This window comes from Hyla sarda, chromosome 1 (assembly GCF_029499605.1).
Source record: "Hyla sarda isolate aHylSar1 chromosome 1, aHylSar1.hap1, whole genome shotgun sequence".
Classification (NCBI taxonomy): Eukaryota; Metazoa; Chordata; class Amphibia; order Anura; family Hylidae; genus Hyla; species Hyla sarda.
Genome location: NC_079189.1, coordinates 388,534,304 through 388,678,482, shown reverse-complemented (window position 1 = coordinate 388,678,482; position 144,179 = coordinate 388,534,304). Strand labels below are relative to the sequence as shown.

Here is a 144,179-nt window from a genome sequence, read left to right as displayed (position 1 = left end):
CTACATATGAGATTTTGTTTGGTTCAGTCCCAAGAACGGGATGATGTTTTCCACAGCAGATGTAAAGGGGTTATGGGGATCTTACATAATACCTTGTACATTTGCATTAAAATCTCACAGAAACTCATAAACATTTTTTGTCTCTATTCCAGACCCTGAATCCTTGGAAGGGACTCACACCTTGAAGCCTGGTAACTGGGTGGTGGTCAGGAAAGCTTTGGAGCCTTGATACGACGGTCCATACCAAATCCAGCTAATAACAAGCACTGCCATAAAATTGGAAGGAAAGACCTAGATACTGTACATGACAGCCACTGCAAAGAGTTACCAGAGGAAGTGACAATGATGATGATCCAGCTGTTACTAGGGCTGATTATACTGGTGCTCCCCCTAAGGGCACTTAATGAAGTTGTGAATGGGACAATAAGTTTATCAAACATCACATATCATTTGCAAATGCATTTGACCCAGAAGAAAAACAAAAAGATTGCTGGGTATGCACACATAGTCCCATATATGCAAATACTATGCCATACCTAGGAATAACACTCACTGTATAGGAAGTAAGAAATCTGTCTTGAATTTTGAAGTACACTTTGAGTTGAGAGTAACATCTGTCATGTGGCAGTAGCATTACCAGTAGCTGCATGGTTAGTAGACCCATGGCTAGTACTTAACCGAACTGATGTTGCAGACCACAATGACCATGGTGATGTGCCTTTTGGTGAAAAGACTACGACTGCAGCTTGTTTTTCCTCTAGAGAGAACTGAGACTGTAGAAGACGGACATTCACTTTTACCCACACACCCACACTGATGTTCGGGAGTGTATGTGGGAAATTTTAGTGAACCATGAATTAGTGAGAAATAAAGTATGCGAGGGCAGGAGGACCGAGTAATGTGACCTTTGAAACATAACTAGAAGGGAAAATTGCAGACTACATTACGGCTTAGGCTAAGTTTCCACTTTCTTTTTCTGGCAGTTTTTGGAAAACTGCCACTGCTGTTTTTGAGCCAAAGTCAGAAGTGGATCCATAAGGGAGGAGAAGTGTAAGTCCTTCCATTTTATGTACTATTCCTTTTTAATACACTTCTGGCTTTGGCTCAAAAACAGCATTGGCAGTTTTCCAAAAACTGCCAGAAAAAACTAAAAGTGGAAACAGCCTAAAGCTTTATCTGGTATACTTAATCAGACTGTATTAGCATTATCTCCTAGTATATACTGTATAAACATTTTACCTCCTAGTATATCAAGGGAGACTATGTACACTTGCTAGATTGACACCTGCCAAAGGAGCATGATAGCACCAAAGATAGCTGGTGGGAGGAGGTGTTTTCGGTATTGAATCCTGCAAATTGGTTTGAGGATATTTACGGATGGATAGTTAGACTCACACAAGTGGTTATGCATAGTACCCTTATTGTCCTGCAAGTTTATATAAAACTGTTATGTACTTAATTCCCAAATGTTCTGGTAAAATGAACTTGCACAGTGTCACTGTTCCAGCCACATACACTCCAGTCCTGATACAACACTATCCAACGATACATGAGGAGATTGAGCTTATTGATCAAACTGCTGGGGAGATGGGGTGAAGACTTTAGGATGAAGTCCCCCCATAAGGGACTAGCCGATGTGTTAGCACCCCACATTCTGATCACTTAACTATAAATATTGATTAATTATTAAATATATTTTTATAGTGAAAAAAAGTAAGAATTAGGATCTAACTCTTTAACCCCTACGGCGAAACCAATAAAAAAATTATTTGTGGGACAACATTGAAAATAAAAACACCATTTTGTAACTTTTGGGTGCTTCCGTTTCTATGCAGTGCACTTTTCAATTAAAATGATACCCAACTTATGTAGGTTTGATTTTGTTTTACTACTGTTACAAATTTTCATGCAAAAAGTTATAATTTTTTTAAGTTTAAAAATGTCCTCTTCTGACCCCTATAACTTTTTATTTTTCCACATGTATGAGGGTTCGTTTTTTTTACGCTGTGATCTGAAGTTTTTATTGGTACCATATTTGTTTTGATGAGACTTTTTGATCTCTTTTTATACATTTTTTTTAAGGGTAAGGAAATGGAGGATATCCAGCTCACCTGACAAGCCAAACCCCTGCCGCACAGAACTGTGTGAACCAGCACCACGGTAATGTAGAGAGAAATAGAAGATCCAGCGCAGGGTAACGTGCAAATAAAATTGATTTTATTTCAAAATCAAGCCGCAGGACACAAGGTAACGCGTTTCAGCCCGGAAAGACCAGCCTTACTCATACAACGATACAGGACTAATGACCATTCTTTTATAGGAAGTGATGTTGACCGCCCAGGTATACACCTGGTATAATCAACTGACACCACTCCCACAATACAAAGACATGAATACATGTGTACAAAAAAGGAAGAGGTAATACATTACATATAAAAAAAGCTAGAATAATAATATGTAATACAGATAATAATAATAATAGGTAAAAGAAGGGCAGATATATATAATATAATAGGGAGTAGATGGACATAACAGACTTTGATATAAATATAATATATAAAAAGAGAAATGCACAATATATATATATATATATATATATATATATATATAAAAAAAACTATATTATATATAACAAAATAGGAGAGGCCACAAAATGTACAAGATGATAAAGGCAGACTGATGTAACTAATATAAAGAAAAAACGTGTATATATATATATATATATATATATATATATATATTTATATATATGTATTGAAAAAAAGGAATCCATATGTATCTATATCAATAATGTAATATTACATCTTGTCTGCGATTGAAACCTTTGGGAAACCGACAATCTAGTTCCATAATCCAGTAAACTTCACGGTCTAATAATTTTTGTCTGAAGTTACCCCCTCTTTTGGGAGGGATGACCTTTTCAATGCCACATAGGACCATGGAAGGAAAATCTCCCTGGTGTACTTGTGCACAGTGTTGACTGACCATTGAAGTGTGACAGGAACTCAAATGTGCAATGTCTGAGATGTGCTTTCTGGTTCTAACCTTCAAAGCATTGGAAGTACATCCAACATATTGAGTTTTGCAAGTAGTGCAGGAAAATAAATAGATTACGTGCATGGTATTGCAATTTATATATTGTTGGATTTTGTATTTTTTACCAGTGGAATAAGAACTGAACTCTACAACATTGTGCATGAATTTACAACAAATGCATATTTTATGCCCACACTTATATGATTCCTTAGTGGTGAGCCATGTTGGTAATGTGGATTTATTCCTGAAGAAAAGACTTGGAGAAAGTTTTTGCCCTAAGGTTGGGGCCTTTTTTGAGACACATCTGTACCCTGAATCCATTATTGAACTATATAAAGGATCGCCCGTAATGATCGGCATATATTTATGGATCAGGTGACAGATAGTGCCAAAATCACTACTAAATTGAGTGACGAATGTAACTGGAGTAGTATTCTGATGCTGGATAGAAATAGTGTGATTAGGATCTAGGTATAGAAGAAATCAAATGGGAACAAACTTTATTGAGAGCATTATTCCTTGCCCTATCTATACTCCATTTTGGATAACCTCTGTGAATAAGACGTGCTTCTATGTTGTCGGCCTCCTTATGGAACAGCTCCAACGAGGAGCAATTCCTTCTAGCTCTTGTCATCTCACCCATGGGAAGATTACGAATCACGCAATTAATGCAGTGAGTTTGGTCTCCTCCTGGCCTGGCAGGAGAACAAACTCGGGAAGTGTTTTTCTGCACTGAGTTTGATTGATAGCTGCACAGAACCTCACTGAAAACAGCACAGAGCCTCACTGAAAACAGCAAATAGCCTCACTGAAATATGCATAGAGCCTGAGGTCTTCTATTCATCACAGCACTGCAACGATGTTAGGGCAGAAGGGGTCCCCCAGCAGGCTTCTGTGATGCCTGCTGGGAAACACCCACTTTCTCCTGCTGGGAGATTGCCCTATGTGAGCAAAAATAAAGGTATGATACACAGCTTTTTAAAGCTCAGATTTTTTTTAAGGGTGGGAGGGATGTAAGGAGTAGTTAGGAAAAATAGCCTGAGTTACTTAAAGGGGTACTCCGGTGAAAACCTTTTTTCTTAAATCAACTGGTGGCAGAAAGTTAAACATATTTGTAAATTACTTCTATTAAAAAATCTTAATCCTTCCTGTACTTATTAGTTGCTGAATACTACAGAGGAAATTATTTTCTTTTTGGAATGCTCTCTTATGACATCATGAGCACAGTTCTCTCTGCTGACGTTATTATAATAATAATAACGCTTTATTTATTGTTGTCCTTAGTGGGATTTGAACCCAAGTCCCCAGCACTGAGCCACCATGCTGCCCTAAGCATCATCTGCTATGCATGGTTGCTAAAATGGACAGAGATGTCAGCAGAGAGCACTGTGTTCGTGATGTCATCAGTGTTCCAAAAAGAAAGGAATTTCCTCTGTAGTATTCAGCAGCTAATAAATACAGGAAGGATTAAGATTTTTTAATAGAAATAATTTACAAATATGTTTAACTTTCTGCCACCGGTTGATTTAAAAGAAAAAAAGGTTTTCACCGGAGTACCCCTTTAATGTAACGCCTCATATTATATACCCTACTAGTGGCAAAATATGTGAATTAATCAGTCTTCTCCATGCATTTGCATGTAATGCACCGTCTGGCAAAATGGCTTCTAAAAATGCCAAAATTTGTGAATCCCGCCTGTGCCCTAACAGCTGTTTATGATCACATAAGGGGTACTGTTGCATTTAGGAGACAGACGTTATGCGCTCTGACTGCACACACTGGCCGTGAGCTCATGGTCCCGTTACCTGCTGCCGCCGGTGGGACTGGGACTTGCATTGCGGGATGCGCCCGCATGCAAGCCCCAGTCGGTCACTCACCTGGTGCTTCTCCTGACCCAGCCTCTGCCTCTTTGCTCCAGCACGCGTGTCCCCATCCCCTCGGGCGCGCACACCAGAGCATTAAGATTTAAAGGGCTAGTGCGCTCATTAATTCACCTGTGGCTCATTGATAAATTCCTCCACCCTCCTCACTTCCCTGCCAGATCTTGGTTGCCTTGAGCCTGAGAGAAAGCATTCCTATTATTGCCTTGCCGTTATTTGATCCTTTTGCTCTGTGACCTTACCTTGCTCCTCTGCCACCTGCCTACTGACCTCCTGCTACGTCCTGACTACGCTACTGTGCCGCTTGCCCTTACCTTCTGCTATCCTGACTACAAGCTGCCTTATCCCTCCTGTGCCTCACATCTCCTCAGCCGCCTGTGTGGTCAAGCCGTACCAGGGGTAGCGACCTGGGTGCGCGCTGGTGAAAACCAGTGGCACCTTAGACTCCGCTCCCTGGTACAGTCAAAGTCATCTACCACACAGGTCCAGCGGATCCACTACCATCAGTGTTCCAGTCTTCTGAAACGTGTTACAGTAAGATCCGGCCATGGATCCCGCTGGGGTACCCCTGCCTGAAGTCACGGATCTTCCCTCCTTTGTGATAAGTCAGTCACAGCAGTTAGCCCGACAGGCGCAGCAGCTTTCTCATTTTTCGGCTATGATGCAACAGCTTTTGGCCTTGCAACAGCAGCAGGTACCGCAACCTGGCCCACTCCCACCACCAGCTCCTGCAGTGTCTTCTGGCTCCCAGCTACATCTGCCGTTACCTTCCAAGTATGATGGGGATTCCAAGTCATGCCGAGGCTTTGTTACACAGTGCTCCATGCACTTGGAGCTCATGTCTGAACTGTTTCCGACAAAGTGCGAAGGTGGCCTTTGTCATTAGTCTATTGTCCGGAAAAGTCCTGGCCCGGGCTACACCCCCTTTGGGACCCCGGTGATCCAGTAGCTTCAAACTTGATGGCTTTATTGGCATAATTTTGCTGTGTCTTTGAGGAACCCCGCACGTGCCTCTTCTGCTGAGAGGGCATTGCTGAACCTATGTCAAGGGAATTCTTCCGTTGGTGACTACGTGGTTGAATTTCACACTCTAGGCTCAGAACTAGCATGGAATGATGAGGCCTTGTGTGCCACATTCAAAAAAGGACTGTCTAGCAGGTTTAAAGATGCCCTTGTTGCACGTGATCCTCCTTCTCTGACTGAACTTATCCACCTGGCCACACGTATTGGTGTGTTTTGCTGAGAGACAGGAAGAATTGCGCTTAGAGAGGGAACCTGCCCGAACACGGAGATATTCTCGCCTGGCACCTGTGTTTCAACGTCCACCTCTAAAGTTTCCTGCACCTATTGCCGAAGAGGCTATGCAAGTGGATTGTTCCCGTCTTACGCAACAGGAGAGATCACGGCGACGCAGTGAGAATTTGTGCTTGTATTGTGCTAGCCCTGAACACTTCCTCAAAAACTGTTCTGTTCATCCACAGTGTACGGGAAAAGCTTGCACCTAGGGCATGTAGGAGAGGCATCCCTAGATGTGAATAACCTCTCCTAGCTTAATTATTTCTGTACGAGTCTTCACTTCTGCCGAGTCTTCCTTCAGAGCTACAGCATTTTTGGACTCTGGATCAGCAGGTGACTTTATTGATGCTTCTTTGGTCCACAAGTATCATCTTCCTGTCTCTCCGCTTGCCAAGCCCTTGTTCATCTCCTCTGTTAATGGACAAAATCTGGACTGTATGGTTCACTTCCGTACTGAATCTTTTGTCATGCAAGTGGGTGTATTGCATAAAGAAAAGATTGAATTCTATGATCTGCCACACTGTACTTCAGAGATTCTTCTTGGCCTCCCTTGGCAGCAACGCCATTCTCCACAACTGGATTGGAGAACTGGAGAGATTATTCGTTGGGGACAATCCTGTCAAAATCTTTTCCTCCTCCTTTACCTGGCCTGCCACCACCTTACCAAGATTTCTCTGATGTTTTCTGCAAGAAACAGGCTGAGTCTCTGCCTCCACATCATCCTTACGATTGCCCTATTGATCTTCTGCCTGGTACCACTCCTCTTCGTGGAAGGATATACCCTCTATCGGTTCCTGAGACCAAAGCCATGGCTGAGTATATCTAGGAGAATCTCAAGAAAGGGATTTATCCGTAAATCCTCTTTTCCTGCTGGAGCTGGTTTCTTCTTTGTTGGAAAGAAGGATGGCTCACTCCGTCCATGCATTGACTACAGTGGACTTAACAAAATCAAGGTCAAGAACCGTTACCCTCTACCTTTTATCTCAGAACTTTTTTGACCGTCTACGTGGTGCCAATGTCTTCTCCAAATTGGACTTACGTGGAGCGTATAACCTCATTCGTATCTGCAAGGGAGATGAATGGAAAATGGCCTTCAATACTCGTGACGTACATTTTGAGTATCTTGTAATGGCATTTGGTCTCTGCAATACTCCAGTCATTTTTCAAGAGTTTGTCAATGATATCTTCCGTGATCTTCTCTACACCTGTATTGTCGTATACCTAGATGACATCCTGATCTTCTATTCCAACTTAGAGGAGCATCATACTCATGTTCGTCTGGTTCTTCAGCGACTACGGAAGAATCATCTCTATGCCAAACTGGAGAAATGCCTGTTCGAGAAATCTAGTCTTCCGTTTCTTGGCTACATTGTCTTTCATCAGGCCTGCAGATAGATCCAGATAAGTTGTCAGCAGTATTGGATTTGCCTTGTCCCTCGGGCCTACGTGCGATTCAACACTTTCTGGGATTCGCTATTATCGTCAGTTTATCCCACATTTTTCATCCTTGGTTGCTCCTATTGTAGCTCTTACTAAAAAGGCATCTAATCCTAAATCCAGGCAAGGTGGTCACTGTTTTTTTCCGGGTTCAACTTCATTCACTTCCATCCAGCAGACAAGAACATCAGAGCAAATGCTCTCTCCAGGTCCTCTGATGTCATTGGTTTGGACTCCACGCTTAGGCATATTATTCCTCCTGACCATTTGATTCCTGCAGCTCCTGCCGAGATTCAGCAAGTTCCTCCCGGAAAATCCTTTTTGCCCGCCAGATTGAGACGCAAGGTCCTGAAATGGGGTAATTCTTCCTTGACAGCAGGACATCCTGGAATACGCAAGACTCTACTTCTTATCTCCCGGCACTATTGGTGGCCCCATCTTGAACGTGATGTTTCTGATTTTGTTCGTTCCTGTGAAACTTGTGCCCGTGACAAAACTCTTCAACAGAGACCAGCAGGACTCTTACAGAGACTCCCTGGTCCCATATCGCCATGGATTTCATCGCCTTTTTGCCACCATCTCATAATAACACAGTCATCTGGGTCGTTGCAGATCGGTTTTCCAAGATGGCTCATTTCATTCCTCTACCAGGTCTTCCTTCTGCCCGCAGCTGGCGAAGTACTTCTTGTTGCGTATCTTTCGTTTTCAGGAGTTTGTCAATTACATTTTTCGCGACCTTCCCTACTCTTGTGTTGTTGTCTATTTGGATGACATTCTCATCTATTCGCCCAATCTTCATACTCATCGTCTCCATCTCTGTCAAGTTTTACAGCATCTCCGAGACAACCAACTCTATGCAAAACTTGAAAAGTGTACATTTTAAAAAGGCCAGTCTACGGTTTCTGTGGTACATTGTTACCAGTCAAGGATAGTGATGTCGCGAACATAACATTTTCGGTTCGCGAACCGCCATTGACTTCAATGGGCAGGCCAATTTTAAAAACCACAGGGACTCTTTCTGGCCACAATAGTGATTTAAAATTTGTTTCAAGGGGACTAACACCTGTACTGTGGCGTGCCGGAGTGGGATCCATGGCAAAACTGCCATGGAAAATTACATAGTTGATGCAGAGTCTGGTTTTAATCCATAAAGGGCATAAATCACCTATTATTCTTAAATGGTTTGGAATAACGTGCTTTAGCCCCCTTTAGGCAGCACATAGAGCCCCCCTTTAGACAGCACATAGATTCCCCCATATTAGGCAGCACATAGTTAGATCCCCCCTTTAGGCAGCACATAGATTCCCCCGTGTTAGGCAGCACATAGTTAGAGCTCCCCTTTAGGCAGGACATAAGATTCCCCCATATTAGGCAGCACATAGTTAGAGCCCCCCTTGAGGCAGCACATAGTGGGATTTGAACACAAGGCCCCAGCGCTGCAAGGCAGCAGTGCTAACCTCTGAGCCACCATGCTACCCTTAGCATACATCTAATATCCACGGTTGCAAAAATGGACAGAGATGTCAGCAGAGAGTACCTGAAAATTAATAACATATTGCAATTGCAGCAGCAGCAGAGGCCAGAAAAATTAGGCATGTACACATGGATGAAAAATTGGGTATTGTCGCAGCCGCATCTGTAGCAGCAGCCAGAAAAATTGCAGCACCAGAAAAAGTGCAGTAGCAGAGGCCAGAAAAATTAGGCATGTACACCTGGCTGGAAAATTTGGTATTGTCGCAGCTGTAGCAGCGGCCATAAAAATTGCAGCAGCAGAGGCCAGAAAAATTAGGCATGTACACATGGATGAAAAATTGGGTATTGTCGCAGCTGTAGCAGCGGCCATAAAAATTGCAGCACCATAACAAGTGCAGCAGCAGCGGCCAGAAAAATTAGGCATGTACACCTGGCTGGAAAAATTGGTATTGTCGCAGCCGCTGTAGCAGCGGCCTGAAAAATTTCTGTTTGTTTTGCCAGGCAGAAAGTGCCCTAAAACATTGCGGCTTGAACCCTAGTTGGTGGTGGATAAGTCACGCAAGTCATCTGGCATTCAGAGTTCATATACAGCAGCGTATGGACCATTTTTAGGCCAAGGCAGATCATCTGGTCAGGCCTTGTTCAGTCAAATGTATCGCCCAGTGTCAGTCCCTTCGGGATCCATCCCTCATTCATCTTAAGAAAGGTGAGGTAATCCAGACTTTTTTGACCAAGGCGACTAGTCTTCTCAGTGACAATACCTCCTGCTGCACTGAAGGTCCTTTCTGACAGGATACTTGAAGCGGGACAGGCCAGTTGTTTGAGCGCAATTTGGGATAGCTCAGGCCACAGGTCAAGCCGGCACACCCAGTAGTCAAGGGGTTCATCGCTCCTCAGAGTGTCGATATCTGCGGTTAAGGCCAGGTAGTCTGCTACCTGTCGGTCAAGTCGTTCTCTGATGGTGGACCCCGAAGGGCTGTGGCGATGTGTAGGACTTAAAAAGCTCTGCATGTCCTCCATCAACAGCATGTCTGTACAGCTTCCTGTCCTTGCTGGCGTGTTCGTGGGAGGAGGAGGAGGATTACTTTCACCTCTTCCCCTGTTAGATCCCTGTTGTGCTGTGACATGACCCTTATACGCTGTGTACAGCATACTTCTTAATTTATTTTGGACCTGCTGAATCCTTTCCGCCTTGCTGTAATGCGGTAACATGTCAGGCACTTTATGTTTATACCGGGGGTCTAGTAGCGTGGACACCCAGTACAGGTCGTTATCCTTCATCCTTTTTATACGAGGGTCCTTCAACAGGCACGACAGCATGAAAGACCCCATTTGCACAAGGACGGATGCCGAGCTACTCATGTCCCATTCCTCGTCCTCAGTGATGTCAGGGAAGGTATAATCTTCTTCCCCCCAGCCACGTACAACACCACAGGAACCAGATAGGTGACAAGGAGCACCCTGGGATGCCTGCTGTGGTTGGTCTTCCTCCTCCTCTTCAAAGCCACATTCCTCCTCTGACTCCTCTTCCTCACAATCCTCTTCTAGCGTTGCCGCAGGTCTAGCAAGCGATGGCTGTTTCTGGTGGTGATGGTGTCCACAACTCTTCTCCTTCACGCTCATATACTGCCTGATCCAGCACTCTTCGCAGGGCACGTTCCAGGAAGAAAACAAACGGTATGATGTCGCTGATGGTGCCTTCGGTGCGACTGATCAGGTTTGTCACCTCCTCAAAAGGACGCATGAGCCTGCAGACATTGCGCATGCGCCTCCAGTAACGTGGCAAAAAAATTCCCAGCTCCGCAGATGATGTCCTAGCACCCCGGTCATACAAATATTCGTTGACAGCTTTTTCTTGTTGGAGCAGGCAGTCGAGCATTAGGAGTGTTGAATTCCAACGTGTCGGGCTGTCGCAAATCAAGCCCCTCACTGGCATGTTGTTTCGCCGCTGGATATCTGAAAGGGGGGCATGGCCATGTAGGAACGCCTGAAATGGCCACACACCTTCCTGGACTGCTTCAGGACATCCTGTAAGCCTGGGTACTTGAACACAAAGTGTTGTACAATCAGATTACACACATGTGCCATGCACGGCACAGGTGTCAACTTGTCCAACCTCAATGCCGTCAACAAATTTGTTCCGTTGTCACAAACCACCTTGCTGATCTCCAGTTGCTGCGGAGTCAGCCACTGGTCCACCTGTGCGTTCAGGGCCGACAGGAGCGCTGGTGCGGTTTGACTCTCCGCTTTGAGGCAAGTCAACCCCAAGATGGCGTGACACTGCCGTATCCGGGATGTGGAATAGCACCTGGGGAGCTGGGGGGGTGCCGGTGATGTGGAGCAAGATGCAGCAGTGGAAGAGGACTCTGCTGAGGATGTTATGGAAGAGGATGGAGTAGGAGGAGCAGAGGAGGTGGCAGCAGGCCTGCCTGCAAGTCGTGGCGGTGTCACCAACTCCTCTGCAGAGCCACGCATTCCATGCTTGGCAGCTGTCACCAGGTTTACCCTATGAGCAGTGTAGGTGATATACCTGCCCTGACCATGCTTTGCAGACCAGGTATCAGTGGTCAGATGGACCCTTGCTCCAACACTGTGTGCCAGACATGCCATAATTTCCTTTTGCACAATGGAGTAATGGCTGTGGATTGCCTTTTGTGCAAAAATTTTTTGACCAGGTACATTCCAATTTTTTGGCCAGGTGTCCCAATGGCTACAAATTTTTTAAAGGCATCAGACTCCACCAGCTTGTATGGTAAAAGCTGGCGGGCTAGCAGTTCCGACAAGCCAGCTGTCAGACGCCGGGCTAGGGGGTGACTTTGAGACATTGTCTTCTTGCGCTCAAACATCTCCTTGACAGACACCTGACTGTGGGCAGATGAGCATGAACTGCTCAAGGTGAGAGACGGAGAGGCGGATGGTTGAGAGGGGGCAAGGAGGGCAGCAGTGGTTGACCCGGCTGAAGATGCTGGACCAAGAGGAGGATGGCGGCTTTGACTTTGTGGGCTGCTTGTACTGAAGCGTTGATCCCATAGGCGTTTGTGATGTGGCATCATGTGCCTTCGCAAAGCAGTTGTGCCTAGGTAGGTGTTGGACTTCCCACGACTCAGTTTCTTCTGGCACAGGTTGCAAATGGCCTCGCTGTTGTCAGAGGCAGACACACACAAAAAATGCCACACTGCTGAGCTCTGCGATGACGGCACTCTGGTGGTGGCAACAGCATGCGTTGATTGGCGTCCCGTCTGTCTGACCCCGGGTGCCGATACATGCTGTCTGACTGTGCCACTAGCGACAACCTCCCCCTGCTTCCAACTTGTCTCCTCCTGCTCTCTGTCTCCCCATCTGAACTTTCCCCCTCTTCTTCTCTTCTAGCGGGCACCCACGTGGCATCCACGGACACATCGTCATCATCATCACCTTCACCGCTATCTGACACCTCAAGAAAGGAAGCAGCAGCGGGTACAGCATCATCATCACACCGTACGTCCATGTGTGTAATGCTGCCTGACTGAGACATATCCCTGTTAATTACATCCTCTGGCAATAATGGTTGTGCATCACTCATTTCTTCAAACTGATGTGTAAATAACTCCTCTTACGGATCAAGTAAAGCTGCTGTGGTGCTAGTGTTGGTGGTGGCGGCAGGCGGGCAAGTGGTAGCATGAGAGGTGCCCGAAGCTAAGCTAGAGGAGGAGAAGGATGGTGCGTCAAGGTTCCGAGCGGAAGCTTTAGTAGTAGATTGGGTGTCTTGTGATAGCCAGTCAACTAAGTCCTCAGAACTTTGGGGGTTCAGGGTACGTGGCCTCTGAACACTGGCCATTCTAGGGCCAAAGGGAATCCCAGCACCATGACGGCCTCTGCGGGGTGGCCTTCCTCTGCCTGTCATTTTTTTGGTACAATTTACACAAGTATCACACCTAATGTGATTTGCACTAGGGTGACACAATTTGCCCTGCAGGCAAGAAAAATGGCAACTGTGACGTGAACTAACAGTGACGGCTGATTTTATTTAACAGCCAAAAAAGGTATTTTTTTTTTATTTTCGCAACTGTAGCACCTAATGTGATTTGCACTAGGATGACACAATTTGCCTTGCAGGCAGGAAAAATGGCAGCTGTGACGTGAACTAACAGTGACGGCTAATTTTATTTAACAGCCAAAAAAGGTATTTTTTTTTTTAATTTGCGCAACTGTCACACCTAATGTGATTTGCACTAGGGTGACACAATTTGCCCTGCAGGCAGGAAAAATGGCAACTGTGACGTGAACTAACAGTGACGGCTGATTTTATTTAACGAGCCAAAAAAGGATTTTTTTTTTAATTTGCACAACTATCACACCTAATGTGATTTGCACTAGTGTGACAATGAGCAAAAAAACTTGCCAGCGGAGTTCCCCTTTTATGCAAAGGTCCCCAACCAGGGTGCCTCCAGCTGTTGCAAAACACACGGACTGATATATTTCAGCCCTTTGAATACTGTAGTAGTTAGTTGCTTTAAAGAAAAAAAGCTTGCCAGCGGAGTTCTCCTTTTAAGCAGTGGTTCCCAACCAGGGTACCTACAGCTGTTGCAAAACACACGGACTGATATATTTCAGCCCTTTGAATACTGTAGTAGTTAGTTGCTTTAAAGAAAAAAAGCTTGCCAGCGGAGTTCTCCTTTTAAGCAGTGGTTCCCAACCAGGGTACCTACAGCTGTTGCAAAACACACGGACTGATATCTTTCAGCCCTTTGAATGCTGTAGTAGTTAGTTGCTTGAAGGAACTTAAGTTTGATTCTGGAGTACCCCTTTTAACCAGAGGTTCCCTCCCAACCAGGGTGCCTCCAGCTGTTGCAAGACTAATGGACTGATACATTTCAGCCCTTTGAATACTGTAGTAGTTAGTTGCTTGAAGGAACTTAAGTTTGATTCTGGAGTACCCCTTTTAACCAGTGGTTCCCTCCCAACCAGGACTGATATCTTTCAGCCCTAAAAAGGGCTTTTTTGGGTACTGTCCTTAAAGCAGATGTTACACTAGTGCTTTAGGAGTAAATTGGACCCTGAATACACCACCTAGCAGCAACCTAGCTATCGCTTTCCCTATACAGCAGAAGCAGCTTCTCTAACCCTCCACTTCCTAAGCCTGCAGCATGCTGAATGAGGCTAAAATGGCGTCCGTGCAAGAGGTAGGAGGGTCTGGAAGGGAGGGACTGATGCTGATTGGCTGTAATGTGTCTGCTGACTCTGACTCACAGGATCAAAGTTTACTGCAATGTTAAAGTATAGGGGGCGGATCGAACTCCACATATGTTCGCCCGGCGATGCGAGTGCGAACATGCGAAATTCGCCGGGAACTGTTCGCCGGCGAACAATTCGCGACATCTCTAGTCAAGGACTTCAAATGGATCCTAACAAATTATCTGCTGTACTGGAGTGGCCTCAACCTTCTGGTCTGAAAGCAATTCAGCGCTTCCTTGGCTTTACCAATTATTACCAGCAGTTTATTCCCCACTATTCCACCTTGGTTGCCCCCATCGTGTCTCTTACCGAGAAAATTGCCAATCCCAAGGCCTGGACCCCAGAGGCCGAGGAAGCCTTCAAGCAATTAAAGTCTGCCTTCACTTCTGCTCCGGTGTGGTCAAGACCGGATCCGGACAAGCTGTTTACTTTGGAGGTGGATGCATCTTCAGTTGGTGCAGGATCAGTCTTGACACAAAGATCTTCCAAGGGCAGTACTGTGACTTGCGGATTTTTCTCTAAGACTTTCTCTCCAGAAATTATACTCTAGGAGATCTTGAGCTCCTGTCTATTAAGTTGGCCTTGGAAGAATGGCGACATCTCTTAGAGGGCTCTGTGCATCCAATTACCATCTACATGGATCACAAGAATCTACTCTATCTTCAGTCTGCTCAACGTCTCAACCCTCGTCAGGCTCGCTGGTCCCTATTCTTCTCCAGGTTTAATTTTTTTATTCATTTCCGTCCAGCGGAGAAGAATCTTCGAGCTGATGCTCTATCAAGATCTTCTGAAGTACAAGACCTGGAATCACATCTTCAACATATTGTTCCTCCAGATCGTCTTATTTCCGCAGCACCAGCAAATATTCAGCATCTGCCCCCTGGGAAGATGTATCTATCTCCTTGTCTGAGACCCCAAGTCTTGAAATGTGGTCATTCCTCTCTGTTGGCTGGTCATGTCGGTATCCGTAAATCCCTGCAACTAATATCCTGACAGCATTGGTGGCCCACTCTGAAACGGGATGTCACAGACTTTGTTCCTGCCCAGTCTGTGCCTGGGACAAAACACCACGTGCCAAGCCAGCAGGTCTTCTACATCCTTTACCTGTTCCTGACCTACGCTGGACTAACATTACCATGGACTTTGTTACAGACCTTCCTTCTTCTAACGGCAATATGGTCATTTGGGTAGTTGTGGATCGATTTTCTAAAATGGCTCACTTTGTGCCTTTGCCTGGTCTACCATCTGCTCCTCAACTCGCAAAACAATTCCTTTCTCATATCTTCCGTGTCCATGGACTACCGACACATATTGTTTCCAAATACTGGAGGGCACTCTGCTCACATCTTCAAGTTAAACTGGATTACTCCTCTGCCTATGATTCCCAATCTAATGGTCAAGTTGAGAGGGTGAATCAGGTCTTGGGAGATTACCTTTGTCACTTTGTTTCTGCCCGCCAAGACGACTGGGCCAATCTACTACCCTGGGCAGAGTTTTCATACAACCATAAGGATACGGAATCCACAGAATCTTCACCTTTCTTTGTAGTCTATGGACTCCATCCTCGTCCACCTTTGCCCTTGTCTTCTCCCTCCGGTGTCCCCATGGCGGACGAACTTGTACGGAACTTCTCAATCTGGAAGAAGACTCGTCTCTCCCTTCTTCGTGCCATGACTCGTATGAAGTTTCAACTGGACAAGAAAAGGTGTCCTCCTCCCGAATACTCCTCCCGAATACCCAGGGACAAGGTGTTGTTGTCATCTAAATACATCCACTTCAAAGTACCCTGTTATAAACTGGGTCCACGCTATTTGGGTCCTTACAAAGTCAAGAAACGCCTAAATCCAGTGGCGTATATTCCCTGCCTCCCTTCAGATCCCAAATCCTTTTCATGTCTCCCTGACTTACTATGGATCTTCCAAGACGTGCGATGACATCATCAGGAGTCCTAGCCTATAGGAGTCATCACAGGTCCTAGCAGATCAATAGTAAGTCTGTTAGTCCTGTCAATGGGCTCTCTGCAGCCTGGACAGCTTTAGAGTGCATTCCCACCTGGCGTATTTTGCTGCGTATTTGCTGCGTATTTGCTGCTGCATATTTTCCTACCCATTGACTTCAATGTGAAAATAAAATACGGAGCAGCAAATACGCCAGGTGGGAACGTACCCTTAGGGCTAAACTAACACTACTGTATTTTGCCGCAATTTGCTCAAAATCGCAGCAAAAATTATGCGATTTTACATCGATTTTGCGCAAATTGCAGCAAAATGCAGTAGTGTTAGTATTGCCCTAAAGCTTTTTAGGGGCCCCCTTTTGGATTGGGGCCCTGGGCAATGGCCCGGGTTCCCCTCCCCCAATGCCGGCCCTGCAAGTATGTGCTTTAAGTCATGCATTATGTCATGTATGTAACACATGTGTGCTTCCCAGGCCTGTGTAACAGCAGAAAAAGCTGATAGATTCAGAAAAGATTTACATGCTGTAGATAAAAATTACAAACAATAGTAAATTATGTTATATGCAGGATCTTGAAGCACAAATACCCCGTCATCAGGATATTTTACAGATTGAAGAGATAGAATAACATTTAAAAGGACATCTGCTCTTTAGACAAACTATGCCTACTGGCTGTGTTGACATTTTTTTATAAACCTTAAAAAAAAGTGGGAACTCTACATAAAACAGATAAGAGCCTAGCCGAGGATACTGTGTTGCACATAACAAGATGTGCCAGAAAATATAGAGGAAAAGCAATTAGAGTAAAAACTGTCCTTCTGGGCTAGGGTATATGTTAGTGGAAATAGAGAGAGAGGGAAAAAATATGTATAAAAAAGTAAAAAAAAATAAAAATAATTAAATAAAACAGAAATAATAGAAATTTAAGTACTAGTTAGATAGTCCAGTATTTCGAAAATTATGTTTTATTAAATAATTAAAGGTATGTTGTGATGTCTTTAAGCAGGGCCCTTGCTCTAGACGTATCACAATTTAACCCCTTAAGGACGCAGGGTTTTTCCGTTTTTGCATTTTAATTTTTTCCTCATCACCTTTCTAAAAATCATAACGCTTTCAATTTTGTACATGAAATTCCATATGATGGCTTATTTTTTTGCGCCACAAATTCTACTTTGCAGTGACATTAATCATTTTACCCAAAAATCCACTGCGAAACGGAAAAAAAATTCATTGTGCGACAAAATTGAAGAAAAAATGTCATTTTGTAACTTTTGAGGGCTTCCGTTTCTACGCAGTGCATTTTTCGGTAAAAATAACACCTTATCTTTATTCTGTAGGTCCATACGGTTAAAATGATACCCTACTTATATAGGTTGGATATTGTCGTACTTCGGAAAAAAATCATAACTACATGCAGGAAAATGTATATGTTAAAAATTCTCATCTTCTTATTGTGATGTCATAATGTCATAACTTTGCTATATATACATGACACTGATATGTTTTAATTTCCATTTTTGTCTTTATACCTTATCTCTATTTTCCTTTGTTATCATTTTGTAAAATTGTAAAAACTACAAATAAACAGTTTTATAAAAAAAAAAAAATTCTCATCTTCTAACCCCTATAACTTTTTTATTTTTCCACGTACGGGCCAGTATGAGGACTCATTTTTTTGCGCAGTGTTCTGAGAGATGCATTTCGGAGAGCCTCGTCCCCTTTTTCAATAGTAGTAGGTCTGGTTAGTTGGAATATTGGAAAGTTGGAATGTTCCAACTAACCAGACCTACTACTACAGTGTTTCTCCGAAAATAGGACCGGGTCTTATATTAATTTTAGCCACAAAAAACACGCTAGGGCTAATTTTCAGGGTAGGGCTTATTTATTTATGGTACGGTATGCAAATTGAACAACATGGTGGTTCCACGGTATTTACACACACACACACCCATTATCATCATGTGATATGCGCAGCTCTGCCCCCCAACGTCCCTCCCCCCGGCGGGGGGCCGGTTTATCAGCCCAGCCCTGCACCCCACATCGGGGTACTTACTAATCATTTGTTACCCATGAGCGCAGCTTCTCTCCCCCCCCCCCCCCCCCCCACCCCTGCCAAATAATTATCACTGTATCTATTCCTGTGCCCGGGCTGCAAATATTAAAAAACTAATTTTAACTTACCTTCGTCCTCCGTTCCCCCGTTGCTAAGGAACCGGCCTCATGGTCCCTCCGCCGTTCTTGCTGCTTCCTGGTGTTTGGATGTCACAGAGCCTTCAGCCGGCCGGCTTCTTACATCACAGTGGGCTCAGCCTATCATCGGCCGAGGCGGGACATCGCTGCGGCCGGTGATAGGCTGAAGGCTCTGTGACATTCCCATCACCAGGACAGCAGCGAGAACAGCGGAGGACGGTGAGGCTGGTTCCTTAGCAACGGAGGACGAAGGTGAGTTAAAGTTTGTTTTTTAATATTTGCAGCCCGGGCATTGTCTAGGTCAGTGGTCTTCAACATGCAGACCTCCAGATGTTGCAAACATTTGCAACATCTGGAGGTCCGCAGGTTGGAGACCGCTGGTCTAGGTCTTATTTTCGGGGTAGGGCTTATATTGCAGCCCACCCCGATAATCCAGCTAGGGCCTATTTTAAGGGTAGGTACTATTTTCGGGGAAACACGGTATTGAAAAAGGGGATGTGGCTCCCCGAAACGCGTCTAGCCTGTAGCCTGAACCCACCTATGATTGCACCTACTGATACCGAAGATCCATTGAAATACCCGCAGCAAGTTTGTAATACATTTTATATAGACGTTGCTCCGCGGCCCAGCTACCTGTGATCAGCATAGCCGGTAAGAGGCACAAAGTTCCAAACTTTCATTACCTTCTACTGTCCCTGTGCCGTCAGGGTAAGGGGGACATTCTAAACAGAGCTTACTATTGCGCCCAGGATATATTACAATCCCCTGTACCAGTAATGATGCGCCAACAAGACTGAGTGGGCACCAAACAGAGGACATCCAGTGCTGTCAATTACTCATACTAGCTGCATATACCTACATTCTCTGGTGCAACGCCATTTGTACCAGCTACGTATTACCTGCATTTACAACGACAGTAGCGCTACCAAACATCATTACAAAGACATTTGAAAAGTTGCAGTGATCAGCGAATTTGGTGCGGTGCCGTCCGTGCCAGCAACTTACTTACTGTACAAACTTTATCAACTGCAATAACCAAACCTAGAATATTTATATTGTATCAGGTGCATCAGAAGTTAGAATTGTATTCAGTATCCAGTAGTTTTTTATCCATGTATTTTATTTATCACTAATTGGTATTTTATGTACTTTATCCATTTAAATTGTGATACGTCTAGAGCAAGGGCCCTGCTTAAAGACCTCACAGCATACATTTAATTACTTAATAAAACATAATTTTCTAAATACTGGACTATCTCACTAGTACTTATCTTTCTATTATCTCCTCATTAATTAATTAATTTATTTTTTTATTTTCTCTCTCTCTCTATTTCCACTAACATATACCCTAGCCTAGAAGGACTGTTTTTACTCCAATTGTTTTTCCTCTATTTTTTATAAACCACCTTTTGCAGCCATTGCTGTATGAGATCTACCTTTGTGATCATCCTTTTTCTTAAACTTTGTAATTCTCTTATTTTGCTAACTTCTTGTGGACTCATTTCCAGGACTGCCCTGGAAAGTTGCTTTGCAATAATTGCAGCTACTTATGATATATTGCCCTCTTGTGGTAGCTATTTATAATACATTCCTAAGTAAAGCAAGCTGCCTTTATATGTTGGCTAGAGGCCACTCTAGACTTTCTGAGGCCTTAGGCAAAACATGGACATAAGGCCCCCATGAACATAATACATGCAAGCGATAATAAAAAAAAATAAAAAATAAACCATAAATAATCACTTAGGGGTCGATTTGTGAAAACCTGTGCAAGAGAAAAAATGACCAGTTGCCCATAGAAACTAATCACTTCTTTCATTTTTCAGAGGCCTTTTCAGAAATGAAAGAAGCGATCTGATTGGTTTCTATGGGCAACTCAGCAATGTTTCCTCTGCACAGGTTTTGATAAATCTACCCCTTGGTACTGTGATGTCATTGTGTATTATCCCTGTACTTTGACATCACTGTGATTCTTGTACTGTGATCACAGGTGTGCGCAGCCTATTGCATTGGGGTGTGCACCTTTAACCCCTTAACGACCACGGACGTAAATGTACGTCCTGGTTTGGCTGGACTTCCCGCATCAGGACGTACATTTATGTCCTGTGTATGACCGCGAGCATCGGAACGGTGCTCGCATCATACACGGCAGGTTCCGGCTGCTAGTAGCAGCCGGGGATCCGCCGGTAATGGCCGACATCCGCGATCCCGCCATTAACCCCTCAGATGCCGTGATCAATACATTATTTTTTTATTTATTTAATTTAGTCTAGTTTACTCTTATTGTAAGGGGAGGGGTGTGAAGGCAATCCGACCATTAAAACAATAACTACTATACCTTTAATTTAATCACATCTGATATCCTTCGCTGCAAATGTTATGACTTGTTATAGTTAATTTGTTATTATTTATATATATATATGCTGTTGTATTTTATCAGCATGGAAATTTACTTATTTTATTCTATTGTATAGCATATTATACTTCATAGTTTCCTTGAGCTTGATATATTATTCACCTTTTACTTTAATGTTTAATCTAAAAATGTATTGTTTATTGTATAGTGTAATGTTTGTTGTAAAATTTAATAAAAATATATATAAAAAAATAATACAGATCACGGCATCTGCGGCAGTGCTGTACTTTGAATGGATGATTGGATCGGCCGCAGCGCTGCCACGGCGATCCGATCATCCAGCATGGAGCCCGGAGGTCCCCTCACCTGGCTCCGGCTGTCTCCCGGGGTCTTCTGCTCTGGTCTGAGATCGAGCAGACCAGAGCAGAAGATCACCGATAATACTGATCAGTGCTATGTCCTATACATAGCACTGAACAGTATTAGCAATAAAAGGATTACTATAGATAGTCCCCTATGGGGACATAAAAAGTGTAAAAAAAAATGTGAAAATGTAAAAAAAATTGAAAGTAAAAAAAAAAGTGAAAAATCTCCTCCCCCAATAAAAATGAAAATTGTCAGTTTTTCCCATTGTATCCCCAAAAAGCGTAATTTTTTTAAATAAACATATTTGGTATCGCCACGTGTGTAAATGTCCTTACTATCAAAATATAATGTTAATTATCCCGTACGGTGAATGGCATAAACGTAATTTTTTTTTTCAAAAGTCCAAAAATGCAGCTTTTTTGTCACATTTTATAATTTTTTTTTTTTTTATAAAAAATTATCTAAAAGTTTTATATATGCAAATGTGGTATCGATAAAAAGAACAGATGATGGCGCAAAAAATGAGCCTTCACACCGCCAAATATATGGAAAAATTTAAAAGTTATAGGTGGTCAAAATCGGGCGATTTTAGATTACTGATTTTGTACAAAAAGTTTTAGATTTTTTTTAAGCGGTCCAAAAATATAAAAGTATCTAGCCATGGATATCAGTTTAATCGTATTGACCCACAGAATAAAGAAGACACGTCATTTATATCGTAAAGTGTACAGTGTGAATACAAAACCATCCAAAATGTGCAAAATTGGGTTTTTTATTATAATTTCCTCCCTAAATTTTTTTTTTCTGTTCACCGTTCATTATATGGTAAAATGAGAGGTTTCATTACAAAGTACTATTGGTCACGCAAAATACAAGCCCTTATATGGGTCTGTAGATGGAAATATAAAGGAGTTATGGATTTTAGAAGGGGAGGAGGAAAAAATGAAAACGCTAAAATAAAATTGGCCTGGTCCTTAAGGTTAAAATGGGCTTGGTCCTTAAGGGGTTAAACTCATGCTGCGCGTGTGCATGCGTATATATATACATACATACATAAACACACACACAAATAAACTCTTGCTTGCATGCACACAGATCTGCACTCATATAGGTGCAGTATAAGTCCCCGCACATTAGGTTGGCAGTACAGTTCCCCCACATTAGGTTTGCAGTACAGTTCCGCCACATTAGGTTTGCAGTACAGTTCCCCCACATTAGGTTGGCAGTACAGTTCCCCCACATTAGGTGTGCAGTACAGTTCCCCCACATTAGGTGCAGTATAGTTCCCCCACATTAGGTGCAGTATAGTTCCCGCACATTAGGTGCAGTATACAGTGGGGATCAAAAGTTTGGGCACCCCAGGTAAAAATTTGTATTAATGTGCATAAAGAAGCCAAGGAAAGATGGAAAAATCTCCAAAAGGCATCAAATTACAGATTAGACATTTTTATAATATGTCAACAAAAGTTAGATTTTATTTCTATCATTTACACTTTCAAAATAACAGAAAACAAAAAAATGGTGTCTGCAAAAGTTTGGGCACCCTGCAGAGTTAATATCTTGTACTGCCCCCTTTGGCAAGTATGACAGCTTGTAAACGCTTTTTGTAGCCAGCCAAGAGTCTTTCAATTCTTGTTTGAGGTATCTTTGCCCATTCTTCCTTACAAAAGTCTTTCAGTTCTTTGAGATTTCTGGGCTGTCTGTCACGCACTGCTCTTTTAAGGTCTATCCATAGATTTTCAATTATGTTGAGGTCTGGAGATTGTGTCGGCCATGGCAAAACCTTCAGTTTACGCCTCGTGATGTAATCCCCCGTGGATTTTGTGGTGTGTTTAGGATCATTATCCATTTGTAGAAGCCATCCTCTCTTTAACTTCAGCTTTTTCACAGATGGCATCAAGTTAGCATCCAAAATTTGCTGAAATGTTATTGAATCCATTTTTCCTTCTACTCGTGAGATGTTCCCTGTGCCACTGGCTGCAATACAACCCCAAAGCATGACTGATCCACCCCCCATGCTTAACAGTTGGACAGAGGTTCTTTTCATTAAATTCTGTTCCCCTTCTTCTCCAAACGTACCTTTGCTCATTCCGGCCAAAAAGTTCAATTTTAACCTCATCGGTCCACAGAACTTGTTTCCATAATGCATCAGGCTTGTCTATATGTTCATTTGCAAAGTTCAAACGCTGATTTTTGTGGTGAGGTCGTAGAAGAGGTTTTCTTCTGATGACTCTTCCATGAAGACCATATTTGTACAAGTATCTCTTTATAGTGGAATAGTGTACCACAACTCGAGTGTCTGCCAGATCTTTCTGGAGGGATTGTGCAGTCAAACGTGGGTTTGAAATAGTTTTTTCTCACAATCCTGCGAGCTGTTCTGTCTGATATTTTTCCAGATCTCTCTTTAACTTCCAATGTTCCTGATGACTGCCATTTCTTAATTACATTCCGAACAGAGGATATTGACATCTGAAAACATTTTGCTATCTTCTTATAGCCTTCTCCAGCTTTGTGAGCATCAACTATTTTCAGTTTCAGATTTCTAGACAACTGCTTAGAAGAATCCATGGTGCTCATTGTTGGGGCAAGGTCAGAGGAGTCTGGGTATTTAAAACCTTTGAGATTGACATCACCTGGTCTTCCCAGATGATGATTGAGAACAATCCATGACACTGCAGGGTGCCCAAATTTTTGCAGATGCCATTTTTTAGTTTTCTGTTATTTTGAAAGTGTAAATGATGGAAATAAAATCTAACTTTTGTTGACATTTTATAAGAATGTCTAATCTGTAATTTGATGCCTTTTGGAGATTTTTGCATATTTCCTTGGCTTCTTTATGCACATTAACCCCTTAAGGGCCAGGCGTTTTTCGTTTTTTGCACTTTCGTTTTTTCCTCCTTACCTTTAAAAAATCATAACTCTTTCAATTTTGCACCTAAAAATCTGTATTATGGCGTATTTTTTGCGCCACCAATTCTACTTTGTAATGACATCAGTTATTGTACCCAAAAATCTACGGCAAAGCGGGATTGTGCGATAAAATTGAAAAAAAAATGCCATTTTGTAACTTTTGGGGACTTCCGTTTCTACGTAGTACATTTTTAGTTAAAAATGACACATTTTCTTTATTCTCTAGGTCCTTACAGTTAAAATGATACCCTACTTGTATAGGTTTGATTTTGTATTACTACTGAAAAAAAATCATAAATACATGCAGGAAAATTTATACGTTTAAAATTGTCATTTTCTGAGCCCTATAACTTTTTTATTTTTCCATGTTCAGGGGGCTATGAGGGCTCATTTTTTGCGCCGTGATCTGAAGTTTTTGTCGGTATCATTTTTGCATTGATCGGACTTTTTGATCGCTTTTTATTCATCTTTTCATGATATAAAAAGTGACCAAAAATACGCGATTTTGGACTTTTGATTTTTTTTGCGCGTACGCCATTGAACGTGCGGTTTAAAAAGCGGTATATTTTTATAATTCGGACATTTCCACATGCGGCGATACCACATATGTTTATTTTTATTTACACAGTTTTTTTTTTATTCTTGGAAATGCCGGGTGATTCAAACTTTTATTAGGGGAAGGGATCATTGAAAGGCTTAATGATTTTTTTTTACACTTTTATTATGCCATATTATAGCCCCCAGGGGGGGCTATAACATTGCATGTACTGATCTTTACCACTGATTGATGCATCTCCATAGGAATGCATCAATCAGTGTTGTCGGCGATTGAATGTTTAAGCCTGGATCTCAGGCTTGAAGCATTCATTCGGCGATTAGACTGCGGGAAGATAGTTAAGAGACCTTCCTCCTGAAGTATAGCTGTTCGGGAGGCCGCGATTATACCACGGTGATCCCGAACAGCTCCCTGAGCTAACCGGCACATTTTACTTTCACTTTTAGCCGCGTGGCTCAGCTTTGAGTGCGCGGCTAAAGGGTTAATAGGGCGCGGCACCGCGACCAGTGCCGCGCGCTATTAGCGGCGGGTCCCGGCTTCACTATGACGCCGGGCCCGCCGTGATATGATGCGGGTTACCGTGTAACCCCGCGTTATATCACGGGAGCGGGACTAGGGGCGTAAGTTTACGCCCTTGGTCCTTAACAGGTTAATACAAATCTTTACCTGGGGTGCCCAAACTTTTGATCACCACTGTAGTTCACCCACATTAGGTGCAGTATAGTTCACCACATTAGGTGCAGTACAGTTACCCACATTAGGTTGGCAGTACAGTTCACCCACATTAGGTGCAGTATAGTTCCCCCACATTAGGTACAGTATAGTTCCCCCACATTATGTGCAGTATAGTTCCCCCACATTAGTTGCAGTATAGCTCCCCACATTAGGTGCAGTAAATTTCCCCCACATTAGGTGCAGTATAGCTCCCCACATTAGGTGCAGTATAGTCCCCCACATTAGGTGCAGTATAGTCCCCCACATTAGGTGCAGTATAGTCCCCCTACATTAGGTGCAGTATAGTCCCCCCCACATTAGGTGCAGCATAGCTCCCCACATTAGGTGCAGTACAGCTCCCGACATTAGGTGCAGTATGTTCCCCAGCAGACATACAGCCTTCAGACATTTACAATGTATGTCTGGAGGCTGTATGCCTGTGTACTGCCCCACTTCAGTGTTCCGACCACCACTGGAGTGGTGTTCGGAGCACTGAAGATGACGTACAACATACAGGTAACTTACCATGCGCGCGCGTGTCCTCCTCCTCGATGCTCCGCTCTGCTGTTGCTATGGGCGCACGCACAGGACGTCAGTGATGTCCCTGCGTGCGCTACTTCCCGGCAGCCCCTGCGTTTTTAAAGTTAATGCGGGGCTGCATAAAGGTAACGAGACATCCTTGTGTCCCGAAAAGATCTTTTGGGACACAGTGATGTCCAGAATGTGACGGGGGCCCCCTGCTGTGGTCAGGGCCAGAGCGAGGCCCCAACCAGGGCGAGTCCTTAGGCAGCGGCCTTAATGGCCTAATTGGTAGAGCCACCTCTGATGCTGTCTATCTTAGATAAACATCAGATGAACCAGATAAGCATGAGTGTTCTACCCTTATCTAATGTTGAGGGGGAAACAAAGATCCACTGCCAGGTCAATCTGGTATCAGCTTCTTAGGCTAGGTTCACACCACCATTTGTGTCTCTGAGGCACGGATATGTTGGTGAAATGTTAAAATGACATGCCAACGTGTCTACTCGGACAGACATGGGCACTATTCATTTTAATGGCCTGACTATGGTCAGCTAGTGACTATGTCCGGGTCATATTTCAAGCGTATACAAGTTTTCCCTCGGACTAAGAAACCCAGCTAAAGCAAAATTCATTGGATATGTTGCAAACAGGACCAGAATATAGTCACTAGCTGACAACATGCGGGTCATTGAAATTAATGCCCTTTCCGAGCACTGACATGTCAGCATGCTTCGGAGGCACAAATAATGGTGTGAACCTAGCCTTAGTCTCTTCTTAATGTGAGAATATACAACAATTATAACATACTTCCCCAGTTTCTCCCTGTATATGAAGAATGGTCAAAAATGGTAAATGCTTCCTTGCAGCACATCAGTAAATGCTATTTTTTTTAATGAAAGCCAGATTTGGCTGTGAAATATAGATTGCTTTACACAGCCTGTAAAATATTGATAGCCCTAAATTGCAGCAATGGGACCTTTCTATTGCTTTGCTGTGTTATTGCTAGATTTCTCTTGATAATAAAGGCAGCAATTAAAACAAAGAAAGCATAGCAGAGGATTGTTAGATTGTGAAAACAGAATGTTTTGTGTATCTATAGTTACCTCATACACAAGCATATGTAAGCCTTAACTGACCAGACAATGTATTGAAGGGGTACTCCACCCCTAGACATCTTATCCCCTATCCAAAGGATAGGGGACAAGATGTCTGATCGCGGGAGTCCTGCCACTGGGGACCCCCACGTTCTCAGTAGCGGCACCCTGCCGTCATCACAGCACAGAGGAAAATCTCTGTGCGTGATGACAGGGCGATACAGGGTCTGGAGCACTGTGATGTCACGGCTCTGGCCCCTCCTGACATCATGCCCCCCCCTCCTTAATGTAAGTCTATGGGAGGGGGCATAATGGCCACCACGCCCGCTCCCATAGACTTGTATTGAGGGGGCGGGACGTGATGGAACGAGGGGCCGGAGCCGTGACGTCACAGTGCTCCAGCCCCTGTATCGCCCTGTCATCACGCACAGAGATTTTCCTCTGTGCTGTGATGACGGTGGGGTGCCGCTACTGAGAACGCGGGGGTCCCTTTGGATAGGGGATAAGATGTCTAAGGGCAGAGTACCTCTTTATGTGAAAGTTTGGTTTAGCAATTTTGTTTTAGAATTTCACATAAGAGCATTTTTAAGTTCATACAATGTAGTAGCCCTTTTAAGACTTATCACTGTTATCCAGAGTGAAGCATGGCAACAAAGAGTAACTCATGCTTAACCCCTTACCGACCTCCCAAATCTGTGATTCCAAACCACACGGGACCATTTATGTGTCCCTTTAGATGTCAGTGTCAGCACCAATATAATATAAAGGGTTAATAGCCGGTCATGGCAATTGACACATGCCAGCTATTAGCGGCAGCCCCCAGTTACTAATATAAACCGGGGACCGTCTAGTATGGCGCAAGCTCTAATCAGGAGCCCACACCATATCTCCTTAACAGCACCATGACGTGTATAAATTGGTCGTTAAGGAGTTAAAAGACCTGATATGTTTTTGAGCCGCTTGCAATGTAAATATTTAATGCTTCATTTTTGTTGTCCTGGAGAAACAAACACCTGCTGCAAGGTTTACTCACATTTCCCAATTGCTCACTGAAGGTTTAAATGGGCACTGTCAGATATGAAAAAATTGTATATGTTGTACATCTTTGCAAAACAATAGTTTTCTAATATACTTCTTTAAAAAAATTTCACATTTTATTAAAGAAAACTGCCACCAAAAATCCCACCACTAGGGATCCCCATACCTCCTGAAACACTGATAAGTCCCACAGTAGCATGAGTGTGTCCCAGGGTCATGGACACGAGGTGGCTGATTGATAAGCCTGCAGGAGGAACACAGCCTGCAGCAACACTGCTGTAACACAGTGTTTTACCAAACATGTGACTCCAGCTGTTGTAAAAATACAACTCCGAGGATGCCTGGACAGTCAAAGGATGTCTGGGCATGCTGGGAGTTGTAGTTTTGCAAAAGCTGTAGTCAACCAGCTGAAGACAACACTGCTGCAAAAAAGAGTTATCTAAACACTGTACCTCCAACTATTCCAAAACTACAAGTCCCAGCATTACAGGACTGCCAAAGGATGACACACATGAATGACATAGGAGCATATTGAAAATGTAGGCATTAAAAACCACTGTACTTTTAGCACTAAACCTTTGCACTAATTTAGTAAGATGTAAGTTATACACTCACCATATTGTCTTTGAGTGCAGGCAATCTTCAGTAATCGTGTGTGTGTGTACAGCATAAATCCAGAGAGGAAAGGGTTAAAGACAGGGGCGGACTGACAACACTCAGGGCCCACGGACAAAAAAAAAGTAAGAGCCCCCTGCGATGCTCTGCTGCTGGACACACTTCTGCCCCTATTCTACCCAAATCCCTCTACCAACCCTACATACAAAATAAACTACATTTTATATGTAAGAAACACTTTAATGTAGGTAAAATAATTTTCCATGACCAATAATACCAGTATATAAGGAGTAAATATATACCACCACACAATAACTGGATAATACCGCCATACTGTACTGAATAAAACCACTATACACAGACCAGTATAAAGTACAGGATCTGTATACCATATAGGACCATAAAGCGGTAGATACCATCTGTACAGAGATCTGTATACAATATAAGTGATTATATATAAAGGACCATATAGCAGTAGATACCAGCTGTACAGAGATCTGTATACTATATAAGTGATTATATACAGGACCATATGGCAGTAGATATCAGCAGTAAAAAGGATCTTTATACCATAAAAGTGATTAAAGTTACATCTAGGGACTCACAATTACATCTTTTCTGATCGGCAGCGTCCTCTCCTTTCTTTTCTTCTCTGTCCAGATCAGACCGCCATATCGATCTCTTAAATCTGCAGGACAAACATGTTTTCCATTGCCGCCCCTCCTCTATACAATCTTTCCATCTATAAGCCCCTAACTGTTGTAAAGCCCTCCTTGGTGTCCTGCACAGTAAATGGGCAGGTAGGTAGGTAGCCCGGTAAATAGTTTACTAGGTAGGTAGATCAGGAAGCCAGATATGTAGGTAGGTGACTAACCCGGTAGGTTGCTAGCTAGGTAGTTAGGCATCCATGTATGAAGGTCAGGTATGTACATAGGTAGCCAGGTATGTAGGTAGGTAGAAAGATATGTAAATAGGTAGTTAGGCAGCCAGGTAGGTAGGTAGTTAGATAGCCAGGTATATAGGTAATCAGTTAGGCATCCAGGTATAAAGTTAGGTAGCCAGGGAGTTAGTCAAGTAGGTAGCCAGCACCCCCTCCACCCAGTGGCGGATCCAGAGTCTAATCTTGGGAGGGACATTATGAAAACCCCTATGTAGTTAGTAGGTAGCCCTCCTATTAGTTTAGTACTTTGTCCCCATATTAGTTAGGCAGGAACATAGTAGATAGTCCCTCACATTAGGTGTAGGCAGCAGAGTTCCCTCATATTAGGTGTAGGCAGCAGAGTTCCCTCATATTAGGTGTAGGCAGCAGAGTTCCCTCATATTAGGTGTAGGCAGCAGAGTTCCCTCACATTAGGTGTAGGCAGCAGAGTTCCCTCACATTAGGTGTAGGCAGCAGAGTTCCCTCACATTAGGTGTAGGCAGCAGAGTTCCCCCATAGTAGGTGTAGGCAGCAGAGTTCCCCCATAGTAGGTGTAGGAAGAAGAGTTCCCCCACAGTGCGTGTAAGCAGCAGGGTCCCCTCACAGTAGGTGTAGGCAGCAGGGTCCCGCCCCCCACAGTAGGTATAGGCAGCAGGGCCCCCCCCACAGTAGGTGTAGACAGCAGGGTCCCCCCACAGTAGGTGTAGGCAGCATGGTCCCCCTACAGTAGGTGTAGGCAGCAGAGACCCCCACAGTAGGTGTAGGCAGCAGAGTTTCCCCCCTCCCCCAGTAGGTGTAGGCAGCAGATTTAGAGTTCCCCCCAGTAGGTGTAGGCGGCAGATTTAGAATTCCCCCCAGTAGGTGTAGGCAGTAGAGTTAAAGTTCCCCCCCCCCAGTAGGTGTAGGCAGCAAATTTAGAGTTTCCCTCCCAGTAGGTGTACGCAGCAGAGTTAGGGTTCCCCCAGTAGGTGTAGGCAGCAAATTTAGAGTTTCCCTCCCAGTAGGTGTAGGCAGCAGAGTTAGGGTTCCCCCCAGTAGGTGTAGGCAGCAGATTTAGAGTTTCCCTCCCAGTAGGTGTAGGCAGCAGAGTAGGGTTCCCCGCAGTAGGTGTAGGCAGCAGAGTTAGGGTCCCCCCAGTAGGTGTAGGCACCAGAGTTAAAGTCCCCCCCAGTAGGTGTAGGCAGCAGAGCTTTTTCCCCTCCCCCTTCCCAGATTGAAAAAAAAAAAGATGCTCACCTGATGTCCCATGCAACGATCTTCTCCTCCGGAGCGCAGCAGGGGCTTGCGTCTTCTTTCCTCCACAGTGCAGACGCTGATGAGTGAGGACATCACGTCTCCTCTGTGTAGGCTACAGATGCAGCTCATACAAAGGGTACGCCTTCTCCTGTATGTGCGTGTATCACACATACAGGAGAAGGCAGCGCTGTCTGCTGGGGATCCGATACAAGTGTCCTGGATCCTCAGTAGCAGCGGCAGGCCCTTTACCCGGCCGGGCCCTCTGACGACATCCAATCGGACTAACCGGTCAGTTCACCCCTGGTTAAAGAGCAGGGCTGCCAGGCTCCTCCAAGAGCAGTGAGTCAGCAAAGTAAGGGAGGGGGAGGAGTCATTACAGTGCAGGCAAGTGAAGGACACCCCCCCTCCCTTAGACAAGATGAGAAAGACATCGAGCAGCTATAATATGCTTTTTTTTTTGTGAAATATACGTGATACAGACATAAAAATACATGTACATTGGAACACCTTTTTTTTATTACTGGCCTTAATCAACTAAGATCAAATAAAATCAAAAAAATTAAAGAAAGGACAAAACAGATGGAATGAAGTATACTGTATTGTATTGTTTTATGCTTGGCATGTGTATTTGATTGGTTATACAATTTTTCAGTGTATTAAATACCAATTATAAAATATATGAAAAATACAATTAACAATGACATTTTTATTAATAATTGTGTTGATAGCAAGTACAAATCACACATTTTTCAGATTAATCCTAAATCTTTCAACTCTGTGTTAATCTTCCTTCACCATGAACAGAAAAGCATTTTACATTCCTTTGAACTGCTGCATGATAGAAATCAACTGCTCATTGCGTTTCTCAATCATTTGCTGTTCTTCTTTTAACTTTTTCTGTTGTAGAAGAATTTCTTCCTGAGAAGCAATTAAAATACAGTTATGAAGTTGATTATTATAATAGTTTTGCATATGTGGGTTGTGTAGTAGTACTGTGCATTACTTTTCATGGCAAGGCCATAGCTGCTGCAGGAAAAAGGTAAAATTTTTAGGGTAGGTTCACACACAGCGCATCCGCAGCGTATTTGACAATGTGGATGCAAGGCTGGGAGTCACAGAGCAAGCTCCCTGTAGCTCTGTGTGTCCGCTCGTAAGCTCATAGCAGCGAAGTTCCCGCTGGCAGTCATGAGCTGACACAGAGCTACCTGGCTGCAGCAGGGAGCTCACTCTGCAGTCACAGTGTGACTGCCCGCAGCACATGCACAGTGCCAAATATGTTGCCGATGCGCTGTGTGTGACCCTATACCATTAAAGTCATAGAATTATGACATGGTCAGTAGCCAAACCCCCAGAACCCAGATTGGATCGCGGCTCTGCAAACTTTCGAACATTGCCAGGTTTGGGGCTGAGCTGTTCTCACATCTATATGGCTGTATAATGTATACAGTGAAGAGACTGATACTTACCATCTCATAGCCCCTTTCGTGACATGATAAATAGGGGTTGGGCTACACAAGCAGCCATATCCGATTTTGTTGCCGGCCTGAAAACTGTGGTCCTCCTTGGTTTTTAGTCCAGCCGGCTCATTCAAATTGATGGGATGCAGCGCGGGTCTGATGGGGATACAGCAGCGGCTGGTTTTTACATTTCCCCACCAGATTTAGAGACTGTATTGCTAAATCTTGGTGTGAATGCTTTCTAATAAACCAAGGTCTCTCAGTTCAAGGATTTTGTCCCTCTCAGTTTGCTACAAGTGTCAATAACGGGTATGTCGAGAAACAGGAGGCATCACACAATAATACTGAACTGACTTCATCTGATTTATAAGGTTTGATGTGGGTGAAATAATGTATTTTAAATCTGGCTTTTATACCATTGAAGCTCATCCAACATGCCACAGATTAGAGCTAGCTGCTTGAAATTTTTTTAATTATTGCAGATCATAGCAACACCTGCTACTTCCTCAATTTGCTTAACCTTATGGCTTGTCCTTTTTGGTGTGCCAAATTGTTGTTGAGGAGTATAGGTTGCTGATATTGTGATTTACAAGAAAAAGGGCAAGATGCTACATGACCAGTCACAAGTAAAATCAAAATACTGCCTGTGAATATAACAAATGAAAATAAATAAATATAAATACATAAGGAAAATGTCTACTTTAATGTCCCTAAATCCAGGTCCAGTAACCATGAAAAAAGTAAGTGCCCATACATATTATCTAACAGTTGATGAATGTAGATTATTTAGACAAAATCATTCATTGGGTGAATTTTATCAACAATCATTTTAGCTGACTATTGGCAGATTGTTATCATCTGAAAAAAAGTTGACCAGGAGTAATACAGGTGATATGAAGGTCTGCGCAGAGCAACAATTCACATTAGTTTATATCTCAATTCAACATATACTGTAAGTTCAACTGCAGTAGTGCAAATAGCATCTTAATAGAGACCTCCACCTCGCCTGAGTGAAATATAGAGCAGGCATATTCAACAGTTACTAAACCTACAACCTTTCGGAGGCTGTTTTCCACTTATGTATGTTGTTTATTCCATAAAGGATGTTGTTCACAATTGGAGTGTCATTTGTAGGTTTAGTATGTGAATAGCTGGCACTTTTTGTAGTAGCTGGATTGCATTTTTATTATATTAAACAGTTACTTTTTTCTCATCTGTGGATGGTGGTATGATGTCTTGCTGTTTTCAGATCTTTTGGACTACATCACTTTGTCAAGTTCTCTATAAGTAAACTGTAATCATTAATAATAATGGTATTACGGTTCAGTCAATTAACTTGAATGCTGGGGTGCAAATGAAAGTAGCAACAGATGCACTGGGGAAGCAACAGTTCATCAACCTCCAAAAAATAATGATTCTAATAATCATTATAATAATCATAATAAACATTACAGGTTATAATAAACATTAAAGGTTATGGATACTAGATTTATGTGGATAGAATGTTCATTCAGGAATTTATTCTGATCTCCAAGGGATTGGGAAATAATCTTTCCACTGTCATGGGGCAATTGGCATCAGCCTCATGTTTTTTTTTTTTTTTGCCTTCCTCTGGATCAACACAGTAGGGATTACGTTGAACTTGATGGACTCTTGTCTTTTTTCGACCTTACAAACTATGTACTATGTTATTATGTTATGATTTTCCAGGTGGTGACCACAGACAAATACTTTCTTCTTACCCTTCGTGACTAATCCTTCTCTAGTTTAGCATTTGTCTAGTGTTCTTGTCACTACTAGTAGCATGTGGGGATACCTGCAGCCCATTCCAGTTGCACATCTCTACAATTACAAGAAGGTTTGCTGTTACCCAAGAAGAGATGAACAGGTATCATAAGGGGAATCGACCAAGCAACAAGACCAGTATCTGCTCCTTTTTGTTAGGAAGACAGGGAAAGCTCTGCCAAAGCCTTAGAAAATTAACGCCAGAAGTCTAGTAAAGTGCATGTTTTTGACTAAACTCCAGAAGGGGAATGAGACCTGAAATCTTTTAATGGGGTCGGTGCTCACAGTCCAGCACCATGCATTCACCAAAGACCCCAGCATTGGCAGGTTTGCCATTGGTGCCCAGTTCTCTTCACAGATGAAAGTTCACACTAAGCACATGTAATGGAGACAACAAGGTAAATATTGTGCTGCCAGCAACATCTTACAGTGAGTTTAACAAAAACAAAGACAAACTGTGGGCAGATCTACACCCATGGGCCACTTTATTTGGTACAATTGCTTGTTAACACAAAAAAGCTTATCATCCAATCACATGGAAGCAAATTAATACACTTAGGATGTGTAGACATGGCCAAGATATCTTGCTTAAGTTCAAATCAAGCATCAGAATAATGAAGGAAGGGGATTTTTTTGATTATGAGCATGTTATGGTTGTTGGTGCCAGGCTGGGCTGAGAATTTCCGAAACTTCTGATCTACTGGGATTTTCACACACAATGGTTTACTCTAGGTTTACAAAGAATAGTTCAAAGAAGAGAAAATATCCAGTAAGTGGCAGTTGTGTAGATGAAAATGGGCAGACTGGTTTAAGATAACAGAAAGCCAACATCAACCCAAATAACCACCACCGGGTGCCACTCCTGTAAGCAAAGAACAGGAAACTGAGGCTACAAGTCACACAGGCTTATGAAAATTGGACAATAGAAAACTAGAAGAATGTTGCCTCAATCTAACAGAGCACATTTGGGATGGGATGGAAATAGAAATTTACACTATGGATTTTCAGCTTACAAATCTGCAGCAACTGCCTAATGCCATCATGTTCATATGGACCAAAATCTCTAAGGAATGTTTTCAACACCTTGTAGAAATGCAGCAAAGAATAAAGGTAGTTATGAAGGCAAAAGGGGAGTCCAACCCGATGCTAACAAGGTGTACCTAATAAAGTGGCCAGTGTGTAATTAATTTATTTGGATCTTGCTAGCACAGAGCAGGCATTTTAATGTGGAAGCATCTCACAAGTCTCCATACTTTTCCGCTGGTTTGTTTAAAAAAATTCTGCAGATAAATAGGGTTTATGCAGAAAACAGAAGCTTTGTATGATAAATGTCCATCTAAGGGCTCATTCACACAGCCGTCTGCCCCCATACATTCATGCCCGTTGTGGAATCTGTTTGATAATTTTTAAACGGGTTGCAAACGCCTGTAAAATAATCCCATTGATGTTAATGGGATTTTTTTTACAATCCTTTATCACCCGTTTGCACCTGTTTCCTATCTGTTCCGTTTTTTTTTCCATGCGTCAAAAATAACGGAATAGAAACAGATATAACAATTTTAACATTGAGCTCTATGGAAAATGGATCAGCATATAATGTCATCCATTTGCACCCAGTTTTTAATATTCATTTTTCAACCAATATTACTTCTGAGCATGCTCAGAAGGAGTGAAATCAGCAAACGCTTGCTGTGCTGTGAGATTAATACTACTCCCATCATGGAACAGACTTGTTTCCTTGATGGGAGTAGTAGTTTCCAGGTTGCAGGAATCAGGGGAGGCTAGAAGCACTGCAGGGGGACAGTTATATATCACTATATATCTGTCCCCCTCTGTATATATCTGTCAATAGTATGCCATCAGCAGCGCATCTGCTAGCCAGGAAGCGGGCGGTATTGCACTGCCTTCCCCGGCCAGCAGCTTGATGTGCTGCTGATAGTATACTATTCACAGATAGCGCTGCGAGGGATTTATGTATGCGCTCCCTGGGGGGACATTATACATAGCTAGTGCAGAGGGGGGCATTATACATAGCTAGCGCAGCGGGGGATCAGACATATAGCGCTATATGTCTGGCCCCCCCACTGTGCTAGCTATGTATATTGCCCACTGCTGCGCATCAGGGCAGCCGGGGAACGCAGCGCAATGCTTCCCCAGCCGCCAGTGTAGTGCAACATTACAATCCTCGCTAATGACTTTAAAAACCCCACCGGGAGCCCTGAATGGTACCTCGGTGCCAGCCATTCAGGGCTCCCAGCGGGGTATTTACAAAATGAAAGTAAAACACACACAATCTACATCACAGGGGTTGCGGAGCATGCCGCCCGCTTCCCTGGTTAATAACTTCTGATCGCATCGGGTCTCAGAAGTGAGACTCGGTGCGATCAATCCCTCAGCCCCTGCACTACTACCACCAATATGTAACAGACTTTGTTCCATGATGGTGGTAGTAGTACAAGCATTAATCTAGCCTCGCAGCCGCCTGCAGACTCCTGTAGCCAGGGAACTACTGCTCCCATCATGAAAGAAGTCTGTTACATGATGGGAGTAGTAGTAGTCCCAGCTGCAGGAGTCTGTAGACAGCTGTTACTAACGGAGGAAAAACTGATGCAAACGGATGCCACTAAATAGCATCCCTTTGCATCAGTTTGCACCCGTTAATAGAATGGTCCGTTTAGGAGGCAATAACGGACAAAATCTAGACAGGGGACAACGGCTGTGTGAACGTAGCCTATGTTGTCCCCATCACAATATAAACTTACTCTTAGTTTACAAATGTCTCTTCTTTCTTTGTCATTCTCTTCTGCCCTTGCTTTCAGCCATGCTTCATTTTGTAGTCTGTGTTTTTCCAACATTTCCTGAAGTTCCTACATACAAAATGCTTCATTAGTAAATAACATCTACTTGATGTACAAAGCCAATAACAAACAATAAAGAAATATATATTCAATTGTATTCTTTTAAAAATCTAGTTTTGAAAATGTAATATTTAATTCTATTGACCTTCTATTGGAGACTGTGGGGTAGGATTATGCTACAGTACTATGTACTATATCATATGTTCCATTTGTGTTGCTCTTTATCATAGCTTTATGCTATTTTTAAAGTTCTACCATTAGAAAAAAAGGAACATGAAAGTAATTTAAGAAGTGATAGATCAAACCTGTCGGCGGAGCTTGTACTGTCTGTTGAATTCTTCTTTTTCTTCAAAGAAAGCAGTTTGCTCCTGGGTGAATCTTCTTCTTTCACTAAGACATATAATATTTAATTTGATATTTATTTTATTAATGGTGTATTAAATAATAGGGGACATACAGGAGACTAGTGTTATTTAAATCTTTCTGGACCAAGTCATTTGTGAGCTTGTGGACAAAATTTTTAGATTTTTTTATCTTGGCATTACGGTGGTAATTTTTATTTTTGCAGCTGCACAACAATATGGGGTCTGTTTTTTTTGCTTGTATTGCTGTAAGTTGTAATTTCTACCTGCATCGCTGTATTTCTACCATATCATTCATATTCATTATATTATGGGGGGACATGTAGAAAGAAATCACAATTTTACTATCTTTAAATATTTTTATTTTTTGAAGTTGTTTATCACTTATCACTGAATTATATACCTCTATAGTTGTGATAGGTATATTACGGTACTGTGTGTAGTTCCTACAGTATGCAGTACATGTACAGTATGTCATGAGCTTCTAGGGTAATAGATGGTAATAGATGCTACTGGACCCTGCACAGCAGAGCATTGTTCAAAGAATTGGATCATAGTGTTTTATGTATTTTGTTTTATGTGGAATTGTATTACTTGTGTAGATGTTTGTCAACCATAAGGATTTTTAGGGAGTTGCCTCTGTCAGGCTAACAGGGGGCACTTCTTAATATGCTTTTAGTTTTGTTAGTTATGATAGGAGATTTATTATAGAGGTTTTCTTGCATTCCTACCTTTTTGTTTTAGCATGACTTATTAACCCCTTCATGACCCAGCCCATTTTCACCTTCATGACCTGGGCATTTTTTGAAAATCTGACCACTGTCACTTTAAACATTAATAACTTTGGAATGCTTTTACTTATCATTCTGATTCCGAGATTGTTTTTTCGTGACATATTCTACTTTATGTTATTGTTAAAATTTCACTGATATTTGTATCCTTTCTTGGTAAAAAATCTAAAAATTTCATGAAAATTTTGAAAATTTAGCATTTTTCTAACTTTGAAAGTCTCTGCTTGAAAGGAAAATGGATATTCCAAATAAATTACATATTGATTCACATATACAATATGTCTACTTTGTGTTTGCATAAAAAAATTGACAAGTTTTTACTTTTGGAAGACACCAGAGGGCTTCAAAGTTCCGCAGCAATTTTCCAATTTTTCTCAAGATTTTCAAAATCGTAATTTTTCAGGGCCCAGTTCAGGTTGGAAGTGGATTTTAAGGGTCTTCATATTAGAAATACCCCATAAATGACCCCATTATAAAAACTGCACCCCCCAAAGTATTCAAAATGACATTCAGTAAGTGTTTTAACCCTTTAGGTGTTTCACAGGAATAGCAGCAAAGTGAAGGAGAAAATTCTAAATCTTCATTTTTTACACTCGCATTTTCTTGTAGACCCAATTTTTGAATTTTTACAAGGGGTAAAAGGAGAGAAATCACCCTAAAATTTGTAACCCAATTTCTCTCGAGTAAGGAAATACCTCATATGTGTATGTCAAGTGTTCAGCGGGCGCAGTAGAGGGCTCAGAAGGGAAGGAGCGACAAGGGGATTTTGGAGAGTGAGTTTTTCTGAAAGGGTTTTTGGGGGGCATGTCCCATTTAGGAATCCCCTATGGTGCCAGAACAGTGGACCCCCCACATGTGACCCCATTTTGGAAACTATACCCCTCATGGAATTTAATAAGGGGTGCAGTGAGCATTTACACCCCACTGGCGTTTGACAGATATTTGAAACAGTGGACTGTGCAAATCAAAAATTTTATTTTTCATTTTAACAGACCACTGTTCCAAAAATCTGTCATACACCAGTGGGGTGTAAATGCTCACTGCACCCCTTATTACATTCTGTGAGGGGTGTAGTTTCCAAAATGGGGTCACATATGGATATTTATTGTTTTGCGTTTGTCAGAACTGCTGTAACAATCAGCCACCCCTGTGTAAATCGCCTCAAATGTACATGGCGCACTCTCCCTTCTGGGCCTTGTTGTGCGCCCCCTGAGCACTTTGTGCCCACATATGGGGTATCTCCGTACTCAGGAGAAATTGCGTTACAAATTTAGAGGGTCTTTTTTCCCTTTTACCTCTTGTGAAAATGAAAAGTATAGGGCAACACCAGCATGTCAGTGTAAAAAATTTATTTTTTTACACTAACATGCTGGTGTAGACCCCAACTTCACCTTTTCATAAGGGGTTAAAGAAGAAAAAGCCCCCCAAAATTTGTAAGGCAATTTCTCCCGAGTACGGCGATACCCCATATGTGTCCCAAAACTGTTGCTCTGAAATACGACAGGGCTCCAAAGTGAGAGAGCGCCATGCGCATTTGAGGCCTGAATTAGGGATTTGCATAGGGGTGGACATAGGGGTATTCTATGCCAATGATTCCCAAACAGGGTGCCTCCAGCTGTTGCAAAACTCCCAGCATTCCTGGACAGTCAATGGCTGTCCGACAATACTGGGAGTTATTATTTTGCAACAGCTGGAGGCTCCGTTTTGGAAACAGTAGCGTACCAGACGTTTTTCATTTTTGGGGGGAGGGGGGCTGTGTAGGGGTATGTGTATATGTAGTGTTTTTTACTTTTTATTTTAGGTTAGTGTTAGTGTAGTGTAGTGTTTTTAGGGTACAGTCACATGGGCAGAGGTTCACAGCAAGTTTGCCGCTGGAAGTTTGAGCTGCAGCGCAAAATTTGCGCCATTTCAAACTTGCAGCACCCACTGTAAACCTCCGCCCATGTGAGTGTACCCTGTACATTCACATTGGGGGGAGGGGGCAAACATCCAGCTGTTGCAAACTCCGAGCATGCCCTTTGGCTGTCCGTGCATGCTGGGAGTTGTGGTTTTGCAACAGCTGGAGGAACACTGGTTTGGAAACACTAAGTTAAATAATAAACTTTCAAGTGTTTTGCAACCAAACTTAGTGTTTCCAAACCAGTGTGCCTCCAGCTGTTGCAAAACTACAACTCCCAGCATGCATGGTCGGTCAGTGCATGCTGGGAGTTATAGTTTTGCAACAATTGCAACAGCTGGAGGCACTGAGGTAGGAAACGGACAATGTTTCCCAACTAGTGTGCCTCCAGTTGTTGCAAAACTACAACTCCCAGCATGCCCAGACTGCCCAGGCATGCTGGAAGTTGTAGTTCGGCAATATCTGAAGGATCAGATGTTGCCGAACTACAACTTCCAGCATGCTTGGGCAGTCTGGGCATGCTGGGAGTTGTAGTTTTGCAACATCTGGAGGTCCACAGTTTGGAGACCACTGTATAATGGTCTCCAATCTGTGCTCTTCCAGATGTTAGAGAACTACAACTCCCAGCATGCCTGGACAGACTGAGCATGGTGAGATTTGTAGTTTTGCAACATCTAGAAGAGCACAGATTGGAGACCATTATACAGTGGTCTCCAAACTGTGGGCCTCCAGATGTTGCAAAACTACAACTCCCAGCATGCCCAGAAAGCCAAAGGCTGTCTGGGCATGCTGGGAGTTGCAGTTTTGAAACTCTCAGAGGCAGCAGTGAGATCGCTTTACGGCGATCTCACTGCTGCCAATGAAGATGCCGCACTGCTGCTGCAAACTCACCTCCGGGACGCAGCGCAGCCGGGACCGCATGGAGGACGCCGGGACCGCCGGGACCACTCGGGACACCGCTCGGACGGGTAAGTGACGCCGGGGGACGGGTCAGGGACACTTAGCAGAGCGGTGTGTGTCCCGATCCCCGTGATCAGGACTCACACACCGCGCTGCTATCAGCTAGTCAGATTTGACCAGCTGATAGCAGCAATCGCTGGGGGGGGGGATGAAACCCCCCGTGGTCGCATGGTAAGATGGCTGGCTATCAGTGATAGCCACCATCTTACCGGGCGCTGCGGGATGCCGCGAGTAGCGGCAGTAATGTTCATGATGTATCTGTATGTCATGGGTCGGGAACACCTTGCCACCCATGACGTACAGGTATGTCATAGGTCGGGAAGGGGTTAAATGGGCACTGTCAGATCCCAAAAACTTTTACATGTTGTTACTGATGAAAATAAAAGCCCTTTTGTAATATGGTTGTTTACATTTTTTTGAATATTTTATAAAGAAATGGCTTCTGAAAATCCCACCACTAGGGGTCCCCATACCTACTGGGACACTAACAAGTCCTGCAGCAGCACCAGGCTTGTCCGTGAGTCATTGACAAGAGATGACTCATGAACAAGGCTGCATAAGCAGACGCACCAATCACCTCCCACCACCACAAGGGAAGGACACGCCCCCTTCCCCTGAGAGGATTTTTAACACTGTAAGCTTATACAAAGAGGTATTATTATAATAAATGTAGGTGAGAGAGGCATAAAAATATAGATAGATAAAATATAAATAGATGCACATGGTCAGGATTAGGTACCGAGTAACATTTTTTTTGTGGGATCTGACAGGTACTCTTTAAAGACTGTGTTAATATTTCAATAATTGTGTAACAGGTGTGAGGACCCGTTGTGCTACCAAACTGGTTTGGCTTTAGGCCACACTAGGGAGCAAGTCTAAGCACTCCTAGGTCTTCACTCTTTATCCAGCTCTAGGATGTGGAAGCTGGACTTGCTAGAAGGTACCAGGACGTTCCACAAATGTTGTTCAGGTGTGGGTAGATGGCTGGCCCAGCATACCAGAGGGTAATGGTTCAAGACAGTGAGTCAGGCAGATAAGCATAGTCAACAGTCTGAGTCATATACAGGAGAGTCAGAACAGTATCTAGGAATGAGGCAGCAACATAGTCAAATACATGCAAGTGGTCGTGACAGGCAGGGCGCTAAATGAAGGAAGCGCCAGAAACATACTACCAGAAGACCAGAGCGTGAGGCTTGCAGCAATAAGTGAGAGCACAGTCCACCGGTGCTACAAAATGTAATATGTAAGAAATCTTATAAACCAACGCAATCTTGGTTCTTGTTAAATAAAATGAACTTTTTTGCAACATTTTTGTAAACAATATTTTTTTCAAAAATGTTGCACCTGGTTGGATGTATGAATAAATACAAAATTTGGATTCACTATATCAGTGATTCCCAACTGGGGAATATCTCAGTGATTCCCAACTGTCAGGCCCTGCCTGAGGTACCGCAACGCTCTGGATTTTTGATTTTATTTTTTTCCTGCACCAGCCTGCATGCCTGTGAATTACGGCGGGACAGGGGGGAAGGGAAGCCTGTGTGCGCATAGTGTGTATGTGTGCACTGCGCACACAGTGCCCCCTCCCCCTGCGGTTCCGTGTTTTTTTTCTTCATTCTTTTGCTCTGTCACAGGGACAGAACATGGAAAACACTTGGAGTCCATTGGGTTTCTGTCATGGTGCATTCCATTTTCCTACACAATATAGCTCGGCATGCTGTACTATGTTGTCTGGCATTTTCTGAATCTGTGACAGTCTCCTAATGGAACCTGGACGCAAATGTAAACCTAGGCTAACCTAAACACATTTTCTTTACATTATTAATGGATGTCATCATTCTTTGAACATGTACCACAAACTATTCAAGAAAAGTATGACTAAAATGGTTAGGGTAAAGAGCTGACCATGATTTATAGTAAAATGACAGCTTTGGTTAAGTTCACATGGCCGTTCTCTCCTGTCCCGCTATTCTCCCATCACTGCTACTAAACGGACCATAATAACAAACAGATGCAAACTGATGCAAAGGGATGCCATTAAGTCATTAAGTGGTTGCTCACATCTCTTCTGAGCAAAAAAACTGATGCAAACAGATGACATTACAGGCTCATCCATTTGCCATAGACTTCAATGTTAAATTTCATATATCCGTTTCTTATCCATTATTTTTTGACAGAGAAAAAAATACTGCATGCAACATCTTTCGTCCGCTAAAATAATGGAAAAGAGTGCAAACAGGTGACAAAGGACTGTAAAAAAAATCCCATTGACATCAATGGGATCTTTTTACAGCCGTTTGCAAAAGGCTTGAACGGATTTGAGAAGGGGCATGAATTAACGGGGACTGATGTTAATGTGAATGAGCCCTTTACGGTTACTTGGAATGGTACTTGGAAACAAATGCAGTGTTCTCCATGAGCCTGTGAGACTGCACATTCAACATTTGCAAAACCTTATTTTGAAGAACTGAATCATGTCATTTAACCAATGATTAACTTGAGGTTCCCACTTCCTTCAAGAAAGATATTCTGCAATAGCTAAAATGTTTATCATAAGGAATAATGCAGTGCTAGTATACAATATTAACATATCTGTAATAGCAGAATAACGAAGCAATACTTACAGGTCAAATTTTTCAAATTCAGCGTCTAACATGACAAAGGCTGATTTAACTTTTTCTATTGCTTCCCCTCGAAGAGACATAAAGCTGCTGTCTTTAACTTCCTAAAAAAAAAAAAAGCAAGTGACAAATGTGGTATAAAAAAAGCTGAATTATTATATTAATCATATTAGTTCTGAAAATACAGAGATAAAGAAAATATTTCTTGCAGCATTTCATAATTCTATAAACTGAAGTAAAGGGAAGTCTGAATAACAGGTCTGGTCTGTCATATGTTTGTGCTATTTTTTATGCATTTTTGGTGACCAGGCATTGTAGTGGTATATCATCAATATGTACAAGTGTTCCTACTAGAGAGATGAGTGGAGAGCCAGAGTAGCCACTTTGTAGCTGCAGTACCTATTACTAAGTGACAATTTAAATCTATTAAAAGGGAACATTTATCAGTTTTGATGCTGTCAGAAAACTGGCAGCATGAAACAGATATAGACTCTTTCATTACAACCGTCTATCATTCGCTGTGAAACACTGCAGCCTTTAAGAAAAATTATAATTTAAAAGCTGTCAGGGAACTGGGTCACTGGAGTGGTCTAAGCCAAATTCTCTTTACCCTACACACAAATAGAGATCTATCAAATCCAGCAAGGAGAGAATACAGCCCTGGTGACCCAAAAACCAATTCCCAACTGGTTTTAAAGGGGTACTCCACTGGCCAGCGTTTGTGTGCTGTACGCTGTGTGCAAGCTGCGGGGGTCGGCCATGCCCCCTCATGATGTCAAGCCATGCCCCCTCAATGCAAGTCTAAGGGAGGGGCGTGATGGACATCACCCCCCCCACATAGACTCACATTGAGGGGCATGGCCTGACATCACAAGTGTGCACACAGTGTTCGGAACTAAATGTTCCGAACGCTGCCAATTAGAGTGCCCCTTTAAGCTGTGATTTTTTTTTAAACCCCTTAATACAGGCAGCATAAAACTGATGTCAGTTTAAACGTAGTAAAAAAAAGAAAAGTATTATTGAGTTTATATGAACTTACAGGAATGGTGTTTGTAAAACTGGTTTTTGGAGGCTCCAGCTCACTCAGATGATATTTCACTTTTGGGATTTTGGTTGGTGTATATCTACAAAGAATTAGATGCAAAATCATAGAATGTTGCTAAATCTCAGGAATCCTTTCAAGACTATCAAGTGGCAACGAGTTATATATGGTAAAATCTTCTTTCTCACAATCCCGAGGGATGTTTTTGCCCGCAGGAATGGTGAGGATATTAAGTTAGAAAGTGTTCCCTGCCAACCCTGTAAGTAGTGCTTTGGGCGGGGAGCTATTCTCACCTAGGCCCTTCTCCTTCAGCTGTAATCACGCCCCTAAGCATAACTGACAGCCCTCCTCACCATTCTGTTCCCTAAGCAGACGGAGCACAGTGATGATGCCAAGGTGATGTGATTACAGCCGGAGCAGTGGCACTAGGTAAGTATAGCTTCCTGGTCAGGGGACTACTTACTGGGCCAGCAGGGAACACATACTCTTACTCTAACTTCATATCCTCACCAACTCTGCAAGCAGGAATGTCTCTCGGGGATGGTGAGGAAGAAGATTTTACCATATATAATGGGGTAAAATCACATGACTGCTTCATTTTATAAGTGTTATAGTTATCAACATATTCCAGATGTAAGGCTCTGTACACATGAACATCATATGTCTGATCAAAATCACACTCCCATATAGGAGCCTATAGGGTATTCTTTGTTTCTCTTACCTAATAATAAGGGTGCCCTTCACAGGCCATTCTAGCCAAAGGGGTAAAAAAAAACCTGTTGGGCAATGCAGTATAAAATCAAAACAACAGGCAGAGGTCAAACCAGGAAAAGTAATATCAGGTCCAAATTGGCAGGCACAAATCTGAGTCAGGGAACCGGCAAACTGGCTGAACTGAATTCAGGAAAAGCTAAGTAGATAAGGAAAACATAGGTGAGGACCATAAAAAATGTTTGTGGTCAGCTGAAAAAGCCTATGCAATAGCTTTCTTAAGAAAGTAATAGCAAGATTATTGGGACTTTATTGCTTATTCAGGAGTTAAGATTCTATCATAATCAATTTACAATATATAAATTAAAAGCTTTAAAAATACACTTACCCATTACTTATACCTTGAATCCCGCATTCTAAAAGAATGTCTTTCATTACTGCAAAGATTTAAAAGTATCTTTTTAGGCATTTAAACTCAATACTGGTTTAGTCATATGTTTTTTTTATTCAGAAGTCCTTCAGGAACGCATGGGAACTGAGTTCCTGCACTTTTTCCACTGCTGGTATACTGTTCCCATTAGCAGGAGTCCTGCAGGACCAGCCCTTGAGTGGAAAACTTTGGTGAGTTTTTACACTTTTTTTTCCCAGGACTGGTCCCCTGTGTACACCCATAGATTATTAAAGGGAAACTAACAAGCTGTTAACCCGCACTAAACCTGGTTATAATGCAGGTGAACAGAAGGAGAATGAGGGGTCACTTACATAAAGTTGTCCAGTACTTTAGAAGTTATGGGCCCCCGTAGCCTGAATGCAGGGCAGCTTTGCTGCTCAATGGAGCCTGCTAACGCTCCCCTGCCTCCTCCTGTAGGCAGTGCACTGCCTATCCATTATTTAAATATTCTTTAATATTCACTCTCATGTCTTTATGCCGTTAGCGCTTGCAGTCACATGAACACTCAGTCACGTGACCACAGGTTCTTATCATATTGTAAACAAAGCCCTTCGGGTCTATTCACATGGCAGAATTTCAGCATGCGGAATTCCACCTCAAATTAAAGCCCATAGACTTCTATGCCATTCCACTAGCGGAATTCCACCTTAAATTAAAGCCCATAGACTTCTATGCCATTCCACTAGCGGAATTCCACCTCAAATTAAAGCCCATAGACTTCTATGCGATTCCACGAGCGGAATTCCGCAAGTGGAAATTCAGAAGTGTGAATGGGAGTGAGGAATCCCATAGAAGTCTATTGCCTTTAATTCGAGGCGGAATTCAACAAGTGGAAATTCTGCTGTGTGAATAGACCCTTATTTTTTCACATTTTGCTATGTTTACAGACCGTAGTCTATTAAAAAACATTGCAATGTTTAACTTACTGGGTTGTCTGTCAGAAGGATTTATGAGTTTCATGGCCATTACGTCATTGAAGTCTTTTTTTTCATTTCTTCCACCAAATACAAAAAGCTTTAATATTGGGGAGAAAAAAATGACAATAATGAAATCATAATATGTTCACATATAGTACTCTAGAGAAAGTCTGTAATACAGAACTACAGGGTGGGCCATTTATATGGATACACCATAATAAAATGGGAATGGTTGGTGATATTAACTTCCTGTTTGTGGCACATTAGTATATGTGAGGGGGGAAACTTTTCAAGATGGGTGGTGACCATGGCGGCCATTTTGAAGTCGGCCATTTTGAATCCAACTTTAGTTTTTTCAATAGGAAGAGGGTCAGGTGACACATCAAACTTATTGGGAATTTCACAGGAAAAACAATGATGTGCTTGGTTTTAACATAACTTTATTCTTTCATGAGTTATTTACAATATTCTGACCACTTATAAAATGTGTTCAATGTGCTGCCCATTGTGTTGGATTGTCAATGCAACCCTCTTTTCTCACGCCATGGTCACCACCCATCTTGAAAAGTTTCCCCCCCTCACATATATTAATGTCTCACAAACAGGAAGTTAATATCACCAACCATTCCCATTTTATTAAGGTGTATCCATATAAATGGCCCACCCTGTATAATGCTTAATTTAAAGGGCTTATATGGGATGAAAAATTGATGCTGGGACACATTCAGGTTTTGTCATGTAGTTTTATAGCCAGAACCAGTTGTAGATCATAATTACATTGATAATATAAAGATCAGATCCTTTATAGTCAACATTGTTTTCTTGGTTTTGTAATGTTTTTGATGCAGTACTGTACTGTGTAAGAGCACCCTAACACCAGCCCTAAATAACAGGCCACAGCAGACCATGCAACTTTGTCAATTGTCCAATTACTTTTGAACCTGTAAAAATGAAGGGACTATCTTTAAAAAATGGCTGTAATTCCTAATCAGCTTATTATTTTTGTTAAACCCATTAATTTAAGGGGAAAGAGTAGACTTTACCTTTGTTTAAAATCCCTTTTAGAGATGTATAGAGGCTAAACTATGAAAAATGTAAAAGTAACAAATGCAAAACAAACATCTCCCTTATAATCACTTGAATCCTATTGGTGAACCTACAATTCAGCAAAAAAAAAAAAAAAAAAAAAAAAGCTTATTTACTGTGAAATCAAAATGTGAATTACTAAAATATTCTTATATGTTTCAAATAGAGAATAATGCAGAGGTTCTTGTATTTGCCATGTGCTTACCTGTTTTGGCTGATGTGGCATGCGGTTTACACCATTTTTTATTGCAATGTCATCACTGACATAGTTTCCTAATACTGCCTATGTTTTCCATGAATCCTCAGATTTTTTAGAGAGTATGTGGAGTTAATCAATACACCTGGTCATATATTTAGGTTGCAGTGGATGGAGTTCATTAAGGTAAACTGATTAGAACAGGCTTGTTCACATTATGTGCAGTTTTGATTCATGTTCTTATTCAAAGTATGTTCTTTAGAGAAATATTGCGGTGAGGCAAACATGATTAAATCTATAATCTCAATTGAGGTGAAATTTTTTTTTTGTTATTATTTTTGTCAATGTTAAGTTATTTCAGGGAGTATTGTTGGGAACCAACAATTTTGGCCATGTCTGTAACCCTAATGTTTTTTGCTGAGATTTGTGCTCACACAACCCTTCATATTATGTTCAGCTTGCAATGTTATTATTTTGTAATACATTAGCCATATGCACTTACATGACTTTGCAGAACAAAAGATGCATGCTTATATCTGCATGCCGGTGGAATACCAAAATAGAGGGGCATCTTCCATTTCTTCTTTGCTGAAAAAGTTAAGTTGCTTGTTAAATACTAGTGAGAGAATGTACCTTTATAACTCGAGGTATACAGTACATATGGTATCATAATGCATAACACTGAGATGTCATTGGTGGCTGTCACTCTTTCTGTTTTTTTTTTTTTTTTTTTATTGTGCTCTCTCCTGTCTGATAGTACTCCTCTGTGCTCTCTGCTGTCTGATAGCACTCCTATGTGCTCTCTCCTGTCTGATAGTACTCCTCTGTGCTCTCTCCTGTCTGATAGTACTCCTCTGTGATCTCTCCTGTCTGAAAGTACTCTGCTGTGATCTCTCCTGTCTGATAGGACTCCTCTGTTCTCTCTCCTGTCTGATAGGACTCCTCTGTGCTCTCTACTTACTGTCTGATAGGACTCCTCTTTGCTCTCTCCTGTCTGATAGTACTCCTCTGTGCTCTCTCCTGTCTGAAAGCACTCCTCTGTGCTCTCTACTGTCTGATAGAACTCCTCTGTGCTCTCTCCTGTCTGATAGGACTCCTTTGTGCTCTCTACTGTCTGATAGGACTCCTCTGTGCTCTCTACTGTCTGATAGGACTCCTCTTTGCTCTCTCCTGTCTGATAGTACTCCTCTGTGCTCTCTCCTGTCTGATAGTACTCTTCTGTGATCTCTCCTGTCTGATAGGACTCCTCTGTGCTCTCTCCTGTCTGATAGGACTCCTCTGTGCTCTCTACTGTCTGCTAGGACTCCTCTTTGCTCTCTCCTGTCTGATAGTACTCCTCTGTGCTCTCTCCTGTCTGAAAGCACTCCTCTGTGCTCTCTACTGTCTGACAGAACTCCTCTGTGCTCTCTCCTGTCTGATAGGACTCCTCTGTGCTCTCTACTGTCTGATAGGACTCCTCTGTGCTCTTTCCTGTCTGATAGTACTCCTGTGTGCTTTCTCCTTTCTGACAGCACTCCTCTGATCTCTCTGCTGTCTGATAGGACTCCTCTGTGCTCTCTCCTGTCTGATAGCACTCCTCTGTGTTCTCTACTGTCTGATAGGACTCCTCTTTGCTCTCTCCTGTCTGATAGTACTCCTCTGTGCTCTCTCCTATCTGATAGCACTTCTCTGTTCTCTCTCCTGTCTGATAGGACTCCCCTGTGCTCTCTTCTGTCTGATAGTACTCCTGTGTGCTTTCTCCTTTCTGATAGGACTCCTATGTGCTCTCTCCTGTCTGAATGTACTCCTCTGGGCTCTCTCCTGTCTGATAGGACTCCTCTGTGCTCTCCCCTGTCTGATAGTTATCCTCTGTGCTCTCTCCTGTCTGATAGTTATCCTCTGTGCTCTCTCCTGTCTGAAAGTACTCCTCAGTGCTCTCTCCTGTCTGATAGGACTCCTCTGTGCTCTCTCCTGTCTGATAGCACTCCTCTTTGCTCTCTCCTTTCTGGTAGAGAAGGAGGGAAGAAAAAAAAAGTGGGGCGCTCTTTGGCGTAGTAGGTTGGATTTTTGATGATTTAAAGGCAAGAAGGAGGAAACCCACCACCACACCTGTGCATTGGCACTGACTTCCAGGAGTTGTGCGACCAATAGGGCACGACTCTGTCTTGTTATGTGGTGGGCTGTTACAGCTTGCTGCTTGGTGCCCCCTTGTCCATTGTCCCCATAGAGGGGTCACGGAAAAGACAATGAAGGAAATGGAAGCACAGAAAAGGCGGGGGTTCTGTCTCCCAACTCTCTCCCTACTGTGAAAATGAGTCAGGATGCCAATGGATACACAGGATTCTTTTATTTTATTCGTATGTAAAAGATACAACTGGACAATGCATTTTGGCGTGTTCTCACGCCTTCCTCAGGTCCACAACAACAATTATGAGGTGTCCTGTTCGTGGGTTCCTGTGTGTTGGCGGCTCTGGATTTTCTCCAGCATTTAGGCTGGATTATAAATTGGGACAAGTCAGAAATCATCCCTTCCACCTCCAGGAAATTCCTGGGATCGGTAATCAACTCTTCTTAGATGACTTTGTCTCTGACTCCGGAGAGAAGAGATCGGGTTATAAGAGTCGCCAAATTTTTGATGGTTTCTCGGAGGGTTTCAATCAGAACCCTGATGAAGATGTTGGGTCACATGTCAGCGTCTGCAGAGGCAGTTCCTTGGGCCCTATGGCATCTCCGACTGCTTCAAGATCAGGCCTTGAGTGTCTGGAATGGCAACCCCAGAGGGTTGGACAAGAAGTGCTCCCTGTCTGTCGAAGTACATGCATCTCTCAGATGGTGGATGAATCTGTCAGATGGGAAATCCTTGATTCAACCTCGTTGGATCACTTTGACCATGGACGCCTCCCTTTTAGGCTGGGGAACCCATCAAGACGAGAATCCTGTATAGGGTACTTGGACTCTTCAGGAGAGACTTTCCTCTTTACTGCAGTTACTATGTGTATATATTAGTTGCAGTTATCCGTTCATAATGTTTCCGTTTATAATATATTTCATAGCATTCATAACACGTTCACTGCACTTACTTTATGTATACATCCGTTGCATTCATACGTTCATAATGTTTCCGCTAATAATACATTTCATAGCGTTTTAGAACACATTCACTGCAGTTAGAATGTGTATACAGTCACTGGATTCATAAAGTTTTCCACTCATAGCTTTTTATTCTGTGTACATGCATAGCTTTATTCTCCATTTCTGTCATAGCATAGGTATATTTTCGTTGTATTTATAATGTGTACACGACCAGAGCATAGGTATACATTTGGTGGTATTTTGAAGTGTACTCGGTCCTAGAATTTAGTTTTTGTTGTATTTACAATGTGTACATAGTCTCAGTATTTCAAGTGCGTATACTTTTCATAGTATTTTGTGCTTCCGATCATAGCTTTTACTATATAGGGTCATAGCGTATTTTTTTTATGCGGATATAGTCATAGTTTTGTATTTAGTTATAGTATTATATGGTGTATACGTTCAGTAGCTTCATGATGTGTATACGGTCATAGTATTTGTATACATTCATAGTATATTTTTAAGGTGTGTATGTTCAGATCATTTATAGTGTATGTACGTTCAGAATTTTATTTGCATATATGTGCACAGTTTTTAAACTGTATTCGGTCATTACATTTATAATGGGCTATGTTCATAGCTCTTAGTGGGTATACGGTTATAGTTTTGGTAATGCGTATAGGTTCAGAGCATTATGCTGTGTACACGTTTTCATAGCATTTATTCCCTATATACATTTATAGCCTTTGCACTGTGCATGCATTTTCATAGCATACTGTGCTTACTTTGTTTTGTCTGGGTTAACATTTATAGTTTCAATATACATTTCTTAATATCTTTTCAGTACTTGTAATTTTTGTTTATTGCATACACACTGCATTTATTATGTATGTGCAGTTATAGCATTTATACAGTGTTTATGGTTATATGCTTTATGCTAAAATACTTTCTTAGCATTTGTTCTGTGTTTTTGCTTTGCCGTGCTGTTCATTTTTTCTTAGTGTTGTGTAAGTGCTTGTGGGTGGTAATTTTTGTATTACGCTTGCATTCATGGTGCTCTAGTACTCGCGTTTTTGTAGTATGTATATGCGGTGCATGTTTTTCTTGGTTTATAACATACGGATCTTCATGACATATTTTCATAGCTTTGTGTCAGGTTTAGTATGCTCTTCATGCATACACTAAGCGTTTTGTTACATGTATTCAGGGTTATAGAGTTTATACTAAGCTGTTGTTACCAGGGTTGGACGATGAATACGTTGCAATTAGTTTTTTGCCATACATATGCTACGGTGGTTCATTATGTCCATATGTTATTTCACGCTTGTACACGTTTTGTTAAAACTTGGATAATTGGTGTCATGTAAACTCGACAGAGGTTTTGTTCCATATATATATATCACAAGCAATTTGGGTAACATGAACATATTAGAGTTGTACCATAAGCACGCATATATGGAAGGTGTATTCCTGTCATGCCTGCCACATTTGCAGGGGGATGCACTACGCTGTTTTACTGTTACTGACACGTTTTCAGAACATCCATATTACGACTTACAGGTGGTTGTATAGCCATCATACCTGCCATGTCTGCAGGGGGGATGCACTGACACTGTTTCAGAGCAATAACTTTATGACACATAGGTCTGCAGGGGGATGCACTACTCCAGTTATTGTTTGCTGACATGTTTTTCAGAGCAATAACCTTGTGACACATAGGCGGAGTATACCCGTCATACCTGCCACATCTACAGAGGGGTGCACTGCGTAGTTATTGTTACTGGCACACTTTTCGCTTTCAGAGCAATAACATTGACACATAGGTAGTTGTATACCCATCACACCTGCCACGTGTGTAGAGGGATGCATTACTCCAGTTATTTTTTGCTGGAGCGTTTTTCAGAGCAATAACCTTGTGACACATAGGCGGTGTATACCCATCATACCTGCCACGTCTGCAGGGGGATGCACTGCATGGTTATTGTTACTGGCATGCTTTTTACTTTCTGAGCAATAACACTGACACATAGGTAGTTGTATACCCATTACACCTGCCACATGTGCAGGGGGGATGCACTGCACCAGTAATTGTTTGCTGACATGTATTTCCGGAAAATAACCTCGTTTGACACATAGGTGGTGTATACCCATCATACCTGCTAGGTCTGCAGGGGGGTGCACTGCGTAGTTATTGGTACTGGCACGCTTTCTGCTTTCAGAGTAATAACATTTACACATCGGTAGTTGTATACCCATCGCACCTGTCATGTCTGCAGGGGGATGCACTACTCAGTAATTGTTTGCTGACACGGCTTCAGAGCAATAACATCTCGACGCATAGGTGATTGTATACCCGTCATATCTTCCATGTTTGCAGGGGGATGCACTGCACAGTTTATTGTTACTGACCTATACAGGCACTATTACTCTAAGACCTGTTTCGTGTATGGATATGGCAGTTACGTAGGCTCTGTCATGTTTACTGGTGGATTGGCCATATAATGTACTTTTTAGGTTACAGGTAAGGTTGGGTTTCAGGTAACAGGAATGTTTCACAGGCAAATTGTCCACACTGGGATCGGTCTCAGGCTCCAATGAATGGTTCTCAGGCGTCCACCTGGTTGCGTGAGTATCATGTCCTTCTGGAGAACAAGATGAGATTGCTTTACGTTAAACTTCTAAATTTCAGGTTGGTGTGTCTCTGATATTTACTCTGGCGCATCGTCAGATCAGCATCATTTCTGCGCTTATAGTCGTTGGGGGTGGGGGATATATATATATATATATATATATATATATATATATTGTTTTGCTGCTTGTTTTTGTTTTTTTCTTAGTTTAGTTCTGCATATCTTTAGTGATATCCACAGGTTGAATGGCATCTCCACAGATCATACTTTCAGGCTGGTGTCTTAGCTATGCTATATTTACTTAGGGGATGGTCGATGATAATCATTGGATTGTAGGTTTTCGTTTTTAGGTCCTTATGCATTTTTCATAGTATTTGTATTTTGTTTTGCCCTTTATTGCAAAATACCGATGATGTTATGCCTGTGTCTGACAAACATTAGGTTCCTCTTCTTCTGAGCTTGCCACTGGTAAGTTTGTCTAATTATTTTGCTATGGTTCCAGTGGCAGATTTTCCTTGAATAGGTGCGGCATCCTCAGCTCCATAACCCTGCTCAGGTGGTCAGAGTTCAGGTTGATCATTCTTGGGCTGTCTTGTTAGTTATAGTTACAGTCTACAGAAGAACATGTTTGATGCTTTCAGTCTATGGTTTCAAATGGGGATTTGTTTATCAACTTTGTTTTCCTTCCTACTTGGCTTGCATTTTTTCCCCTCTATAGGCGTGCCCTTGGACACCATTCATGGCACACTTCAACCGCTATAGTAGGGTCATACATTCATACAGGTACATATGCAATGTCTGATTATGGCACGTTTCAACCGCTATGTAAGGTCTATTTGTTAATAATACTGATGCATAGCAATACTTGTAGCCCCGTGCACAATTATTAAGGCTGTGTTTGTGCGAGGGGCGTGGGGTTTAAAGCCCCACACCTCCAGGTGGGGTTATATAACTCTCCATGTACCTGTAGACGGGGTGTATGGTTTTTGTGGAACCCACTCAACCTTCCCTTATTTACTCTTTTACCACCTATAGGGTATGCCCTCTATAGGCGTGCCCTTGGACGCGGTTTATGGCACACTTCAACCGCTATAGTAGGGTCAACTATCAGTCATACAGGTACGTATGTAATGTCTGCTTATGGCACGTTTCAACCGCTATGTAAGGTATGTTTGTTAATAATTCTGATGCATATCAATGCTTATAGCCCTGAACACAAGTATTAAGCCTGTTAAGGCTGTATTAGTGCGAGGGGCGTGGGGTTTAATGCCCCCACACCTCCAGGTAGGGCTATATAACTCTCCCTGTACCTGTAGGCGGGGGTATGTTTTTTTGTGGATGCCCACCCAACCCTCCCTTATTTACCCTTATACCTTCTATAGGGTATGCCCTGTATAGGCGTGCCCTCGGACACGGTTTATGGCACACTTTATCCGCTATAGTAGGGTCAACTACCAGTCATACAGGTATGTATGCAATGTCTGCTTACGGCACGTTTCAACAGCTATGTATGGTATGTTTGTTAATAATACTGATGCATAGCAATGCTTGTAGCCCCGAGCACAAATAGTTTTTAACTCTTGCAGTGCCCATTTAAGCACAATTCACATTTGGATTAGCCCTTCCGTTGCACACACATCAAAAAAATCTCAAAATTGTCTGCTGGCAAATGTTTGCACGGGTAGGCATGGGCCCTATTACTGTCTGCATGTAAATTTGTACGAATGCAGACATTCACACAAGTACACAATTTCAACATACAATAGATCTTGAATAAATATTCTATGTAGTTAAAAGTTATGGCTGCAGATGTGATCATGATCAGATGGCACTACTATTACTACACTACTACACTACTAAGGAAAGCCTATGAAATAATAATGGTGCTTTTTATGACTAATCCAATAGCATGTGCATTATTTACGATATAATCCTGTATATTATATATACAAACATTTCCATTTACACTATGAAAAAGTGTTAGGTGATTAAAACTATGCAACAAGGTTTAAATAGTACTAAAAAAGGTTAAAGTCATGTTTAAAGTCATGTATGCGAGTCACACAGTATGAATAGTTAATGTGTTCTACCAGATTATTATCTAAAAAATCCCTTTCATAAGGTACCTACCATTTACTCACATTATGCATTATGAGGATTGCATGATATATAATTCATACATTTCCACATTTCCTACTAATTAGTTACCTATTGTTCAGTGACTATAACACAGGAAGAAGAGTCATAAACCAAGTGCAAAAGAAACATGGCAGTTGCCAAAAACTACAAAGCAAACTAGTTTACCAAACGTAGTTCTCAGTCTGATTACTAAACCATATTAAAGGGGTAATCTTGTGGAAAACTATTTTTCTCCTAGCCATGACAGCAGCACCTGAGAGAGAGGGACTCCGCCCCAAGGGACAGGAAACCTTTGAGAATAAAAGGAAGGCCCCTCCTCTCCGTCCTCAGTGGTTTCCTGTCCATTGGAAAGCCTAGGAGATGAGCCCTCTCTCAGGGGGGCTTCATAGCTTTAATATGGCTGGGGGGATCCCTGCAGGCTGGTCACCGCGGTGCAGGAGGTAGTGGTATCCCCCTATGGACTCTGGTTGGGGCTCCTTGCTGGCTGACTATAGCCTCCGTTCATTCCCTGCCCCTTCCCCTCTCCCTCTTCCCGAAGCGGCACATATACCTGCCATTTGTGAGCTGGAGGAATTGCGGCCTGTGGGGAAGCTCCGGAGTGCCGGCAGGAGGTACATGCACATCGGGAGATCCCGGAGTCTGAGCGCGGTCAAGCAGATACCGGGGAAGGCTGCGGCCTGTAGGGGGTGGGAAGATCGTGTCGCTCCAGTGGAAGTGACATTGTGAAGGGTAAGCTGGAGGTCAGGAGGGGTGGATGTGACGTCAAATGCCGACCTCCGGCGTGCTGGTGCTGGGGGCGGCAATTTTAAAAATCCAAGTGCCCATTCATTCATTCTGGTTTTCTTCTGAACAAGTGTTTGCTGTCCTGCCTGGGAGAGGTGTGACCTTCCTGTGCATCATGAGCTCTAGCAAACTCCCGAAGCGTGCTCCATCTGACTCTGCTTCAAAGACACCTATGGTATCGGTGGTCCTGAGTGAGTGAGTGAATCTTTTTTTTTTTTTTTTTTTTTTCAGTATATATTTTAAATGTGGTCTTTTTGGTTGTTTTTTAAATAGGGTGATGATGCACCTAAAAAGGCCACCAAAAAAGATGAAAAACTGCAAATGTAATATTTGTAAAGAAAAATTATCTGTGGATTATGAAAAATCTTCATGTCCTTCCTGCATTAGCAAATTGATTTCTGCTGAAGTCCCAAACCTTGTACCATCACTACTGGCACAAATACAGGACCTTATTAAAGGAAAATCAAACTTATATCCAAAATATCTCTGCTGCGGCTAATCCATAAGTTACTGAAATTGTATCTCCTCCTGTTACTGCTGATATTATTAATAATCCAGTGGCGGTTCCTCAGTCTGATTCGGAGGAGGGGATTATTGTGCCAGGTGTGTCGGAGGAGTCAGAAGAGGATACTGCAGGGAAGGCTGTATTCCAATTTGAAGATACTGACCAATTAATAAAAGCTATGCAGTCCGCTTTGAATATAGAGGAAGCAAGGGAACCTAAGTTCATCCAGGACATTATGTTTGAAGGCCTGGACACTAAAAAACGTAGAGTTTTCCCTATTCATAAAACCATCTCCAAGGTTATTTTAAAGGACTGGGAAAAACCCTGATAAAAAAAACCTACGTACCTAAAGCTATTAAAAGAAAGTATCCTTTCGCTGACCCAGACACAAAGAATTGGGATCACCCTCAAAAATTGATGTGGCTATTTCAATAATTTCTTTAAAAAAAAAAAAGGTTCACTCCCATTTGAGGATCTTGGAACCCTCGAAGATCCCATGGAGAAGAAAATTTATACTTTTCTTAAGGGAACTTGGGAAGCATCGGGGGCTGCTCTAAAACCAAATATTGCAGGGACCTCAGTAGCTAGGTCCTTTATTCTCTGGCTGGATCAATTAACATCAAATATCCAAAATAAAGTCCCTAGAGATCAGCTTTTAACACATATCCCTACTATACCTAAAGGAGTGGCCTTTTTAGCAGACTCATCCTCAGATGCGTTAAGATTATTTGCCCATACGGGGGCCCTATCTAATTCAGCCAGCAGGGCTTTATGGTTGAAAAATTGGTCAGGAGATCCCACATCTAAAAGTAAATTGTAATACAATATAGAGAGATAAGGTAGCTCTAACTCTAAGTAAATTATATGCAATACCCTGTGAAGGTGAACAGTTGTTTGGTTCTTACTTGTCCGACCTTCTTCAAAAAGCCAGTGATAAGGGAAAGGGTTCCTTTCTCCTTTTAACACAAGCGTAACCAGTCCTTTCGGTCCAGAGGTAGAGAAGGAGGTCAGAATAGAGGTAGGGGTCAGTCGGGCCATTGGAAATTCTCCAAGAAAAACTGGGGCCTAATATTTAACCAGCCTCAATCTCCACTAAAAAACTAGGGTCTCGATGACGGGGTCCTGCGAGTGGGTGGCAGACTGCAAAGTTTCTTCCCAGGTTGGAAAGAGATAGCAGGCAGTTACCAAGTTCTGGACATTGTTCAGAATGGGTTACAATGGGAATTTTTCAGCCTCCCACTCACTCGCTTTGTCATCACAAAGAATCCCTTAGGTTCAGTGGGCCAGAGTTCCCTCCCACAGGAGATTTTTTGGTTAATAGAAAAAGGGGTTCTAGTCCCAGTTCCTCCAAGCCAGGAAAGACAGGGCTTCTATTCCACTCTTTTTTTTAGTAAAAAAAAAAAACAACAACACTTATCGGGTAATAATAAATCTAAAGCCCCTAAACAGATATATAAAATACCAAAATCTAAATGGAGACCATAAAATCAACTGTGAATTTACTAACAAAGGATTGCTTTATGGCTTCACTGGACTTAAAAGGTGCTTACTTTCATGTGCCAATACCCCCAGATTTCCAAAAATTCCTAAGGATAGCGGTTCATCTAAACTCTCAGCTAATTCATCTGCAATTTTGTGCGGTTCCATTTGGGATCTCGGTAGCACCAAGAGTTTTCACAAAGGTGGTGTCAGAGATGGCCGCCCATGTCAGGGAAGGAGAAGCATTATTCATTCCATACCTGGATGATTTTCTTCTGGTTGCAGACTCAGCTATAAAGGAACAATCTTTTGTGTCTCGCACTATCCATCCAAACTAGGATGGATAGTTTATTTTGAAAAATCATCTCCTTCTCCAACCCAGCAAAAAAACTTTCTGGGTATCATCCTGGACTCTGTGCAAGAAAAATCTTTTCTTTTCCCAGAAAAAATTTACAAGATAATTAATTTTGTAAAAGGTGTTTTGAGGTGCCCCCATGTTTCTATTAGAAGAGGTATGTCCCTGCCTGGTTTATTTACAGCCTCCATTCCTGCCGTCCCTTGAGCACAGTTCCACTCCAGCTGTTTGCAAGCTGAACTTTTAGGATCTTGGGACAGATCACCTGGTGATCTAGATAGAAAAAAAATTCTATCTCCTAATACCTTAGAATCTCTTCTTTGGTGGCAAAATTCAGAAAACATGTCTAGGGGGTTGGAGTGGCGTATTAAAAATCCTACAATTCTCACTACGGATGCTAGCCCCTGGAGTTGGGGAGCCCACATGGGTAGAGAAAATTTTCAAGGAGTCTGAGAAGCTTCCCTTAGTGTGGAGTCCTCCAACTATAAAGAGCTGATGGTGGTCCTTTGTCCCTTGCAGGCTATAGGACAGCCATTATATGGGAATAATGTTAAAGTTCTTTCTGATAACTCTACTGTTGTGGCCCTAATAAATAGACAGGGCACAACCAGAAGCTCATGGTTAATGTCTCTTTCTTCCCAGGTCCTTTTCAATGCAGAAACCCATCTAGTCTCAATCTCTGCAGTTCACCTGAAGGGCACTCTAAACACAAGGACAGACTACCTCAGCAGGCATCTTCTTCATCAGGGAGAATGGTGCTTAAATCGGGACATTTTCAAGAAAATATGTGTTCTTTGGGGGGATCCCTGCATAGATCCCTTTGCCAACAGACAGAATCGGCAAGTGAAACATTTTTATTCCCTGATACCAACAGAAAACCCGACAGCACTAGGTGCTCTGTCCCTGTCCTGGGAATGGGGAAAGAATTATGCTTTTCCCTCCTCTGACTCTCATACCGAGAGTAATAAAGAAGATTAAGGAAGACAGGGCAAGGGCTATTCTCATAACCCCATTCTGGCCTCACGGGACATGGTTTTCTTGTCTCCAGGAAATGTCAGTCTTGGACCCCTGCGTCCTACCAGAGATACCAGATCTACTTTATCAGGGTCCAGTTTTTTATCCAGATACCCGAAATTTACATCTAACTGCATGGAATTTGAAAGGTTAATTCTTAAGGACAAAGGTCTGTCTGATTCCATTATATCAACCTTGCAATCAAGCAGAAAACTGATAACATCTTCAATTTATTTGAAAATATGGAAAGCCTACCTAGACTTTTCAAAACCTGCTAGTATAGACTTTAACAAACCTAATTTAGCCTCTATCCTAGAATTCCTTCAGAAAGGACAAGAAAAAGGCCTAAAGTTAGCCACCCCAAAACTGCAGGTGTCAGTGCTAGGTTCCACATTCCTTAGCTAGTCACCCTTGGATTATCAGGTTCTTTAAGGCAGTAAAAAGGATAAAATTCCTAGAATACCTCAAACTCCCCTAGGATCTGTCCGTAGTTCTTAATGCTCTGTGTTAAGAACCCTTAGAACCTGTTTCTTCTGTCTCCATTAAGAATCTCACACTTAAGACCGCTCTCCTGGTGGCAGTTACATCGGCATGTAGAGTAGGTGAAATTGCTAGCTTATCATGCATGGACCCATACACTAGAATCCTTCAAGACAGAATAATTCTCAAGAAAGACCCAGCTTTTTCCCCTAAGGTAGTTTCTAAATTCCATGTCTCTCAGGAGGTTGTTCTACCTTCATTCTGCAGTAATCCTTCTAATGACAAGGAAAAACTTTTCCATATGCTGGACATTAGAAGGTGTGTTCTAAATTACTTGAAAAGAACCAAAGAAAGATAATAGTGCTAGGGGTGACACCATTGGAAGATCGATTAAACAGGCCATTTCTTTGTCTTACATTTCCTCTGGCCTTTCTCCTCCTGTTGGTCTCAAGGCCCATTCTACACGTGCAATTGCATCCTCTTGGGCCAAGAGGAGAGAAGCCTTGATAGACCAAATCTGCAAGGCGGCCACCTGGTTGTCTCCTAACACTTTTTTCCGCCACTATAGGTTGGATGTTGGGAGCTTTTCTGATTTATCCTTTGGTCGCAAACTGTCATCCCACCCTAATATTTGTCTCTGGTACTCTCTCATGTGGTGCTGTCATGGCAAGGAGGAAAGCCGGTAATTACTAACCAGTAATTCTGTTTCTGTGAGCCATGACAGCACCACTACATACCCACCCATTTTTCTGATTAGTTCACTGGTGTGTTTATATCACTTGGGTGTAGCAAAAAAAAAAAAAAATGATTTTGTACTATGTTATGCATATTGTTCTGTTGTCTGCAAACCAAGTAGGAAGGCTGTCTGTATGTTTGTAGGTCTCGGTAATCCACTGAGAACGGAGAGGAGGGGCCTTCCTTTTATTCCCCAAGGTTTTCTTCAATGGGGGCAGCATCCCTCTCTCTCAGGTGGTGTTGTCATGGCTCACGGAAACAGAATTACCAGTGAGTAATTACCGGCTTTTTTTTTTTCCGAATTAACTGGTGGCAGAAAGTTCCATGTCAGGAACTGTCCGGAGCAGGAGAGGTTTGCTATTGGGATTTGCTCCTACTCTGTACAGTTCCTGACATGAAAAGAGGTGGCAGCAGAGAGCACTGTGGTCAGACAGAAAAGAACTATACAACTTCCTCTGTAGTATACAGCAGCTGATAAGTCCTGGAAGGATTAAGATTTTTTTTAATAGAAGTATTTACAAATCTCTAACTTTCTGGAGCCAGTTGATATGAATTTTTTTCCCCCCACCGGAGTACTCCTTTAACCCCTTAAGGACCAGGCCCATTTTGGCCTTAAGGACTAGGCCAATTAGATTTTTGCATTTTCGTTTTTTCCTCCTCGCCTTCTAAAAAACATAACTCTTTTATATTTCAATTCACAGACCAATATGAGGGCTTGTTTTTGTAATGACATTTATTACTTATTTTACCATAAAATGTACAGCACAACAAAAAAAAAATTATTTATGTCGGAAAATTGAAAAGAACAGCGCAATTTAGCAAATTTTGGAAGTTTTTGTTTTCACGCTGTACACTTTATGGTAAAAATTACATGTTTTCTTTATTCTGTGGGTCAATACAATTACAACGATACCCATGAAATATGCTTTTTTATAATTGCTTTAAAAAAAAATGCCAAACTATTTTAACAAAATTAGTATGTTTGAAACATCCCTATTTTGACTACCTATAACTTTCTAATTTTTCCATATACGGGGCGGTATGGGGCTAATTTTTTGCGCTGTGATCTGTAGTTTTTATGGGTACCACTTTTGCTTAATTTTTTGGGGAATAAAATGTGACAAAATAGCAGTAATTTTGGACTTTTTTATTTTTTTACGTTTACGCCGTTCACCATATGGGATAATTAACAATATATTTTGATATTTCAGACATTTACGCATGTGGCAATACCAAATATGTTTATTCATTTTTATTTTTATTTACGCTTTTTGGGGGGTAAAATGGGAAAAACGGATGATTTACATTTTCATTGGGGGAGGGGATTTTTCACATTTTTTTTTTTACACTTTAATAGTCCCCATAGGGAACTATTTATAGCAATCATTTGATTGCTAATACTGTTCCGTGCTATGCATAGGACACAGCACTGATCAGTGTTATCAATCATCTTCTGCTCTGGTCTGCTGGATCTCAGACCAGAGCAGAAGACCAATGGAAGGCAGCGGAGGCAGCCATTCTGGATGATCATCCGTCTGCCATTCTGGATGATCAGATCCCCACGGCAACACTGCGGGTGATCCGATCATCCATTTAAAGTACCACACTGCCACAGATGCCGTGATCTGTATTGATCACGGCATCTAAGGGGTTAATGGCGGACATTAACCCCTCAGATTTGGATGTCTGCCATTACTGGTGGATCCCTGGTTGCTGATAGCAGCCGGGACCTGCCGCGCATGATGCAAGCACCGGTCCGGTACTCTCGGTCATGGCGAAGCGTAAATGTACATCATGGTGCATTAAGTACCATGGCACCATGATGTACATTTATGTCCATTGTCGTTAAGGGGTTAAAGGAATACTATGGTGCAGGAACACTAATCCCCTATCCAAAGGATCCCTCACTGAAAATTACAGGGTAAATCAATGATTTAGAAAGATTGACCAACCAGATGTTTGCCCCAGAACCTAATACTCAGTGTTTTTCTCTAAACCCATACTGTGTTATGTATGTGTTAAGAATTCATAGTACAGTATACTCAAGTTATTTTTCAGCATCACTGTCTTGGTTAAAGTAAACAACTGAACAGTTGGTTTAACTGGAATAAACTTAATTATGTACCATGAACTCTTATTTTTCAAATTCCCAAGTGACCAAGTGACATCTATAGCCACAGTACACCTGGGAAAGCAACTGTTGTTTGCCAGGCAGTATTATTATCATCAGTTCACAACATTTCTGTATATAATAGAGTGCTAAACACACAGGTTACATACAGAAATTAAAATTTAACCAATGCCACATACTTCTATGAACATTATAATTTGTATAAATTGGATTTCTCTCTGCATTTTCTGGATACTTTACTAATATATACATTAACTTTTTTGTATTTCTTACCAAGACTCAACTTCATAACATCACATTTCAACATTTTAGTCTCATTCTCAGTTTCTGCAATTCCTCCGAACAAGTAGATATCCTGTCAATGGGGAAAAGAAATAAGAACATTTGTAAAAATTTCATAAAAGCATTTTTAAACTAAATGGAAGGCAAAATGGCAAAGTGGCATACCTAATTATTGCAGGGGTACAGATTTGTTATTTGGTTAAGAGGTTACACGTGTAGCAGTATTATATATAGGGCACAATGTGTAGCAGTTTTACATTTAGGGGACAGGTATGTGACACAAGTGACTGGATGTAAATGTTTATTTTCCTCTAAGCAGTACCATAATGTTTATATTGGTTGTGAAATGTAATTTTATTAAGCATGCATTCAATCCATATAAAATATTGAGGTTCATTTCTCAAAGAACAGCATCCATGAGGGCAATTTATCTGAAATGCATCTGTGTAGGATGGATTTTTTTCTTTTGCCACTGTTGATATTTTAGACATGATTGTTGTCACGATTCGGCTCACAGGTAGTGGATCCTCTGTGTCAGCGAGGGATTGGCGTGGACCGTGCTGGTGGACCGGTTCTAAGAGGCTACTGGTGTTCACCAGAGCCCGCCGCAAAGCGGGATGGTCTTGCTGCGGCAGTAGCAACCAGGTCGTATCCACTATCAACGGCTCAACCTCGCTGACTGCTGAGAAGGCGTGGGACAGAAGGACTAGGCAGAGGCAAGGTCAGACGTAGCAGAAGGTCGGGGCAGGCGGCAAGGTTCGTAGTCAAGATGGATAGCAGAAGTTCAGGTAACACAGGCTTTGGACAACACTAAACGCTTTCACTGGCACAAGGCAACAAGATCCGGCAAGGGAGTGCAGGGGCAGTGAGCAGATATAGCCAGGGAACAGGTGGAAGCCAATTAAGCTAATTGGGCCAGGCACCAATCATTGGTGCACTGGCCCTTTAAGTCTCAGAGAGCTGGCGCGCGCGCGCCCTAGAGAGCGGAGCCACGCGCGCCAGCACATGACAGCAGGGGACCGGGACGGGTAAGTGACATGGGATGCGATTCGCGAGCGGGCGCGTCCCGCTGTGCGAATCGCATCCCCGACGGCCATGACAGTGCAGCGCTCCCGGTCAGCGGGACCGACCGGGGCGCTGCAGGGAGAGAGACGCCGTGAGCGCTCCGGGGAGGAGCAGGGACCCGGAGCGCTCGGCGTAACAGTACCCCCCCCCCTTAGGTCTCCCCCTTTTTTTGTCCGACAACTGCTTCACCTGGGACGAGGACACTGGGAAAGAATGGAGGGTTTCCTCAACGGCAGGCAGTACAGCAGGAGTGGGAATGGGGAGGGAGGGCAGAGGGCGAAGCCTGGCACGGGGCAGTGTGTCACCAGGACGGGGGCCATGAGGAGGCACTGAGGCTTGCCTGACGGGACTGGGAGGGGGGGAGAGGCATCTCTTGTGGCAAGCAGAGTCCCAGTTCTTGATCTCCCCGGTGGTCCAGTCAAGGGTGGGAGAATGAAGCCGGAGCCATGGCAGACCGAGGAGGACCTCAGAGGTACAGTTGGGAAGGACGAATAACTCAATCCTTTCGTGGTGGGGTCCAATGCACATTAAGAGGGGTTTTGTGCGGTAACGCACGGTGCAATCTAATCTGACTCCGTTGACCGCGGAAATGTAGAGCGGCTTGGCGAGACGGGTCACCGGGATGCAGAATTTATTCACCAAAGACTCCAAAATAAAATTCCCAGAGGCACCAGAGTCCAAGCAGGCCACGGCTGAGAGGGAGGAGTTGGCTGAAGGAGAAATCCGCACGGGCACCGTGAGACGTGGAGAAGCAGACTTAGAACCAAAAGACGTCACACCCACGTGAGCTGGGTGCGTGCGTGCGTTTCCCAGACGTGGAGGACGAATAGGGCAATCCACCAAGAAATGCTCGGTACTGGCACAGTACAGACAAAGATTTTCTTCCCTACGGCGATTCCTCTCTTCCTGGGTCAGACGAGACCGATCCACTTGCATGGCCTCCTCGGCGGGAGGCCCAGGCGTAGACTGCAAAGGATGCTGTGGGAGAGGTGCCCAGAAATCTAAGTCTTTTTCCTGGCGGAGCTCCTGATGTCTCTCAGAAAAACGCATGTCAATGCGGGTGGCCAAATGGATAAGTTCTTGCAGGTTGGCAGGAATCTCTCGTGCGGCCAGCACATCCTTGATGCGACTGGATAGGCCTTTTTTAAAGGTCGCGCAGAGAGCCTCGTTATTCCATGATAATTCGGAAGCAAGAGTACGAAATTGGATGGCGTACTCGCCCACTGAAGAATTACCCTGGACCAGGTTCAGCAGGGCAGTCTCGGCAGAAGAAGCTCGGGCTGGCTCCTCGAAGACACTACGGACCTCAGCGAAGAAGGACTGGACTGTGGCTGTGGCAGGATCATTGCGGTCCCAGAGCGGTGTGGCCCAAGACAAGGCCTTTCCTGAAAGAAGGCTCACTACGAACGCCACCTTAGACCGTTCTGTAGGAAACAAGTATGACAACATCTCCATATGCAGGGAACACTGAGACAAAAATCCACGGCAGAGTCTAGAGTCCCCATCAAATTTGTCCGGCAGGGACAAGCGGAGGCTAGGAGCGGCCACTCGCTGCGGAGGAGGTGCAGGGGCTGGCGGAGGAGATGGTTGCTGCTGTAGTAGAGGCAGAAGTTGCTGTAACGTGGCGGTCAACTGCGACAGCTGCTGTCCTTGTTGGGCAATTTGCTGCGATTGCTGAGCGACCACCGTGGTAAGGTCAGCGAGACTTGGCAGCGGCACCTCAGCGGGATCCATGGCCGGATCTACTGTCACGATTCGGCTCACAGGTAGTGGATCCTCTGTGTCAGCGAGGGATTGGCGTGGACCGTGCTGGTGGACCGGTTCTAAGAGGCTACTGGTGTTCACCAGAGCCCGCCGCAAAGCGGGATGGTCTTGCTGCGGCAGTAGCAACCAGGTCGTATCCACTAGCAACGGCTCAACCTCGCTGACTGCTGAGAAGGCGTGGGACAGAAGGACTAGGCAGAGGCAAGGTCAGACGTAGCAGAAGGTCGGGGCAGGCGGCAAGGTTCGTAGTCAAGATGGATAGCAGAAGTTCAGGTAACACAGGCTTTGGACAACACTAAACGCTTTCACTGGCACAAGGCAACAAGATCCGGCAAGGGAGTGCAGGGGCAGTGAGCAGATATAGCCAGGGAACAGGTGGAAGCCAATTAAGCTAATTGGGCCAGGCACCAATCATTGGTGCACTGGCCCTTTAAGTCTCAGAGAGCTGGCGCGCGCGCGCCCTAGAGAGCGGAGCCGCGCGCGCCAGCACATGACAGCAGGGGACCGGGACGGGTAAGTGACATGGGATGCGATTCGCGAGCGGGCGCGTCCCGCTGTGCGAATCGCATCCCCGACGGCCATGACAGTGCAGCGCTCCCGGTCAGCGGGACCGACCGGGGCGCTGCAGGGAGAGAGACGCCGTGAGCGCTCCGGGGAGGAGCAGGGACCCGGAGCGCTCGGCGTAACAATTGTTTTATCACATTTCGGCACAGTACATATATTCCTGTGGGAAAGAATGTCAAATAATGCAGTCAAATGAAAATAAATATTCATTTTAGTTTAAGATAATCCTGATTACTATACACAAAACCCATCTAATGAATCCGCCTCTTGTACCTTACATTATATGAAGTGGTCATTCCCATCAGAAATTGTCTGTTAGGTGAAAAATCTGAGAAAAGGGCCACAACCTGAGAATTTTGGGTGGGGTGGGATGTCTTGTACTTAATCTTAATTGATAATTAATAATGATGATGCAACAACATTGGTATATGTCTTTTACTGGTCAAAGCAAGATGGTCGAAACAGACTGACACGAAAACCAACAAGTATTACATTTATGACAACAAAGATAAAATAACTGACATTGCCATACTTCCCAGTTACAGAGCCATCTAGTGGCACTGGGCATACATAACGGTCAAAACATAACAGTGGGAGTTGGAAGCAGGGTCAGAAATGTAAGCATCCGCCTCTTGTACCTTACATTAGATAAAGTGGTATTCCCATCAGAAATTGTCTGTTAGGTGAAAATAACCCCTGTGAGGCGGCACAGCTTCTTAAACAATAAAACAACATTGACAGATATACAGAGAACAGTATTTAACCCCTCACCCAAGATTCAAGATACTGTTGTCCACACAAGGGCCTCTTTCTCATCTGTGTTACTTTACACAGGACCTGTTGGAGTTTCTTGCCTTCTGTCTGGCAAGTATTTTCTATTGTCATACCCTGGCTCATACATAGTTTCCCACTACTTTAGTGCTCAGTAGGCTCTCTCTCACTGGCAACGCACTGACCCCCCTTAGACCCACCTTCAATGTTCCTTCTACAACAGCTAGGGGATATGATCTGCACCCAACTCATAAGCACTCCACTTTACCGCCACTTTCAATGTCTACTGGACTCAGCTCACTGCCTTCAGAACTGTCCAAATTAAGCCTAATTCTCAGGTCTCTTATCCTAGGCCACATTCACAGACCAAGCATACTGCAGCATACTGCAGCTTAGCATCTTGCTATGACTGTAAGTAAAACAGAAAAGAGGCAAAAAGGGGGACACTCTTGAAACTTATGCTAAACATATGCTAAACATTTAAATAAGGTTAAGGAGAAAGGTGATTTTAACAATAAATTCAGTACAGGAAAAGGAGTACAACCTGATAATTTTTTTATTTTTTTTTTTGGGGGGGGGGGGGGGTGATGTCTTGTACTTAATTGATCTCAACTGATAAATAATATGATGCGACAACATTGGTTTATGTCTTTTACTGGTCAAGAGAAGATGGTCAAAACAGACTCAAACAGTGTCAGAAATGTAAGCATCCTATTGGTGGCGTCACCTGTATTTAATTTCACATATCCATTAATATTTAGTATGTGCATATCTTACTGCATTATACCAAACATATATTTTATAAATTCTTTAGCCTGGCAGCAATAATTGTAACTTGGCAATTTGTTGAGTATGTTTTTATTTTGTATTACTGTACCATTTTGTATTGTGTACTACCTTATCATGATGTGCTGTAAATGAGTGAAATTTTCTTCCAGCTGGGCTCTCCCCTTTGATCTCCCAACACTGCCATGATAAAGTAGCTATAAAATATAAGTAAATAAATAACAGCAATAATACAGTATCATCCATGATAAAGCAGTAGTTATGTTATATAATACTATGCTTGTGCCAAGAAGAACAGCTAACAGCAGTGTTGAGAAAGGGGAAATGTTCATTAAGGGTGGGGTTACACCTGCTGTATTTTGCTGCGTATTTGCTGTTGTGTATTTTCCATTGAAGTCAATGGGTGGCAAAATCAGCTGCATATTTTGCTACCCATTGACTTTAATGAGTAAAAAAATACACAACAGCAAATACGCAACAAAATACGGAACATGTGACTAGAGTTAAGCAAACTTACAGTAAATTGGTTTGTAATGAACATTGCGGCTTGGCTGTTAATTACTTTAGTCTGCATAAATTAGTTCAGCTTTCTAAGTGCTCTGGTGGCCTGGAAAAGGTAGATACAGTCCAAGGAGACCTAAGACAGTCACCCCGGACTTTTCCAGGCCACTGGAGCACTTGGAAAACTGAACTAATTTATGCAGACTAAAGTAATCGTTACAGACCAATTTCCTGTAAGTTCGCTCAACTGTATGTGTGACCCTACCCTTAAAGGGTCCCTCTCATAAAAACAAATTTTTGCTATTGCACTCCTTATGGTAAATGAAAAATATTTCTAATATACTTTGTTTAAAAAAAATGAAGTTTTCTATGTTTTATTTGTGCTTAAAAAAGCTCAAGAGCACATTTTCCCCCAACTCATACACAGACTTTGGACCAAAGTCCAAACACAGGAAGTGCTGCCTGGAGTGCTGAGGGGGGGGGGGGGTGTCCAGCCTCATCCAATCATAGCTCCTCTCACACTTCATTTTTTTAAACAAAGTATATTAGAAATATTTTTCATTTACCATAAGGAGTGCAATAGCAAAAATGAGTTTTAATGAGAGTGCCCATTTAATCGATTTTTGGAAACTCAGAAATGACCATTCCATTCAGAAGACAAGTTCATTTAAACAGAAGCAGAATACAGCTGAACAGATTCTGGTTTTACTTTTTATATACTTGTTATTGATACCCCAGTATAGAGCATCCCTATTTTATAGCAGGTGTGCTTTCAAAACAAATACAACCTAAACCTTACTTCACTAATAGAAGCTATTTTATCTTTTTGCTTTTATGTATCATGAGTATTTTTTCAACATTTTGATTTGAACAAAATGAAATTTATCATATCATATGTAGATTGTTCTTAGAAATCAGTATAACCTACATTCGTCTGTCAGAAAGTTTTTGCTAATTAGCTGTTGGGCGTTAGGTATACATCGTAACATGGTAACAAAGGTTATAAGGTTAAAAAAAAGACAAGAGTCCATTGGGTTCAACCTAAAACCCTACTGTGTTGGTTCAGAGGAAGGCAAAAAACCCCATGAGGCTAATGTCAATTGCTTGACGATAGAGAAAAAAAATTCTTCCCAACTCCAATGTGGCGATCAGAATAAATCCCTGGATCAACCTTCTATCCACATAAATCTATTATTAATAACCTGTAATATTATTTTTTTCCAGAAAAACATCTAGGCCCCCTCGAACTTGTCTATTGATTCAGACATCACAACAAGTAAATAATCCCTTTCTGTAATGATGGTGGAAACTTCTTTTCTCTAGATGTAGAAGATGCCCCCTTGTCATGGTTACCGGCCTAGGTATAAAAAGATAACTAAAAAGATCTCTGTACTGTCCATTCATTTAGTCGTACATTGTGGTTAAGGTATATGACACCATCTTAGCAGAAATACCTTTTTTGTTTATCAACACTTTCATTAAACATGGAAAACTATTTAGAGCATGTTCACACACCATAAAATAAATAAATAAATAATATATATATATATATATATATATATATATATATATATATAAAAGCATATATTTTGGAAAATGACCATAAATCTGTTTTGCGGCGGCTTTAAGCCGCTTACATACTTTTTTTTAGAGTGAGTGAACATGATTAGAATGATTAGATGAATGGCAATTTATATAGCAGACATGGAAAATTTAACTAATGTGTTAATGGCATTTAAAAAAAAGACTTTTGACAAGATAAGTCACAGGTTTTGATCAGTGTTGGTCTGGGGCCTAAGACACTCCTGATCACTGAAATAATCAGGGAGAAGTGCTTAGCTGAGCACTATATTCTTGTGGATAATCAAGAAAGTCGTGAAATAAGTCACAAATCCACAAATAATAAGCATTCTGCGGCTGCCAATCTGCTGGTACATTTCACAATAGTTCTGACCCATGTAAATCCATACAAACATCATTTTTTTTTACCCACTTTAGTGCTGCCTACTCAACACTGCTGTCCTGGGCACAGCCCCTCAGGTGCCTAGTGGCAAATACTGTACAGCCCTGCTTACCTGTATCCAGCATGTGTATATCACTGTAGTATTCTCCATCCGCTGAACAACCCCCAAACATGTATATATGTTGTCCAATGGCAGCAAATTCGTGGCCAAACCTAATATAACATTCGATTACTATATTTTGAACAACTACCATAATTAAGTAAGGCTGATAAAAAGAAGTTATAATGTAGATTCTTACCTTGCATCAGGCATTGAACCAGATGTTTTTACTGGCACCCATGTTTGAGAAACTGAAAGCAAATTAAATGTATTTATTTATTTTACTTTTTTAAACATTTTTAAGAATATCTTTAGAAAAACTAGTAAAATCAGACAGGATTTTGTGGGAGAATAGAATACAACTGCCACCATTTTCACCATCCTAGTTATGTGTTTTTTATGCTATACAGAATACTGTGCAGTATTAATAAGATGGTAACTTTACTCAGTGTGTGAGTATAATACACAAGGGACACTACTAAACAATACACAATAAGACAATACCAAATACATACAGTACTACATATGTAGTATGTATTGTGTTTCAGACACTATGGGAAATAATAGGCCCAGAAAAGACAAGTAAAACCCTTGGACAATTTAACTCACAAGCACCTTGAGGATATGTTTACTTTGGCAAATGTTTGCATGGAAAACTTCCATGCAAACATTGCCCCCAACAGCAGAGCGCCAGCAGAACATGCCTACGGTAAGACTACTTAAAAATGCGCTGTCTCATAGACGGCAATGCATTTCTGTGTGGAGTGTGCAGAAAGAATAGACAGGTCTCTTCTTTCCACAGACACCGGAATTAGAATTTCCAGGCCAGATGTTTCCGGCGTGGAAATTCTGCTATGTAAACAATGTGAAATCAATGGGACTCTGATGCTGCGGAATCTCCATGCAGAACTCTGCACAGAAATTCCTTTGTGAACATAGCCTTACTAGTCTCTAACTGTATGTATTGTATGTTATATCTTGCTCTTTTCAATTCAGATGTGGTGTGGGGTCCTGTTCTCAGCACATTGACTCTAGTTCCAGTTCTTGTCTTATTTATTTTAGGATGTTCACATCGAAACTGATGCTTACCTGCAGGGATATAGACCTTCCACTGTAACTGAGATCTGCTCTGTATATCCCTGCTTATTCTTCTTACAATATAAAAGTGATTCTTCTATAGTTTACCAGCTTAGTTATACTGAAGTTGAAGCACATGACCTTTCATTTTCTTTTTTCTAAGCTTCAACAAATTCCACTTTATTTTGATGGCCATTCTTTAGGAACCTTTCAGTGTTCTTATCGATAAAAGCAAGTCCAGATGCTTTTAGCCATCCCATCAGCTATTATAAGAGATTTTAACACCGCTCTGTCATGAAGACTGCTTCTCTGACTAAACTTTAGAAAAAATGCATCTGTTCCCTTAGTAAATTCAGGCAGTATTTTTGGTTTAACCTAGCCTTCTATTTTGCTTACTATACTCTATTACTTTTCAAAATGAAATACGAGCTGAGCCATACCGTTTGGATTTATCAAAGAAAAATGTATTCAAATCTCAAAACTTACTATCTCCCCCAAATATGATATATTCTCCAAACAGAGTCCTATCTCCCTTTCTCATTTTTTACCATCATATGATAGGTGATTTTGGTTCCCAGCACCAAAGAAACAAATTACCATAAAGAAAACATATGTAGTAGGTTTCTAATTTGTACAACATATGTCCTTGTGTGTGCAATACGTGTCTGATGTGCCACTGACATGTATAATATAAATTGTATAACTTTGTTGTCATTGAAGCAAAGAGGCCCAGGTTCCTTATACAAAAAATAGCAACTGATTTTAGTACATCAAACCTAATATCTTTTTTGCTTTTGATACACCTCAAGCTGACTGAAAGTAACCTTACTATACATTGTAACAAAGCAGTTGTGCAATAAATAGAAACTGATCGCTAGTTTTGCCGCACTAAACACAGTATACTGGGTAATAGTGCGGTCGAAGAGCTTTAAAAAGAAGGGTTATTCAAATTTTTTGCTTAAATTTTGCGTGTTTTCTGGCCATTTGTATTTCCATAGCTATTGCACAGTTTTCCCTTTCCTGTCTGTCCCTTTCCTGATTATGCAATCATCTTCATTTTCACGTCTGTGCCGTGAGTTTCTCTTTAAAGTCTTGAAAAAAAACTGATTTTTCATAATCTTCACAAAACCAGTGAAGCACTAGATATAGATACAATTTGTGTGAGGCACAATATACCTGTGTTGAACATATGCAGGTCATCTACAACTCTTCCATGGTAGATTCCACCAAAAACAAAGACATTTTCACCAACAGTGGCCACACTATGGCTCAAGGTCTGAGGAGGTGCTCCAGATGGTTTTATTTCCTCCCAATTTAATGTACCTAAAATATATGGAAGCTGTTTAATATGTAGTCTTTGTAACCACTAGCGCAAAATAAATGAGAACTTACAAACTTTACCTCATGAAGCATAAGAATATCTATTGTCCAAACTTTAATTCTATGAGGCATGCCTTGACCCCTATAGCTCTCTGGTATAGATAACTTGATATTCAGACCATCATTACATCCTAGGACATTCAAGTACTAATTTTACAATAAAATCCTCATTCTTTGCTGTTGGTGAGACCATAGCAGATTCTTCTTTATAATGATCACAATTTGTATTGACCTTTATTATACTTATACATATTAAATATGTCACCAAAATGATGTTGTTGTTTTTTTTTTTTATTTATTAAATAAGCCCTATAATCCTAATGAATAGAAAATAATAAAAACTAGACAGGCTAGCCCCAGATATTTATTCATTACATAACCTAAACCAATACTTGCCAATTAGTTTACCTGGCAGGTTTAGACTTGCAGATACCCCACGACAAAAGTATAAAGCGATTGAATACTGATTAGGCGCTGGCGTATTGTAGTTTTGCAATTCTAGCACAACACCTGGAAAAACTTAGCAATGATAGCTATCATTGCTGCTTCTTGGTCCAAATTTGTGTACATTTCAACTGCAATGTGGAACCAAAATGAAGAGAGAAAAGCTGTAACACATTGTGCTCTGGCCGCATGCGCTGGCCGTGAACGCATTGTCTCACTCTCCCCTGCTGCCGGTGGGGCTGGGATTCACATCGCGGAATTTGCCCGCATGCGAATCCCAGCCTGTCACTTACCACGGTCCTCTGCTGCCTCCTCCACTGCCTCTCAGCTCCAGTGCACGTGTCCCCCACTCTTAGGGAGCGCGTGCGCCAGAGCTCTAAAATTGAAAGGGCCAGTACGCACATAATTATGTGCAACACCTGACACTATTCTATAAGTCCCTGCACCTCCCACTCTTCCCTGCCGGATCTTCAGTACCAGTTGGCTGAGATTAAGCGTACCCTTTGTCTGTTTGCCTAGCCTGTGTTCTGAACCTTTTGCTACGGTATTTGACTACGCACCTTTGCCGCCTGCCTTGAACTTCTGCTAAGTCCAACTTCATCTCTGCCTCATCCTACTGTATTTTGCCTCGCCCACCTACTTGTGTGGTCGAGTCGTATCGGGGGTAGCGACCTGGGTGTCGCCTGCCATAGCAAGCCCATCCTGCTTTGCAGCGGGCTCTGCTGAACACCAGCGGCACCTTAGACTCTGCTCCCCGATACAGCCTATGTCATCAGCCACACAGGTTAGCGGATCCACATCCAGCGTCATTACAAAAGCCCTTGAGCGAAACGTACATTGGAGTACGTAGGTGTGGTGTTAAGCTGTTTACATGGCAGGTAATCAAGCTGTGCCCTTTTTTGTGTTTTTTCTGTGTCATGTTGTATTCTTTACTTATTTATGTAGTTGTCCAGTTTTCCTCATTAGCCGGTACATGTGTATGGTTTTCTTTTACGGTGACTTTCTACTCCATTATGTAATGCTGCTAAACCTGTGCTTATTCTCTTCATGTTGAGCACCCTAACATTATTACCTTGTCTCAGTCTGTGTAGTCTTAGTGACATATCCTTTGTCAATACCTTTTATTTGATCTTTATGTGTATGGAATAATGCTTAGAGCCTCGTTTCTGTTTTTTGGTGTTTATGTATGGTGTGTTTTAGTCTCGGCTCTCTTCAGTTCCGTGTTTTATTTATTTTTGGAGCAGACATTTCTCAGCTTTAATGGCTGAAATGTGTTGCCCCTTTGTATGAAAATAAAGTTGTTTGACAGCAGGTTGTTTGGCTTGTCTCTCTTCATTCAGGTTTAGACATAAGCATATGCTGGTACTATATAATTGGAGATTTTCCTACCCATGGTGACAGAAAAAATGGATTTTAAAAAGGACAGGAGACTGACTGAGTCTAGCTGAAGTTGTGGTTTGTATTCTAAAGTGTTGTATTATTAAGTGTTACATCTGAGAAGTTTTATACGCAGAAGTTTAAAAAGCAGGAGTTGTAAGCAGGACCCACTGTAACTGTAAGTATTACATTCCCTTGATAAAAGTAGTTTTTCTTAATAGTTAATAACAGCTGTTTGTGACCAAGGATATGGACAGCAGGATTGGAGGTTTTCTTCAGTGCACATTGTGCCACATGTATACATCTCTGGAGCAGCAGCTTCAGGGTGAATACCGCTGTGACAAATATGAGCATGTTGCCCACCTGGAAGCTCGTATTAGAGATCTAGAGGAGCAAAATGCAACATTGAGGGCGATTGACAATCTTACAGAGCAAGCAGTTAGTGGGGTAGAAATGGAGGTTGGAGAAACTAGCCAGGAGGCCCAAGTAGGGAGCTGGGTTAATGTAGTTAGAGGGACTGGAAAGGGGGCAAGGAAAAGCTTCTGATCTCCCAAGTAAAATTGCCAAGTTGGGCGATGATGCGAGGGCCTCAGTATCAGAGATGGCAACCCTAGTGGATACTGGTCTCCCTAACAGCCGGGGGAACAGCTCAACTAGTAGTGTGGGGGATGGTAACGCAGGTAGTCCAAGACAGTTAGTTGTGGTAGGGGATTCTATAATCAGGAAAACGGATAGAATAATTTGTCGCCAAGACCACCTCAACCGAATGGTTTGCTGTCTCCCTGGTGCCAGGGTTCGGCATGTGGTGGAAAGGGTGGACAAATTACTAGGGGGGGCTGGGGATGACCCAGCTGTCGTGGTCCATGTGGGAACCAACGACAGAATACATGGTAGGTGGAGGTCCTTGAAGAATAATTACAAGGAACTAGGTGCCAATCTGAAGGGAAGGACCTCTAAGGTTGTGTTCTCTGGAATACTTCCTGTGCCATGCGCATCGCAGGAAAGACAGTGGGAGCTTAGGGAGTTAAATGCATGGCTTAAGTCGTGGTGTGAGGGGGAAGGGTTTGGGTTTTTAGAGCACTGGGCTAACTTTTCATTGGGGTACAAACTCTATTCTACGGATAATTTGCACCTGAATGGAAGGGGGTCCGCTGTGCTGGGGGAGAGAATCCTGGAAGGGGTGGCTGAGTATTTAAACTAGGTGAGTGGGGGGAGGATAATAAAGCAAAGAAAGAAGACAGTGGGATGGATAGGTTAGAGAGGGGTCAGGACATAATGGTGGGTGGAGAGGAGTCCTGTGGGGGGAGGTTAAGAGCAGTGGATAAGGAGATCCATGGGTTACAAACCAGCCGTAAAAATAAATGTAGCCCGAAAAATTGTAATCCCAATAATACAAAAAATTCCATTAGCCCCAATAACTCAATAACTACAATAAGCCCCATTAACTCAAAAAATCCCATTAGCCCCAATAACTTAAATAACAACGTTAGACCCAATAACGCAAAAAATCCCATTAGCCCCAATAACTTAAATAATAACGTTAGACCCAATAACTCCAAAAATCCCATTAGCCCCAATAACTTAAATAGTACAATTAGCCCTTATAACTCAAATAATAACATTAACCCCAATAACTCTGAAAATCCCATTAGTGAGACTATATGTGTAAAACTTAATGGAAATGTAAAGTGTATGTTCACAAATGCCAGAAGCCTAGCAAATAAAATGGGGGAGCTTGAGGCCTTGATACTGGAGGAACATATTGATATAGTTGGGGTCACTGAGACATGGCTGGACTCCTCGCATGACTGGGCTGTCAATCTGCAGGGGTTTACATTGTTTCGCAAAGATAGAATGAACAGAAAAGGTGGTGGAGTCTGTCTGTATGTAAGAAGTGGTATGAAAGTCAGTGTGAACGATGCCATAGTGTGTGATGATTCTGAGGATGTGAAATCACTGTGGGTAGAATTACAAAAGGAGGGAAATACTGAAAAAATTATATTTGGTGTAATCTACAGACCCCCTAATATCACTGAAGAGATAGAAGGTCAGCTGTATAAACAAATAGAGAGGGCCGCCCGGGCAGGTACAGTGGTAATAATGGGAGATTTTAACTATCCAGATATAGATTGGGGCCGGGGGCTGGCTAAAACTACAAAGGGGAGAAAATTCCTAAATGTTTTGCAGGATAATTTTATGGGCCAGTTTGTGGAGGACCCAACAAGAAGTGATGCCTTGTTGGATCTGATCATTTCCAACAACGCAGAGCTGGTTGGTAATGTAACTGTGAGGGAAAACCTTGGTAATAGCGACCACAATATAGTTACTTTTGACTTAAAATGTAGAAAACAAAGACAGACGGGGAAGGCAAAAACATATAACTTTAAAAAGGCAAATTTCCCTGGGCTGAGAGCTGCACTACAGGACATAGACTGGGGGGAGGTGTTCTCAAATACTGATACAGAAGGTAAATGGGACATCTTTAAATCAACTCTAAATAACTATACAGCTAAATATATACCAAAGGGGAACAAATATAAACGATTAAAACTAAATCCTACATGGCTGACAAATTATGTTAAAAGAGCAATAAACAACAAAAAAATAGCCTTCAAAAAATTCAAATCTGATGGGTCAGCTATAACATTTAAACAGTACAAAGAGCTTAATAAAATCTGTAACAATTTAATAAAAACAGCAAAAATTAAAAATGAGAGACAGGTGGCCAAAGAAAGCAAAACTAATCCTAAATATTTTTTTAGATATATAAATACAAAAAAACCAAGGACAGAGCATGTAGGACCCCTTAATAATGATAATGGGGAGGTTGTCACGGGCGATCAAGAGAAGGCGGAGCTACTGAATGGGTCCTTTAGTTCTGTATACACTATGGAAAAAGGAGCTGACATTGGCCAGGTCAGTGCTGGTAACACATCATGTAATGTACTGAACTGGCTTAATGTAGAGATGGTACAAGGTAAGTTAAGTAAAGTAAATGTAAGCAAATCTCCAGGGCTGGATGGACTACACCCAAGAGTTCTTAGAGAGGCAAGTTCAGTAATATCTGTACCCTTGTTCATGATATTTAGAGATTCTCTGGTGTCTGGTATTGTGCCAAGAGACTGGCGCAAGGCTAATGTGGTACCAATCTTCAAGAAGGGCTCTAGGTCTTCGCCAGGCAATTATAGACCGGTAAGTCTAACGTGCATTGTGGGTAAATTGTTTGAAGGACTTATAAGGGATTACATACAGGAATACATAGGGGATAATAGTATTATAAGTGATAGCCAGCATGGGTTTACTAAGGATAGAAGTTGTCAAACCAATCTAATTTGCTTTTATCAAGAGGTGAGTAGAAGCCTTGACAGAGGAATGGCTGTGGATATAGTGTTTCTGGATTTTGCCAAAGCGTTTGATACTGTCCCTCACAGACGTCTGACAGGTAAGTTAAGGTCCTTGGGCTTGGAAACTTTAGTTTGTAACTGGATTGAACACTGGCTCATGGATCGTACCCAGAGAGTGGTGGTCAATGATTCGTACTCTGATTGGTCCCCGGTAATTAGTGGTGTACCCCAAGGTTCAGTACTGGGCCCGCTGTTGTTTAATTTATTTATCAATGATATAGAGGATGGTATTAACAGCTCTGTTTCTATCTTTGCAGATGACACCAAGCTTTGTAGCACGGTACAGTCTATAGAGGATGTGCATAAGTTACAAGATGACTTGGATAGACTAAGTGTCTGGGCATCCACTTGGCAAATGAGGTTCAATGTGGATAAATGTAAAGTTATGCATCTGGGTACTAATAACCAAAATGCATCGTATGTCTTAGGGGGGATTAAACTGGCAGAGTCACTGGTAGAGAAGGATCTGGGTGTACTTGTAGATCACAGACTACAGAATAGCATGCAATGTCAGGCTGCTGCTTCCAAAGCCGGCAGGATATTGTCATGTATAAAAAGAGGCATGGACTCGAGGGACAGGGATATAATACTCCCCCTTTATAAAGCATTGGTACGGCCTCACCTGGAATATGCTGTTCAGTTTTGGTCGCCTGTTCATAAAAGGGACACTGCGGAGTTGGAAAGGGTGCAGAGACGCACGACTAAACTAATATGGGGCATGGAACATCTTAGCTATGAGGAGCGATTAAAGGAGCTACAATTGTTTAGTCTTGAGAAGAGACGTTTAAGGGGGGATATGATAAACGTATATAAGTATATTAATGGCCCATACAAAAAATATGGAGAAAAACTGTACCAGGTTAAACCCCCCCCAAAGGACGAGGGGGCACTCCCTCCGTCTGGAGAAGAAAAGGTTTAGTCTAAAGGGGCGACACGCCTTCTTTACCGTGAGGACTGTGAATTTATGGAACGGTCTACCTCAGGAACTGGTCACAGCAGGAACAATTAACAGCTTTAAAACAGGGTTAGATACATTCCTGGAACATAATAACATTAATGCTTATGCAGAATTATAAAACTACATCCCTTTCCCTTATCCCCTTACACCCTTCACTTCAATTCCCTGGTTGGACTTGATGGACGTATGTCTTTTTTTCAACCATACTAACTATGTAACTATGTAACTTCACATTATGCATATCTTTCGTTTACTGAATTATAGCAGCAAACAAAGGGTTAACTTATAGATAACAAGAAAAAAGTTGTATGCATATATAACATAGAATGACCAGTAAACCGCCTCCTCTTTCTTTTATGGTATATGATATGATGTCAACAATCCAAAGAACAGGAACAATCGAGAAGAGCAGCTTCTAATGATGAAAAGTCCATTCCAGACTGTAGAAAAATTGATAACTGGAACTGTAATCCCATTAAATCCCTTAAGGACCAAGCCCATTTTCACCTTAAGGACCAGAGCATTTTTTGCACATCTGACCACTGTCACTTTAAGCATTAATAACTTTGGGATGCTTTTACCTATGAATTTGACTCCGAGATTGGTTTTTCATGACATATTCTACTTTAACATAGTGGTAAATTTTCATTGATACTTGCATCATTTCTTGGTGAAAAATTTGAAAATGTTGCATTTTTCTAACTTTGAAGCTCTCTGCTTGTAAATTATATAAATAATTATATATTGATTCACATATACAATATGTCTTCTTTATGATTGCATTATAAAGTTGACATGTTTTTACTTTTGTAAGACATCAGGGGGCTTCAAAGTTCAGCAGCAATTTTCCAATTTTTAAAAACATTTCCTAAAACTGAATTTTTTAGGGACCAGTTAAATTTTTAAAGTGGATTTGGATTTGAGGGGCCTTCATATTAGAAATACCCCATAAATAACCCCATTATAAAATCTGCACCCCTCAAAGTTTTAAAAATGCATTGAGAAAGTTTGTTAATCCTTTAGGTGTTTCACAGGAATAGCAGCAACGTGAAGGAGAAAATTCTAAATCAAAATTTTTTACACTATCATGTTCTTGTAGACCCAGTTTTTGAATTTTTACAAGGGGTTAAAGGAGAAAAAGCCCCGAAAATGTGTAACCCAATTTCTCTCGAGTAAGGAAATACCTTATATGTGAATGTAAAGTGCTCTGTGGGTGCACCAGAGGGCTCAAAAGCAAAGGAGTGACAATGGGATTTTGGAAAGTAAATTTTGCTGAAATGGTTTTTGGGGGGCATGTCACATTCAGGAAGCGCCTAAGGTGCCAGAACAGCAAAAAAAAAAAAAAAAACACATGACATACTATTTTGGAAACTACACCCCTCTTGGCACGTAACAAGGGGTACTCACTGACTTAACACCTCACAGGTGTTTGACGACTTTTCATTAAATTCAGATGTGTAAAGGAAAACTTTTTTTCACTAAAATGCTGTTTTTCCCCCAAATTTTCAATTTTTATAAGAGATAATAGGAGAAAATGCCCCCCAAAATTTGTAACCCCATTTCTTCTGAGTATAGAAATACCCCATGTGTGGATGTAAAGTGCTCTGCAGGAGCACTACAATGCTCAGAAGAGAAGGAGTCACATTTGGCTTTTGGAAAGCAAATTTAGCTGAAATGGTTTTTGGAGGGCATGTCGCATTTAGGGCTGTCAGTTCTCCTTGATAAAGCCACTCTTAGTGGCGAAACATGTCAGGTTGTAACAGATGTGTATTTTAGATAGCAGTTCCACAGTAGTTTAGCTTATCAAAAGCCAATAAATAGGTGCAGGTTAAAAAGCCCACGCCGGTGGTGCACAGCAGGTGGTGGGTGCTAAGTTAGGGTCCTCCCAAAGCCACTGGGAGGGTTCAGTGAAGATTAATTGCCACATATATAAGTGGCTTTGTGCAATAGAGACTGCCTTGTCTCCTTGCTGAGAGCACCTTAGGGTGACCAGAGTTCTACTTCTAGGACCACACATACATATATATAAATTGGAGACCTGTTGAGTCCAATTTCACTGACCCGAAAAGTGGTTTTTCCCTACCCATAACCTGTAGGCATACGTATATACATTTATGACTACAGTGGCACTGTGTTTTTAAATATGTTTATTCCTCACCAATACTATTTGTTTATAAATAAAAGTTATGTTTTACTTTTTTCTGTGGACACATGCAATATAGAGGTCTTTTTTAACTCCTTTGGGGTTATGTTGTTGTCGCATTTAGGAAGCCCCTATGGTGCCAGAACAGCAAAAAAAAAGCCCCACATGGCAACTTTTTGGGAAACAATACCCCTCAAGGAACGTAACAAGGGGTACAGTGAGCCTTCACACCCCACAGGTGTTTGACAAATTTCCGCTAAAGTCGGATGTGAAAATGAAAAATTAGATTTTTTTCACTAAAATGCTGGTGTTACCCCAAATTTTTCATTTTCACAAGGGGTAATAGGAGAAAAGCTTCCCAAAATTTTTAAGTATGGAAATACCCCATATGTGGATGTAAAGAGCTCTGCCAGCAAACTACAATGCTTAGAAGAGAAGGAGCGCTATTGGGCTTTTGGAGAGAGAATTTGTTTGGAATGGAAGTCGGGGGCCATGTGCGTTTACAAAGCCCCCGTGCTACCAGAACAATGGAACCCCCCCCCTCCCCACATGTTACCCTATTTCGGAAACTACACCCCTCACGGAATGTAATAAGAGGTGCAGTGAGCAGTTACACCCAACTGGCTTTTGACAGATCTGTGGAACAGTGGGCTGTGCAAATGCAAGATTAAATGCTCAAAAAATCTGTCAGACACCTGTGGGGTGTAAATGCTCACTGCACCACTTGCTATGTTCTGTGAGGGGTGAAGTTTCCAAAATGGGGTCACATGTAGGCGGGGTCCACTGTTCTAGCACCATGGGGGCTTTGTGAACGCACATGGCCTTCAATTCCAGACAGATTCTCTCTCCAAAAGCCCAATAGCGCTCCTTCTCTTCTGAGCATTGTAGCGCACCCGCAGAGCACTTTACATCCAGATATAGGGTAGTTATATACTCAGAAGAAATGGTGTTACAAATTTTGGGGGGCTTTTTTCCTATTACCCCTTGTGAAAATAAAAAATTTGGGATAACACCAGCATTTTGGTGAAAAAATATAAATTTTTCATTTTCACGTCCAACTTTCACAAAAATTTGTCAAACACCTGTGGGGTGCTAAGGCTTACTATACCCCTTGCTATGTTCCGTGACGGGTGTAGTTTCAAAAATGGGGTCACATGAACCGCTGTAATGATCAGCCACCCCCATGCAAATCACCTCAAATGTACATGGCGCTCTCACTCCTGAGACTTGTTGTGCGCCCGCAGAGCATTTTATTCCCACATATGGGGTATTTCCGTACTCAGAAGAAAATTGTGTTACACATTTTGGGGTCTTTTTTTCCTTTTACCTTTTGTGAAAATGGAAAGTATGGGGCAACACCAGCATGTTAGTGTAAAAAAAAATATATATATTTTTTTTACAATGACATGCTGGAGTAGACCCCAATTTTACCTTTTCATAAAAGCTAAAAGGAGAAAAATCCCCCCAAAATTTGTTAGGCAATTTCCCCTGAGTTGCCTTGAAATACGACAGGGCTCTGAAGTGAGAGAGCGCCATGCGCATTTGAGGCCTACATAAGGGATTTGCATTAGGACAGACGCGGATGCAAGAATAAGACTGGCCTCTGATACCAAAAATACCCTACGGCAGTGTTTCCCAAACAACATGCCTCCAGCTGTTGCAAAACTCCCAGCATGCCTGGACAGTCAATGGCTGTCCGGCAATACTGGGAGTTGTTTTGCAACAGCTGAAGGCTCCGTTTGGAAACCGTGTTGTATGATACATTTTTATTTGGGGGGGGGGGGACTGTGTAGGGGTATATGTAGTGTTTTACCCTTTATTTTGTGTTAGTGTAGTTAAAGGGGTATTCCAGGCCAAAACTTTTTTTTTATATCTCAACTGGATCCGGAAAGTTAAACAGATTTGTAAATTACTTCTATTAAAAAATCTTAATCCTTCCAATATTTATTAGTTTCTGAAGTTGAGTTGTTGTTTTCTGTCTAACTGCTCTCTGATGACTCACGTCCCGGGAGCTGTGCAGTTCCTATGGGGATATTCTCCCATCATGCACAGCTCCCAGGACCTGACATCATCATTGAGCAGTTAGACAGAAAACTTCAGAAGCTAATAACTATTGGAAGGATTAAGATTTTTTAATAGAAGTAATTTACAAATCTGTTTAACTTTTCAGAGCCAGTTGATAAATATATATATATAAAAAGGTTTTGCCTGGAATACCCCTTTAAATATATGAGGACAACACCCCTGGGGATAGAACAGCTAATTAGGTTTGTATATTTATGTAGAAATATGCCCCCAGAGTTAGTATGTGGACCGTTATGTTGTGAACTCCAAAGCCAAATTACAAAAAAAGAAAGGAAAAACTGAGTCACTTATACAACCAAGTAGTGTCCAATGGACACAAATTTTATTAAAGTAACAAAGACGGTACAAGCCAGATAAAAACATATAATATGAGGAATGCAGCAAATAAAGGTAATATCACCGGTTCTGCCCACTGAAATGAGTATATATTCATCAATTGTACAAATAACATGCAGTACGTATCTAGAAGCAACCAAAGACAGTAGTCGAGTTGCAAAATGTAAACATCAACAATGTATTATATATACAGGGTGGGCCATTTATATGGATACACCTTAATAAAATGGGAATGGTTGGTGATATTAACTTCCTGTTTGTGGAACATTAGTATATGTGAGGAGGGAAACTTTTCAAGATGGGTGGTGACCATTGCGGCCATTTTGAAGTCGGCCATTTTGAATCCAACTTTTGTTTTTTCAATAGGAAGAGGGTCATGTGACACATCAAACTGATTGGGAATTTCACAAGAAAAACAATGATGTGCTTGGTTCTAACGTAACTTTAGTCTTTCATGAGTTATTTACAAGTTTCTGACCACTTATAAATTGTGTTCAATGTGCTGCCCATTGTGTTGGACTGTCAATACAACCCTCTTCTCCCACTCTTCACACACTGATAGCAACACTGCAGGAGAAATGCTAGCACAGGCTTCCAGTATCCGTAGTTTCAGGTGCTGAAGAATGGGCAAAACAAAAATTGGAACAGGACCCTCAGTTTACGCAGAAGATTTTGTTCAGTGATGAGGCAAACTTTAATGTGAATGGTGAAGTTAACAAACAAAACCACCGCTATTGGTCTGACACTAACCCACATTGGATAGATCCCTCCAAGACTGTTGGAACACAAAAAATTGATAGTATGGTGTGGTATATGGGGTACAAAGATAGTGGGGCCATTCTTCATCAATGGAAACCTCAAGGCCACTGGATATGCGAAATTGCTACATGATGATGTGTTTCCCTCTTTATGATCTGAAGCTGGCACGTTCCCTGAGTTTTTCCAGCAAGATGGTGCACCACCACATTATGTGTGTCAGGTCCGGGCATTCCTAGATGAACAGTTTCCTGGAAAGTGGATTGGTCGTCGTGGGCCAGTTGAATGGCCCCCAAGGTCTCCCCATCTGACCCCCTTAGACTTTTATCTTTTGGGTCATCTGAAGGCAATTGTCTATGCTGTGAAGATACGAGATGTGCAGCACCTGAAACTACGGATACTGGAAGCATGTGCTAGCATTTCTCCTGCGGTGTTGCTATCAGTGTGAAGAGTGAAGAGTGGGAGATTAGGGTTGCATTGACAATCCAACGCAATGGGTAGCACATTGAACACATTTTATAAGTGGTCAGAAACTTGTAAATAACTCATGAAAGAATAAAGTTACGTTAAAACCAAGCACATCATTGTTTTTCTTGTGAAATTCCCAATAAGTTTGATGTGTCACATGAACCTCTTCCTATTGAAAGAACAAAAGTTGGATTCAAAATGGCCGACTTCAAAATGGCCACCATGGTCACCACCCATCTTGAAAAGTTTCCCCCTTCACATATACCTATGTGCCACAAACAGGAAGTGAATATCACCAACCATTCCCATTTTATTAAGGTGTATCCATATAAATGGCCCACCCTGTATATTGCACCTATATATCCGTAGCAGCAATGGCAACAAACCTCACAATGAGGTAAAAAGGTACTATAAAGGACAAAGTGTCATGTGCATAAAAACATGGTGATAGAAACAAATGCCAGATACAGAACAATGAAAATATTACCAGGTAAGAGCCCCAAGTGGGCAGACACCAGGATAGCACCACTCCAACGTACGTTTTGGTACATCACCTTCGTCTGTGTAGGGGTATATGTAGTGTTTTACCCTTTATTTTGTGTTAGTGTAGTGTAGTAGTGTATTTAGGGTACATTCAAATGGGCAGGATTTTACAGAAAGTTTCCTGCTGGGAGTTTGAGCTGCAGCGGAAAATATGCTGCATCTCAAACTTACAACGAATAACTCGCTGTAAACCCCTGCCCATGTGAATGTATCCTGTACATTCATATGGGGGGGGGGGGGGAACCTCCAGCTGTTGTAAAACTACAACTCCCAGCCCTTTGGCTCTCCATGCATGCTGGGGGTTGTAGTTATGCCACAGCTGGGGGCACACTGGTTGCAAAACACTGAGAATTTGTTACTTAACTTAGTGTTTCGCAACCAGTGTGCCTCCAGCTGTTGCAGAACTACAACTCCCAGTATGTATGGTCTATCTGTGCATGCTGGGAGTTGTAGTATGCAACAGCATACTAAGTAACAAACTTAGTTTTTCGCAACCAGTATGCCTTCAGCTGTTGTAAAAACTACAACTCTCAGCATGCAGTGACAGCTGAAGGGCATGCTGGGACTTGTAGTTATGCAACAGCTGGAGGCATACTTCTAACCCTCCCAGCATGCCCTTTGGCTGTCCGTGCATGCTGAAGGTTATAGTTATGCAACAGCTTGAGGCACACTGGTTGCAAAACACTGAGTTTGTTACTTAACTCAGTGTTTCCCAACCAGTGTGCCTCCAGTTGTTGCAAACTACAACTCCCAGCATGCCAAGACAGCCGAAGGACATGTTGGGAGTTGTAGTTATGCAATAACTGGAGGAGAACAGTTTGGAGACCACTGTGTAGTAGTGTCCAAACTGTAGCCCTCCAGATGTTACAGAACTACAACTCCCAGCATGCCTGGATGATCTGGGCATGCTGGGAGCTGTAGTTTGGCAACTGCTAGAAGGCAGCAGTGGAGATCACTTACCACTGATCTTCACTGCTGCCTCCACTGCCGCCTCCTTTCTGCCATCAGTCCCGCCACCATTGCTGGTCCCTTGCTGCAGTCAGGTACTCCGACACCCACCGCCATCTTCCCTCCGCTCTGCCCGGACATCCAGGGGTGGGTAGAGCAGGGGTTTCAACTTTAACCCCCCCTGCCCCCAACTGCCAATGGTCGGCCAATGGCAGGGGATGGGAGGAGGTGGCAACCCTGCCACCTCACTCCTATCCTTCAGGATGGTCAGAGCTGTCTCTGACAGCTCCGATCATCCCTACTTTCCGGGGATCGTGTCACCACAAACCGGATCAGCGATTTGCGGCAATCCCGGACAGGGGGGGTCGGGGATCCCCCTAGGGGTTTGCACGGGGTGTCGGCCGTCACGCCCCCTCCCATAGACTTGCATTGAGGGGGCGGGGCTATGGTGTCACAAGCTCCCGGCGCCAATCCAGAGTTCGGAAATGTTTGTTCCAAACTCTGAGAAGTGGAGTGCCCCTTTAAGTACCAGGACGTCAGGGCGTACCCGTACGCGCGTGGTCCTTAAGGGATTAAACTGCAAAAGAAAAGAAATATGCTAGCAGATAGGATAAGAAAGAAATGGGAGGGATAATGTTAGTCTCCTGTCCTTACTAAAATCCATATTTTCTGTCACCAAGGATAGGAAAATCTCCAATTTTATTACAGGACTTAACATTATGCTTGTTTAAACCTTACAAGAAAATAAATAATATAATATATATATATATATATATATATATATATATATATATATATATATATATATATATATATATGAAAAAGTCAATAATAACAGATTATGATGAATTAAACAATGACATAGACACATGTGAATTGGGTCTAAAATAAAAAGTCTTGAAAGTGGATTGCGAAGACCAGTTTGCGGCTTTTGGAATATCAGCTAACGTGCCGCCAGCTTGATTTTTGTAGACATAGCTCTTCTAGTAGAATGAGCTCCAAATATAGATGTATCGATTCCAGCTAATTACTTGGTTTGTTTAAATCCATCTAACTAATGTTGGAGAAGACACAGGTAAGTATGGTGTGCAAAAGGAAATTAGTTGGGATGAATTAGTTCTTCTGAACAATTCTGTTTTCTTTTCATAGGATTTTTAAATATTGAACAACGCAGAGATTGCGCTGCTGAGGAAGAGCCGGATGAGACTGTTTTGAGGTTAGTTTTTGTTCATTTTTGAATAGTAAAAATTACTCGTTGTGGGAGAAATTGTCTAGAGATATTTCTAGTGCTCTGACATCCAAAACCCTTTTAAATGAAATTAGGCATAATAACATGGTAAGTTTGTAGGATAAAAATTTTAGAGATAGGAGATCATTCTCACCCCAAGAATCTAATAAATTTAGGACTAAATTGACATCCCAGGTAGATTGGTATTTAGGTAAAGGAGGCCTCCTAAATTTTATACCCTTCATTAATTTACAAATTAAAGGATGTTTTCCTACAGGTAAGGCCTGAATATAGCCGAACAATATACATTGATAGTCCTATAGGCCTTCCCTGTATCTAAAGAGTCTGACAAGAAGTTAATGATTTCATTTAAAGGTGCGTGTATGGGATCCAAAGCCCATTGTACGAACCAATTAGACCAAATTTTCCAGGCAGATCCATTACCTGTTCTGGTACCTGGGGCCCATGCGTCTGAAAGGATGTTGCAAGCTGATTGTGAAAGTTGGAAACTAGGTCTTGTCGACTCGATATGAGCCAAGCAACTAGACATAATTGTTCCGACATTATTAGTGGATGAGGATTCCCCAATGGATCTAGTAAGATGGAAGGATTCGAGGAAGGTCTATGGACATTTCCAGTATTTGGGGAAACCAGGCCTGAGTTGGCCATAATGAGGATATCAAAACCACTGTCGATTTCTGTGATCTGGTCAGAAGAATACTCCATGGAATCAATACAAAAGGTGGAAAGGCATAAAGAATCCCTGAGGACCAAAGTTGAAGTAGGGCATCCGTGCCTTGAGATGACGGATCTGGACGCCAACTGAAGAATGGGGAAACCTGTCGATTCAGACGTGAAGCGAAGAGGTCTAGATGAATTGGTCACTAAAGATGATTCAATTGAGTGACGATCAGAGGATCTAGTTTCCAATCACTGTTGTCGATCAGGAAACGAGAGTTCCAATCTGCTATGGAGTTGGATAAACCCGGTAAATATTCTGCTTTTAAAACTATGGTCCACATTTACTATAGCAAACCCGACATGTTTTGTCGGGTTGTGCGCCAGATTCTGTCGCATTGTGCCAGAAATGCTGTCTGCGCCAGATTTTGCGCCAGAATTGAAAAAACCCTGACAAACTCTCCATTTTGCTAAGAAAACCTGAAAAAGTGGCGTGACTGCAGGGAAAAGGGGGCATGGTCTCCGAAAAGGGACGCGTTCCCAACATTTTCATAAAAACCCAACATATTTACTAAGGTTTCCACATAAAATGTGGTGGATTTGAGCTGAGGGAAACCCTACAGATCAGAGCATGTGTAAAAAAAAGCAAAATGTAGGGAAAAGTGCAAAATGTAGAGAAATCTTAGTAAATACCGTGGAAAAAAAATTGTAGGGAATTAAAACCCACAAAGAAACCTACACTCCACTCATAGTAAATAAGGGCCTATATCTCTCTCCAGACAAAAATGCCAAAATTCTTTGGCGATGTTGGTTAATGATTTTGATTTGGTGCCTCCTAAACGATTTATATATTAAACTGCGGATATATTGTCCATCCGGAGAATACAGCAATGAGATTTGTTTTTGACAAAGCATTTCAAGGTGAAAGAACCTGCCAGAAGTTCTAAGCAATTTATATGTAGAAGAGATTCCACTTCTTACCATTTCCCTCCCATAGAAAGAGGACCATATCGAGCACCCCAACTGGACAGACTGGCATCCGACTCTATAATCAGGTCCGGAAGGGAGCTGAAAATGGTTTTCCCATTCCAGCATTGAACATGGTGCAGCCACCACAGAAGCTCCTCTTTGGTATCTAGAGTGAGAGAAATCTCATCTGAGTATCCCACATCCTTCTCTCAGGTGTTTCGCCTTTAAACGCTGAAGAGCCTTGTAATGAAGAGGGACGGGAAAGATTGCCTGAATGGAGGCATAAAGCAATCCTACTATGCGGGCAATGGAGTAGAGAGATACTAGTTGTTTGTTCAATACTGAATGTATATCTCTGCGGATAGTTTTCAATTTTTTGGATGGAAGACAATATGGCTGATTGGGTATTAATTAGAAATCCAAGGAATTCTAATTCTTTTGAGGGTGTTAGAAGGGATTTTTGGTGATTGATTAAGAACCCTAGATTGGATAGTAGGGAAATTGTAAGGAGGGGCCTCAGAAGTTCTGATTGTCTCAGGATAGTTTAAATGCTTTATTTTTGTCATTTATTGTCCCCTTAACATTTTTATTCATCCATATTGGTTTCCTTTTATTCCTGACCCTTTTATTCCCATACATCTTACAGTGAGAATTGAAAATATTCTTAAAAGTCTCCCATTTAGTGTCACTATTCATGTTTTTGAGGACATTATCCCATTTTATATTGTTAAGGGCTTCTCTGAGTTGATCAAACTTTGCCTTCCTAAAGTTCATTGTTTTTGTGGCCCCTCGCGAGATTCCCTTATTGAAGAACAAGTTATAATATATTATATTATTGTCACGATGCCGGCTGGCAGGTAGTGGACCCTCTGTGCCAGAGAGGGATTGGCGTGGACCGTGCTAGTGGACCGGTTCTAAGCCACTACTGGTTTTCACCAGAGCCCGCCGCAAAGCGGGATGGTCTTGCTGCGGCGGTAGTGACCAGGTCGTATCCACTAGCAACGGCTCACCTCTCTGGCTGCTGAAGATAGGCGCGGTACAAGGGAGTAGGCAGAAGCAAGGTCGGACGTAGCAGAAGGTCGGGGCAGGCAGCAAGGATCGTAGTCAGGGGCAACGGCAGAAGGTCTGGAAACACTGGCAAGGAACACACAAGGAACGCTTTCACTGGCACTAAGGCAACAAGATCCGGCAAGGGAGTGCAAGGGAAGTGAGGTAATATAGGGAAGTGCACAGGTGAAAACCCTAATTGGAACCACTGCGCCAATCAGCGGCGCAGTGGCCCTTTAAATCGCAGAGACCCGGCGCGCGCGCGCCCTAGGGAGCGGGGCCGCGCGCGCCGGGACAGAACAGACGGGGAGCGAGTCAGGTAGGGGAGCCGGGGTGCGCATCGCGAGCGGGCGCTACCCGCATCGCGAATCGCATCCCGGCTGGCAGCAGGATCGCAGCGCCCCGGGTCAGAGGACGTGACCGGAGCGCTGCAGCGGAGGGAGTGAAGCGAGCGCTCCGGGGAGGAGCGGGGACCCGGAGCGCTCGGCGTAACAGTACCCCCCCCCTTGGGTCTCCCCCTCTTCTTGGAGCCTGAGAACCTGAGGAGCAGACTTTTGTCAAGGATGTTGTCCTCAGGTTCCCAGGATCTCTCTTCAGGACCACAACCCTCCCAGTCTACTAAAAAAAAATTTTTCCCTCTGACCTTTTTGGCAGCCAAAATCTCCTTGACAGAGAAGACGTCCGAGGAGCCGGAAACAGGAGTGGGAGGAACAGATTTGGGAGAAAAACGGTTGAGGATGAGTGGTTTGAGAAGAGAGACGTGAAAGGCATTAGGGATACGAAGAGAAGGAGGAAGAAGAAGTTTATAAGAGACAGGATTAATTTGACACAAAATTTTGAAAGGACCAAGATAGCGTGGTCCCAACTTGTAGCTAGGGACACGGAAGCGGACATATTTAGCGGAGAGCCATACCTTGTCTCCAGGGGAAAAAACGGGGGGAGCTCTTCTTTTCTTATCCGCGAACCTCTTCATGCGTGAAGAAGCCTGTAAGAGAGAATTTTGGGTCTCTCTCCATATAATGGAAAGGTCACGAGAAATTTCATCCACAGCGGGCAGACCAGAGGGCAAGGGGGTAGGGAGGGGGGGAAGAGGGTGACGGCCGTACACCACGAAAAATGGGGATTTGGAGGAAGATTCAGAGACCCTGAAGTTATACGAGAATTCGGCCCATGGAAGGAGATCTGCCCAGTCATCCTGGCGGGAGGAAACAAAATGTCGCAAATAATCACCCAGGATCTGGTTAATTCTTTCTACTTGTCCATTGGACTGGGGATGATATGCAGAGGAAAAATTTAATTTAATCTTGAGTTGTTTACAGAGAGCTCTCCAGAATTTAGACACGAATTGGACCCCTCTATCCGAGACAATCTGCGTAGGCAACCCGTGAAGACGAAAAATGTGTACAAAAAATTGTTTAGCCAACTGAGGCGCAGAAGGAAGACCAGGAAGAGGGAGGAAATGTGCCATCTTGGAGAATCGATCAACGACCACCCAAATAACGGTGTTGCCACGGGAAGGGGGTAAATCAGTAATAAAATCCATACCAATCAGAGACCAAGGCTGTTCGGGGACAGGCAGAGGATGAAGAAAACCAGCGGGCTTCTGGCGAGGAGTCTTATCCCGGGCACAGATAGTGCAGGCTCGCACAAAGTCCCCAACATCCGTCTCCAGAGTCGGCCACCAATAGAAGCGGGAGATGAGTTGCACAGATTTCTTGATGCCCGCATGACCTGCGAGATGGGAGGAGTGACCCCATTTGAGGATTCCGAGGCGTTGGCGTGGAGAAACAAAGGTCTTTCCTGGAGGAGTCTGCCTGATGGAGGCAGGAGAAGTGGAGATCAGGCAGTCAGGTGGAATGATGTGTTGCGGAGGGAGATCAACTTCTGAGGCATCCGAGGAACGAGAGAGAGCATCGGCCCTAATGTTCTTATCGGCAGGACGGAAGTGAATCTCAAAATTAAATCGGGCAAAGAACAGAGACCATCGGGCCTGGCGAGGATTCAGCCGTTGGGCCGACTGGAGGTAGGAGAGGTTCTTGTGGTCGGTGTAGATAATAACAGGAAATCTTGATCCCTCCAGCAGATGCCTCCATTCCTCAAGTGCTAATTTAATGGCTAGAAGCTCTCGATCCCCGATGGAGTAGTTCCTCTCCGCTGGAGAGAAGGTCCTAGAGAAAAAACCACAAGTGACAGCATGCCCGGAAGAATTTTTTTGTAGAAGAACAGCTCCAGCTCCCACTGAGGAGGCATCAACCTCCAATAGGAAGGGTTTGGAAGGGTCAGGTCTGGAGAGCACGGGAGCCGAAGAAAAGGCAGACTTGAGTCGTTTAAAGGAGTCTTCTGCTTGAGGAGGCCAGGACTTGGGATCAGCATTTTTTTTGGTTAAAGCCACGATAGGAGCCACAATGGTAGAAAAATGTGGAATAAATTGCCTGTAATAATTGGCGAACCCCAAAAAGCGTTGGATAGCACGGAGTCCGGAGGGGCGTGGCCAATTTAAGACGGCAGAGAGTTTGTCTGGATCCATCTGTAGTCCCTGGCCAGAGACCAAATATCCTAGAAAAGGAAGAGATTGGCATTCAAACAGACATTTCTCAATTTTGGCATAGAGTTGGTTGTCACGAAGTCTCTGAAGAACCATACGGACATGTTGGCGGTGTTCTTCTAGATTGGCAGAAAAAATTAGGATATCGTCCAGATATACCACAACACAGGAGTATAACAGATCACGAAAAATTTCATTGACAAAGTCTTGGAAGACGGCAGGGGCATTGCACAGTCCAAAGGGCATGACCAGATACTCAAAGTGTCCATCTCTGGTGTTAAATGCCGTTTTCCACTCGTCCCCCTCTCTGATGCGGATGAGGTTATAGGCGCCTCTTAAGTCCAATTTAGTGAAGATGTGGGCACCTTGGAGGCGATCAAAGAGTTCAGAGATGAGGGGTAAGGGGTAGCGGTTCTTAACCGTGATTTTATTAAGACCGCGGTAGTCAATGCAAGGACGTAGGGAGCCATCTTTTTTGGACACAAAGAAAAATCCGGCTCCGGCAGGAGAGGAGGATTTACGGATAAAGCCCTTTTTTAGATTCTCCTGGACGTATTCGGACATGGCAAGAGTCTCTGGGGCAGAGAGAGGATAAATTCTGCCCCGGGGTGGAGTAGTACCCGGGAGGAGGTCGATAGGGCAATCATAAGGCCTGTGAGGAGGTAGAGTCTCAGCTTGTTTTTTGCAGAAAACATCCGCGAAGTCCATATAGGCCTTAGGGAGACCGGTTACTGGAGGAACCACAGAGTTACGGCAAGGGTTACTGGGAACCGGTTTTAGACAGTTCTTGGAACAAGAGGACCCCCAACTCTTGATCTCCCCAGTGGACCAATCCAGGGTTGGGGAATGAAGTTGAAGCCAGGGAAGTCCAAGGAGAATCTCCGAGGTGCAATTGGGAAGGACCAAAAGTTCAATCCTCTCATGATGAGATCCGATGCTCATAAGAAGGGGCTCCGTGCGGAAACGTATGGTACAGTCCAATCTTTCATTATTTACACAATTGATGTAGAGGGGTCTGGCGAGACTGGTCACTGGGATGTTGAACCTGTTGACGAGAGAGGCCAAAATAAAATTTCCTGCAGATCCAGAGTCCAAGAAGGCCACTGTAGAGAAGGAGAAGGCAGAGGCAGACATCCGCACAGGCACAGTAAGACGTGGAGAAGCAGAGTAGACATCAAGGACTGTCTCACCTTTGTGCGGAGTCCGCGTACGTCTTTCCAGGCGGGGAGGACGGATAGGACAATCCCTCAGGAAGTGTTCGGTACTAGCACAGTACAGGCAGAGGTTCTCCATACGGCGTCGTGTCCTCTCTTGAGGTGTCAGGCGAGACCGGTCGACCTGCATAGCTTCCACGGCGGGAGGCACAGGAACAGATTGCAGGGGACCAGAGGAGAGAGGAGCCGAGGAGACGAAACGCCTCGTGCGAACAGAGTCCATATCTTGGCGGAGTTCCTGACGCCTTTCAGAAAAACGCATGTCAATGCGAGTGGCTAGGTGAATAAGTTCATGTAGATTAGCAGGAATTTCTCGTGCGGCCAGAACATCTTTAATGTTGCTGGATAGGCCTTTTTTGAAGGTCGCGCAGAGGGCCTCATTATTCCAGGACAATTCTGAAGCAAGTGTACGGAATTGTACGGCATACTCGCCAACGGAAGAATTACCCTGGACCAGGTTCAACAGGGCAGTCTCAGCAGAAGAGGCTCGGGCAGGTTCCTCAAAGACACTTCGGATTTCCGAGAAGAAGGAGTGTACAGAGGCAGTGACGGGGTCATTGCGGTCCCAGAGCGGTGTGGCCCATGACAGGGCTTTTCCGGACAGAAGACTGACTACGAAAGCCACCTTAGACCTTTCAGTGGGAAACAGGTCCGACATCATCTCCAGATGCAGGGAACATTGGGAAAGAAAGCCACGGCAAAACTTAGAGTCCCCATCAAATTTATCCGGCAAGGATAAGCGTATCCCAGGAGCGGCCACTCGCTGCGGAGGAGGTGCAGGAGCTGGCGGAGGAGATGACTGCTGAAGCTGTGGTAGCAACTGTTGTAGCATAACGGTCAGTTGAGACAGCTGTTGGCCTTGTTGCGCTATCTGTTGTGACTGCTGGGCGACCACCGTGGTGAGGTCAGCGACAACTGGCAGAGGAACTTCAGCGGGATCCATGGCCGGATCTACTGTCACGATGCCGGCTGGCAGGTAGTGGACCCTCTGTGCCAGAGAGGGATTGGCGTGGACCGTGCTAGTGGACCGGTTCTAAGCCACTACTGGTTTTCACCAGAGCCCGCCGCAAAGCGGGATGGTCTTGCTGCGGCGGTAGTGACCAGGTCGTATCCACTAGCAACGGCTCACCTCTCTGGCTGCTGAAGATAGGCGCGGTACAAGGGAGTAGGCAGAAGCAAGGTCGGACGTAGCAGAAGGTCGGGGCAGGCAGCAAGGATCGTAGTCAGGGGCAACGGCAGAAGGTCTGGAAACACTGGCAAGGAACACACAAGGAACGCTTTCACTGGCACTAAGGCAACAAGATCCGGCAAGGGAGTGCAAGGGAAGTGAGGTAATATAGGGAAGTGCACAGGTGAAAACCCTAATTGGAACCACTGCGCCAATCAGCGGCGCAGTGGCCCTTTAAATCGCAGAGACCCGGCGCGCGCGCGCCCTAGGGAGCGGGGCCGCGCGCGCCGGGACAGAACAGACGGGGAGCGAGTCAGGTAGGGGAGCCGGGGTGCGCATCGCGAGCGGGCGCTACCCGCATCGCGAATCGCATCCCGGCTGGCAGCAGGATCGCAGCGCCCCGGGTCAGAGGACGTGACCGGAGCGCTGCAGCGGAGGGAGTGAAGCGAGCGCTCCGGGGAGGAGCGGGGACCCGGAGCGCTCGGCGTAACAATTATGATCACTATTTCCTAGGTGTCCTCCTACTTGCTCATTAGTTACTCTGTCAGGTCTGTTGGTTAATATTAAGTCTAGCAGGGCGCCCCCTCTGGTCGGGCCCTGCACCATTTGGAACAGATAATTGTCTTTAGCTATAGTCAGTAACCTGCTTCCTTTATGAGATTCACAGGTCTCAGTCTCCCAGTTTATATCAGGATAGTTAAAGTCCCCCATTATTATCACCTCATTCTGATTTACTGCCTTGTTTATTTGCATTTATTTTACTGCCTTGTTTATTTTATTGGCTGAATTAACTGCAGTGTGAACAGATTTTTGTACAGATTTTTTGTAAAACATCCTTCCCTACCATCTCATAAGAAGGTGAATTCACCATATTATTAGATTCCTCATTAGTCATTGTAGGTGAAAGGATATATATATATATATATATATATATATATATATATATATATGAATTAATATAGGAAAATTTTAATCTAAAATATGAATATATATAGATATATAATGATATAAATAAATAATATATATACCTATATATGAAAAATAAGTACATTTTTAATAAATAATAAGAAATTAATATATGAATAATAAATAATACCAATATAAATAGATAGTCAAGAAAATATGAATAATAACTTAATATGTGTACAGGAATAGATAGATGAAAATATATATGTGTTGATTAAAATATAAATATATATGGACAGATAATATTGGTTATATGAAGCAACAGGAACTATAATACACCTATGTAAATGAAATCATATATAAACACATTGGAGAAGGAATACAGGCACTGTAAGGATACTGTATTAATGCAGTAATGAATTTTGTCCTGCAGATGGCGCCAGCAGACCGCATACTGAGCAGACTGATGGGGAATTAGTCAGTGCTTCATAGCCGAATGGAGGATATCGCTGACTGACGGGGATGAGAGCGCAGCGATATTATTGAGGTAAAAAAAAGCACAGGAAAGGTCAGCTGATCACCAGCTGAACGTTATGCCTCAGATAAGCGGTTAGGGCCGCGTCTGAGGGAAAAATAAATGTGTCATATAACGGCAATGCACTGAATAGATAGATTTTTTTCTATACAGTACTTATCTTTGTTATAGCAGCAAAGTAAGAGGAGGCAGTTTACTGGTTGCTTCATTATATATCTGATGGACCATACCATTATGGTCTACGGATCATTCTGTTATATGTGCATAAAACTTTTTTCTTGTTATCTATAAGTTAACCATTTGTTTGCTGCTATAAAATTCAGTAAAGAAAGATAAGCATAATGTGAAGTCTCCGTCCTGTAATAAAATTATTGTACTATTGGTACTATACAAGAACATTACAAACCATTTGATGCTTCTTACCCAGGTCAAATGAGTACATTCCTGGCAAACATTCAGCTGCAGCTTTGTCCTCTTGACCTCCAAACAAAAATATTTTCTTTTTCACAACACTGTGGAAAATGAACAAAAGCATAAAAATGCTTTAAAAAAAAATCCAAGCTTTGCAAGAAAGTACTATAGATAAAAAATTTTTTAGTCTATTAACCCCTTCCCGACCTATGACATACCTGTACGTCATGGGTGGCAAGGTGTTCCCGACCCATGACATACAGGTACGTCATGAACATTTTTGCCGCTACTCGCGGCATCGCGCAGCGCCCGGAAAGATGGTGGCTATCACTGATAGCCAGCCATCTTACCATGCGACCACGGGGGGTTTCATCCCCCACCCCCCCCCCCCCAGCGATCGCTGCTATCAGCTGGTCAAATCTGACTAGCTGATAGCAGCGCTTCGCTATCAGAATACTTAGCAGCGCGGTGTGTGAGTCCCGATCACGGGGATCGGGACACACACCGCTCTGCTAAGTGTCCCTGACCCGTCCCCCGGCGTCACTTACCCGTCCGAGCAGTGTCCCGAGCGGTCCCGGCGCGAGCGACGTCCTCCAGGCGGTCCCGGCAGCGCTGCGTCCCGGAGGTGAGTTTCCGGCAGCAGTGCGGCATCTTCATTGGCAGCAGTGAGATCGCCGTAAAGCGATCTCACTGCTGCCTCTGGGAGTTTCAAAACTGCAACTCCCAGCATGCCCAGACAGCCTTTGGCTTTCTGGGCATGCTGGGAGTTGTAGTTTTGCAACTTCTGGAGGTCCACAGTTTGGAGACCACTGTATAATGGTCTCCAATCTGTGCTCTTCCAGATGTTGCAAAACTACAAATCTCAGCATGCTCAGTCTGTCCAGGCATGCTGGGAGTTGTAGTTCTCTAACATCTGGAAGAGCACAGATTGGAGACCATTATACAGTGGTCTCCAAACTGTGGACCTCCAGTTGTTGCAAAACTACAACTCCCAGCATGCCCAGACTGCCCAAGCATGCTGGAAGTTGTAGTTCGGCAACATCTGATCCTTCAGATATTGCCGAACTACAACTTCCAGCATGCCTGGGCAGTCTGGGCATGCTGGGAGTTGTAGTTTTGCAACAACTGGAGGCACACTAGTTGGGAAACATTGTCCGTTTCCTACCTCAGTGCCTCCAGCTGTTGCAATTGTTGCAAAACTATAACTCCCAGCATGCACTGACAGACCATGCATGCTGGGAGTTGTAGTTTTGCAACAGCTGGAGGCACACTGGTTTGGAAACAAGTTTGGTTGCAAAACACTTGAAAGTTTATTACTTAACTTAGTGTTTCCAAACCAGTGTTCCTCCAGCTGTTGCAAAACTACAACTCCCAGCATGCACGGACAGCCAAAGGGCATGCTCGGAGTTTGCAACAGCTGGATGTTTGCCCCCTCCCCCCAATGTGAATGTACAGGGTACACTCACATGGGCGGAGGTTTACAGTGAGTGCTGCAAGTTTGAGATGGCGCAAATTTTGCGCTGCAGCTCAAACTTCCAGCGGCAAACTTGCTGTGAACCTCTGCCCATGTGACTGTACCCTAAAAACACTACACTACACTGACACTAACCTAAAATAAAAAGTAAAAAACACTACATATACACATATCCCTACACAGCCCCCCTCCCCTCCCCAAAAAAATAAAAAACGTCTGGTACGCTACTGTTTCCAAAACGGAGCCTCCAGCTGTTGCAAAATAATAACTCCCAGTATTGCCGGACAGCCATTGACTGTCCAGGCATGCTGGGAGTTTTGCAACAGCTGGAGGCACCCTGTTTGGGAATCATTGGAATAGAATACCCCTATGTCCACCCCTGTGCAATCCCTAATTTAGTCCTCAAATGCGCATGGTGCTCTCTCACTTTGGAGCCCTGTCGTATTTCAGGGCAACAGTTTTGGGACACATATGGGGTATCGCCGTACTCGGGAGAAATTGCCTTACAAATTTTGGGGGGCTTTTTCTTCTTTAACCCCTTATGAAAAGGCGAAGTTGGGGTCTACACCAGCATGTTAGTGTAAAAAAATTAATTTTTTACACTGACATGCTGGTGTTGCCCTATACTTTTCATTTTCACAAGAGGTAAAAGGGAAAAAAGACCCTCTTTGTAATGCAATTTCTCCCGAGTACGGAGATACCCCATATGTGGGCGCAAAGTGTTCTGGGGGCGCACAACAAGGCCCAGAAGGGAGAGTGCACCATGTACATTTGAGGCGATTTGCACAGGGGTGGCTGATTGTTACAGCAGTTCTGACAAGCGCAAAACAATAAATATCCATATGTGACCCCATTTTGGAAACTACACCCCTCACGGAATGTAATAAGGGGTGCAGTGAGCATTTACACCCCACTGGTGTATGACAGATTTTTGGAACAGTGGTCTGTGAAAATGAAAAATACTATTTTTGATTTGCACAGTCCACTGTTTCAAATATCTGTCAAATGCCAGTGGGGTGTAAATGCTCACTGCACCCCTTATTAAATTCCATGAGGGGTATAGTTTCCAAAATGGGGTCACATGTGGGGGGGTCCACTGTTCTGGCACCATAGGGGCTTCCTAAATGGGACATGCCCCCCAAAAACCCTTTCAGAAAAACTCACTCTCCAAAATCCCATTGTCGCTCCTTCCCTTCTGAGCCCTCTACTGCGCCCGCCGAACACTTTACATATGCATATGAGGTATTTCCTTACTCGAGAGAAATTGGGTTACAAATTTTAGGGAGATTTCTCTCCTTTTACCCCTTGTAAAAATTCAAAAATTGGGTCTACAAGAAAATGCGAGTGTAAAAAATGAAGATTTAGAATTTTCTCCTTCACTTTGCTGCTATTCCTGTGAAACACCTAAAGGGTTAAAACACTTACTGAATGTCATTTTGAATACTTTGGGGGGTGCAGTTTTTATAATGGGGTCATTTATGGGGTATTTCTAATATGAAGACCCTTAAAATCCACTTCCAACCTGAACTGGGCCCTGAAAAATTACGATTTTGAAAATCTTGAGAAAAATTGGAAAATTGCTGCGGAACTTTGAAGCCCTCTGGAGTCTTCCAAATGTAAAAACTTGTCAATTTTTTAATGCAAACACAAAGTAGACATATTGTATATGTGAATCAATATGTAATTTATTTGGAATATCCATTTTCCTTTCAAGCAGAGACTTTCAAAGTTAGAAAAATGCAAAATTTTCAAAATTTTCATGAAATTTTTAGATTTTTTACCATGAAAGGATGCAAATATCAGTGAAATTTTACCAATAACATAAAGTAGAATATGTCACGAAAAAACAATCTCGGAATCAGAATGATAAGTAAAAGCATTCCAGAGTTATTAATGTTTAAAGTGACAGTGGTCAGATTTTCAAAAAATGCCCAGGTCCTGAAGGTGAAAATGGGCTGGGTCATGAAGGAGTTAAAGGGGTACTCCGGTGGAATTTTTTTTTTTTCAATCAACTGATGCCAGAAAGTTAAAAAGATTTGTAAATTACTTCTATTAAAAAATCTTAATTCTTCCAGTATTTATTAGCTGCTGAATACTACAGAGGAAATGATTTTCTTTTTGGAACACAGTGCTCTTTGCTGACAACACGAGCACAGTGCTCTCTGCTGACATCTCTTGCCATTTTAGGAACTGTCCAGATCAGCATATGTTTGCTATGGGGATTTTCTCCTACTCTGGACAGTTCTTAAAATGGATAAAGATGTCAGCAGAGAGCACTGTGCTCGTGATTCAGCAGAGAGCTCTGTGTTCCAAAAAGAAAAGACATTTCTCTGTAGTATTCAGCAGCTAATAAGTACTGGAAGGATTAAGATTTTTTAATAGAAGTAATTTACAAATCTGTTTAACTTTCTGGCACCAGTTGATTAAAAAAAAAAAGTTTTCCACCAGAGTACCCCTTTAAGTCTTTTTTTTTCCGCTTACTTCAAATGTACAAAATAGTTAAATTTTTATAAGCTTGTATACTTCAATCTAGTACTGTTTAAAATAGATCTGTCAGCAGGTTATGCAAATTTAAAGATGTGCAAATTAGGCTTTGAAGCCCATTGGGCATTTCTCTGCATTAGCTGCTAGATAACAGGGGAGAGGTGGGCATTATAGTATGACCTAGTGGCTGTCATTCAGGGGGTAGAGGAGGTGACCAGTGCACAGAAGAGGGGGACTAACTGGTAAAGATGTTGACCTGAACTGGCCTCTAGTAGTCAAGGAGAACTCCCAGTGGGCTCCTAAGCCTCATTTTAATATATCCCTGTGCTGAAGGGCTCAATTAACTAATGAGAGGCATGTGTGGATTCAGGTTCAAAAGCCTTATACAGCCATACCCTTAATGTCCTAAAAAACATCTGACAGGTCCACTTTAAGGTACTGGTACTGATAAATGGTACTGATTGGTATCCTAAAGAACTTAACACAATCTAACAAAAATCTTCAACCAAGTTCTATGCATTTGCTGGAAACAGTGGTGTACATAGGGGTGTGTGGGCCTCATAGCAAAATAAGAAATAGGCTTCCTAGTGTAAGATCTGATTTTATACCCCAGGGCAGGGAGACCCGTTGCTTATTTCTCCGTACTTAACATGATTCTTGGACCAGCGCCTCATCATTTCATTTGCAAAGGGGGATACAGGCTCCTTTCCAGGAACAAAAGGCATGGTACCAACCAGTGCTGAGCCCCCTCCCTCCAAGAGCTTATAGCAACCACATATTCTGCCTTTATGGTAGGTATGCCTTTAGCTTGAAGAATTCTGAAGATAACATACAGTCAACCAGATAAAAAATCTATCATTGCCACCATGCCTCATTATATCTGTGTGATAGAACGTAATTACCAAATACAGAAAAATAAATGCTTTTTCTAGTTAAATATAATACTTACAAAATGTCATGACCTTCTCGGGGGGTCGGTATGTGGCCAGTCTGAGGTATAATTTCCCATGTTAGCTCATTGGGAGTAACTGTTGAAGACATCATTGAACCAAATTACAGATTTACTTTTTGCTTTGGTTTCATAAATGGTTCCCTGAATGATTTTTAATTTTTTTTTATCATTGCATTCTGTAATTTTCCTATCGACATAGTCATAAGAGAGCTTGTAATTTTGCAGGACGAGTCTATTTATTAATGTTGCCGTTTTAGCGGTTCATGAACACTTAAAAAAAAAAAAAAAAAAAAAATGATGTTGCCATGTACCTAGATGTTCTGTAACATTTATTTTAGTTTTTATTGGTATTATTCTCAGAAGGTAACAAAATACAGCAATTCAGATATACATATATATATATATATATATATATATATATATATATATAATTTTTTTTTTTTTTAAGGCGTTCCTCATACACAACAAATAATAGATTTTATAGTTCAATTCATTATAGATGTGGTGATATAAAGTGTGTCGCTTTTTTATGTCTTGTTAAAAAAATTATTTTGATAGGGAAAAATTTGTATATTTTTTTTTTGCAAATAATCTTTTATTGAAGTTTTCAATAAAGTGACAAATCAGTGAAACAGTATTAAACAAAGGCAATACAGGACTGCTAGGCAGTCTCGGGCAACAGACAACAGGGCTCTCATTATGGAGACGTTTTCATGAGCATAGTTAAGACGGACGGGGAGCAAACCGGCATGGTGGGAGAGGTGTTGGTCATCAGCAAAGCCTCCTTCACAAACCATAACACAAGTGTGTCACCCCAGGTTGGAGTGACAGTCTCCAGGAGCCATCCGCATCAGTATGACTTTCGATAGTCCAACAGAGTTGTATAATAAGATAGAAACTGAATAACAACAGAATGATATCCAATATAAAGTATAAGGTATCAAACACAATACAGAAAATGAAAAAGGAGGAGAAGGAGAATGAAAGTGAAAATCTGAGAGCGGAGAGGCAAAGAAAAAGAAGAGGGGGGGGAAGGAGGGCAGTGGAGGCAAGGAGTGGGAGAAGGAGGGGGTGCAAGAGGTGGGGGGGGGGGAAGCAGGACCTGTCAGATGAGAGAGTACGGAGCTTACCCTGCGACCTGACACATCACAGAAAATTTGTATTTTTATAAATTTTTTAGGGGGGTAGGTGCAGGAGTATTTTTTGTTTTACATTTATATAATATCTATTATAGACTTTTAAAAATATATATATTTTCTTAAATATATTAAGTATTTAAATTGTGTGCCAGGCAGGTAGGTACACATACATTGCAGACCTGCTTGTCTTCATAATTCCCCGACTGCAATGGAAACCCATAGGCAACTGGTAATTGTGTTCCTGGGGTGCCAGTGGAATGACAGGTACCTCAAAATCCCCTTAGAAACCCCTCAGATGTCACGGTTTGACTGTGACATCTAAGGGGTTTAGCTGACAAGATCTGAGGTTTGCCTGTTCCTGCCAGTTAGCATTGGGGCCCATCTGTTATGAGACAGCTCAGTTCCTGTCATTCCCATCACAGGAGATCTATTTAACCCCTTAAAGGGGTACTCCGGTGAAAATCAAATGTTTTATAATCAACTGGTTCCAAAAAGTTAAACAGATTTGTAAATTACTTCTATTTAAAAATCATAAGCCTACCAGCACTTATCAGCTGCTATATGCTCCAGAGGATGTTGTGAAGTTCTTTCCAGTCTTGCCACAGTGCTCTCTGCTGACACCTCTGTCCATGTTATGAACTGTCCAGAGCAGGAAAGGTTCGCTTTAGGGATCTGCTCCTACTCTGAACAGCTCCTGAAACGGACAGAGGTGTAAGGAGAGAGCACTGTGGTCAGACTGGAAAGAACTTCACAACTTCCTCTGGCTCATACAGCAGCTAATAAGTGCTGGAAAGATTACAATTTTTAAATAGAAGTAATTTACAAATATGTTTAACTTTCTGGAACTAGTTTATTTGAAAACATTTGTTTTCCCCTGGAGTCAGGTGGGAGGTGGAATACCCCTGTGGCCGATGATAAGCTGAGTGGGCTGTCATTATTGGAAGAAGGAAGAAAAGCAGGGAGAACCCCAAGGGAGTATGTATTTTATTTTTATTTTTTTGAATTTTTATATCCGGCACAAAAAAAAATAGTATTCAGAGTACCCCTTTAACTGCTACAGTCAATAGTAACTGTGGTATCTTTTAAGCATTATGGGACCCTCTGTAAACCTTCCCAATTGGTAGTTACTTCAGCACACACAAGGCAGGTTGAGTAAGATCTAACTCGGGGCGGATCCAGAGTCTAGTCTCGAGAGGGGCACAATTAGAGTATTTTGTGTTGGAGGACAGAAAATAAAGTGTTGCTTAAGGAACTTACAATATTATTAAGTGTCTCATACAGTCCTAACCTTGTTTAAGACTCATAGGCCATGTTCACACGTCAGAATTTCCAGTGCGGAATTCATCATGGAAATTCCGTTGCAGCAGAGTCCCATTGAATTCAACAGGATTCTGCTGCTCTGTGCACACAGCAGAATATCCATGGCAGATGTTTCCACCACGGAAATTCTGTTTTCTGTATCCACAGAAAGAATGATCACGTTCATTCTTTCTGTAGACACTGTGCGGACATTCCTTAGTGTGAACATGGCCTTATACTGTATTACAAACAGGTAGGATATGTTTAATCAGATATATCAATATTATAAAGATTATAAAACATTTTAAGCAGCTTACATAATTAATATATTAGAATGTTTACATATACAGGACACGTGGTTACACATTTAGACTGGAAGAAAGGAGATTTTGTCTAAGGCAAAGGAAAGGGTTTTTTACCCTAAGAACAATAAGGATGTGGAATCCTCTGCCTGCAGATTAAGTTTTATTAGAGTCTGTACAGATATTCAAACAGCAACTGGATGAATACTTGCAAAAACATAACATTAAGGGATATGGGCCCTGATTTCTTTAGCATGTTTTGATGCCCGCGGTGTAGCATGTTGCAGAAAATTATTTCTAGTATAATAATCAAAAATACCAATTGCCACAGAATGGGAAAGTGCTAAAGAGGTTTTTACCATTCAAAACTACAGCTCCCAGTATGACTTTAAGTATGTGGTAAGTGTTAGGATTCGGCAGGCTGAATGTGGATCCTCTGTGTCAGCGAGGTATTGGCGTGGACCGTGTCGGTGGACCGGTACTAGGTTGCTACTGGTATTCACCAGAGCCCGCCGCAAAGCGGGATGGTCTAGCTGCGGCGGTAGCAACCAGGTCGTATCCACCGGCAACGGCTCAACCTCGCTGACTGCTGAGAAGGCGTGGGACAGAAGGACTAGACAGAGGCGAGGTCAGACGTTGCAGAAGGTCAGGGCAGGCGGCAAGGTTCGTAGTCAATAGTGATAGCAAAGGTCTGGAAACTGGTATGGCAAACACAGTAAACGCTGTCTCTAGGCACAAGGGCAACAAGATCCGGCAATACAGAGAAGGGGAAGTGAGGTTATATGGACATGGAGCAGGTGGAAGCTAATTAGACTGATTTGGGCCAGGCACCAATCATTGGTGCACTGGCCATTTAAATCTTAGAGAGCTGGCGCGCACGCGCGCGCCCTAAGGAGCGGAGCCGCGCGTGCCAGGACGTGACAGCCGGGGACCGGGACAGGTGAGTAGCTTGGGATGCGATTCGCGAGCGGGTGCGTCCCGCTATGCGAATCGCATCCCCGCCGGCAGTGTCAGTGCAGCGCTCCCGGTCAGCGGGTCTGACCGGGGCGCTGCAGAGAGGGGAACGCCGCGAGCGCTCCGGGGAGGAGCAGGGACCCGGAGCGCTCGGCGTAACAGTACCCCCCCCACCTTATTTCTCCCCCTCTTTTTGTCTACTTGTCGCTTCACATGAGACGAGGCCATTGGGAGCGATTCTTGAGTTTCTTTCTGGAAGACAGAGAAGTCCTGGGTAAATTCATCCATGGCAGGCAGTCCAGAAGAAGTGGGAATGGGGATGGAGGGCAGAGGGTGAAGGTTGCCACCGGGCAGAGTGTTACCAGGAAGGGGGCTATGAGGATGCAAAAATCTCTGCTCGTTTTTTGCAAAAAACATCGGCATAGTCTTGATAGGCCTTGGGGAGACCTGGTTTAGGAGGAGTCACTGAGGTTTGACTGATGGGACTGGGAGCAGACGTGAGGCATTTTTTGTGGCAAGAAGCACCCCAGCTCTTGATCTCCCCGGTGGTCCAGTCAAGGGTAGGAGAATGGCATTGGAGCCATGGCTGACTGAGGAGGACTTCAGAGGTGCAGTTGGGCAGAACAAAAAATTACATTTTTTCGTGATGCAGTCCAATGCTCATAAGCAGGGGTTCTGTGCGGTAACGCACAGTGCAGTCCAATTTTACTACGTTGACCGAGGAAATGTAGAGTGGCTTGACGAGACGGGTCACAGGGATGTTGAACCTATTAACAAAAGAGGCCAAAATAAAATTTCCCGCAGAACCAGAGTCCAAGAAGGCCACAGCTGAGAAGGAGGAGTTGGCAGAAGGAGAAATCCGCACGGGCACAGTGAGACGTGGAGAAGCAGACTTCATACCAAGAGACGCCACTCCCACAGCTGAGTGCGTGCGTGCATTTCCCAGACGTGGAGGACGAATAGGGCAATCCACTAGAAAATGTTCGGTACTAGCGCAGTACAGACATAAATTTTTATCTCTGCGGCGAGTCCTCTCTTCGTGGGTCAGGCGAGACCGATCCACTTGCATAGCCTCCTCGGCGGGAGGCACAGGGGTAGATTGCAAAGGATACTGGGAGAGAGGTGCCCAGAGATCAAGGTCTTTTTCCTGGCGGAGCTCTTGGTGTCTTTCAGAAAAACGCATGTCAATGCGGTTGGCCAAATGGATAAGTTCATGCAGGTTGGCAGGAATTTCTCGTGCGGCCAGCACATCCTTGATGTTACTGGATAGGCCTTTTTTAAAGGTCGCGCAGAGGGCCTCGTTGTTCCAAGATAATTCATAGGCGAGGGTACGAAATTGGATGGCGTATTCGCCTACAGAAGATTTTCCTTGGACCAGATTCAGCAAGGCTGTTTCGGCAGAAGAGGCTCGGGCTGGTTCCTCGAAGACACTACGAACCTCAGCGAAGAAGGACTGAACAGTGGCAGTGACAGGATCGTTGCGGTCCCAGAGCGGTGTGGCCCATGACGAGGCATTCCCAGACAGGAGACTAACCACGAAAGCCACCTTTGACCGTTCTGTGGGAAATTGGTCCGACAACATCTCCAAATGTAGGGAACATTGAGACAGGAAACCACGGCAGAGTTTAGAGTCCCCATCATATTTGTCCGGCAGGAACAAGTGGAGGTTAGGACCGGCCACTCGCTGCGGAGGAGGTGCAGGAGCTGGCGGAGGAGATGGCTGCTGCTGTAGCTGTGGCAGAAGTTGCTGTAGCATGGCAGTCAACTGCGACAGCTGCTGTCCTTGTTGGGCGAACTGTTGTCCTAGTTGCGCTATCTGTTGAGACTGCTGGGCGACCACCGGGGTAAGGTCAGCGACAACTGGCAGCGGGACCTCAGCGGGATCCATGGCCGGATCTACTGTTAGGATTCGGCAGGCTGGATGTGGATCCTCTGTGTCAGCGAGGGATTGGCGTGGACCGTGTCGGTGGACCGGTTCTAGGTTGCTACTGGTATTCACCAGAGCCCGCCGCAAAGCGGGATGGTCTAGCTGCGGCGGTAGCAACCAGGTCGTATCCACCGTCAACGGCTCAACCTCGCTGACTGCTGAGAAGGCGTGGGACAGAAGGCGTGACGTCTTCTCTATAGTGAAGAGAATACACAATGATATCAGTGATTACAGGTGACGTCTTCTCTATAGTGAGGAGAATACACAATGATATCAGTGACTATAGGTGACGTCTTCTCTATAGTGAGGAGAATACACAATGATATCAGTGACTACAGGTGACGTTTTCTCTATAGTCAGGAGAATACACAATGATATCTGTGACTACAGGTGACATCTTCTCTATAGTGAGGAGAATACACAATGATATCGGTGACTACAGGTGACCTCTTCCGTATAGTGAGGAGAATACACAATGATATCCGTGACTACAGGTAACATCTTCTATATAGTGAGGAGAATACACAATGATATTTGTGACTACGGGTGACATCTTCTCTATAGTGAGGAGAATACACAATGATATCAGTGACTACAGGTGACATCTCTATAGAGAGGAGAATACACAATGATATCAGTGACTACAGGTGACTTCTCTATAATGAGGAAAATACACATTCATATCAGTGACTACAGGTGACGTCTTCTCTATAGTGAGGAGAATACACAATGATATCAGTGACTACAGGTGACGTCTTCTCTATAGTGAGGAGAATACACAATGATATCAGTGACTACAGGTGACGTTTTCTCTATAGTCAGGAGAATACACAATGATATCTGTGACTACAGGTGACATCTTCTCTATAGTGAGGAGAATACACAATGATATTGGTGACTACAGGTGACCTCTTCCGTATAGTGAGGAGAATACACAATGATATCCGTGACTACAGGTACCATCTTCTATATAGTGAGGAGAATGCACAATGATATCAGTGACTACAGGTGACATCTTCTCTAAAGTGAGGAGAATACACAATGATATTTGTGACTACGGGTGACATCTTCTCTATAGTGAGCAGAATACACAATGATATCAGTGACTACAGTTGACGTCTTCTCTATAGTGAGGAGAATACACAATGAAATAAGTGACTACGGGTGACGTCTTCTCTATAGTGAGGAGAATACACAATGATATCAGTGACTACAGGTGACATCTTCTCTATAGTGAGGAGAGTGCACAATGATATCAGTGACTACAGGTGACTTCTCTATAGTGAGGAAAATACACAATCATATCAGTGACTACAGGTGACGTCTTCTCTATAATGAGGAGAATACACAATGATATCAGTGACTACAGGTGACGTCTTCTCTATAGTTAGGATAATACACAATGATATCAGTGACTACAGGTGATGTCTTCTCTATAGTGAGGAGAATACACAATGATATCAGTGACTACAAGTGACGTCTTCTCTATAGTGAGGAGAATACACAATGATATCAGTGATTACAGGTGACATCTTCTCTATAGTCAGGAGAATACACAATGATGTCAGTGACTACAGATCACATCTTCTCTATAGTGAGGAGAATACACAATGATATCAGTGATTACAGGTGACGTCTTCTCTATAGTGAGGAGAATACACAATGAAATCAGTGACTACGGGTGACGTCTTCTCTATAGTGAGGAGAATACACAATGATATCAGTGACTACAGGTGACATCTTCTCTATAGTGAGGAGAATACACAATGATATCAGTGACTACAGGTGACTTCTCTATAGTGAGGAAAATACACAATCATATCAGTGACTACAGGTGACGTCTTCTCTATAGTGAGGAGAATACACAATGATATCAGTGACTGTAGGTGACGTCTTCTCTATAGTGAGGAGAATACACAATGATATCAGTGACTACAAGTGACGTCTTCTCCATAGTGAGGAGAATACACAATGATGTCAGTGACTACAGGTCACATCTTCTCTATAGTGAGGAGAATACACAATGATATCAGTGATTACAGGTGACGTCTTCTCTATAGTGAGGAGAATACACAATGAAATCAGTGACTACGGGTGACGTCTTCTCTATAGTGAGGAGAATACACAATGATATCAGTGACTACGGGTGACATCTTCTCTATAGTGAGGAAAATACACAATCATTTCAGTGACTACAGGTGACGTCTTCTCTATAGTGAGGAAAATACACAATCATTTCAGTGACTACAGGTGACGTCTTCTCTATAGTGAGGAGAATACACAATGATATCAGTGATTACAGGTGACGTCTTCTCTATAGTGAGGAGAATACACAATGATATCAGTGACTACAGGTGACATCTTCTGTATAGTGAGAAGAATACACAATAATATCAGTGACTACCGGTGACGTCTTCTCTATAGTTAGGATAATAAACAATGATATAAGTGACTACAGGTGATGTCTTCTCTATAGTGAGGAGAATACACAATGATATCAGTGACTACAGGTGACGTCTTCTCTATAGTGAGGAGAATACACAATGATATCAGTGATTACAGGTGACGTCTTCTCTATAGTGAGGAGAATACACAATGAAATCAGTGACTACGGGTGACGTCTTCTCTATAGTGAGGAGAATACACAATGATATCAGTGACTACGGGTGACATCTTCTCTATAGTGAGGAAAATACACAATCATATCAGTGACTACAGGTGACGTCTTCTCTATAGTGAGGAGAATACACAATCATATCAGTGACTACAGGTGACGTCTTCTCTATAGTTAGGATAATACACAATGATATCAGTGACTACAGGTGACGTCTTCTCTATAGTGAGGAGAATACACAATGATATCAGTGATTACAGGTGACGTCTTCTCTATAGTGAGGAGAATACACAATGATATCAGTGACTACAGGTGACATCTTCTCTATAGTGAGGAGAATACACAATGATATCAGTGACTACAGGTGACTTCTCTATAGTCAGGAAAATACACAATCATATCAGTGACTACAGGTGACGTCTTCTCTATAGTGAGGAGAATACACAGTGATACCAGTGACTACAGGTGACCTCTTCTCTATAGAGAGGAGAATACACAATAATATCAGTGATTACAGGTGACATCTTCTCTATAGTGAGGAGAATACACAATGATATCAGTGACTACAGGTGACTTCTCTATAGTCAGGAAAATACACAATCATATCAGTGACTACAGGTGACGTCTTCTCTATAGTGAGGAGAATACACAGTGATACCAGTGACTACAGGTGACCTCTTCTCTATAGAGAGGAGAATACACAATCATATCAGTGACTACAGGTGACGTCTTCTCTATAGTGAGGAGAATACACAATGATATCAGTGACTAAAGGTGACGTCTTCTCTATAGTGAGGAGAATACACAATGATATCAATGATTACAGGTGACGTCTTCTCTATAGTGAGGAGAATACACAATGATATCAGTGACTACAGGTGACATCTTCTGTATAGTGAGAAGAATACACAATAATATCAGTGACTACCGGTGACGTCTTCTCTATAGTTAGGATAATACACAATGATATCAGTGACTACAGGTGACATCTTCTCTATAGAGAGGAGAATACACAATAATATCAGTGATTACAGGTGACATCTTCTCTATAGTGAGGAGAATACACAATGATATCAGTGACTACAGGTGACGTCTTCTCTATAGTATACCTCTGGAATGCAAAACACTCTGTGCCCCTCATATATAATAATAATGCCCCATCCTGTGCCCCCACATATAATAATTATGATCCATCCTGTTCCCCACACATAACAATAATGCCCTCTGTCCTGTGCCCCTAGCATATAATGCCGCCTGTGCTGTGTCCCTCACATATAATGGCCCGTCATGTTCCCCTCATATATAATGCCCCCTGTCCGGCCCCTTCAGGGGGCATTATATTTGAGGGGCACAGGACATGGGGCCTTAATTGTGAGGGGCACAGCACAGGGAGCATTATATATGAGGGGCACAGCAAAGGGAGCATTATATATGAGGGGTACAGAATATATAATGCCCTGTTATTATATTATATGTAAGGGGCACATGACAGGGGGGCATTATAAGTGGGGGGCACATATAATGCCCCCCTGACATATGCCCCTCACTTATAATGCCCCCTGTCATGTGCCCCTCACATATAATGCCCCCCTGACATGTGCCCCTGACTTATAATGCCCCCCCCCTGTTATGTGCCCCTCACTTATTATTTGCGCTTTTCCTTGAATCGCTGGGTGCCGGCGCGATGATGCAACGTCATCACACTGGTCTGCAGGGAATGGCCTCCCCGTGGCTCACATGCTGCAAGAATGGAAGAGCGTGTGAGAAAGGTGAGGGAATGGTGGAGCGGGAGCTGACAGATCCCGCTCCACCATGCTATAGTATGGGAGCGGCAGCAATATCAGGGGAATTGCCCCGTTGACCCCCCTCCCTGGATCTGCCACTGATCTAACTGGAGGCTATAACACAAAAACTTCTTGGATAAGAAATATGTCATGTAAGTGAAAATGTTTGAATAAATAATAAAGTAGAAAGTAAAGATGTTTTTTTAAGATGCTCCATAAGTAATTTCTTGTGAAACTTCTCTACCTATTTTATTCTTTTAATAGCGTAACATAGATATATTGTACCATTAAAGACACAGGATGATATATATATAAAAAAAACTGCAAAAATGGTACCAATAAAAATGACAAAACATCCTACAAAAATCAAGCTCTCATATGGCTAAAGCAGTAAAAAAGAAAAAAAAAATATTTGCAGATTACAGGGTGATTTTTATATTTTTTTTCCTCAGCAATGCTAGATTTTGTCTTTTTTTTCTCTATTTAATCTGTAAAAAAAATGACAGATTAAATAAATAAATACATTTTTTCCTATTTGTTTGGCATATTTTTCAAAAAGCCAGATTCTCATATCTGTGATTTCTGAATTCACTATGAAGTACAAAAGCTGAGTGAACATCCTCTAAGTGTGATGATTCCCATTTGTTTGTCTCGAGTTGTATACATTAAATTCTAAGATAATATCTAAAGAAATTATTTAAATGCACACAAAAACCTTAAATTAAGAAAACATTTGCTATTTATTCCTCAAATATGAGCAACTCTACTATGATGCTATTGTGAGGCTTTTATGAGATATTCATTTAATCAGTTTCTTCATTCTATTCCCTATCCTGATAAAAAGTCATGCCTAATACATAGGGCTTTCATAGTAAAAGAAGAAAAAGCGAACAATAAATTGCCTGGGACTACAACAGATCAAAGTTTAACCCCATTGTGCTCTTGGTTGAAATCATTTTATTCAGTGATATGTAGAAAAAAATTATCTAAAACACCAAATTTTTTAATATCTACAGTTGGTTGAAATAAAGAAATACTGGTGTCTGATCATTCCTAAACCATATTCAAAATAAGCATGCAGGTCTTGATTATAGCAAAGTGTGATCAAATGAAAATTATAAGTCAGTCCTTTTATTTATTTTTTTTCCTTCCTTTTTTTTCTTTTATTTCCCCTTAAGGACCAGGCCAATTTTCATTTTTCCACTTTCATTTTTTCCTCCTCCCCTTCTTAAAGTCATAGCCCTAAATGAAGGCTCATTTTTGCACCGTGGTAGTTTCTATCAATACCATTTTTGTTTTGATGGGAGTTTTTGATTGCTATTTATTATTTTTTTATGGTATATGAAGTGACCAAAAATGCACAATTTTGAACTTTGGTATTTGTTTACATGTACGCCATCGACCGTGCAGTTTAGCTAACCTTATATTTTAATAGTTGGGACATTTATGCATGCGGCGGTACCACATATGATTATTTTATTTAAAAAATTGGAAAAGGGGGATGATTTAAACTTTTAATAGGGAAGGGATTAATTAACTTTTATCAAATTCTATGCATGAAACAGTTGCATTGATCATTATAAAATAACACAGAATGGAAACAGAAAAATAATTAATGTCAAAAGGTAAGTGATATATTTAAATATAATTCTTTTAAAAACATACCACTAGTTCACATTTTCGGTTATACCCTATATCATTGAAGAAGAAAATCTTACTTGAAAGCATGTAAAAGTCATCTAAATACACTGGCTTCTCATCCTAAAAAAAGAGAAAACGTACATTTAATAGACACTCTCATCTGAACAAATTTTGCATAGCTGAATAGTACTAGTGACTATAATAAACTCTGTAATGGATCTTAGACAGAAATGCTTCTTTCTCCTGTTATCAAACTTTCTCCCTCCCTCCCTGAGAAGTGTTCTTCTCCGAAAATCAACTCAGCTTTGTCTTGGTTCTGCAAGATAAGCAATACCCGTCCATGGAGAGAGAAGGAGGAAGCATTGCCCACCAGCTCTGGGAGAACTGCAAATTATAAATGGAGCCTGTGGAGCAGAAATCTGATCAAAATACCATATTCAAGTTATATAATGGCCAGAAATCATGAAGCTTCCCATGTACACACCCTGGGTAACTTACTCAAAAACAGGTGACAGGTACTATATAATAATTTTTTTTTTCCAGCAAGGTTAATATCTAAAATAAAACTTTTTTTGTAGAATCCATGTCCAAATATTTATAGTTACCCAGCTAGTAAAGTAATAAAAAAAAGTGCATGGCTATGGAGTTCAACCAAGGGATGGAAATGATGATGATACTGACATGTTGCTTTGTAAGGGCCCATTTGCACTACAGAATCCCGGCCTAGAAATGTTCCAGGTGGAAAGTCCATCTGTAAGAGGCGCTAGCAGGACCAGCCGATGCTAGGACCGCTAGAAAATATCCTGTTTCCATGGATTCCAATCATTTCTGAGCAGATTGCGCAGTGAAACTCCACAGCAGAATTCCGGCCTGAAAATATATTCATCCTGCATATTATGCTGTACAAACCCATAATAATGTAAGGCAAGTAGGAGATAGTATACTACTATGTCAAACATTGTTTTTTACCAACACTGCAGAGATTAAGATCAGTGGCAGATTCCTGTCCCAGTGAAGAAGTGGCAATGAAATTGGAGGAATATTCAAAATGTTATTGTGTTATTACGGGTCTTTATTTTGTGCCTCAAAGAGTGTTAACTGCACCTCTTTTTCAGAAGTGTTTTTTTTTTCTTTTGAAAATTTGGGGCAAATTGCACAAATAACACATCATTTAATTCCAGGTATACTTTGTACAAACTGCAACACTTTGTGAACCAGAAAGTGGTGTAAAACCTTTGAAAATAGCATGTTAATAGCCCAAAAAAGTCTGACCATGCTCCTTTAAAAAAATTTGCTAACAGGGCACTAAATCGAGTGCTAAATATCTGAATATAAACACACTATTAGCGCCACATTGCATGCAAATGTGGTGCAGCTACAGCAAAAAAAAGTGACGCCAAATTCTTTGAATATCCCGCCTTCCTCATTGTCTTTAATAATTAAAAGGATATTGTTATTTCATCAAGTTGTCCCCTATGGCTGCTGAAAGGTAGGGGTCAAACTGCTGGGACCCTGACGATTCCCAGTACACAGTAAAAATGTATCCAAGTGAACAGCGCAGGCCATGTCTGCAGAACTACCACTCTAATCATTCTCTTCTGAACATTGCTGGGTGTAGCTGTCCCCACCAATCTGCAAGTTATCACTTATCTTGTAAAAAATGGATATCTTTGGACCCCCCCCCCCCCCCCCGCGATCTCCGGGACAGGAACAGGCTCTCAGTCCATTTCTATGGGAGCGCTGAAAAGACTCAAAAAATAAATGAGGTGCATGCCATCTACCAGTAGACGACACACTCTCCTCACTTCTGTGATTAGGGGATTAGTTAACTTTTGCTGGAGTTCTCCTTTAAGTAATATTACAATGGCTATTCAAGGTAACCTCTAAGAGTTGATATAAGATGGCACTTACCAGAACTTTGTTAATGGTACAGCCTCCAAATACGAATGCAATATTGCCTGCGACTGTTAAAGCATGGCCATACCTAAAGTACATAAATATTTATTCAAACATGAATGAGGCTTTTGAAACACATTAGTCAAATTTAAAAACCTATAGCATGCTTCAATTAAATATTATTACATGTTAGAGGCAACTACTTTTTCATTCTCTCTAAAAATGTTTACCTAACTTGTCTGGTGTCGGTGGACACACATACACAGTACCTTAGACACATCCAGATCATATACGGCGGCCGCAGAGTGATTCCGGCTATAATTCACATTGGCAAATAAGAATCAAAGCTTTTTGTTTGCTCTATAATCAATGAACACATTAACCCCTTAAGGACCAAGGACGTACAGGTACGTCCTTGGTCCTGCTCCGGTGATATAACGCGGGGTTAAACGGTAGCCCCGCATCATATCACGGCGGGCCCTGCGTCATAGTGAAGCCGGGACCCACCGCTAATAGCTCGCAGCGCGCTATTAACCCTTTAGCCGCGCGCTCAGAGCTGAGCCACGCGGCTAAAAGTGAAAGCAAAAAGTGCCGGTTAACTCAGTGGGCTGTTCGGGATAGCCGCGGCGAAATCGCGGCATCCCGAACAGCTTACAGGACAGCGGGAGGACCTGCCTCCTCGCTGTACGATCGCCGAATGACTGCTCAGTGCCTGAGATCCAGGCATGAGCAGTCAAGCGGCAGAATCATCGATCAGTGGTTTCTTATGAGAAACCACTGATCAATGTGAAAGATCAGTGTGTGCAGTGTTATAGGTCCCTATGGGAGCTATAACACTGCAAAAAAAAGTGAAAAAAAAAAGTGAATGAATATCATTTAACCCCTCCCCTATTAAAAGTTTGAATCACCCCCCTTTTCCCATAAAAAAAAAACACAGTGTAAATAAAAATAAACATATATGGTATCGCCGCGTGCGGAAATGTCCGAATTATAAAAATATATTGTTAATTAAACCGCTCGGTCAATGGCGTACGCGCAAGAAAATTCCAAAGTCCAAAATAGTGCATTTTTGGTCACTTTTTATATAATTTAAAAATGAATAAAAAGCGATCAATAAGTCCTATGAATGCAAAAATAGTACCGTTAAAAATTTCAGATCACGGCGCAAAAAATGAGCCCTCATACCGCCCCATACACGGTAAAATAAAAAAGTAATAGGGGTCAGAAGATGACAATTTTAAACGTATTAATTTTCCTGCATGTAGTTATGATTTTTTCCAGAAGTACGACAAAATCAAACCTATATAAGTAGGGTATTATTTTAACCGTATGGACCTACAGAATAAAGATAAGGTGTCATTTTTACCGAAAAATGTACTACGTAGAAACGGAAGCCCCCAAAAGTTACAAAACTGCGTTTTTTTTTTCAATTTTGTCTTACAATGATTTTTTTTTCCGTTTCACTGTAGATTTTTTGGGCAAAATGACTAACATTATTACAAAGTAGAATTGGTGGTGCAAAAAATAAGCAATCATATGGATTTTTAGGTGCAAAATTGAAAGAGTTGTGATTTTTTAAAGGCAAGGAGCAAAAAACGAAAATGCAAAAACGGAAAAAACCCCGGTCCTTAAGGGGTTAAAGGGGTGCTCCACCGCTAGACATCTTATCCCCTATCCAAAGGATAGTGGATAATATGTCTGATCACGGGGGTCCCGCCGCTGGGGATCCCCCGCAATATAGCATGCGGCACCCATTGTTTCTTGTCCGGAAGCGCTGGAGGGTCTGGGTCGCGACCACGGGAACGGAAGTCTGTGACGTCATGCCCCCTCCCATAGACTTGCATTGAGGGGATGGGTCGTGACGTCACACGGGGGTGGATTCATGACGTCATGGACTTCCGTTCCCGTGGTCGCGACCCAGACCCTCTAGCGCTTCCGGACAAGAAACAGGTGGGTGCCGCATGCTATATAGCGGGGGTCCCCATCGGCGGGACCCCCGCGATCAGACATCTTATCCCTTATCCTTTGGATAGGGGATAAGATGTCTAGGGGTGGAGTACCCCTTTAAGTGGATGTTCTCAGAGGGAATCAAAAGAATGACAGTATTTAACAGATGTATCTCGATCTGTAGTCTTTAAATATTGAACATTGAGTTGTTGCAATACTGGTAGTTGTAGTTTTACAACAGCTGGAGTTCCACAGTTTTATATTTTTTTACTTCTGTACAACAGATCCCCCTAGTGTCTGCCCTGTCAAGCACAAGATACAGTAGCAGGTTTAGGACACTAGGGGGAGCTGTTGTACAACTAAACCGCTCATTTACAAATGATAAAATTTTATTTTACTGCATTCGCTTCACCAGGAAGTGAAGCATGCAGAAGGGCACAGCTGCAGGACCTCGGGACCGGTAAGGGACATTGGGGAAGGGGGACGGGACATCGGGGAAGGGGGACAGGACACTGGGGACACTTAGCAGAGCAGTGTGTGCGTCCCGATCCCAGTGATCGGGACACACACACCGCTCTGCTCAGGATTTTCATTGCGAAACATCATGTACTTCATAGGTTGGGAAACCTTCCTGGTCACGACGTACATGTATGTCATGGGTCGGGAAGGGGTTATAGGGGTATATCAACTGGCTCCAGAAAGTTAAACAGATTTGCCAATTACTTCTATAAAAAAAATCTTAATCCTACCAGTAGTTATCAGCTGCTGAAGTTGAGTTGTTCTTTTCTTTCTGACAACAATGCTCTCTGCTGACACCTCTGCTTGTCTCAGGAACTGTCCAAAGCATTAGAGGTTTGCTATGGGGATTTGCCCCTACTCTGAACAGTTCCTTAGACAAACAGAGGTGTCAGCACTGTTGTCAGAAAGAAAAGAACAACTCAACTTCAGCAGCTGATACCTACTGGACAGATTAAGATTTTTTAATAGAAGTAATTTACAAATCTGTTTAACTTTCTGGAGTCAGCTGATATAACAAAAAAAAAAAAAAAGTTTTTTCCTGGAATACCCCTTTAACCTGTTCAGGACCCAGGGCGTAATTTTACGCCCCGGCGCCCTGGTACTTAAGGACCCAGGGCGTAAACTTACTCCCTGGCGGTTTCCGGTCCCTGCCGCGCGCCGGGCGGGGATCGGAAGCGGATGCCTGCTGAAATGCTTCAGCAGGCATCCAGGGCAAACGCCGAGGGGGGCCATGTAGGCCCCCCATGTTGGCGATCGCCGCAAATAGCAAGGGAAATCGCCCTTGCGATCTGCGGCGATACCGGGCTGATCGGGTCTCTGGGACCCGACCGCCCGGTAATTTCGCATGATCCCGGCTGTCACAGACAGCCAAAACCATGCTGAAGACTAGGAGCGAGGTGGCACGCCTGCCACCTCCTCCGATCCCCTGCGATCCGTCGGTTAGTTAACCGACCAATCGCAGGGGGTGGGGGGCGGTTACTTCCTCCCGCCCTGTCCGGCCCCTGGAAGTCCGAAGAGGACGGGAGGAAGACCGGAGGACGCGGCGGGGGACGGGGGAGTGCTGGGGCCCGGCCCCGTAACTTACCTCGTCCCTGAAGACCAGGATCCCGGCGATGAAGACGGCGGCAGCGGCGACAGGTGAGTTTATCTTCAGCCGCGGTCGGGCCCTTTACAGCAATGCACGTCGCCGTAAAGCGACATGCATTGCTGTAATGGGACCCTGTAAACTACAACTCCCAGCATGCCCAGACAGCCCTTGGCGTCTGGGCATGCTGGGAGTTGCAGTTTTGCAACATCTGGAGGTCCACAGTTTGGAGACCACTGTGCCCTTCCAGATGTTGCAAAACTACACATCCTCAGCATGCCCTTACTGTCCAGGCATGCTGGGAGTTGTAGTTCTGTAACATCTGGCCCTTCTTATGTTGCAGAACTACAACTCCCAGCATGCCTGGACAGTTTTGGCATACTGGGAGTTGTAGTTTTGCAACATCTGGAAGGGCACAGATTGGGAACCACTGTATTAGTGGTCTGCAAACTGTAGTCCTCCAGATGTTGCAAAACTACAACTCCAAGTATGCTGGGAGTTGTAGTTCGGCAACATCTGGCTCTAAAGATGTTGCCGAACTACTACTCCCAGCATGCCTGAGAATGTTTGGGAGTTGTGGTTTTGCAACAACTGGAGGCACACTGGTTGGGAAACATTGTCTGTTTCCTAACTCAGTGTTTCCCAACCCGTGTGCCTCCAGCTGTTGCAAAAATATAACTACGAGCATGCACTGATAGACTGTACATGCTGGGAGTTGTAGTTTTGCAACACCTGGAGGTCCCCCCCCCTGTGAATGTAAAGGGTAAATTCACATGGGCAGGGGGCTTACAGTGAGTATCAGGCTGCAAGTTTGCGATGCAGCAAATTTTGCGCGGCAGCTCAAACTCGCTGTAACCCCCCGCCCGTGTGACTGTACCCTAAAAACACTACACTACACTACCACAAAATAAAATAAAAAGTAAAAAACACTACATATACACGTACCCCTACACAGCCCCCCTCCCCAATAAAAATGAAAAACGTCTGGTACGGCAGTGTTTCCAAAATGGAGCCTCCAGCTGTTGCAAAACAACAACTCCCAAGCATGCTGTCCAAGCATGCTGGGAGTTTTGCAACAGCTGGAGGCACCCTGTTTGGGAATCACTGGCGTAGAATACCCCTATGTCCACCCCTATGCAAATCCCTAATTCCGGCCTCAAATGCGCATGGCGCTCTCACTTTGGAGCCCTGTCGTATTTCAAGGCAACAGTTTAGGGTCACATATGGGGTATAGCCGTACTCGAGAGAAATTGCCTTACAAATTTTGGGGGGCTTTTTCTCCTTTCACCCCTTATGAAAAGGTGAAGTTGGGGTCTACACCAGCATGTTAGTGTAAAAAAATAATTTTTTTACACTAACATGCTGGTGTTGCCCTATACTTTTCATTTTGACAAGAGGTCAAAGGGAAAAAAGCCCCCCAAAATTTGTAATGCAATTTCTTCCGAGTACGGAGATACCCCATATGTGGGCGCAAAGTGCTCTGGGGGCACACAACAAGGCCCAGAAGGGAGAGTGCACCATGTACATTTGAGGTGATTTGCACAGGGGTGGCTGATTGTTACAGCGGTTTTGACAAACGCAAAAAAAAAAAAAAAAAACACATGTGACCCCATTTTGGAAACTACACCCCTCACGGAATGTAATGAGGGGTGCAGTGAGAATTTACACCCCACAGGTGTCTGACAGATCTTTGGAACAGTGGGCTGTGCAAATAAAAATTTTTGTACAGCCCACTGTTTCAAAGATCTGACAGACACCAGTGGGGGGTAAATGCTCACTGTACCCCTTGTTACGTTCCTCAAGGGGTCTAGTTTCCAAAATGGTATGCCATGTGGGGGTTATTTTGCTGTCCTGGCACCATAGGGGCTTCCTAAATGCGACATGCCCCCGAGCAAAATTTGCTCTCAAAAAGCCAAATATGACTCCTTCTCTTCTGAGCATTGTAGTTCCCCCGTAGTGCACTTCAGGTCAACTTATTGGGTACCTCCATACTCAGAAGAGATGGGGTTACAAATTTTGGGGGGTATTTTCTGCTATTAACCCTTGCAAAAATGTGGAATTTGGGCGGAAACACACATTTTAGTGAAAAAAATTATATATTTTTTTACATATGCAAAAGTCGTGAAACACCTGTGGGGTATTAAGGCTCACTTTATTCCTTGTTACGTTCCTCAAGGGGTCTATTTTCCAAAATGGTATGCCATGTGTGGGGGTTTTGCTGTTCTGGCACCATAGGGGCTTCCTAAATGCAACATGCCCCCCAAAAACCATTTCAGAAAAACGTACTCTCCAAAATCCCCTTGTCGCTCCTTCGCTTCTGAGCCCTCTACTGCGCCCGCCGAACACTTTACATAGACATATGAGGTATGTGCTTACTCGAGAGAAATTGGGCTACAAAAATAACAATCCATTTTATCCTTTTACCCCTTGTAAAAATTCAAAAATTTGGTCTACAAGAACATGCGAGTGTAAAAAATGAAGATTGTGAATTTTTTCCTTCACTTTGCTGCTATTCCTGTGAAACACCTAAAGGGTTAAAATGCTGACTGAATGTCATTTTGAATACTTTGGGGGGTGCAGTTTTTATAATGGGGTCATTTGTGGGGTATTTCTAAGATAAAGACCCTTCAAATCAACTTCAAATCTGAACTGGTCCCTGAAAAATAGTGAGTTTGGAAATTTTGTGAAAAATTGGAAAATTGCTGCTGAACTTTGAAGCCCTCTGGTGTCTTCCAAAAGTAAAAACACGTCAATTTTATGATGCAAAGATAAAGTGGACATATTGTTTATGTGAATAAAAATAAAAAAATATTTGGAATATCTATTTTCCTTACAAGCAGAGAGCTTCAAAGTTAGAAAAATGCAAAATTTTCAAATTTTTCATCAAATTTGGGGATTTTTCACCAAGAAAGGATGCAAGTTACCACAAAATTTTACCACTATGTTAAAGTAGAATATGTCACGAAAAAACAGTCTCAGAATCAGAATGATAACTAAAAGCATTCCAGAGTTATTAATGTTTAAAGTGACAGTGGTCAGATGTGCAAAAAATGGCCGGGTCCTAAGGTGTAAAATGACTGGGTCCTTAAGGGGTTAAATTACATCATTCACTTTACCACCAAATCTATTGTTAGATGAAAAAACTATATGTAAATATTTGTGGGGTGAAAAAACAAAACAGAACACCATTTTGCAACTATTGGGGGCTTCCGTTTCTATGCAGTGCACTTATTGGTAAACATGACATGTGATCTTTATTCTGTAGGTCCATAAGATTAAAATGATACCCATTTTATAGGTTTTGTTTTATTTTACTTAGTATGCTTAACCTCTTAAGGACCCAGGACGTACGGGGACGTCCCCGCACCCTGGGCTTTAAGGACCCAGGACGTCCCCGTACGTCCTGGCGTTTTCCGGTCCCTGCCGCGCGCTGGGCAGAGATCGGAACCGAATGCCTGCTGAAATCCTTCAGCAGGCATCCAGGGCAAAAGCCGAGGGGGGCCATGTCGCCGCAAATCGCAAGGGAAATCGCCCTTGCGATCTGCCGGGATACCGGGCTGATCGGGTCTCTTGGACCCGACCGCCCGGTAATTTAGCATGAACCCGGCTGTCACAGACAGCCAGGACCATGCTAAAGAATAGGAGCGAGGTGGCAAGCCTGCCACATCCTCCTATTCCCTGCGATCTGTCGGTTAGTTAACCGACCAATCGCAAGGGGGGGGGGCGGTTACTTCCTCCCGTCCTGCCCGGCCCCTTGAAGTCCGGAAAGGACGGGAGGAAGACCGGAGGACGCGGCGGGGGACGGGGGAGTAGATCTTCAGCCGCGATCGGGCCCTTTACAGCAATGCACGTCGCCGTAAAGCGACATGCATTGCTGTAATGGGACCCTGTAAACTACAACTCCCAGCATGCCCAGACAGCCCTTGGCGTCTGGGCATGCTGGGAGTTGCAGTTTTGCAACTTCTGGAGGTCCACAGTTTGGAGACCACTGTGCCCTTCCAGATGTTGCAAAACTACACATCCTCAGCATGCCCTTACTGTCCAGGCATGCTGGGAGTTGTAGTTCTGTAACATCTGGCCCTTCAGATGTTGCAGAACTACAACTTCCAGCATGCCTGGACAGTTTTGGCATACTGGGAGTTGTAGTTTTGCAACATCTGGAAGGGCACAGATTGGGAACCACTGTATTAGTTGTCTGCAAACTGTAGTCCTCCAGATGTTGCAAAACTACAACTCCAAGCATGCTGGGAGTTGTAGTTCGGCAACATCTGGCTCTAAAGATGTTGCCGAACTACTACTTCCAGCATGCCTGAGAATGTTTGGGAGTTGTGGTTTTGCAACAGCTGGAGGCACACTGGTTTCCTAACTCAGTGTTTCCCAACCCGTGTGCCTCCAGCTGTTGCAAAACTAACTACCAGCATGCACTGAGACTGTGCATGCAGGGAGTTGTAGTTTTGCAACAGCTGGAGGTCCCCCCCTGTGAATGTACAGGGTACATTCACATGGGCAGGGGGCTTACAGTGAGTATCAGGCTGCAAGTTTGCAATGCAGCAAATTTTGCGCGGCAGCTCAAACTCGCAGCGGGAAACTCGCTGTAATCCCCGGCCCGTGTGACTGTACCCTAAAAACACTACACTACACTAACACAAAATAAAATAAAAAGTAAAAAACACTACATAAACACATACCACTACACAGCCCCCCTCCCCTCCCCAATAAAAATGAAAAAGTCTGGTACGCCACTCTTTCCAAAATGGAGCCTCCAGCTGTTGCAAAACAACAACTCCCAGTATTGCCGGACAGCCGTTGACTGTCCAGGCATGCTGGGAGTTTTGCAACAGCTGGAGGCACCCTGTTTGGGAATCACTGGCGTAGAATACCCGTATGTCCACCCCTATGCAAATCCCTAATTCAGGCCTCAAATGCACATGGCGCTCTCAATTCGGAGCCCTGTCAAATTTCAAGGCAACAGTTTAGGGTCACATATGGGGTATCGCCGTACTCGGGAGAAATTGCCTAACAAATCTTGGGGGTCTTTTTCTCCTTTCACCCCTTATGAAAAGGTGAAGTTGGGGTCTACACCAGCATGTTAGTGTAAAAAAATAAACTTTTTACACTAACATGCTGGTGTTGCCCTATACTTTTCATTTTGACAAGAGGTAAAGGGGAAAAAAGCCCCCCAAAATTTGTAACGCAATTTCTCCCGACTACAGAGATACCCCATATGTGGGCGCAAAGTGCTCTGGGGGCGCACAACAAGGCCCAGAAGGGAGAGTGTGCCATGTACATTTGAGGTGATTTGCACAGGGGTGGCTGATTGTTACAGCGGTTTTGACAAACGAAAAAAAAAAAAAAAAAAAACACATGTGACCCCATTTCGGAAACTACACCCCTCACGGAATGTAATGAGGGGTGCAGTGAGAATTTACACCCCACAGGTGTCTGACAGATCTTTGGAACAGTGGGCTGTGCAAATTAAAAATTTTGTACAGCCCTCTGTTCCAAAGATATGACAGATTCCAGTGGGGGGTAAATGCTCACTTTACGCCTTGTTACGTTCCTCAAGGGGTCTAGTTTCCAAAATGGTAAGCCGTGTGGGGGTTATTTTGCTGTCCTGGCACCAGATGGGCTTCCTAAATGCGACATGCCCCCCGAGCAAAATTTTCTCTCAAAAAGCCAAATATGACTCCTTCTCTTCTGAGCATTGTAGTTCACCCGTAGGGCACTTCAGGTCAACTTATGGGGTACCTCCATACTCAGAAGAGATGTGGTTACAAATTTTGGGGGGTATTTTCTGCTATTAACCCTTGCAAAAATTTGAAATTTGGGGGGGAAACACACCTTTTTAGTTAATTTTTTTTTTACGTATGCAAAAGTCGTGAAACCCCTGTGGGGTATTAAGGCTCACTTTATTTCTTGTTACGTTCCACAAAGGGTCTAGTTTCCAAAATGGTATGCCATGTGTTTTTTTTTTTGCTGTCCTGGCACCATAGGGGCTTCCTAAATGCGACATGCCCCCGAGCAAAATTTGCTCTCAAAAAGCCAAATATGACTCCTTCTCTTCTGAGCATTGTAGTTCACCCATAGTACACTTCAGGTCAACTTATGGGGTACCGCCATACTCAGAAGAGATGGGGTTACAATGGTTGGGGGGTATTTTCTGCTATTAACCCTTGCAAAAATGTAAAATTTGGGGGGAAACACACATTTTAGTGAAATTTTATTTTTATTTTTTTACATATGCAAAAGTCGTGAAACCCCTGTGGGGTATTAAGGCTCACTTTATTCCTTGTTACGTACCTCAAGGGGTCTAGTTTCCAAAATGGTATGCCATGTGGGGGATTTATGCTGTTCTGGCACCATAGGGGCTTCCTAAATGCAACATGCCCCCCAAAAACCATTTTAAAAAAAGTACTCTCCAAAATCCCCTTGTCGCTCCTTCGCTTCTGAGCCCTCTACTGCGCCCGCCGAACAATTCACATAGACATATGAGGTATGTCCTTAATCGAGAGAAATTGGGCCACAAATATAAGTATACATTTTCTCCTTTTACCCCTTGTAAAAATTCAAAAATTGGGTCTACAAGAACATGCGAGTGTAAAAAATGGAGATTGTGAATTTTCTCCTTCACTTTGCTGTTATTCCTTTGAAAGACCTAAAGGGTTAAAACGCTGACTGAATGTCATTTTTAATACTTTGGGGGGTGCAGTTTTTATAATGGGGTCATTTGTGGGGTATTTCTAATATGAAGACCCTTCAAATCCACTTCAAACCTGAACTGGTCCCTGAAAAATTGTGAGTTTGGAAATTTTGTGAAAAATTGGAAAATTGCTGCTGAACTTTGAAGCCCTTTGGTGTCTTCCAAAAGTAAAAACTTGTCAATTTTATGATGCAAACATAAAGTAGACATATTGAAAATGTGAATAAAAATAAAAATGATTTGGAATATCCATTTTCCTTACAAGCTGAGAGCTTCAAAATTAGAAAAATGCTAAATTTTCAAATTTTTCATCAAATTTTGGGATTTTTCACCAAGAAAGGATGCAAGATACCACAAAATGTTACCACTATGTTAAAGTAGAATATGTCACGAAAAAACTCTCGGAATCAGAATGATAAGTAAAAGCATTCCAGAGTTATTAATGTTTAAAGTGACAGTGGTCAGCTGTGCAAAAAATGGCCGGGTCCTAAGGTGTAAAATGGCTGGGTCCTTAACCCCTTCATGACCCAGCCCATTTTTCACCTTCAGGACCTGGGCATTTTTTGAAAATCTGATTACTGTCACTTTAAACATTAATAACTCTGGAATGCTTTTACTTATCATTCTGATTCTGAGATTGTTTTTTCGTGACATATTCTACTTTATGTTATTGGTAAAATTTCACTGATATTTGCATCCTTTCTTGGTAAAAAATCTAAAAATTTCATGAAAATTTTGAAAATGTAGCATTTTTCTAACTTTGAAAGTCTCTGCTTGAAAGGAAAATGGATATTCCAAATAAATTACATATTGATTCACATATACAATATGTCTACTTTGTGTTTGCATAAAAAAAATTGACAAGTTTTTACTTTTGGAAGACACCAGAGGGCTTCAAAGTTCCGCATCAATTTTCCAATTTTTCTCAAGATTTTCAAAATCGTAATTTTTCAGGGCCCAGTTCAGGTTGGAAGTGGATTTTAAGGGTTTTCATATTAGAAATACCCCATAAATGACCCCATTATAAAAACTGCACCCCCCCCCCAAAGTATTCAAAATGACATTCAGTAAGTGTTTTAACCCTTTAGGTGTTTCACAGGAATAGCAGCAAAGTGAAGGAGAAAATTCTAAATCTTAATTTTTTACACTCGCATTTTCTTGTAGACCCAATTTTTGAATTTTTACAAGGGGTAAAAGGAGAGAAATCACCCTAAAATTTGTAACCCAATTTCTCTTGAGTAAGGAAATACCTCATATGCGTATGTAAAGTGTTCGACGGGCGCAGTAGAGGGCTCAGAAGGGAAGGAGCGACAATGGGATTTTGGAGAGTGAGTTTTTCTGAAAGGGTTTTTGGGGGGCATGTCCCATTTAGGAAGCCCCTATGGTGCCAGAACAGTGGACCCCCCCACATGTGACCCCATTTTGGAAACTATACCCCTCATGGAATTTAATAAGGGGTGCAGTGAGCATTTACACCCCACTGGCGTTTGACAGATATTTGAAACAGTGGACTGTGCAAATCAAAAATTTTATTTTTCATTTTCACAGACCACTGTTCCAAAAATCTGTCATACACCAGTGGGGTGTAAATGCTCACTGCACCCCTTATTACATTCCGTGAGGGGTGTAGTTTCCAAAATGGGGTCACATATGGATATTTATTGTTTTGCGTTTGTCAGAACTGCTGTAACAATCAGCCACCCCTGTGCAAATCACCTCAAATGTACATGGTACACTCTCCCTTCTGGGCCTTGTTGTGCGTCCCCAGAGCACTTTGCGCCCACATATGGGGTATCTCCGTACTCGGGAGAAATTGCATTACAAATTTAGAGTTTTTTTTTTCCCTTTTACCTCTTGTGAAAATGAAAAGTATAGGGCAACAACAGCATGTCATTGTAAAAAAATTATTTTTTTACACTAACATTCTGGTGTAGACCCCAACTTCACCTTTTCATAAGGGGTTTAAGAAGAAAAAGCCCCCCCAAATTTGTAAGACAATTTCTCCCGAGTACGGCGATACCCCAGGGCTCCAAAGTGTGAGAGCGCCATGCGCATTTGAGGCCTAAATTAGGGATTTGCATAGGGGTGGACATAGGGGTATTCTATGCCAATGATTCCCAAACAGGGTGCCTCCAGCTGTTGCAAAACTCCCAGCATGCCTGGACAGTCAATGGCTGTCCGGCAATACTGGGAGTTATTATTTTGCAACAGCTGGAGGCTTCGTTTTGGAAACAGTAGCATACCAGACGTTTTTCTTTTTTTTGGGGGAGGGGAGGGGGGCTGTGTAGGGGTATGTGTATATGTAGTGTTTTTTACTTTTTATTTTAGGTTAGTGTCAGTGTAGTGTAGTGTTTTTAGGGTACAGTCACATGGGCAGAGGTTCACAGCAAGTTTGCCGCTGGAAGTTTGAGCTGCAGCGCAAAATTTGCGCCATCTCAAACTTGCAGCACTCACTGTAAACCTCCGCCCATGTAAGCGTACCCTGTACATTCACATTGGGGGGAGGGGGCAAACATCCAGCTGTTGCAAACTCCGAGCATGCCCTTTGGCTGTCCGTGCATGCTGGGAGTTGTAGTTTTGCAACAGCTGGAGGAACACTGGTTTGGTAATTAAGTTAAGTAATAAACTTTCAAGTGTTTTGCAACCAAACTTAGTGTTTCCAAACCAGTGTGCCTCAAGCTGTTGCAAAACTACAACTCCCAGCATGCATGGTCTGTCAGTGCATGCTGGGAGTTATAGTTTTGCAACAATTGCAACAGCGGGAGGCACTGAGGTAGGAAACGGACAATGTTTCCCAACTAGTGTGCCTCCAGTTGTTGCAAAACTACAACTCCCAGCATGCCCAGACTGCCCAGGCATGCTGGAAGTTGTAGTTCGGCAATATCTGAAGGATCAGATGTTGCCGAACTACAACTTCCAGCATGCTTGGGCAGTCTGGGCACGCTGGGAGTTGTAGTTTTGCAACATCTGGAGGTCCACAGTTTGGAGACCACTGTATAATGGTCTCCAATCTGTGCTCTTCCAGATGTTAGAGAACTACAACTCCCAGCATGCCTGGAAAGACTGAGCATGCTGAGATTTGTAGTTTTGCAACATCTGGAAGAGCACAGATTGGAGACCATTATACAGTGGTCTCCAAACTGAGGACCTCCAGATGTTGCAAAACTACAACTCCCAGCATGCCCAGAAAGCCAAAGGCTGTCTGGGCATGCTGGGAGTTGCAGTTTTGAAACTCCCAGAGGCAGCAGTGAGATGGCTTTACAGCGATCTCACTGCTGCCAATGAAGATGCCGCACTGCTGCCGGAAACTCACCTCCGGGACGCAGCGCCGCCGGGACCGCCTGGAGGACGTCGCTCGCGCCGGGACCGCTCGGGACACCGCTCGGACGGGTAAGTGACACCGGGGGACGGGTCAGGGACACTTAGCAGAGCGGTATGTGTCCCGATCCCCGTGATCGGGACTCACACACCGCGCTGCTAAGTATTTTCATAGCGAAACGCTGCTATCAGCTAGTCAGATTTGACCAGCTGATAGCAGCGATCGCTGGGGGGGGGGGGGGATGAAACCCCCCGCGGTCGCATGGTAAGATGGCTGACTATCAGTGATAGCCACCATCTTTCCGGGCGCTGCGGGATGCCGCGAGTAGCGGCAAAAATGTTCATGACGTACCTGTATGTCATGGGTTGGGAACACCTTGCCACCCATGACGTACAGGTATGTCATAGGCCGGGAAGGGGTTAAGGGGTTAAAATTGTCCTCTTCTGACCCCTATAACTTTTTTTCATTTTTCCTTATACGAGGATGTACGAAAGCTAATTTTTTGCGCCATGATCTGTAGAATTTATTGGTACCATTTGTTACGTTATGCGCTCCGGCCGCACACGTTAGCCGTTAGCGTATAGCCCCGTTACCTGCTGCTGCTGGAGGGGCTATGACTCGCATTGTGGGCCGCGCCTGAATGCGAGCCCCAGTCCGTCACTCACCTGGTGCTTCTCCTGCCGCAGGCTCTGCCTCCCCCCTAGGGCACGTGTGCACCGGAGCTTTAAGATTTAAAGGGCCAGTGCGCTCTTTAGTGTAATTCACCTGTGGCTCATTGATAAATACCTCCACCTTTGTCACTTCCCTGCCGGATCTTTGTGGCCTTGTGCCTGAGAGAAAGCATTCCTGAGAGTTGCCTTACCGTGTATCTGATCCTTTGCTCTGTGACTTGACCTTGCTCCACTGCCGGCTGCCTACTGACCTGTTGCTATGTCTTGACTATGCTACTTTGCCGCCTGCCTTGATCTTCTGCTATCCTGACTACGAGCTGCCTTATTGCTCCTGTGCCTCGCATCTCCTCAGCCGCCTGTGTGGTCGAGCCTACTTAGACTCCGCTCCCTGGTACGGTCCGATTCATCTGCCACACAGGTCCATCGGATTCACATCCACCGGAGTTCCTGTGTTCTGAAACGTGAGTGTTACAGTAAAATCTGGCCATGGATCCCGCTGAGGTAGCCCTGCCTGAAGTCTTGGATCTTCCCTCCGTTGTGGTACGTCAGTAACAGCAGTTTGTCCGACAGGCACAGCAACTTTCTCAACTTTCAGCTATGATGCAACAGCTTTTGGCCTTGCATCAGCAGCAGGTACCGCAACCTGGCCCACTCCCACCTCTAGCTTCTGCAGTGTCTTCTGGTTCCCAGCTACGTCTGCCATTACGTTCCAAATATGAGGGGGATTCCAAGTCATGCAGAGGCTTCATTACACAGTGCTCCATGCACTTGGAGCTCATGTGTGAACTGTTTCCGACGGAACATGCGAAGGTGGCCTTTGTCATTAGTCCACTGTCCGGAAAAGCACTGACCTGGGCTATACCTCTTTGGGACTGTGGGGATCCAGTAGCTTTCAACTTGACCACTTTACTGACAGAATTTCACTGTGTCTTTGAGGAACCCGCACGTGCCTGGAGAACTGGAGAAATTATTCGCTGGTGACAATCCTGTCAAAATCTTTGCCTCCAATCAGTTCAGTCTAAAAAAAATTTCATCCTCCTCCTTTACCTGGTCTGCCATGACCTTACCAGGATTTCTCTGACGTTTTCTGCAAGAAACAGGCTAAGTCTCTGCCTCCACATCGTCCTTACGACTGCCCTATTGATCTTCTGCCTGGTACCACTCCTTATCATGGAAGGATATACCCTCTATCGGTTCCTGAGACCAAAGCCATGGCTGAGTATAGCGAAGAGAATCTCAAAAAGGGATTTATCTCTAAGTCCTCTTCTCCTGCTGGAGCTGGTTTCTTCATTGTTGGAAAGATGGATGGCTCACTCCGTCCATGCATTGACTACAGGGGATTTAACAAAATCACGGTCAAGAACTGTTACCCTCTACCTCTTATCTCAGAACTTTTTGACTGTCTACGTGGTGCCAAGGTCTTCTCCAAGTTGGACTTACGCGGTGCGTATAACCTCATTCGTATCCGTAAGGGAGATGAATGGAAAACGGCCTTCAATACTCGTGATGGACATTTTGAGTATCTCGTAATTCCATTTGGTCTCTGCAATGCTCCAGCCATTTTTCAAGAGTTTGTCAATGATATCTTCCGTGATCTTCTCTACACCTGTGTTGTCGTTGTTGTCGTATACCTAGATGACATCCTGATCTTCTCCAACTTAGAGGAGAATTGTACTCATGTTCATCTGGTTCTTCAGCGAATACAGAAGAATCATCTCTATGCCAAACTGGAGAAATGCCTGTTCAAGAAATCTAGTCTTCCATTTCTTGGCTACATTGTCTCTCACCAGGGCCTGCAGATGGATTCAGATAAATTGTCTGTAGTATTGGATTGGCCTCGTTCTTCGGGCCTACGTGTTATTCAACGCTTTCTGGGATTCACAAACTATTATCGTCAATTTATCCCACATTTTTCATCTGTGGTTGCTCCAATTGTGGCTCTCACTAAGAAGACATCTAAATCTAAGTCTTGGCCTCAAGAGGCTAAAGAGGCCTTCTCCCGTTTAAAATCTGCATTTGCCTTTGCTCCTGTGCTTACAAGACCTCATCCGGAGAGGCCCTTTGCTTTTGAGGTTGATGCCTCATCTATTGGAGCTGGTGCCGTTGTTATTCAGAAAAATGCCAAGGGCAAGAGTGTTACTTGTGGGTTCGTCTCCAAGACCTTCTCTCCTGCTGATCCATTGGAGATTGTGATTTCCTCGCTATCAAGCTAGCTTTAGAGGAATAATTACATTTATTGGAAGGTTCTTCTCATCCGGTCAGCATCTACTCCGACCATAAGAATCTTCTATACCTTCAGTCTTCTCAGCGTTTGAACCCCCGCCAGGAAAGGTGGTCACTGTTCTTTTCCAGGTTCAACTTCTTCATTCATTTCCATCCAGTAGACAAGAACATCAGGGCTGATGCTCTCTCCAGGTCCTCCGACGTCATTGGTTTGGACTCTACGCCTAGGCATATTATTCCTCCTAACCATTTGATTCCTGCAGCTCCTGCTGAGATTCAGCAAGTTCCTCCGGTAAAATCCTTTGTGCCTGCCAGATTGAGACGCAAGGTCCTGAAATGGGGTCATTCTTCCTTGACAGCAGGACATCCTGGAATACACAAGACTCTACTTCTTATCTCCCGGCACTACTGGTGACCCCATCTTGAAGGTGATGTTTCTGATTTTGTTTCTTCCTGTGAAACTTGTGCCCATGACAAAACTCCTTGACAGAGACCTGCAGGACTCTTACAGCCTTTACCCATTTCAGAGACTCCCTGGTCCCATATGGCCATGGATTTCATCACCGATTGGCCACCATCTCATAATAACACTGTCATCTGGGTCATTGTAGATCGATTTTCCAAGATGGCTCAGTTCATTTCTCTACCAGTTCTTCCTTCTGCCCCACAGCTGGGGAAGTACTTCTTGTTGCATGTCTATCGTTTACATGGTATTCCTCAGCATATCGTTTCGGATCGAGGTTGCAGTTTGTTTCTAAGTTCCGACGAGCCCTTTTTTAACCATCTGGACATCAATCTGGGTGTCTCCTCGGCCTACAACCCTCAGTCCAATGGTCAGGTGGAGAGGGTTAATCAAATCCTAGAGACTTATCTTCGGCATTTTGTTTCAGCTCGCCAAGATGATTGGGTTGACCATCTTCCCTGGGCTGACTTCTCATATAATCATAAAGATTCCGAGTCCACGAGGTTATCTCCCTTTTTTGTTGTCTACGGACTCCATCTCTGTCCTCCTCTTCTTCTCCCAGTCTCCTCCGGTGTGCCTGCTTTTGATGAGCTGGTCTGTGACTTCTCTACCATCTGGCAACTGACCCGACAGTCATTATCTCAGGCTTCTTCACGCATGAAGGCACAAGTGGATAAAATTAGAAGACTCCTCTGTCCTTCTCTCCTGGTGACATGGTGTGGCTTTCATCCAAGTACATCCGCTTCAAGATCCTCTGTTACAAGCTCGGTCCTCGCTACCTTGGTCCCTTCCAGATTCTACAAAAAAATCAACCCTGTCTCCTACAAACTCTGTCTACCTGCTATCGCTTTTCATGATGTTTTTATGATACATAAAGTTTACAAAAATATGCAAAAAATACGCCGTTTAGCGTAATTAACATTAGATTTTAATACAGTAGTTTGGACATTATTTATTAAACATGAAAGGGGGGGGGGTGATTCAAACTTCTATTATTAACTTTATTTAAATTTTTATACTTTTTTTCAGTCCCTATAGGGGAATGTAACATGTAATCATTAGATTGCATACAATGTTCAATCCTTTGACATTACACAACATTGCTCCAGCCTGTCATGGCTCAGCTGATCGGGACCAACGCGACAGAAGCTCACTGAGCTGAGCAATCAACTTTGATTGTAGTGTATAAAGGGTTAATGCCAGACATCAGCCCGATCGGCGATGTCCAGCATTAGCCGCTGGTCCTGATTGCTGATAGCAACAGGGACCCACTAGCTCCTGAGCGCGCTTCACACACCGGGAGGAAGCAATGGATGTAAATGTATGTCCATTGTCATTAATGGGTTAAACACTGACCAAAATACTATGGGGAATTTATCAAGAGTGGTGTAGGTGAACGTCTTTTTATTTCATTAATTTGTGTAGTAGAAACTGTGTATGTGCACCAAATTTATTAAATCGTGCAGGGCATGTGATAAATATGGTGCTGGTACACATTTTTTACTTCAGTACTCCACTTTGTATGTTGCCTTCTCTGAAACTTTTGCAACTTTTTAATCATGTTGTCCACAGTCAGTTTTCTTTACGAGGTCTTGGTTGGTGTAGATTTCCAGCAAATTGTGTGACAAATTGCTATGATTAATTCCTGACCATTGCAAATTCCTGACCACAGAATTTTTGAAAAAGCTTCTAAAGCAAAAGTGACAGAATAAGTTGCAAGTTTAACACTGAGACATATCATGCGACAAGTTAAAGGGGTACTCCCCTGGAAAACTTTATATATTTTTTTTTAAATCAACTGGTGCCTGAAAATTAAACAGATTTGTAAATTACATCTATTTAAAAATCTTAATCCTTCTAGTACTTATCAGCTTCTCATTGCTCCACAGGAAGTTATTTTCTTTTTGAATTTCCTGTTCAGTCTGACCACAGTGCTCTCTGCTGACACCTCTGTCCATTTTAGGAACTGTCTGGAGCAGGAGAGGTTTGCTATAGGGATTTGCTCCTATTCTGGACAGTTCCTAAAATGAACAGAGATGTCAGCAGAGAGCACTGTGGGCAGACAGAAAGGAAATTCAAAAAGAAAAGAACTTCCTGTGGAGCAAATAGAAGCTGATAAGTACTAGAAGGATTAAGATTTTGAAATAGAAGTAATTTACAAACCTTTCTGGCACCAGTTGATGTAAAAAAAAATGTTTTTCAGGAGAGTACCCCTTTAATCTATCTTCTTAACCCCAAAAAGTATGTAAATTCTTTGATAAATTGCTTCCTATATGTGTGAACCCAGGCTGACAGTACTATGACAACTGATGGCTACTGGATGAAATTCCCTTTACTATATGTTCCAAGTAAACAAATAGTGTAAGTAACACTATATTATATAGAATTTTTTTATGCACAGTAAGTCGTGAGAAATGTGAATGGATTTAACAGAGGCTACTGTAACTTTTGTAGGTGTAAATGACTCGGGTCATCTTAAAAAGCTAAGACAGAGAAGATGTCTTAAATAAATTACAATATATTTTATTCATTGGGCACTTTGCCATCTTGCTTCAAAATCTTTTACAGCCTGTTAGTTTGTGAGACTCCAGTTTACAATAGAAAGTTGCTCAAGGTCTAAGTAATCAGAAGACAAAACTCAGGGTTGGGAAATAATACTAAGGTGCGATTTACAGTAAAAACAGGATAGACTTTAGAATAAGTTGTAACATAATAATAATTTACAGTACCTGTTGGGATAAAAGGGCTAGAAAAAGCTACAGTGACAGCATTTGTATAGAATGACCTATTGATGAGATACATTTCTTGCCAGGTATGCCTGGTAAAATTAGATGGTCTACTCCATAGCACAATATCTGACGTCTTATGGCCAGTGGGGTAAAGGTGGTTGTACACATTACATAAAAGTAGGTTGATGGTTCAGTCAGAGTTATACTAAAATTGCAGTATACCGATACCAGGTGAAGAATGAACAATCTTTCTGGGAATATTCAAAGGATATTCTTTCCCGAAAGATTGTTCACGAACAAAAAAACTTTCCTTAGCAAAAGATATTTAATGGGGTACTCCGGTGGAAAACACTTTTTTTTTTAATCAAGTGGTGCCAGAAAGTTAAACAGATTTGTAACTTACTTCTATTAAAAAATATTTGTCCTTACAGTACTTATTTGCAGCTGATTGCTACAGAGGAAATTATTTTCTTTTTGAATTTCTTTTTTGTCTTGTACATGGTGCTCTCTGCTGACACCTGATGCCTGTATCAGGAACTGTCCAGAGCAGGAGAAAATCTCCATAGCAAACCTATGCTGCTCTGGACAGTTCCTGACATGGACAGAGGTGTCAGCAGAGAGCACTGTGGACAAGACAAAAAAGACAATTCAAAAAGAAAAGAATTTCCTCTGTACCATACAGCTGCCAAAAAGTACTGGAGGGATTAAGATTTTTAAATAGAAGTAATTTACAAACCTGTTTAACTTTCTGGCACCAGTTTATTTAAAAAGAAAAAAACTTTTCCACCGGAGTACCCCTTTAATTCAACTCTAAGACAAAAACTTCAAATACAATTGACTTATTTTCAGATGATAATAGTCATCAGTGGGATAATACTATCATTCATAGTGAAATTTCACCCAACTAACAATCATTTTGGATGAAATCGTCCATTTTCATCAACTTCTATTTAATGCTTATGGCCATCTTTTCATACACCTCCCATTCATAACAACACAGAAACAGACTTTACTGTTAGTGGTTTAACCCCTTAAGGACGCAGGATTTTTCAGTTTTTTCATTTTCGTTTTTTTCTTCATCACCTCCTAAAAATGATAACACTTTTCAATTTTGCACCTACAGACCCATATGAGGGCTTATTTTTTGCGTCACCAGTTGTAGTTTCTACTGACATCAATCATTTTGCCACAAAATTTACAACAAAACCAGAAAAAAAATATTTGTGGGACAAAATAAAAAAAAAATGCCATTTTGTATCTTTTGGGGGCTTTCGATTCTACGCAGTTCACTTTTCGAAAATGACACCATATCTTTATTCTGTACGTCCATATGGTTACAAGGATACTTAATTTATATAGGTTTTATTTTATTTTACAACTTTAAAAAAATAATTACATGCACCAAAATCAGTAGGTGTAAAATTCCCATCTTCTGACCCCTATAACGTTTTTTATAGGGATATATAAGGGCTAATTTTTTGCACCATGATCTGAAGTTTTTATCGGTACCATTAACGTTTTGATGGGACTTTTTGATCACCTTTTATACAAGGGTATACAAAGTGACCAAAAATACGCAAATTTGGACTTTTGAATTTTTTTACGTGTACGTCATTAACCGTGTTTATTTATAAATATGTTTATTTTTATTTACATATTTTTTTATGGGAAAAGGAGGGTGATTCAAACTTTTATTAGGGAAGGGGTTAAATCACATTTAATAACAATTTTTTTACACTTTTTTTTTTTTTTATGTTATAGCCCCCATAGGGGACAATAACATGCAATACCTTGATTGCAGACACTGATCAATGCAAAGCCATAGCATTGCATTGATCAGTGTTATCGGTGCATTGCTGCTCCAGCCTGGATCTCAGGCATGGAGTAGCAGAGTGACGATCAGACGGCGGGAGACAAGGTAAGCACCCTCCCGCTGTCCTCTCAGCTGTTCTGGACACTGCGGGGGTCCCAAACAGCTCACTGAGCCAACCAGCAACACTTTCCCCCCCCCCCCTTTTTAGACACTGCAGTCAACTTTGATCTAAAGGGTTAATACCGGACATCAGAGCGACAGACAATGTCCAGTATTAGCTGTGGGTCCTGGCTGCTGATAGCAATCGGGACCTGCCGGGTATGAAGTACGCTCATGGTCGTTAAGGGGTTAATGGGGTACTCCACTGCCCTAGCATCTAGAACATTTAGTTCGGAACGTTGGGTGGGGGCTGCGGGGGTCGTGATGTAAAGGCCACTCCCCCTCCTGACATCACGCCATGCCCCCTAAATGCAAGTCTATGGGAGACTTGCATTGAGGGGGCATGGCTTGATGTCACCAGGGGCGTGGCTGTGACATGACCTCCGCACCCAGTGTTCGGAACGAAATGTTCCGGACGCTGGGGTAGTGGAGTACCCCTTTAATACTTGTTTTTTTATTGTAATGCTTGATCTATGGAGTTTTATTTTTGCATGATAGTTTCTACATGTAAAGTTTTCTAGAGCATAGGCTAACGCCATTACAAAGGAATACAGTGATGTTACCCCTATTTAGTAAAACAATCAGTTCCTATTTTTTTTATTTCCATTAAGATTATGCCCTTTTTAAGCAGATTAGTTGCCAAGTGCAACATCATTACCTGCTTGTAAGATTGCCACATGTGCAAATAAAGTTGTCCGATTAAGAAAATATTAAACTTCTTTGTTAGCGCAGAGAAAACAGTAAATGTAAAAAAATGCTCCTGTGTTCAGATACTTTTCATGTCCTATAGGAACAAATGTTGAAAAATTCCTTAAAAAAAGACAATACCTAAAGCATCCTGCATTTTGGGGAAAAAATGCCTGAAGACACTAAAAGTGAAAAAAGCACAATGTTTTTTTTTTTTTTTTTTTTAAAGTATTGTTTAAAGTTAATTATACATTTAATTGTTGGGTGTCATCGAGCTGAAAAAAACACTCCAGTAAAAATGGCATGAAAAAGTGTCATTTTTCCCTTTTATGTGTGAAACAACATTTAGCATACACCTAACACAAAAGTCTAACCCTATGTAAATCTATCACAACATAATAACAAACACATAAAATAGATGTCACATGGGTTTGAACCTTTTTCCTAATGTCTATACTTTGTTTACATGTCTTCTACAGATCTAGATGTGGCTTTTTCTGTATAAACAGAGCATATTAATACATATAAAATAAATAATAACAGATACAATGGTTATTAAACATACCGAGGACTTGGTGCATCTCCAAGAACGTTGCTTTGTACCCAATGCCCACTTGCCAGAGCCATGTTCTTCAAGCTTAAAAAAATGAATATACAGCATGACAGCACAATGTAAATTCTTATACATAGCAAAGCACCACAAAACGTGTGTCACTTACCAGGTTTGATGTGTTATTGTCTCCAGCACAGGCTTATACTGAATACTTGATAAGCAGGTATACAAACTATTTAGTATAAAGAAGTCTAACTACAGCTATAAAGAACTAAGACTGGCCCGTAGCTGTGATGAATGGTTTATTTTACTTGACACTTGTTGCCATGGATCAGAGCAAACAAAGACGGCCAGTAGCATGTATGAAATTTGCATGACCAGTTTCCTGCTAAGAGTAACACATGGCAGGTAAAGTTGATATGCTATACTCTTTGCTTCAGCAAGTTCAGGAGATCAGATCTCTGTGTGCCAGGTGTGGAAAAATGTGTCTCATGTACACTTATCAGCCAGAACATTAATACCACCTGTCCGTTGGTATCCAGTAACAAGATGTTAGCAGCAGACCCTTTAAGGACTGTAACGAGCTGCATCCTGGCCGGACATACCGCCCGTGAGCGCATATTCCCCCGTGTGTCAGCTCACGGCGGGGCTGGGATTCGCATCGTGGGACGCACCCGCATGCGAGTCCCAGCCCGTCACCCGTCACCTCCATCCCCGGCCTCTGTCCCTCAGCACAGGGCCAGTGCGTCCGTAATTAGTGTTCGCACCTGTACCTTTATTATAAGTTTTTGCTCCTCCCTAGTACCCCTGCCAGATCTTTGTTTGCCTTGCATCTAAAAGAAAGCAGTCCTTGTAATTCCTTGCCATGTACCAGACCTTTGTATTCCGTGACCCGATCATGTTTCTAGCCGCCAGCCTATTGACCTTCTGCTACCCTACTGACTACGCTCCTGTGCCGCCTGCACTGACCTCTAGCCTGCCTGACTACATCCTGCCTATTTCTTTGGTACCATGCTTCTCCTCAGCCGCCTGTGTGGTCGAGTCGTGCCAGGGGTAGCGACCTGGGTGTCGCCTGCCGCACCAAGTCCAACCCGCAAGCTCTGGTGAAAACCAGCGACACAGCCTGCGTCCCTCCACAGCCCGCTCCCTGGCACAGCCCGCGTCATCTGCCACACAGGTCCAGTGGATCCACTACATCACCTGTTCCAGACTACCGTGGTATTACGGATCTACTACTCCCTGGGTAGCCACCATCTGCGGTGAGTCTTACAGTAAGATATGGCCATGGATCCCGCTGAGGTACCCCTGCCAAAGGATTCGGATCTCTCCTCCGAAGTGGTCCATCAGTCGCAGCAGTTGGCCCATCAGGCACAGCAATTTAATCAACTGTCCGCCATGGTGAAGCTACTTATGTCTATGCAGCAGCAGTCTCCACCAGTCCCTGCAGTTCCTTCAGCTTCAAAGCTTCCTCTTCCCCTTCCAACGAAGTTTGACGGAGATTCTAAGCAATGTAGAGGCTTTGTGATGCAGTGCTCCGCTCCTTGCACCAGGAGCTCATGGCGGATCAGTTTCCTACGGAGCATGCTATGGTGGCATTTGTTATCAGCCTCTGGCCTGGGCTACTCTGCTCTGGGATCGTAGCGATCCAATTACATCCAACCTCACGGATTTTCTGGCTGAATTCTGCAGCGTTTTTGAAGAACACCGCACGTGTCTCCTCTGCCAAGTCGGCTCTTCTTAACCTAAGTAAAGGGACTTCCTCCGTGGGGGACTATGCAGTCCAGTTTCGTATACTAGCTTCAGAATTGGCATGGAACAACGAGGCCTTGTGTGCTATATTTATAAAAGGACTTTCTAGTAGTATAAAGGATGCTCTTGCTGCACAAGATTCTCCATCTAACCTGTGTGAGCTGATCCATTTGGTCGCACGAATTGATGTGCGTTTTTCCGAAAGACAGGAGGAGCTCCAAAAGGAAAGTGGACTTACCAAAAAGGCTATACCAAAGGATCATACTCGTCTCACTCTGGAGGAAAGATCCCGACGTTGCAGCAAGAATTTGTGTCTATATTGTGCCAGCCCGACGCACTTTCTCAAAGACTGTCCTTCCCGTTCTCAGAATCCAGGAAAACGTCCGAACCCAGGATATGTAGAATGGACCTCTTTAGGTGTGTGCACCGTCTCTTCTCGTTTGAATATCTCTGTACAAGTCCACGTTTCTGCCCAGACTTCTTTCTTTGCTACAGCATTTTTGGACTCAGGTTCTGCTGGCAATTTTATTGATGTCTCTCTCGTGCATGAATACCGCCTTCTTGTGACCCACCTTGCCAAGCCACTGTTCATCTCTTCCATCACTGGACAAAATCTGGACTGTAGAGTGCTATATCACACGGAGTCTCTTCTTCTGCAGGTGGGAGTCTCACATAAGGAGAGGATTGAATTCTTTGTGCTACCACATTGTACTTCCCAGATACTTCTCAGCCTTCCTTGGCTCCAACTCCATTCCCGCAGCTTGACTGGAAGCTAGAGGTCATTCGCTGAGGACAATACTGCCAAAATCGTTGTCTAGAGTTGGTCCAGCCTAAAATTCTTTCTGCTATTTCTCCCATGCCTGGTCCGCCTACCCCTTATCAAGATTTTTCTGATGTCTTTTGCGAAAGACAGGCCGAGACTTTGCCTCCACATCGTCCTTACGACTGCCCGATGGATTTACTGCCCGGGACTATGCCACCTCGGGGTAAAATCTATCCTTTTACAGTACCAGAGACTCAAGCCATGCAAGAATACATCCAAGAGAAATCCTCTTCACCGTCCGGAGCCGGGTTCTTCTTTGTGAGCAAGAAGGATGGTTCACTCCTTCCTTGCATTGATTACAGAGGTCTCAACAAGATCACGGTCAAGAATCGTTATCCATTTCCTCTGATCTCTGAACTTTTTGATCGTCTTCAGGGGGCCAAAGTCTTCTCCAAACTGAATTTACGTGGTGCCTACAATCTGATTCGAATTCGAGAGGGAGATGAATGGAAAACAACTTTCAACACCCGTGATGGACATTTTGAGTATCTTGTGATGCCTTTTGGCCTCTGCAATGCTCCAGCTGTTTTTCAGGAATTTGTCAATGATATCTTCCGCGACCTTCTCTATACCTGTGTAGTCGTTTATCTTGATGACATACTGATTTATTCTTCCAACTTGGAGGAGCATCTTACTCATTTTCGTCTGGTCCTATGACGCCTTCGGATGAATCATCTCTATGCCAAACTGGAGAAACGCCTTTTTGAGAAATCCAGTCTTCCTTTTCTAGGATACATTGTCTCTCATCAAGGACTTCAAATGGATCCTGTAAAATTGTCTGCGGTTTTGGATTGGCCTCGCCCCCTACCGGTCTGCGGGCTATTCAACATTTCCTGGGATTTGCAAACTACTATCGTCAGTTCATCCCACATTTTTCTTCTGTTTTCGCTCCCATTGTAGCTCTCACCAAAAAGGGCGCTAACCCTAAGTTGTGGCCTCCTGAGGCCGAGGAAGCTTTCTCCAGCTTAAAATCTGCCTTTGCTTCAGCTCCCGTGCTATCAAGACCGGATCCAGGAAAACCTTTTGCCTTGGAGGCTGATGCTTCCTCCATTGGAGCAGGAGCAGTTCTTATCCAGAAAAGTGCCAAGGGTAAAACTGTGACCTGTGGGTTCTTTTCAAAAAACCTTCTCGCCAGCGGAGAGAAACGACTCCATCGGAGACCGTGAACTGCTTACTATAAAACTCGCCTTAGAGGAGTGTTGGAAGGATCTCCTCATCTGAGTATTTATTCTGATCACAAGAATCTTCTGTACCTTCAGTCAGCCCAACGTTTGAACCCTCGTCAGGCAAGGTGGTCTTTGTTCTTCCCCCGATTAAATTTTTTCATTAATTTCCGTCCAGCTAATAAGAATATCAGAACCGATGCCCTCTCCAGATCTTCTGACATTGTGGGTTTGGATCCTACTCCAAGACATGTTATCCCTCCTGATCGTCTGATTTCTGCAGCTCCTGATGATCTTCTACAGCAGCCTCCTGGTAAAACTTTTGTACCAGTCAGATTGAGACGCAAAGTTCTAAACTGGCGGTCATTCTTCCTTATTGGGTGGCCATCCTGGAGTACGCAAGAGACTTCTTCTAATCTCCCGACACTATTGGTGGCCGCGTCTGGAACACGATGTCTCTGAATTTGTGAGTTCCTGTGCCACTTGTGCTCGAGACAAGACTTCTCGACAGAGACCCGCAGGACTTTTGCAGCCGTTGCCCATTCCTGAGATTCCATGGACTCACATCGCTATGGATTTTATTACCGACCTTCCACCATCACACAATAACACAGTCATCTGGGTTGTGGTAGATCGGTTTCTAAAATGGCTAATTTTATTCCTCCCCCCGGGCTCCCATCAGCTCCACAACTAGTTAAGCACTTCTTACTTCATGTCTTCAGTCTTCATGGTCTTCCAGAAAACATTGTCTCGGATCGCACAGTACAGTTTGTGTCCAAATTCAGGCAAGCCCTCTATTCCTGTCTTGGCATCAGTTTGGATTTCTCCTCTAACAATAAATATAGGAAAACAGTCCTACTAGGCTAGGGATGAAGGTAAAAATATATTAATGTAAAAGAGGATAAGAGGAATAAAAGAGAGCAAGAATGAAGTAAAGAGATAGTGCCCAATGATAAAATAATATTTAATATTTAATAGGTACATGTGCAGTCTTCAGCAGGGCTCTTGCCTCAGACTGTCTATAAATAAAAGTGCTATATAATAAGCTAAAAGATTAATGCAAAAATATTTACACAGTATTTCTCATAAAAGAATGTTCCTGCATAATAGGTGCTACCCCTTGGGACAGGTCAGGGAAAATAGGACATTTGGCAATTTAAGCACTTAAAGTGCTGCAGGTGTTGGAGCTAGTAATAGTCTTTCCACAATTAGAATTAACTTGATATAGTCATTGTTTTTACTGCAAAGACAGCTGTGTGTCTGGATTGTAATAATATCAGTTGAAAGTATTTGATGGCAGAATTTTAGCAGTGCTGGAGGCCCCATTTATTGAGCCCACTTTACCCTGTCGGCACAGGGCTAGGTGTAAGCGGTCTCAAAGCTAGAACCCCAGCGGGGACCAATGTGTGGGGTTCTGAGCGCAATGATGTTAGACATAATAACACAGAGAGTTCACA

At 42.9% G+C, this 144,179-nt stretch overlaps 1 protein-coding gene across 1 annotated transcript; it reads right to left on the bottom strand.

Annotated features, from left to right (window-relative positions):
* Positions 1 to 31,222: 31,222 nt before the first annotated feature.
* Positions 31,223 to 139,281, bottom strand: LOC130276228 (rho GTPase-activating protein gacHH-like). The gene is made up of 19 exons (XM_056525289.1): positions 139,154 to 139,281; positions 139,000 to 139,071; positions 116,136 to 116,208; positions 114,302 to 114,344; positions 102,562 to 102,640; positions 97,667 to 97,755; positions 73,288 to 73,434; positions 71,234 to 71,285; positions 71,047 to 71,147; positions 68,582 to 68,667; positions 63,512 to 63,593; positions 48,439 to 48,524; positions 46,664 to 46,751; positions 45,675 to 45,723; positions 44,573 to 44,657; positions 43,537 to 43,637; positions 37,208 to 37,292; positions 36,807 to 36,911; positions 31,223 to 31,720 (listed from the first exon to the last, which is right to left on the bottom strand). Exons 2-19 carry the CDS (start codon positions 139,059 to 139,061, stop codon positions 31,616 to 31,618), a joined length of 1,518 nt encoding a protein of 505 aa, XP_056381264.1. The 5' UTR covers positions 139,062 to 139,071; positions 139,154 to 139,281; the 3' UTR covers positions 31,223 to 31,615.
* Between the last annotated feature and the right edge of the window lie 4,898 nt (positions 139,282 to 144,179).

What these genes read in the sequence shown, in the direction of transcription:
- LOC130276228 (XM_056525289.1), bottom strand. Translation starts at nt 139,061, where the DNA reads ATGGCTCTGGCAAGTGGGCATTGGGTACAAAGCAACGTTCTTGGAGAT. An exon ending in GTACCATTAACAAAGTTCTG is followed by an intron (nt 114,345 to 116,135) that starts GTAAGTGCCATC and finishes CTCTTTTTTTAG; the next exon opens with GATGAGAAGCCAGTGTATTT. An exon ending in AATGTACTCATTTGACCTGG is followed by an intron (nt 73,435 to 97,666) that starts GTAAGAAGCATC and finishes CATATATTTTAG; the next exon opens with GTACATTAAATTGGGAGGAA.